General features: G+C 42.0%; 1 protein-coding gene and 1 long non-coding RNA gene across 2 annotated transcripts; one reads left to right on the top strand and one right to left on the bottom strand.

Annotated features, from left to right (window-relative positions):
• Positions 1-37,474: 37,474 nt before the first annotated feature.
• Positions 37,475-131,411, top strand: LOC135973660 (uncharacterized). Its single transcript, XR_010590602.1, has 4 exons — positions 37,475-38,248; positions 98,389-98,519; positions 99,530-99,580; positions 130,907-131,411. It is a non-coding gene; the product is annotated as an uncharacterized LOC135973660 (long non-coding RNA).
• On the bottom strand, positions 75,426-77,407 carry LOC135973659 (uncharacterized). The gene is made up of 2 exons (XM_065557871.1): positions 76,940-77,407; positions 75,426-75,942 (listed from the first exon to the last, which is right to left on the bottom strand). The coding sequence occupies exons 1-2, from the start codon at positions 77,340-77,342 to the stop codon at positions 75,467-75,469; spliced, it is 879 nt and encodes a 292-aa protein (XP_065413943.1). The 5' UTR covers positions 77,343-77,407; the 3' UTR covers positions 75,426-75,466.
• Positions 131,412-144,179: the final 12,768 nt, after the last annotated feature.

Below are 144,179 nucleotides of genomic sequence, written 5' to 3'. Positions count from 1 at the left end.
TGCAATTACTAGTAGTTATTAGGTAGCTGGTAGGAGTCATTTTTTTAAACTTGAAGTCAGAATAGTTCAGACCAGAATTCTAGCATTACCATCACTTCTTAATCCCAAGCTTCTAGATGATAGTTTTATTGTCATTTTGTTAAAGGTCTATATTCTACTCTCCTCCATTCTCAGGGGCTAACTGCATTCATAATATATACTTAGACCGAACTGTAGGGGGCTGAGGTGGTTTTTTTCCCTCTACCAAATGGATCACACAGTAATTTTGTTTTTACTATCAAATATCTAAAATTTGTGATACTACTCACTTGTAAGCTTTTGTTCATGTTTAACTGTTAATTCCCAAATGACTTAGGGAAAGAGTGAGTTTGGGAGGGGGGGGGGGTATTTAGTTAGGAGATGACATCATTAAACTGCTTCCCAAACCACTTCACGTTGAGACAGTTCCAAAGCCTATGAAATATTGTCTCTCATTCATCTGGGCACACATTACACAGCCAGCATAAGATAGTGTACTCACCACCTGTAGTGCCCCCATGATAGGTTACAATGCTGCAAGGGGTCTTAGTCTCCGGCATCTCGTGCAGGCCATCTGCCACTCATGGGTTCTTCCATGGCTCAGCCCTCTCACCATGTCACACAAATTTCAATCCCCTTTTGGGGTAACAAAAAGAGCCTTCAGCTCTGCCCCACCCGCCACCCACACTTTGACCCAAAGGACGGACTGAGAAATGGCCAGTCTTTAGCCCCACCCCAGGCTCAATATTCCTTCTGTTGGGGTTGCAAACCCCTGGCTCAGGGGCTGGTAGGGGAACCCAGGCTTACCCTCCTCTCTGAGTTCCGGGCCAGGGATCCTGTATTAAATAGCCAGGTCTGTTTCTTCAGGCATGCTGCTGTTTTCCAGACCCACTTCCTACGTTTTAGCCCCCTTGTGCTGCTTCTTCACAACCTGTGCTAAACACAGCTCCCTCCCTTTTGGTTCTCGGGTCTTTGGCTTTTCCCCAGGTTTTGCCATCTTCTTCTTTCTCTTCTACACTAACCACTCTTCCTCCCCTCTCAGGCTCCACTGAAGTGCTTTTACCAGCCCCGACCATAGGGCCTCCTCACAGGAGCCTAATCTCTTTCCTGTGGATCCTCCTAATGGCCTTCTTTCCTGTTCAAGTCCTGCCTCAGGGCTTTCCCCTCTCCTAGGAGCTTGACCAGCTCTCTGGGTTTCTCTCCACAGGAGAATCCTATCTGCCCCTTCTGAGTTCCCACAGTTTCCCTATAAATGCCAGATGCCTAGTGATCCTTACCTATCTCCGGGCCGCCTCTGGCCAGGAGACAATCCATCAATCACAAGTAAATGTATTGGTTCTTAGTCCCATCACCTGTTAGATATCGGGTTAAGTCCCATCACAATCATGTTTTGATGGCTTCACTCATGTTGAATAGCATCTTACTCCACTAGTACTCCCACAGGCTTCAGTGGGTCTCTCTGTGGAGTGAACTTACGGCAACATGAATCAAGCTCTCTTCTCCCATAGAGAAGGTTGCTTTTTAATACAATAATTGTAAGATGAATGAACTTCTGGGTGATAAAGTACTGAGTCTGGTCCCAGTCTTGCAAACATGCGCTTCAGAAACTTTACTTGTGTCACTACATGTGCCTACGTGTTTGCATAATCAGGCCCAAACTAGATACTTGATTTTAGTAGCTGTAACAGACGTTTTGGTATGATCCTGAGAATCTTCCATACACCATACTGCCACTGATTTAAAGGAAAGTTCCACATGAAGAGACCTTGCAGGATCCGACCATTAATTTGCGTTGCAGTGCATTTTAAAGCCTGGAAATAAACTGAGCCAGATTCAGTTCTATGTGTTTCTCCATTTGTAAAAATGTTAATGATAAGAAATGCTTTTGTGACATTGTTTCCTTTGTCCCTTTCTTGACTAGTTTTCAATAACTTGTTACCTTACAATATTGTTATGGAGAAAATCAACTGCTTTTTGCTTCCTATAAAGGAACTTTAAACAATAGGGAAAGCGAAATGGTAACAAACAAGGTGGAAAGCAGCAATAAGCTTACACAAGCTGCCTCAATACTACAAAACTGGGACTTAAGCTATAAAACAGCTGATGTGGCAAAATGGATAGTTTGAGAAAGGCATGTTTACTTTCAAAAATGTTTTAGCGGTTATAAGTCTCTAGACAATAATATTTCACAATGCATCATAAAGGCCAAAAAACGCCTACAATGACCGCTTTGTTATTTTTAAAGTTTTATGTAAAGATCCTTCACTTTAAACTCAACAAAATAAAAAAGATTAGAATCTATGAGCGATGTTCATGCACAAATGAGGAAGTAAATAAAGCAGAACTATCTATTAGCTTAGTATATATTGAGAGGCAAATTCTTCCTCTTCCCTCCCTCCCCCCCCCCCCCCCAGTCAAGCACACTGTGGGGTTACCTAGGTGTGATGGAACTAAACCAGTTCTGCTGCACTGGGGGGGGGAGGGGGAAGGGGGGAGACTGGATTCTGGAAGGCTCAGGAAAAGATCCATCCTCTTGTGTGCCAGGGAGCACAGTCGTGTTTCAATATTTGGGTGCAGAGGGGGGAGCAGAGACATGCTGGTGCATCCACCACTATGCAAATCTATCTGCCGCCACTAAGGAATTAAATGGATCTAGAGCACAGAAATTGTGGAAACATTTCAGCCAAGATCCTCAAAGGTTTTGAGGCACAGAACTCCCATAGATTTCAATGGGAGTTAGGTGTCTAAATACATTAAATGATTTGGGCTGAAAGGGGCTGTCTACACCACTCAGACAACACCCCTTCCCCCTCCCCCGCTGCCACCACCACCACCAGTGCCCAGAATAGGCAGCGTTGTCTGCGTGCTGAGTTCTAGGATTTGCCTAGTGCTAGTCAACATTTTTCAAATTAAAAAAAGGTTATTTTTAATTGGAAAAAAATATTTTTTGTGAAACATCATCCACATTTGTTATAAATTCTGTGCTTTTTTCAATAGTCCCTCCCATTTTTACTGAAAGTCAGCAGAATTCTTCATTAATCAATAACCTAGTTTTTGTTTAAGAAAAATGGTAACACTTGAACAATGTTTTTGATTTCATTTTCAGTAAACATTTTGAAAATATTAAATCATGAACAGTTCTTTAAAAAGATGAGTTCATTCCAAATACTTTGAAATAAAAACAACTTTTAAATATTTTTTTATGGAAACAGGTTTTTTTTGTTTTTGTTTTTTTTTCACCCCGGGCCGAATACATCAGCTCTTACCACTAGGAGTCAAACAATACTATATTAACTGTCTCTATTTTTAATTTTATTCATGATTTGTATAGATCACATTCCAGGGAAGAAACTTGAGATCACTGATTCCTAAAACCAAAATGTCCACTGTTGCCATAAGAGTTTCAAATTATAGTTAGGACAAAAGCATGATGCTTTTATTTGTGCTAAATAATTACTTACCAGTGCTTTTATTTGTGCTAAATTCAAATCCTATTGAGAGAGCTCTCTATTTGATATGATGCTTGATTTTCACTTAGTCTTATAAAATGCTTAAATTAAAGGTTTTACATAAAGTTGCATATTGGAGTCTGAGAAGTATTAGTTCTATGTAAGTGGTAGCTGCTTTAGAAGTGTCTGCTCAATATACAAGTAAATTGAATTAGATTTTTCTTATAAATATCAGTAATTCCTGTGGAATTAAATGGTGTGGTTTATTACTGCATGTTTTATTGTGCACAGAAAATCAGTAAGAACCAAGTGCAAGCATAATCAAGTCATAAATCCCATTTATGAGGAAGTACATGGTTTATTCAAGTACAATTCAGCATGAAATACTGACATATTCAAAACCAAGCCAAGATTAGCTCAGAAGGTATAGAAGTTGCCTGTCACTGCAGAGCCAAGTATTCACTATCTATCTATCTATCTATGTATCTATCTATCTATCTATCTATCTATCTATCTATCTATCTATCTATCTATCTATAACCAAACAAAATACACTGAGATTACATATCAAATCAAATTGTAGTTTCAATGAAAATGATACTCGTTCATCAGCTCAAAATTATGGCTTTTAGCTGAGTGATATCATAAATCCATGCCTTCTTCAGTTGCTGGAGTTCTGCCTGAGAAAGGAGTTCAAATTTAGACCTACAGCATGCACAGGAAATGTGACTACTTGGGTTTAACACACAATCCAAAAGGAAAAGTGTTCAAAATCTGGGACTGAGGGCTAGTGTACACTAACACTGTAAGTTGGTGTAAGTTACTGGTTCAGTTACGTAACTGAAGTCAACATAATTTAGGGAGATTTATAGCGGTATCTACACCGTGCTATGTCGACGGGAGACACTCTCCTGTCAACATAGCTTCCACCACTTGAGGAGGTGGAGTACATACATCGACAGGAGAGCGCTCTGCCATCGACATAGTATGTCTTCACTAGATCCGCTAAATCGATACCGCTGCATCAAATGCAGAAGTGCTTATTTAGCCAGTAGTGTAGACATGGCCTTTGTTTTGAATGGAAGACAGGTGTCTGAATACCCTAGATGGCTTGAAAATCTCAGCGTGTGCATACAGACAAAGCTCATTTACATCTAGCTACTGTGAAAAGTTGATGGCAGATTTATTTTGCTTCACAATGAAACCACCATATGACTCAGACTCTCTCAACAAATGAGAAAGTTACTGACCAACCCCTCTTCTCTTCTCAACTGCTATTCCAGAAAGCCTTCCATTAGAGAAATACATTTAGAATGGAATAAAGCATATATTGTGAAATGGCACTAAGAAAACATATGTTCTAAGTGGTCAATAGTTATGGTGATATCCTGGTGAATTTCAGTGGGTCGAAGCTAATTTGGTTCACTGATTCATATCACAAATTTGTTGCACCTCCATAATTAGTAGTTATTGACTAGTCAGCAGTGTATAGTTTTCTAGTCATGTCATTATAAAATATGTAAGAGAACCTATCAATAAATCTAGGTAAGCGATGATAAAATATAGGCCAGTCTTTTATTGCCAGTTTCTCCCAAGTTTTATGTGTTGAGTAATTTGTATTTTTTAAATCCTTTCATTGCAAAGAGTCCCTTATTGGTTAATTAACTACGTTCTTTAAAAAAAAAATAGCAAAAATGTACTTTAATAACTTGGTATAAAAAACAGGCTGTGTCAAGAGTATATTAGAGACATTTCCTGAAATGTAGCATGATATTGAGCTTTGTTTCAAACTGCAATCAGGAGAAAAAATAGCCTAAGTAAAAACCAAACCTGGACTATTGTGGGATGTTGGGGTTGTTGTTTTTTTAGTTGTTTTTAGCTAAGTTTTCAAAAGCAGACTCCCCATTTACCCACCTTCTTACAAACTTATTTTTCAGTCTCTACAGTTATGCAGTGCAAAAGTTGAATGGGGGCAGGCAACCTGTCTTTGCAGGGAATAATTAGGCCGTCCATTGGGAGTCGAGTCTTTCCAGTGACTGGTGGAGCAGCTCCTTAATTTACAATATTACTTGAATGAAACACTCTGAATATTTGTGTATCAAAATTTAGGCACCCCAAAATGCAGATAAATATAGGGGAGCAATGTGCAGGGTTAGTTGAGATTTCTGAAAAGCTGTTTGGAAGCTTAATTCCACATAGCCACACAGTAGCCTGCTTTTTACTAAAACAGGTCCAGAACTGCAAGCCACTTAATTAAAGAAGAGCCCAAAGGAGTAACTTGTTAGACATAATAAAAAGTAAAACTCTAGTCCATAAAATATGCTTGCAGGCTCACAGTTTACTGTCTCATGAAACAAAATTCAAGGCCAAGTTTAATTCTAGGTGTCCTAGTAACTTCACAAAAACAATAGTCATGTTAATCTAAACTCAAGGATATCAATTAAGGAAACAGATTTACATTGGCTCTTGAAGTTCCATGAAATACTTGCTGAGCTAGGATTGTTTTGAACAGCAAGTAATGTGAACATATGAGCAGGGGGTTGCATTATAGTATTTTATCGCCTGTGAGACTGAAATAATTAAGTAATGAAAATTTATAATTCAAGGGTACATAAGAAATAGTTAGCTGCTAGCTGAGGATACAAATGAAAAAGAAAATAAGGGAGAAAGTAATTGTGATACAGTGATAGTCTGAATAGCTTCAGACCTCAGAAGACATGAAATATAGTTAGGAATCTTTTCTATTGAGTTGACCTTTTATAGTGCAGGATCTGCATGAACAGCAAGCAGTAAAAAAAGAGATAATTTAGCAGAACTTTTGATCTCCTGCCTGCAGAAATACTTTTAATTTAATTTTAATGAAACATTAAATAAGAGAATGGTATCCAGATCAATGGAGAATACCTTAGGCAGCTTAGGTGTTGAGATGATATTGTTATCCTTGCAGAAATGCCTCAAAATCTTGAAACCAAGTTCAGAGAACTGGGCCTAAAGAATAAAGATGACGTGGGATGAATATGCAGCAGACTAAAACATGTTTAACTCAAACATAGAAGAAGAAAGATGACTGTTTAAGTCAGTGGTTCTCAACCAAGGGTCTGGGGGCTCCTGGGAGCTGCGAGCAGGTTTCTGGGGGTCCTCTAAGCAGGGCCAGTGTTAGACTCGCTGGGGCTCAGGGCAGAAAGCTAAAGCCCCGCCGCATGAGGTCTGGCACCTGGGGCTGAAGCCAAAGCCTGAGAAACTTAGCTTTGCAGGGGCCTTGTGGCATGGGGCCCCAGGCAATTGCCCTGCTTGCTACCCCCTAATGCTGGCCCTGGCTTGTATATGCAGAAAACCAGTTGTTGTGGCACAGGTGGGCTGTGGAGTTTTTATATCTGGGGGGGCTCAGAAAGAAAAAGGTTGAGAATCCCTGGTTTAAGCAAACAATTTAGGCTCTGCTATACCCCAGTTTGGCAGACTGATGCATGCTATTATAGGTCTGGGAAAGGTTTGAAGGAAAGATTTAACGTCTGATTAAAAATCCTTCGAGGTCTGAAGATTATCCTAAAGAACAAACTTCTTAAGATAATTTAAATGGAAAGAAGGCACAATCCTGTCCTCTTTATTCTGTCAACATTGCCAGTAAAGCCAATTGACTGAGTAAGACACACAAGACACAATTTTCTTTGGTGAAGGACCGCATGATTTGGCTGCTTGTGATGTTCATATAGGACCAGGAGAATTCTAAAGTGTGTATTCTGATTCCTTCTTCTCTCCCCCGCCTCCATCAATAGTGATTTGTGATTGATCAACATAGAGTCACATAATAAATGAATCTCACACCCACCACTGAAATATAGTAGGCTCAGGATGGAATGTGGAAACATTGCACAGCGAAATTACACGAAGTAGGACTGGAATTGAGCAATACCTTTTGATTCAACTGAAACTACAGGGGAAAATATTCTAGACAGGGGGAATATAATTTCTCAAAATATATCCTGGCCATTTCATAGGCGTTAACTTTCCTCAGGAAAAGTCCCATAATAATATCCATTTGGTAGGATCTCTGTGTCACATATGTTTCATTGGAGATCATAGATATAAAGCAAAAAGGGACCATATTATGATAATCTCTGAATATGTCTCCAACAGCAAAGTGGCCAAAGCACCATGCTCATTTTCTCTCAAAGCAATCTTGTATCCAAATGAAAATCCTCCCAATTTCACAAGTTTAAATTGTTGAACCTTTTGCACATTAACCCTAGGGTTAACTGTGGTCAAGAAACATGTTTTTAAATACAACTGTCCTTATCCATATTTAGGACAAAATGATATTTAAAATCCCATTAGTTAATTGTGTGGGTTAACTTGTTTTCTAACATGATGCATTTTTCCAGTGTAGACAAAGGCCTTATAGGTTCTTTTGTCTTGAAGCATAACTTTTTATCTCCCTTTACACACACGTTTCATTTCTTGTGCCTCTGTACATCCCATGCAGACATAGGCACACAAGTAGCAAACTAAATACCTTAAAGAGCACAAAAATTCTAAAGTGCTACTGGAATGTCCATATCACAAGGAGATGGAATATGGATTATATATTTGACAACAGAACCTATGGTCAAAATTTTCAAACTTGGGAATTTTAAGCACCCAAATCCAATGTGCAAGCATCTAGAAAGGGTCTGATTTCCAGAGACGCTGAGCAATTGCAACTCTACACTGACTTCAATAGGTGTTGAAGACATTTAGCACTTCTAAAAGTCAAGCCAAAGGGGTGTCAAGTTTGGCACATACCCTAGAAATGAGGCACCTACACCTGTGGCCACTTTTGAAACCATCATCCTTTGGTCTGAATGAATTTGTTTGTTATTCCGGGTTAGAATGGCTCTTGTGAGCATTTGACAGCTTAAGAATTTCTCAAGAACTATGTAACTGTGGCTATTTATTTGCATTTGTGTAATTCACACTGCATAATTGGTCACTTAAATCATGAGATCTGTTCCTGCTTCCCTCCTGCATGACTCTCAAACCCCAAAAGAGCTTTCAAGGTAGCTATATGAATTCTCAGTGAAAATTTGAAAAAGTAGTCATGATACTTTTCCTTTCCTATGAACATTTTTGTGAACAAAACTTTTTTTCTTGAACATATGTTCATTAAACGCAAATAAAGGGGGGTACTGCCTAAGTGAATTTGCAGATTTGATAGAACAGATATTCACAAACAAAATATTGTGCAGTTTTTGCCTAGTGCTGGGTGCACAGGAAGTAAGAGGAGAGGCATAGTAGAGAAGAGATGCTTGCATTTTATGTGGTGTGGAAGAGAAACCAATGTAGAGAAGGTTGAAGACACTGTCAAAGCAGCACATAAGCAAAATAGTCTTTGCTGCTGCTGCATTTGGATGGACTAGAGAGATGGGAGCTAGGGAGCCTCACACACAAAGGCAATTGCAGTAAAGGCTGGAAATTAGCACAGCATGGACATTCTTAGCAATAAGGATTGGGAGGAAAAGATTTTTTTTTAGAGATGTTAGAAAATAGGGGCAGGATTTATCTAAGGCCTGAATGTAAAAGGAGAAGGAAGTAGAGTCATAAATGATTACAAGGTGCCAAGTTTGGGTCACTAGGAGGACAGTAGGTGTTGCCTGACAAAGCGAATGGGATGAGAGAAGAAAGGATAGGGGGAATACAGAAAGAAAGCCAGGGATATAGGGCTGAAATAACGGTTATATTTGAGAGTGATTATCTTACAAATGAAAGCTGAACCCATGGGAAAGGATAATTTGAGCAAGAAAGTAGAAAGGGAGAGGAGATCTCTCAAGTCTGGAGCCTTTGGGGATTCTTGGCAGAAGGAGGGTGGCTGAATTGAGAGCAGTCACAGAAAGCCAGGCAGGGAAAAGGGGTGGGGGCTGAGGAGGAAGAGGGAGGGAATTGTCTGACAGTGTCCAAGGCAGCAGAGAGATCAAGAAGACTACTAAGACAGAAATACTTACAAATGGGATTTATTAGTTAAATTTCATGGGGTAAAGTATTTTCAGTTTTGTTCTATAGGTCTTTTCAGTCCCCAAATTTACTTTCCCCGAAAGCTTCACAAAATAGTTATTTCTACTTTAAAATATGAAAAATGGGAAGTGCTGCTCATTTCAATGCAAAATTTGATCTTCATTTTAAAAGTGTACGGTTTTGACTTGCATTACATTTTTTAGTCTCATTTTTGATCAAACAGTGCATAACTATGCTTGTTTTTCTTGGAACTGAAACACTTTCATGAATTAACAGACAGTGAAATTGTGGCATTAAGAGGGTTTCAAATATTTTGCACAACTTTTATTTAATTCTTAATTCCTTTTTAAAAGAAAAATAAAGGTGCCTAGCCTGTCATAGAAGAGAAGCTTACAGTTTTTTCTATTTATTTAACAAAACATGAAGCCATTGTTAAGCTAAAATACCACTAAAAGCATACCCAACTGATGAATTTAGAATAGATTTTACTTCCAGAACCTGATCCTGCGAACATGCAAACTAGTACTAGCATGCGTAAAGTTACTAATGTGGCGAGGTGTTTGCACGATCTGCACTCTAGAAACTAAAAGTAACACAGTTTGTTTTTTAGGCCCAATTCTGCAACTGAATCCATCTGGGCATAGCCTTCACTGACTTGATTCCCCATACCAGCACACAGGGATCCACCTAGGTGGATCTGACTGTGAGTTGGGGACAGAAGGACCTGCAAACATTGGCTCATGTTCCATTGTAATAGTAGGACTACTCAAGTGAGTAAAGTTACTCTCATGTAAGGGCCCAATAACGCTGCAGAGACTTATGCCCATGCTTGACTTGGAAGAATTTTGAACATTTAAGTCAATGGAATGACCCAGTGTGTATGGAGAAGCATGTGTATAAATCTTTGCAGGATCAGGGTCTAAGCAGTTGCAGGAAGGGGCCTTCAGGAATTCAAGTACAATGGTGGCTGGCAACAGCAGCAGACTCTAAATTAGATAAAGATGGGGGAGGGGCAGAATTACCCCAGATGTTTTAATGCTCAGCTGCTCCTAGAATACAAATATTTGTGACCCTGTTTAGTTTATAACAATTCTCAGGGAAATACTTTGGTAGGACTGGTCTAAAGCCAGAAAGATTTTCAAGAAGCAAAGCAGATTAATTAAAGGAACATAGGGAGAGAACAATGCAACTGGAGCAGATACTATTGTTTCGGTTCCACTTTGCAAACTGAGAAGTGAGTACCAGTCTCAGTATGAAATGCACTCTCTCTTCCCCACCCCATCCCCCTTTTGGACCAACCCAAATGTTTGCATCTGCCCCTGAATTCCATGAAATTTAAACAAGCTCTGACTAGAGTGGGATAAATACTGCAATAGTGTATTTGTGAGCATTCATTTGAATAAAAGCCATTGATACACATCACCTTCACTCAACAATTTTTATTTATCTTCTGTGAGCATTAATACAAGCCTTGCAAATATTCAGGCAAATGTGCTCATTCTGCATGGCCATCTTGAAAGCTCTTTGAATTATTCTCCATCTGTTAAGAGTTTTCCGTCTTGTCTTCACAGGGAAATTGACTGTCAGAACATTAGCGGTGTAGTTATGTCACTATAGCTATACCAGCCCTGGGTGGGCATTCTATTCCAGAATCAAAGCAACTTTATTCTAATGTCATTTCTCCACTTTAATTACTCATCCCCCTGCCTCCCCCCACAAAGTTCTCTCTGTCACCCACAGAAGTTGGTCCAATGAAAGATATTACCTCACCCACCTTGTTACCTACCAGAATAAAAAAGAGCAATTTTACTGAAATAAAATCACTTTTATTCTGGGACAGAGTACCTGCACAGTATAGCTACTATACTAAGCACTGATGGTCAGTTTTCCCATCTCAACAAGTCCTTCATCTGCCCCATCTGGGTACAGAAACAATGCCATTTGATTGGGACAGCCAATTACTTGCCACAAAAGAATCGTGAATAGTCAGAAATGGAAGCAATTTGTTGGTAAACAACTCACAGGTTGATAAAACACTCAAAAATGTCAAATAATGAATAAAGTCATTTTAAAAAGGTCTGTTTGTGGTTAGTCTATAAACACACAAAAAAGACTAAATTATAGTAACTAATTAGGTTGTATACTACAACGAAGTCACAAAGCTTTAGATTTGACTACAATCCCAGTGCCGAGGACTCTGACTCAGGCCTTGGCCACACTGGCGCTGTACAACACTGCAACTTTCTGCGGTCAGGGGTGTGAAAACGCCCTGCCTCCGAGTGCAGCGAGTACAGCACTGTAAAGCGTCAGTGTAATCAGAGCCTGCAGCGCTGCAAGCTATTCCCCTTGGAGAGGTGGAGTACATACAGCGCTGCGAGAGAGCTCTCGCAGTGCTGGCGGCACGACTACACTCGCGCTTCACAGCGCTGCCGCGCGAGTGTAGCCAAGGCCCAAGATAATGAGTTTTTACTTCTTACCCAGGCAGTAAGGAGTTTAGAGGATCAAGCCTCAAATCACTGTTCCTACACTTAGGAAACATTGGAGCATATCTGACAGTGGAGACATCCAGACCTATTTATAATATATAGGTAGGTTGAATTCTGTTCTCAAACACTAAAAAGTGACACCAAAGAATGCCCTGTAAACACCACCACATTAAAGTTAGTTAAGCTACAAAGAAAAGGTTGGAAGGAAAATATGAGCTGCAAAGTGGTTTCAATTGTGAATGGAACCACTCATCCGTTTTTTTTACAAAAAACACATTTTGTTACCTCTCTGTTAAGCGTGTGCATCATGAGGCAACGGATCAGAATGCAAGACATGATTTTATTTTTAATTTCATGAAGGTTTGGACACAAATCACAGCCTGGTTGAATTGTTTTTTCTCTCTTTTCTATTGCTTAACATATTGAGGGATTGAAAAGGAGCATATGTGAGGACAAGACTCTGATCATAAAGGCAGAAACTTGGCAAGTTTACAGATTTTGCTAGTTAAGCAACACTATGAGCTTCCTTAGCAGTCAACTCTATTTATCAACCAGTGCCTATGGCCTTTTGGAACGTTAATTGTGATTAACTGAACACAGATTCTGTAGATTGACCCATGGCCCCTGTAAACTGGAACTAGCTAATTTTATTTTGATACAGCCAAATCGTAACTGTTGGATCTCCGAGGACCACTAAAACATTGACTTGTAAGTAGAAAAACCCCCTCCAAAATAAATCCTGCCATCCATTTTTTAAATTTATAAATGTTATCAAATTATATAAATTCCATTAATAATACCTGCAGTACCGGAATGGTAATGTTGCACATTGAAGCATTCAAAAGTCAGGAAATGTCAAAGTTGAAGTAATCTGTGCAATCTTTAAAAGAAGGGATAGGTAAATGGATTCTATCACCTATGTCTGAAATTGAAATCCTTAGTGCCTCTCCCCTCAAAATAAAAAGACACCTGGGAAAAACAAATACATATTTTGCAAAGACAATCTGTATCTCAGCTTATTAAGAAGAGTATGAGCAATCTGTAGGCTGTAATTGCTCTTCTTGAAGTTGTGAATTCCATTTGGTAATGGTCACGTCTCCTCACACTTTTCTCCCTTTGATTACCAAAGGAACGTCCCTGTGTAATTTAATTTACTGCTAGTTTAACCTGATAAAGGCAAAACAAATTTTCAGGAGCCATGGATCAGTGCCTTGACATCTCCCTTTGATCTCCAGCTTCCTCAATCCACTGCCTACTGTGCTACTTCACAGTTCGTTTTCAATAATTAATGTGTTTGGACATCATTAGAAGTACTATGACTAGAGGGCATCATAATTACCTGCACTGTTAATTCAAGTGAATTCTTCATGATGAGAGGTTTGAAAACAAAACATTGACTGGCCTACACTTTGATCGATCTTGCCACAAAGAAGCATAACGGAAATCCATTCACCTAGCACTGTTTTTCTTAGCATTGCAGACGACATGGAGCCCCATGATGGGATATCTGTAGGATCCCTGCTGAGTCAGCTACAGAGCATTGTAATTGTAAATTGTTTGCCAATGCCATTTAACAGCTGGTGGGATGGTCCTCTTGAGGTGTAGCCTCCAGTTAAAAATGTTTATTGGCACGTACTTTTCTATATATAATAATAATAATGTAACGAGTTCCCCTTCCCTACTAGCTGTGTTGGAGGTGAGTGTGGTTTGAGACACAGAGAGGCATGGGGAATAGGAATTGAAACAATGTGCTCTTTTGAGGGAGGTGTCATGTGTTGCCAGTTCTAGGGCGGACAGGCACTGCTGTGCGAGGGTTGAGACTGCCTTAAAGTTGTGTTGGACATTTTTAGACCATGTGGTCTTGCCTCATTCCTTTGGACATCCCTGGTGTTACAATATTTTTAAAATTGAAAGTGTAGATGTATTATGTAAAGTTTATACTTGACTTCATCCTCCTTGCCTTCTTCATGTGTCACTTGTCTTCTCTGGCCTTGATCCTGCAAGAACTTACATGGGTACTTAACTTTATGCAGTGAATACTCTCTTTGAACTCAACTCATTGGGACTACTCACCTGCATGAAGCTATGTGTGTAACTCTTTGCAATATCAGAGATAAGCCCTGATCCTAAAAACACTTATGCATGAAGTTAATGGAGCTAGTCTTGGTAGTAAAGATGAGCATGTGCATAAGTGTTTGCAGATTCAGGGCCTTAAATGGCAAATTATTTGGGGGCAAGGATGATACCTTAGTTTTGTATAGTGTTTGGCCACTTCTAGAAGATAAATACTTAATGTGAATTGACGCTTCCAGCAATAGTAATGTGGCCCTATTCTCCTCATCTTTACATTGGAACCATTTATTTGATGGAAGTTATTCCTGGTTTACAAGTGGGTAACAGAGGAGAATCAGGCCAATATGTTTCAGAAGCAGCAGATTTACAATGACTGTATTTTCAGTGTTTATAACTTACTTTAATGCCATTATTAAAGAAAAAAAACATTTTTAATGGCTGTATTTGTGGTAATTGCCCAACACATTAGAGAGTCTTATTTTGCTCAGCACAAAGCATACTTGTTTGCTTCCAGCTCAAATTTCTGTAAATGCTGTTAGCAATCTAATGACCTATCTAATGTGCCTCATGAAAAAATCTCCAGTAATTTTAATTTATCCCAGATGAATTGTATATTTTTATTAAAAAGCATCCTCCCACTCAAAGGAAACTTCTAGTACTAAGTTAAAATTTTTACTAAGAAACAACTTTTTAAAAATGTAGTGTTTGTAGCTGGTTTGGTCCCAGGAAATTAGAGAGAGAAGTTGGATGAGGTAACATCTTTTACTGGGCCAACTTCTGCTGGTGAGAGAGAGAGAAGCTTTTGAGCTACACAGAGCTCTTCCTCCGTGTAGATCTGTGCCTTGTCTTTCTCACCAACAGAAGTTGGTCCAATAAAACATTACTTCATCCACCTTGTCTGTCTAACATGGGCGGCAGGCATAATAGGCAAGGGGACACTAAGCCTCCCATAACCAAGCCCATGGCCCCGCCCACGCTTTGCCCCGAGGCCCTGCCCTCGCTTCAGTACCAGATATACCATGGTGCTGGGCCCACAGTCCAAAGGGGCCTGGCCCGGCCTGCTTTTCTCTGCCCCTCCCCCCCCACTCTCTCCTGTGGGGGCAGAAACTTGATGCTGCCGGCTCCTGGGGCTCCTGCTGCAGCAGGGCAGGCTCTGCCGACAGCCAAGCTCCTCCCCTGCCTCTTCCCCCAGCGTGCTATGTTCCCTCCCTCTGTCCCTGCCACCGATCAGCTGTTTACCTGCAGGAGGGAGGGGGAAGGGGAAGGGGAAGAGGTGGGGGTGGGGCCTGGGGAAGGGGCTGGAATCGGGGCATACCTCCTCCAGGCCCCTGCCCACCCTGACCCCTGCATCCACCTCACACACACCCAGCCCTCTGTCCTGACTCCTGCACAGCCCCCTGCCCTGACTCCTGCACCCCCTCCACATACCCAGCTCCCCCACACTCCATGGCCTGACTCCTGAACCCCCCCATACCACCATCCTGAGCAAGAAACAGGAGCTCCTGCATCCCCCCTTCCCATTACCACCTGCACCTCTCACACCAAACAGAAGCTGCCCCAGGTAAACGCTCCACACCCCAACCTCCTGCCCCAACCCATAGCCCCCTCCCTCACCCTAGCTCCTGGCCAGACCCCACACCCCAACATTTTTTTACAATATTTGGAAAGATCATTAAGTGGTCCATTGAGACCCTCCGCGATTTTCAACTGGTCTGTGGAAAAATAAGTTAGACTACAAGAACAATCAAGGTACCTCACTTTATTTTCATTTACTTGCTATTACTTATAGGAGGAGGATGAAGAAAAAAAGAATGAAAAACAGGGGTGGGGGGAGATAAGAGAGTGTGGTTTTTTTTTTGGCTGGGTCCCAAGGAGGGGCCCCAAAAATGAAGCTGAGCACACGGTCGGGGGGGGGCCCCCACTAACTCTAAATCCACCACTGGCTGTCACGTCACCTGCGCTGGGGATACTGTGTCAGCTGATCCCTAGTCTCCAACCTACCTGGGCAGTACAGTAGACATGGCCCTGCCCACTAACACCTCTCCACTCCCTAGCCCACCCACCACTTGCTTCCCCGCGCTTAAGGCTTAGCCCGCTCACTTTTAAAAATGATTGCTTATTTACCCCTCCCCACAGGCTTTTCTGGCAGCCCTGTTGCCAGGTATCCAGTTTTAGACTGGAAACTCCAGTAGAAAATGGGACCTGAGTGTCTGGTTAGCAGTGCTGACTGGAAACTAAAAGTCTGGGTTATAGGAGTAACCACATTAGCCTCCGCTCCTCCCACTCCCAACACCCACCCCAGAGGGCTGGAAGAGAACCTGTCCTGCTGCTGCGGGAGGAGGGGCAGCTCAGTGCAGAGAGAGATGAAGAGAATGGGCTAGAAACAGGTAGGTACTCGCTCTATGTGGGCAGGGGTGGGTTTACCCCCTCCCCAGCCCTGCTGCGCTTGCAGTTTACCCCTGGCTCCGCCCTTGCTCCAGGGACCAACCCTAGCTCCCGCCCCGCTGTGCTTTTGTCCCCAGCCCCTTTTACAATCATTCCCCGGGGGGGCCCACAAATATGTTTAGCGCCAGGCCCACAAAAAGTTAATCCAGCCCTGCCTCACTCCCTCTCTCCCCCGAAGCTGGCAGGGGCTCAGCTTGGTGCTTGAGCTGGCCAGTGGCCTGGGGATTGGGGATGGCTGGTGCGGCTAGGGCGGGCTGGCTGGCGACCTGGGACAGCTAGAGAAGACGGGCTGGTGCTTGGGGTGGTTCGGCCTGGACTCCTCCAGCCACGATGTGGAGAGGGGAACTCGGGGCTCTGGCGGGAAAGTGGGGTGGAAGGGGTGGGGTAGGGGTGGGGCCTCTGGCAGAAGGGGCAGGGCCAGGGGGCTAGCCTCCCCCAAAGGGAAGGTTCACGTGCCACCCATGATCTGCAACGTAGCTATTTCGCTGAAATGGATGAGAAGGAAATTGAAATCCAGTAGGTGGTTGCCACTGTTATGAGAGTATCTTTTCTCTGAAATGACTTGATTCACAAGTCCATTGTCTCTTCTTATCTTGTTGTATTCCCAGGAAACATTGGTAGGGTGAGTACTAGTGTCCTATTTTGTATTGTTGTCTGTTTGAACAAGAACATCACAAGTCTTCCTACAAAGCACTTCTTTTTCTTGGTCTTCTATGTAGTGTCTCAGCTTACCTATCACTAAAGATATTGTGTGACAATGCCTGCCGTGATTTATGGATGTACTTCTAATCAGTACTAGTGCAAATAAGGAGAAATGGAAAGAGACCTATATATTATAGACAGGGTCTCGTATTCCATAGCCACAGACTGCTGCACAACCCATCTCTTGCTGCAGAACTGAGCTCCAGAATCTGTTGTTTAAGTCTCTCAAGTCTGTTAAATTAACCTTGAAAACACGAACTGAGTGTTTTCCTCCTCAGTCTGCAGACAACCCAAAACAATAACCTTGAAAGACCTGGCCTGCACCAATTAATCTCAAGTGGTATTAACCAACAGACGACAATTTCAATGCCACATTAGCAATTTCATCTGCAGATCAGCTAAACATAAATGTCTAGCTAACATCCACATTCCACAACCACAAACTGCCTCCCATTCCTCTCGAAGTGCTAAAAGCACCAAATGTCCCCACTCCAGCTCTTAAGCCCTCTCCATCTTGCCATGGAGATTTTCTACAGTGCATCTGGGGATTGTCAATACAAAAACCTGTAGCACATTTGAAACTGAAATTGTGGGGGCAGCATAAAGAACATCAAATTTTAATGTACAACAAGTAAGTAACACGAGCTACTGTACTGATTGGATTATTCATGTTCATATTTATTTAAAATCTCCATTTCAGTAATTTAAATGAAGGCACTAAAGAATCCAGTCTGCCACAGTAGAGTGATGTAGCTATTATTTACTATTTCTATTGCAGCTGTATTGGTGAACCCTAATCAGGGCCCCATTGTATAAGGCACTGTGCAAACACATAGCATGAAGCCCTTCCCTACCCACTGATCGCTCACAATCTAAGAATTAAGGGACCTTGCCACAGAATTTAGGTCCAGTTTGCCATGGGGTACGTAGGCCTTGATTGTAGGACAAAGGAAATGATCCAGGGACTAAAAACTCAGGTTCTTTCTACATCATATCCCAGGACATGTGATGTTGAATAGCTCTCTTTAGCGGTGAGGAGTTTCCTAACCTCATTCTTTCATCCCAGCCAGAGAGCTGTGAGAGGAGAGGTTTACAAAGCTGTTACTTCTCTCACATGTTGGTCAGCTAGGATAGGACAGGATCATATGTTTTCTGCCAGTCAAACAAGATATCCGAGTATTCCCAAGGTAAACTGCATTAAGAGATTTTTAGTTATATAAATAAAAAGAGAATAATGATGGATGAGGTTAGGCTGCTATATACTGTGGGTGGGGAGGAGATTAATTATCTAGGTATCACAGATCCACAGGATTGGTGTTATGGCCCCATCTTTGGAACAGTCTCTAGGAGGAACCCTTTCAATGTGCCAGACGCACCCTTCTGCCCCCCGGGGAAGTGGGTGTCTCACTCTTTCTCCAGGATAAGCCCTGCAGCTTCACAACCTTCTTAGACTGGACATCTGAGCCTTCAGCACTCCTGCTTCACACTGTGAACTCCATTCAGCGAGTCCATCTGAAGTAGGCTCCTGAAGGAGACTTGTACTTGTAGGAACGCGCCAATGAAATTTGGTGATGATTCAAGGTTGGGAGACATTATCAATACAGAGGAGGATCAGAATATTATACAGGAAGAACTGGATGAACTTGAAGACTGCAGCAACAAAAATAGGATGAAATTTAATAGTACAGTTAGGGTCTAATTATAAAATTTCTGTCACAAGCTAGGGACTTGGAAGTGACAAAGGAGGAAAAAGACCTGGGAGTGTTGGGCAATCACAAATGACTATGAGCCACTAATGCAATGTTGCTGCAAAAAAGCAAACATGATCCTAAGATCCATCAGGTGAGGCATTTCCAGTATAGCTACAGAAGTATTAATGCTATTATACAAAGCACTGGTTTGGAATACTGTGTACAGTTCTGGGCACCAGAATTCAAACTGGAACAGGTACAGAGAAGAGCTGCTACAATGATCAGGGAAATAGAGGGGCTTATTTACAAAAGGACAGTAAAATAACTTGGCTTGTTTAGCCTGGTAAAACAAAGACTGAGTGGGAATATGATTGCTCTCTGTAAGTACATCAGGGGAGGAGTGTGTGGTAAATACTGGGGAGGGCGAAGAGCTATTTAAGCTAATGGACAATGTTGGCATACAAATAAATGGGTATAAACTGGCCATGAACAAATTCAGGTTGGAAATCAGAAGGAGGTTTCTAACCATTGGAATAATGAGGTTCTGGCATAACCTTCTAATAGCACTTGTGCGGTAAACAACTAAATTAGTTTTAAGAGAGAGATGGTCCAATTTATGAGTGTGAATGTATACCAGTATAGCTATAGTGTTTTAATACCATGTATCTTCGGTCCAATTAAAATCAAATACAGTTAACATTTTCCATAATGAAAACTTGCAACAAACCACCTGGGAACAAACTTGATATTAAATATTATTTGCAGAAATAACTGTGAAATAACTTAATTTGAGAAAAACAATAAACTCCTCGCGCTTTCTTCATGAATAGAAATCAAGGTTCAATTCACTCAATAAACTTGCTATGAATTATTTGCTCACCTTTACATGGCAATCTGCCTAAAGGTCCTCATGCTGCTATCAGCATTTTGGAACAGTGGCTAATCACTAGCAATTAACACTGTATTGTATGTGCTTTGTATGCTTTTTCACTGTTTCAATAGTCCTACAAAAAGAAGTGGAAAATTAACATTGTGAGACTCAGCACTGTATGTACCTGCTAATAGCTCTTAGAGTTATTCCTGTACTGTCACTATGCAGAGCCCTGACTTGCTGTATTCTTCTCCTTCAATTTGCTCAGATTGAAAGCCAATGGTTTTGTTGTAATGCAAAAATACACAACAAAGGACTTGCTAGGGTGGCTAACGCTGGAAAACGCATATTTATGAGATATGTTTTACAATGCGTTACTTCTTACTTTTAATGCGTTTCATTTTGTTTAAAGTGCATCTAACTAAAGCCATGGGCACAGGAGCAAAAATATCATTAAAAATACATGCAATATACAAATTGGACCAATGTCCAGAACTAAAATCACACTCAACCCTGACCGCAAATGACTCCTTCCACACACTGCAATCCACTCAACCCTTCTTCCACAGTGTAAGAACAGACAAGCTTTTTTAGTGAGACCAGGTGCTTGAGGTAATATCTTGAAAATGAGGAGACCTGACAAAGAGCTTTGTGTAGGTTGAAAGCTTGTCTCTTTCGCCAACAGAAGTTGGTCCAATAGAAGGTATTACCTTGCCAACTTTGTCTCTCTAATAGCCTGGGACCAATATAGCTACATTAACACTGCGAACAAAATTTTTAGCATGCCTTGAACAAAAGCAATCCCAGCTCTCGTGATCCATCTTGGAAAGGCCCCCATGGATTCTGTAACTCCATGAAGTTCCTCTTGTGGCTCCCCCAAGGGGCAGGGTTGGGGATTCATGCAAATGGGCACAGCTGGGAAGCTGAGCTCCATATATTTAGATCTTGGGGAAGTCATGTGGAGCTCAAACCTTTGTGCGGTGTGCCATTAACCCCCTATCACAGACTGTGTGCCTGTACACCTCTCTTCTGTGGCCCTCTTTACCCCACCTCCCACTCAGGGAAGACTGGGCAATGCAAAGGAGAGTTAATGCACAGATATAAGCTCAGTAAATCACCATTACGTAAAAAGTACATGCTGCAAGATTGTCTGATTCCAGATCTTATTCCACAGCCTGCCATTACCCTTCCAAACACACGCGTCTGAATGTGTGTTTGTGGTGCACGATGAGGCAGAGCCTTCTGTGGGTTCCCTGGAAGGGTGGGAGAGTGCTGTGTATCTGCTCTCCCTTCACCTGAAAATACTCCAGCCTTTCTGCCCTCCTTCTTCTCCTTTCTTTATTAATGCAATCAAAGTTGGAATGGTTTGAGCAGTTATTAGTTGTATTTCTGGGCAGAAGATAGTATGCTGAGGTAGGTCAGTGGACTGGGAGTTGAGACATGGTTCAGCTCATGGATCAGCCCCGTCTCTCTCTCTCTCCCCCTCCCCTTCCCGCCCCCGACTGCCTGTGTGTCTTTGGATAAGTTGCTTGATGTGCCCTACTACACCTCAGTTCCCCAACTGAAAATGGGAACAATTCATTCCTGCTTCATAAGAGTGTAGTGAGAATACAAGACACTCACAGCTGTGCTCAAATACTATCATAATAAGAGCCATATACATACTTAAGTAGGGATTCCTGCTCCTCCAAAAAAATCTGCCAGAACAGCTTACTAGATCTCAATGTTATCACATAGAACGGCTCTTCTGTGTATCTCCAACTGGGAATCCTGGCTTCACCTGAATTTGGATTCATTTCTGCTGCCCATTTCTTATTTAAAATATCACATTTTGTTCTGTTTATATTTAATGTGTGGTTTTTACAAATACGAACGAACAATTACCAGCCCCCCCCCCGTCTATTTTTTCCAGTTGGATTCTAATGTTTATGAAAATTAAGCCCTGCTACTGCACATAGTTTTCATAAAATATTAATGGCTACATCGTTTCTGTGCTGTGTGTAGAACATATAAGGTATGCAGATATGCATTTGAAGAAGGGGCTTTTGTGAATCCCACCTCTTTTTTTGGAGTATGTAGCCTAGGAACCATTGCAGACTACACAGCAGAGTTTAATATAGAAATTATTGCAAATATTGGAAAGTAAATACTTTATTTTCCTGAATAGGACTCAGTGGCCTTGATCCTTGACTGCAGCTGAGGAGTGCATAGCTCAACTTGGGAGAAGAGGGTGTATGTCGCCTGTAAGCCATGTTCTCTGCTCCCCTAATACACTGGCCGACTGACTCAGTGAGTTAAAGCAACCTTCTGATTGCTCTACCATCAAGCCAAAAAGCAGTCAGCGCTAGAATGGTGTAGATGGTGTTGCACTCTTCTTCCCAGCCATCCCCCCTGTGCCAAAAGGAAAGAGCAGGAACCACTACACTAGCTCTGTGAAAGAACTTCCTAAAAGAGGATGATCTTCCTGGCTTTAGGGCCACTTAGCACCAATGCTATGGGGGGCAAAGTGGCTGCTGCATGGCCCAGGATGGGGTCATGTTTTTAGTCAGTGTTTTTCAATTTGCTGATGGCAGTTAATGTTTAAAGAGAAGTCTTAATATGCAGAATAATTTAAAATGTTGTTAATTCTGTGTGAACCCCAGCAGCCACAGAGTTGACTTTGGCTGGCCCCACACCGGTATACTAGGCAAGCAGAAAAGGTGAAGGAGCCTTTTTCCACCCTACAACTCACACGTAAGGTGCAGCCAGAATTTGTCTGCAAGGCCTTTTCTGGGCATGTTGGGGATGAGCTAGTGCTGCCAGGATTCTCCCAGACATGTCCCCTCATGGCTAATGGTAGACTATGGACTCTCCCAAGTCCTCCTGGCAGAGAAGCACTTGGCGAAGGCTAGCTACACTTTCTCAAATATGTAGCTAGAATCAATTCCTAGATGAGTCCTCGTGGCATCAGTGGAGTCTGTATATTTTTCAAAGGCATAATGAATCCAGGCAACACTGCTTGAATGATGCATGTCTTTCCTAGTGTACTGTCACCTTGTAGTAGGCAAAATTTGGCCCCGATTGTACAAACTATTGTGACAGATTTATGTTACCAATCTGCCCGGGCTGTCAGGTGATCAGACTGAGGCTGCAGGATCTTTAGGGGAGGAGATGGAGGAGCACACCAAGTGACTACATTTTAAAGCTTTATAAATAAAACAATAAAATAACAGCGGAGAGTGCTGGGGGTTCCCCATGTCAGTCAGAGGAAGGAAGAAAGCATTAGTGCCCCAAGCCCTAACCCACTTTCATACTCACACCCGCACTACCCGAAGCTGGCCAAGAAGAACGTAAGAAGAAGAGGGGGAAGGGTGGACGGGAGTTCTTGTCCCATGCATGGGTCGTCCAGGGTCCGCTGTTGATCTCCGACGTGCTTTGGCTCTCAGGAGGGTTTTAAGCTCTGGGTTCTTCTGGGGGCGTTTCATCCAGGGACCTCTGTCCCTCGTGCTCTTTGTACCAGTCCATACTGGCTTTCTGTGGCTTCCTCAGCTTTCCCAAAACACACCGGCTTCAGGGATGCGAAAACGGTTGTTTTCCCCCACACTGGCCTTCACTGTCCTGCTTGTTTTTTGCAATCTCTACAGTCCTGCTCAATTTAGTTCTCCTTTTCTCATGTCTGGCTGGGGTTGGCTAAGATAGGAACACAGCTGCAGACTGCTTGTTGAGCGCCGTGACCTTGGACTGGGGCCAGCATCTTATCTTCGGACTGGGCTAGCTGAAGTGTTGAGTTAACCCGTTCTCTGCTCTCTTTGGCCTCTCGCAACCTGCAAAGGAATCTTCCATTCCACACTCAGACCTTTAATCCTTCCCAAAATGCCTTGCAATACTTGCAACAGCGTTAGTAACATGCAATGCTGACCTGCCTGCCCAGGGGACTCCCTGAGGGAGGGGGCCACTGGGTTGTGACACTATTCCTCTTTTCACGTTTCTGAGCCTCCCTGTTTGGACAATGAATCTATTTGATTGCTTGACTCTGTATATCTTTCTCCCGGTGTCTAAGAAGTTGGGGTGATGATCTCTACATATAAATGCACTGGGCCAAATCTCATGTTCTCCTTTGCAGCCCTATGAACGTCAATGGGGTTACAATGGTGGAAACAAGATGAGAACTTGGCCCACATGTTGAATTACACAAGAATGCAACGTGAATGGGTTTAAACGGGATGCAGCGATCCCCATTTTAATGCTGCGGTTTGCATTTAATCTAAGCAAAGTAGGTTTCACTGAAACATGTTCTGTCTTTATGCTTTTAAGCAGAGAATGTTCAAAGCTATTTTTTGAGGGAGGATATCATATAAGCACACTTACATCTACCAATGTGATATATGCCATCATGTGCCAGCAATGCCCCTCTGCCATGTAAATTGACCAAACCGGACAGTCTCTACACAAAAGAATAAATGGACACAAATCAGATGTCAGGGGGGAGGGATAGCTCAGTGGTTTGAGCATTGGCCTGCTAAACCCAGGGTTGTGAGTTCAATCCTTTAGGGGACCACTTTGGGATCTGGGGCAAAAATCAGTACTTGGTCCTGCTAGTGAAGGCAGGGGGCTGGAATCGATGACCGTTCAGGGTCCCTTCCAGTTCTATGAAATAGGTATATCTCCATATATTAAACATTTAAAAACCAGTCAAAGAACACTTTAACCTCCCTGGTCTCTCAATTACAGACCTAAAAGTTGCAATTCTCCAACAAAAAAAACTTCAAAAACAGACTTCAGAATTGGAATTAATTTGCAAACTGGACACCATTAAATTAGGCTTGAATGAAGACTGGGAGTGGATGGGTCATTACACAAAGAAAAAAAGTATTTGTCCATGCTAATTTTTTCCCCTACTGTTACTCACATCTTCTTGTCAACTGTTTGAAATGGGCCATCCTGATTATCACTACAAAAGTTTTTTTTCTCCTGCTGATAATATCCCACCTTAATTGATTAGTCTTGTTAGAGTTGGTATGGCAACACCCATTTTTTCATGTTCTCTGTGTGTGTATATATATATATATCTTCCTACTGTATTTTCCACTGCATGCATCCGATGAAGTGGGTTTTAGCCCACAAAAGCTTATGCCCAAATACATTTGTTAGTCTCTAAGGTGCCACAAGTACTCCTCGTTCTTTTTGCTGATACAGACTAACACGGCTACCACTCTGAAACCACTCTGTTACATATCCTGTTCTTCACTGTCAGTTACTTTTAGGTAATTACAAAGAGACAATAATTATTTTTAAGGTTCTATATAGAACGCAGAGAAATACCAAGTGAAAGGACTCAGTCGGGTTAAACTCATGAGCCAAATCTTCATGTAAATCAAAGTCAATGAACCTATGTATTTACACCACCTCTGGATCTCAATCTGCCTCAATCTCCCACCCCAGTGGAAACTTTTCTCCCTTTGTTTCACAGATATTATGGAGCAGGCAGCAATAACAATGGGGATATTGCTTTCACTGAGGCCTAACCTAATAAGGAAACAGTGACAGTGACCTTTTAAACATCCGAAGGCACATTCCATCATCATTCTGCACTTGCTCAGCCTATGGTTGAACTGGTCCTTACTGCTGTTCAGGCTGCCTGTGTACGGGTTCATGAGCCATGGGAGCAAGGGGCAGGCTGGGTCTCCCACGATCACGACTGGCATTTCAACATCCCCAACAGTTATTTTGCAGTCTGGAAAGAAAGTCCCTGCTTACAGCTTTCTGAACAGACCGGAGTTCCTAAAGAGGCACGCATCATGCACCTTTACTGACCATCCCACGTTGATGTTGGTGAAATGGCCCCTGTGATCCACCAGCGCATGCAACACCATTGAGAAGAACTCCTTTCGGTTTACATACTCTTTGGCAAGGTGGTCTGGTGCCAAGATAGGGATATGTATTCCGTCTATCGCCTCACAGCAGTTAGGGAACCCCATCGCGGTAAAACCATCCACTATGTCCTGCACGTTGCTCCACTGACCGGTAGCAGTCTGGCGTTGTAAGCTTCCACAGAGTTATCGCCACTCGCTTCTCCACTGTCAGAGCAGCTGTCATTTTAGTATTGCTGTGCTTCAGGGCTGGAGAAAGTTCTTCACACAGTTCCTGGAAAATGGCCTTATGCATTCGAAAGTTTTGCAGCCACTGCTCATCATCCCATAGCTGCATAACAATGCAGTCCCACCAGTCAGTGCTTGTTTACCAGGCCTAGAAACGGTGCTCAGCTGTGTCAAGGTGAGGTGGCACTGTCACCAACAACTGCAAAGTGCTCTGCTCTGTCTTCCAGCAGGGCAGCTTGGGGGCCTCTCACTGTTCCATGCAGTGGCTCCTGTATCAGCTGTATAAATATCACAGGATAAGGCGTGAGGTGTTTGTAATGCTCACAGCAATAGTGTACAGCTGAGCAGGTCCATGCAGGTAACCCAGGCTTACAAAAAAAGAAGTGAAAAAGGCTTGGTTTATTTGCCATTGATTTCAGGGAGGGAGGGAGGTAAGTGCATCATGGGAGTCTAATGCCATGTTCCCATAACCACCCGCACCAATGTTTTGGTCCTATAAGGTACTGCAAGCCCAACCCAAAATTCCACTCTCCTACGTGCACTGTGGAATAGCTACCCATAGTGCAGTGCTCCGTGCGTCAATGCAAGCCCTGCTAGTGACACATCGACTTGCTTAAATTAGCGGCTCAATGTTGATTTACATGAAGTCAACTTATCTTTCTAGTGTAGACAGGGCTTAAGTGAGATTTAAGTGGGACATAGGTCTTGTGCTGATCTCAGCACCGAGGTGAATTTTGACCATAACATCTTATATTATTAAAACTGAAAGGATATTAGATATCAGAGCTGGTTGAATTATATGCAATTAGCAATTTATTCTTGAAATATCCTTGACTGTGACTTCAACAAATCTGTGAGCAACTGTTCAACTAACACTTTATGCATGCACATTTCAGTTTATGGACTGCTCCTAAATTGTTCATTTCAAGAATCTTTTTGCTATTCATTGTTTGAGCCGTGTGAATGGTTCGTACTGTTTCTGCCACCTGAGTTGAGAACCATAACTTCTATAGGTTCTGTTACAAACGTGTGCTCTGGTATGAATGCACACAGTTGTCTGCAGATGTGAGCCTGCTATGATCATTTGCGTGAACACAATCTTACCCATTGGGATGTCTGCTAATCAGGGCCGGCTCTGGCTTTTTTGCCGCCCCAAGCAAAAAAAAAAAAAAATCAGGGTGGCTGGAGCCAGGGTACAGGGGGGAGGGGAAGGGAGCGGGGGGGGGGAGAGAGAGAAGGGGGGCGACCAGGGCTTCAGCGGGGCGCTCGCCACACAGCCCGACCGCCGCACCGCCCCAGTCACTGGGGAGGGAAGGACGCAGGCTGCCCTGCCGGGCTTGCTACAGACCTGGCACCAGCTGGGGCAGACGGAGCGCGCAGCCCACTCCCAGCAGGGCGCTCCCCTCCTCCACGGCACCGCCCCCTACAGGGCGGCCAGATCGGCAAACAAAACAAAACAAAAAAGTGGCCATGCCGCCCTAGGATTGGACTGAATGCCACCCCATACAATCTGCCGCCCCAAGCACAAGCTTGCTCGGCTGGTGCCTGGAGCCCGCCCTGCTGCTAATCGGCAAACAAATGAGGATCTCAAATGTAAATGGCTAATATTGTTCATACAAAAGCTTACTCATACGCTTTGGTGGTACTTGTTAATCTTTAGGAAGAAGCTAGTTTGCTGTTCCCTATTTATGCTGTATACTTTTTGCATTTCCCTTCTATTGGACAATAAAAAAAGAAAAATGGAAGAAAAAAAAAAGGGAAAACATAGTTTCATTTGTTTTGAGTCTTGTCTGTCTTACTTTTAGTTCCCATGCACTAGCACAATGATGCCATGTTTGTGCGGCAAATGCTGCACAACACTATTCAAACCTAAACAAAAATCTTTTAAAAAAAATAATGAAAACAATACTATTAATATAAAGATTTAGAAAAATTATTTTAGTTAACAAAAACCTTATTTTTTGGTCTAGACTACTTGACAGTGTTCCCTATCTCTATTCCTGTGTACCAATTACTAATGTTCCTCCAGGTGAAAAGTGCATGATCCTCCTTAATACAAAGCACTTAAGCACATTCTTAAGTCTCTATGAGTTCAATGAAACTTAAGCATGTGCTTAAGTGCTTTGTTGAATCCCGGCCTGTAAACAACGTTCTATCAAATAAACTTTGTAAAACAAATAAATTCCCACAAAACTTTTCCTAATAAAATTCATACGTATTTTGAACCAAATTATAATTGGCACACACAGGTGCTGGAACTAGGGGTTCTGGGGGTGCTACCGCACCCCCTGGCTTGAAGTGGTGTAGATCATGTACAGGGTTTACAGTTTGGTTCAATGGCTCTCAGCACCCTCCCTGGACAAATTGTTCCAGCGCCCCTGTCGGCACAGATTCTAGACTGCATAGCATAGAACTGATTCTGTGCCTTATTAATGCAAGATTAAAATCTGGATATTTTTCACATGATGGCTTTAATCACAGATTAAATACAGTGGAGCTTTTGTGGCAACAAGTATCCTTTGTATGCTTGATAATGATCTAATCAAATAGAACAGTGAAGAAGAGAGAGAAAAAACTTTAAGATGCATATCTGCATTCCTGAGTGGAGGAATAAAAGAGGGGTGGAGGGAAGTTTGGCCTTTGCCCATCTAATGGATGTCATAAATCGCTGTCAGGTGATGTGCTTTCCCCCTTCATCTCCTAGAGCAGGACCAATATACCAATAGCCCTGTCATAATATGCAAACCTGGAGTTTGCAACTCTGAGTAGGAAGCAAGTTTATTTGAAAGAAGTTAGAATCCAGCTGAGAAATAACTGGTGCTAGTTCTGACAAATGTAGTGACTCACTTAAACAAGTCAAGGCTTCGTAGGGCAAAAAACGTGTAAGTCTTTATCCTATATATTTAATATTCATGAATGCTGATCTGTTCAAGAGCTGTTTTAGGAGGGTTTTTAAATACTAATTAAATGAGAATAGGGATACTGTAACTGCTGTAGCTATTTTCTGACAGATTACATTGTAAAGAAGGTTCACGCAGAGCGAATGTCCAAACGCCTACTCAGCCTTAGAGTTACAGCAAGCTGCTTGCCAGAGATTCAAACTATGATGAACAAACACTAAGCTCACTTCTTTTCATCCATTTGACTCTCAATGTAGCAGGCCTCCAGTCTCTTCTCCAAGCAATACTTGTTTCTTTTCCTAGCTTCTGCATTTTTCCTGGTGTCACTAATATAGATCTCATTTTTTTACTTTTCTGATTGAACTAAAGTTTTAATGTGAGGGCTTCATTAGCAACAGGGTAGGGGGAGGGAATTAAAAAAACAGTTTGCTTTTTACAGACCTATTCAATGCCTGTCCTACCAAAACAGCAGAGTTACGCAGAGTAGAAAATGTTTATCTGTGAGATATCGAGAGCAGACAATTGCCTGTTTGCTTAAGGCTACAAAATCCCTAGAGTAGGCCCTGACCCTTCTCGATATGGACCAGCATTGGACACTCCTTGTCTAAACCATTTCCCCCAGGCTTTTATGGCACTAAGCACCCTTTCATCCCATTGACTTCAAAGTAGTTTGCAGCAACAGACTTCTTGCTAGAGCTTTAATTAACATGGATTTGCATTGAAAGAACCATAGAAGATTAGGGTTGGAAGAGTCCTCAGAAGGTCATCTAATCCAACACCTTGCTCAAAGCAGGAGCAACCCCAACTAAATCATCCCAACAAGGGCTTTGTTAAGCTGGGCCTTAAAAACCTCTAAGGATGGAGATTCCACCGCCTCCCTAGATAACTCATTCCAGTGCTTCACCACCCTCCTAGTGAAATAGTTTTTCCTAATATCCAACCTAGATCTCCCCCATTTCAACTTGAGACCATTGCTCCTTGTTCTGTCATCTGCCCCCACTGAGAACAGCCTAGCTCCATCCTCTTTGGAACCCCCTTTCAGGTAGTGGAAGGCTGCTATCAAATCCCCCATTACTCTTCTCTTCTGCAGACTAAATAAGCCCAGTTCCCTCAGCCTCTCCTCATAAGTCATATGCCCCAGCCCTCTAATAATTTCCGTTGCCCTCCGCTGGACTCTCTCCAATTTATCCACATCCTTTCTGTAGTGGGGGGCCCAAAACTGGATGCAATACTCCAGGTGTGGCCACATCCACCAGTGCTGAATAGAGGGGAATAATTACTTCCCTCGATCTGCTGGCAATGCTCCTACTAATGCAGCCCAATATGCGTTAGCCTTGTTGGCAACAGGGGCACACTGTTGACTCATATCCAGCTTCTCGTCCACTGTAACCCCCGGGTCCTTTCCTGCAGAACTGCCGCTTAGCCAGTCGGTCCCCAGTCTGTAGCAGTGCATGGGATTCTTCCCTCCTAAGTGCAGGACTCTGCACTTGTCCTTGTTGAACCTCATCAGATTTCTTTTGGCCCAATCCTCCAATTTGTCTAGGTCACTCTGGACCCTATCCCTACCCTCCAGCGTATCTACCTCTCCCCCCAGCTTAGTGCCCTCCACAAACTTGCTGAGGGTGCAATCCATCCCATTATCCGGATCAATAATGAAGATGTTGAACAAAACCATCCCCAGGACCGACCCCTGGAGTACTCTGCTTGATACCGGCTGCCAACTAGACATCGAGCCGTTGATCACTACCTGTTGAGCCCAACGATCTAGCCAGCTTTCTATCCACCGTATAGTCCATTCATCCAATCCATACTTTTTTAACTTGCTGGCAAGAATACTGTGGGAGGCCGTATCAAAAGCTTTGCTAAAGTCAAGATATATCACATCCACCGCTTTCCCCATATCCACAGAGCCATTTATCTCATCCTAGAAGGCAATCAGGTTGGTCAGGCATGACTTGCCCTTGGTGAATCCATGTTGACTGTTCCTGATCACCTTCTCTCCTCCAAGTGCTTCAAAATGGATTCCTTGAGGACCTGCTCCATGTTTTTTCCAGGGACTGAGGTGAGGCTGACCAGTCTATAGTTCCCCAGATTCTCCTTCTTCCCTTTTTTAAAGATGGGCACTATATTTGCCTTTTTCCAATCGTCTGGGACCTCCTCCGATTGCCACGAGTTTTCAAAGATAATGGCCAATGGCTCTGCAATCACATCAGCCAACTCCCTCAGCACCCTTGGATGCATTAGATCCAGCCTCATGGACTTGTGCATGTCCAGCTTTTCTAAATAGTCCTTAACCTATTCTTTCACAACTGAGGGCTGCTCACCTCCTCCCCATACTGTGCTGCCCAGTGCAGCAGTCTGGGAGCTGACCTTGTCTGTGAAGACCAAGGCAAAAAAAACATTGAGTACTTCAGCTTTTTCCACATCATCTGTCACTAGGTTGCCTCCCCCATTCAGTAAGGGTCCCACACTTTCCCTGACCTCCTTCTTGTTGCTAACATACCTGTAGAAACCCATCTTGTTACCTGTCATATCCCTTGCTAGCTTCAACTCCAATTGTGCTTTGGCCTTTCTGATTACACCCCTGCAGGCTCGAGCAATATTTTTATACTCCTCCCTAGTCATCTGTTCAAGTTTCCACTTATAAGCTTCCTTTTTGTGTTTAAGCTCACTGAAGATTTCTCTGTTAAGCCAAGATGGTCGCCTGCCATATTTGCTATTCTTTCTGCACATTGGGATGGTTTGTTCCTGCGCTGTAAATAAGGCTTCTTTAAAGTACAGCCAGATCTCCTGGACTCCTTTCCCCCACATATTAGCCTCCCAGGGGATCCTGCCCATCAGTTCCCCGACTGAGTCAAAGTCTGCTTTTCTGAAGTCCAGGGTCCATATTCTGCTGCTCTCCTTTCTTCCTTGTGTCAGGATCCTGAACTCTACCATCTCATGGTCACTGCCTCCCAGGTTCCCATCCACTTTTGCTTCCCCTACTAATTCTTCCCTGCTTGTGAGCAGCAGGTCAAGAGGATCACGGTCCCTAGTTGGTTCCTCCACCACTTGCACCAGGAAGTTGTCCCAAACTCTCTCCAAAAACGTCCTGGATTGTTTGTGCACTGCTGTATTGCCCTCCCAGCGGATGTCAGGATGATTGAGTTCCCCCATGAGAACCAGGGCCTGTAATCTGGAAACTTCTGTTAGTTGTCTGAAGAAATCCTCATTTACCTCATCCTCCTGGTCTGGTTGTCTATAGCAGATGCCCACCATGACAGTATCCTTGTTGCTCTTGCCTCTAAACTTAACCCAAAAACTCTCAACAGGCTTTTCTTGAGTTTCATACTGGAGCTCTGAACAATCATACTGCTCTCTTACATACAGTGCAACTTCTCCACCTTTTCTTCCTTGCCTGTCCTTCCTGAACAGTTTAAACCCATCCATGACAGTGCTCTAGTCATGTGAGTTACCCCACCAAATCGCTGTTGTTCCAATCACATCATAATTCCTTGATTGTGCCAGGACTTCCAATTCTTCCTGCTTGTTTCCCAGGCTTCTTGCATTCATGTACAGGCACCTAAGATAACTAGCCGATTGCCCTACTTTCTCAGTATGCATTAAGCGGCCTCCCCTGTTGCACCCTCCTCCTTGTGTTTCCTCCCGGTATCCCACTTCCCCACTTACCTCAGGGCTTAAGTCTCCATCCCCTGGTGAACCTAGTTTAAAGCCCTCTTCACTAGGTTAACAAGCCCGCCTGTGAAGATGCTCTTCCCTCTCTTTGTTAGGTGGATCCCATCTCTTCCTATTAATCCTTCTTCCTGGAACAACATCCCATGGTTGAAGAATCCAAAGCCCTCTCTCTGACACCACCTCCACAATTTGATGGTCCCTACCTTCCTTTTCCTTCAACAGGGAAGATGGAGGAGAACACGACTTGCGCCTCAAACTCCTTTATCCTTGATGCATGCCTGTGTGTATAATATTATGGCACTCTGACATGTTACTGTTATGAGGGGTAAAGGTCATGTGCATAAATTTAGAATTAGTTTTAGCAACATCTATACATTGGCATCCTTGTGGCATTAATTTTTATCTGTGCTTAAACATATCCAGAACTATTTTTAAACCATCCAAGTATTTCAGAGACTCACCAAATGGTCCAAAACACATGTCACATACAAAGTTGGCCTTAACATTTTTGACTGGGTCCACAAATTAATTTTTCATTCCATATCTCAGAAACTACTGAGAGACAAGGTAGGTAGGAAATATCTTTTATTGGACCGACTTCTGTTGGGGAAAGAGACAAGGTTGTCTCTTTCCCCAACAGAAGTTGGACCAGTAAAAGTTCTCTCTCACATCTTGTCTCTCTAATATCCTGGGAGCAACATGGCTACCACATGCTGCATAAGCAAAATACCTTGTTGTGATCACACCACTAAGTAAAGAGTTGATCTAAGGAATATGGAGAGGATTAGTGAGAGAGAGTGAATTTCATTTTGAGGTGTTCCCCAAAATTTGCGTGTGTGTGTGTGTGTGTGCACGCACGTACATACACACACACTAAGGCAGAAGGGAAATATTTGCTTCTCTCCTGCTGCAGGAGAAGTGGAGCCCATTTGTTTGTGCTGTCTTCTTGATCATCACACTGGGGAGTGAACCATGGATCTTCAGAGCTAAAAGTATTGAGCTGCTACAGCTTGAGCTACAAAGCTAATCTGTTCTAGTTAGGGCTGTAACAGATCGATATCTTCTGTAGATCAGTCTCAGAGGGGGACCTGTAGCACACCAGCAGGTGACACACATGATTGGCAACACAAAAAAACAGAGACTTTTCAAGAGGCAATTATCCAAATACCCCTGCATCTGAGATGTTACTGGAGGGAGTTTTATGTTTATCCTCGGTTTTAGAACTTGGCAAAAATTTAATAATTGCCTCATGCCCCTGTGATGTGTGAAGATCATCATCATCCCCATGTTAAAGAATGGAGTGGGGGTAAACAGTTTGAGGCTCAAATTTTCAAAAGTGGCCTTAATTTTGGCTTCTGAATTCTAGGTATATGAATCCTGATTATTTTTCAGAAGGGCTGAGCCCTTACAACTCCCGCATTGCCTGTCACAACTATGAATAAGTCTGGGTTCCTGCCACAGATAGAGGGACCTGTGGGCCCTATGGCCAGCTCTGGATAGCTTTGATGTATACAGAGAACGATGAATAATTTAGGAAAATCACAGTAACAGACTCTCAGTCTTAACCTTGACAAAGTAAATCAATTATTATTTCTGCAAGGAAATGACTGGAAATACAAGCTTCTTTTTCAGTGGGAGTTAGGTGCCTAGGCGCTTTTCAATACAGATGGGCACCTAGTGGGGTATCTTTAAGTGCCTAAATATTTTTTAAAATCTGGGTCTTCGATACAAACCCCTATATAGACAACCTGGTTTACACCTGGCATATTAATTTAGTTTTCAGTGACGGGTAAATGGCAGAACCTGTTGTCTAATTTGCATTTGGTTCTATACCCTAGTCAGGGCCAGCTCCAGGCACCAGCTTGTCAAGCAGGTGCTTGGGGCAGCCGCAATTTGGTGGCAATTGGTGGACAGTCCCTCACTCCGTCTGAGAGTGAAGGACCTCCCGCCGAATTGCCGCCGCAGATCATGATCACGGCTAATTTTTTTTTTTTTTTTTTTGGCTGCTTGGGGTGGCCAAAACCCTGGAGTCGGCCCTGACCCTAGTTATCAAAGACCAGTTGAAACAGGCTTACTCTTTTTCTTAATCATTTCTGGGAAAAGAGAATCTAGTTCTAGTGGCATTAAATATTTCTTACTTATCTGTTAGTCTGGTTCAGTGGTTCTCAACCTATTTACCATTGTGGGCAGCATATGGACACAATGTGTTATGTGGGCTGCATCCAATACTATCTGTATAACCCTGAGCATGTCATGTGGGCCACAGCTCTGTGCTGATTTAGCCACAGGTTGGATACCACTCAATTTCTCACTTTGACTGAATGTCTATCTTGTGATAGAACTGCGATAGGAGTCTGTCTGTCTGTTAAGAACTGATTTACTTGAGAATATTGGGGAAATGAGTTACATCAGACTCAATGAAGCACTTTGGGGTACCAAAAGGAATACAGAAGTGCTTTTTTTTTTTTTTTTTTTTGTGCTTTTAGTAAAAATAATTTAGGCTTTCCTCCTTTCTATTTGAACATTGGCATTTCAACTAGTGCAAGATAAATACTTGATATTTTTGGTTCAGTGGCTGAACCAAAAAATAAAATAAAAAAAACTGTTTGTTTTGAATCAAAACTGAAACATTTTGTTTTTTCTTGCCAAAATTAAAATGTTTGTTTCAGATTAAAAAAAAACAATTCGTTTTGGGCTCAACAAAATGTTTTTTTTGTCCTGAAAAAATTTTTTGGTTTTATTTTTGTTTTGTTATGTTTTTGGGCATTTGACCTGGAACAATTTTTTTGAAGTTTTTGCTTTGTTACATTTTTTCGCTGTTTTTCACCCTTTCAAACATTCTTTAAACGGATCTAGCTAAATTTTGAAATGAAAAGTCAAAACATTTTATTTTGAAAATGTCAAAATGAACTTTTTTTTACTTTTTTGATATTTTTCCCATTTTTTTTTATTTGACTGAAACCATTACCAAAATTGCAAATAGTTTGTTGCTCTGAAATGGCATTTTTTGACAAATTTACTATTTGACTGAAACATTCACCCAGCTCTAATTTCAAGTGGAAATCAGCAAATGTGTGATGCCTAATAAGGTAGATGCCAGTGTTAAAAAGGAGAAAAGAAAGGAAAGAGATGAAGCTGGAAGAAAAAGAATCCTTTCAGACTCCTTAAATTTGGTCACACCTCACCTATATCATTCTTTGCTTTCCCTTTTGCTTTCCTCTACTTTCTTACTATTTCTCTTGTCTCTCCTTCTTAACTTTAGAACTTTGTAACTCCAGTACAGCTAATTTACTTCCCCATCCCACACACTGTTCTATTGAATCAGTCAGCCCTTCCTGTCGGCGCTTGAAAGGACATGGCTCTTCTTCAGGTGACAGTTCAGCAGAGCAGACAACTAGGAAAATACTGGCAGCAGCATCAGCAACTGCAGAAAGAGAATTTGTAAAAGGGTGATTCATTGCCACTATTCTCAAAGAGAAGATGGAAAAACTTGGTCCAGTTAATAGTTTGAACACCACGCATGTGGTTAGCTTCATGTCACTTCAGTATGCACAGGGCCTGGAATGATAGCAGCCAAGCAAACTACTAAATACTAATGCATAATTCAAATTCTGCACAGAAATTATACATGATGGTGATGTTATTCTCCTAATAGGAATGGCAAGCTGCTTTCCATTGAAAGCAAATAGGTGCTTCTTAAATGATTTTCTTGTATCTTGTAGGGGCCTTAAGGTTCTGTGTAGCAATATGCAAAACTTTGTGTTGAATTTTTTTACCATAGATATTTTTTGTTTTGGAAGCTTTGCAAATCTCCACGTGACTGCTAGCACTGAAAAGAAAGTTCAAGCTGTTTTGTAGGAGGTGTTGCTAAGGTGATTTTTATAGAATGAAAATGCATTGGCAACTCATTGTTAACTTGTTTACAAAAGAATATGAATAAAATTTCACCTCCCAGAGCAAGACAAGCTTCTGTGCCTGATTAACTGTTTCAGAACTATTGGAGAGCAGAATAGTCAATGGTATATATGTAAACTCCCTTCTCCCCATCAACACACATCTTGAAATATGGTCTCGATCTTTGGGACAATGGTAGGGTGCATTGGTGACTAGTACAACTGGAGTGAAATATTTTTAATGAATAACCTTAGTCTAATTCTGCCTTCTTCTGTTTTTGAGCAGATCTCAAAACTTTCTAATTATTCCTCATTCACGAGTTTTTTCTGTATATGAATGGTTTGCAAACAATTCATTGAGACTATTCCATACTCAAACTCATTATTACAGGTGTCCAAATCTGGGAATGTTCTAGATAATTTGTCTAACTAAATGAATACCATACAAATTGCAAACCAAAATTTGCTTTCATGCGTTTTGAGCATTAAAGTTTCATTTTCACAAGAATTCACTGCAATAAAACCAGAGTGCTTAAATGTATAAACACAGACAATTCAAACTTTAAAGCTTATTAGCAGAATACCTTTTCCATTATTTCCCAGCAGCTGTTACTTGGTCTAAATCAGCGTATGGATTATATTTTAGGTCATGTTTACATTTTTCCACTTTATCTTTAGCTTGAAATTTATAATTGATGAGCCATGTTTATCCTTGTCCAACTTCCGTGAGTTGCACTACAGATGAATTTTGTCCAATAACTCTAAAGATCATTAAAAACTGAATGAACCATATGTAGGCAAGGGAGATAAAGGGGATTGGGAAGGAATTTCCACTGTGCAGGGGAGTGGATGGTGTTATTCAAATCAAGTGAAAATAGTGCTTATGTGGCGCATAGGCCCTGTGCTGGCTTTCTGCACAGGGGAGAGGTTTTATGCTCTAATTTGCCACCTTTGTCTGATAGTATTGTTTCTGCTCCCTGATTGGCTGATTTCCAAAACAGTTGCATAAGCATTTGGGCAGCATCCTATTTGCATGAATATTTGTATGTGAATGCATGGTGTATGTGATGGGGCTCCCACCCTAAACAAGGCCTGAAGAATTAAAATAGACCAATTAACCATACAGGCTGCACCTGGAGGAGAGCCAGAGCTAAGAAGAACTTATGGCTGATCAAGCCCAGCTGGGGCAGCTGCTGGGTTAGGCTTATAAGGACAAGAAGTTGGTAGAAAGAAGGTTGCAAGAAGGAGCTCTGTAGTCACTCCCTAGAGAGGGTAGAAGATACCTTTTGAGGAGCAGTAGGTGGTGTTGGGGGTTCTCTGTTCAGCATTCCCTTCCAGTTCCCTGATTTCCACCCCCTGCTTTGATCTTCAATCCTGTCCCAGTTTTTTCATTTACTGTCCCCAGTATTTACATGTGTGCTTTGTTCATTGGCTATTCCCCCTCAGTTATGCTATCTCCCAACAACCACAATAGGTAGAGAGGAGGGGAGTCAGCTAGGTACTAGGAGGAGAGTAAGTCCTGGACTCCTGGCTTGGACTACAGACCCTGACAAGAACCTGAGAAGGTGTGAAGTAGCCACAGAAGCACAGTGATAGCCCATCGGAGGGGGTCACAAGACAGGAGAAAAAGATATCAAATAATCCAGAGAAACAGCAACAGGATTGGACCTTGAGCACACCATGGTTGCTTGGCATGCAGTCCCTGGGTTGCAACCTAGAGTAGTGGATGGACCCAGTGGCTGCTGGGGGGACCTGGGAAAGAGGCACAGACTTGGCAGTGGATCAGAAGACTGCCTGAGACAGTATATCGAAAGTATATCGGATGTGGTTTCCCCAGAAGGGGAGGACTATTGTGAGCTGGCCAGAGATGAGTCGTGAAGAGGGAGCACCCTGAGTCCAGCAAGGGACCGTGGGTGAGCAATCAATGAGGAGACACCAGGCCAGGTGCAAGGTGATCCTCAGATGCAAGGAGGTGCCCCAGTGGTGAGTACAGTGTGTATGAGCCTGTATCTTTTTCCCTATTTGCAAATGTTCTTATGAACAAAACTTTGCTTGCACTAATGTTCACAAAAAGTAAATAAAAGGGATCTCTAATACCATCCAAGTGAACATACATTTTTATTTGAATTTTCAGCATTTACCGGGATCTAGTAAGGGCTGGGTTTTACATGCTATTGGAAGAAGGCACCTCCTGCGGCCTATGCCCCCTAACATGGTTGGGCGTTAGTTTTGCATATCTCTTAGTTCATCAAAACTTTGGGACTCATGCAGTAAAAATAATTGACACGTTTGCTAACACACCCAGAGTTCTCTTTAAAAACTATGTTTTCAATATCAGCACCAGAAAGATTTGGGTGGGATATTTTCCCTCCAAAAAATTAAACTGTACTTTTTTTGGGGGGGGGGAGGAGGGACCACACCGTACCTTCCCTTGTGATACCTAGATTTTACCTCAATCCTTCATTTCCTTCTTTAAAACTGTCAGAGTGACACCAGTTGATTACAGTCTGATTCCCCACTTTATCATTCTGTCAGAGCAGGAGGCCAAAGTGGATTACCTGTGTAGTATAGTGTATATCAGGAAATCACTACTTGCCAAGTAGATTGTGGCACTTCACTGCATGGGTTTTTCTACTTCATATTTGACATTTTTAATCTTATCTCCAAATATGAAAATGGATATTAAAAGAGCTTAGCATCACAAAGAGTGGGCCTGATCCATAACCCATTGAAGTTAATGTCAGGCTCTCCATTGACTTTGGCCTTTGAATCAGTCTCATTATGGCTGGCTCTGTCTAGATGGGCTGTGGAGGAGAAAGCAGAGGTATCCTTTTCCTTTTCTCCAGTGCGCTATCACAACCATTATGATTCTAGAAAGTAAGCAGCCAAATTACAGCTGCCTCCTGCATAGGGATATGGGAAAAGGCTCCCTGGTTTACTGAGCTAGTGGCCTGATTGCAAACGAACTGAAGTCAATGAGAGTATGTCTGTTGACTTCATTATACTCTTGATCAGGCCCTACGTGAATATTGCTTACTTCAGAATTTCACTCAACTTTCTTGTAAGGCAGTGTTGATTCTCGCCCCCCACCCCCACCCCCAGCCCCAAACTAAGTAACCATATTCAAAGTAAACAACATAAAATATTCAATACCTGCTTCAGCAGGAAAACTAACTGCACTGGCTGAAATGCAGTCAAAATGCATAGAAAAAGAGACTGTCTGAATTTTTTATATTCCGAGTCTACTCTCTATTAATTGTCAACTTTTTCCCCAGTACAATCTGTCATTAAAACGCATTCAAATATCTTGTGGGCTTTTTATTCACATCCTCTTGGTTTTTATTTCTGTATTTCCCTAATTTGCTTTAGGACTGTGTAGTCTCTGAAGGGCAGAGTTGCATTCTCAAGTGCTAAGATCTGACTGCTCAGACATCTGATTTTTTCCCCATGTTGCGTAGAATAAATATGGATATTTGGAGAAAATCTATACTTGCCTCACTTTTTAAAAAAAATCTAGCACTTTTCCAATTGTGAATAAAAAATTCTGTCACACTCCAAATGTAGGTACATTTCACAATTAGTCATTGCTATTGTATAATAAATGCCCAAGAGAAAGCATGTGGCAGTCTATTTACCTTGTAATACTTTGCACGTGTAAGTCACTGTCAAAATAGTCTGCAAAGGGGCAATATAGGATATTATTACCTAACCTGTTTCTTTATGATATAGAGAGGGACTGTTAGGTTTTTTCGTTTTCCCAAAGAAGAAAGGATAAGTCTAGGAACTCCAGCATGGGTAGACAGATATGCACTAGCTCTGCTCAGGCTAGCATGCTAAAAATAGCAGTCAGGGGTAGCATGGGCAGCGGCTTGGGCTAGCTGCCTGAGTACATACCTAGGGGATCTGGGTGCATTTATACTCAGGTGGCGAGCCCCAGCTATACTGCTATTTTTAGCATGCTAGTTTGAGCAGAGCTAGCGTGTCTGTCTACTTGCCCTGGGGAACACCCTCCTAGCTGCAGTGTAGATGACATATGCAAAGAAGGGGAGCTATTTTGCTTTTAGAAAGATCAGAAAAATCAAGTTTTATATTCTCTGAATCTGCTTTAGTTCTCCTTGGAAGAGGCAGAGATGTGGAGTGGGACACTCGTGAGGCCGAATTAAAGTGGCAGGAGTACAAGGTTATTTTAAAAGGGTGAAATCCTGGCTCCATTGAAATCAATGACAAAACTTAGTGACTTCAATAGAACACAATTTCACCCAAGAGCTTTACTTGGAAATATTAAGCATTTGAGTTACATAAAATATAGAGGGCCAGAATCTGCTATCCTTACCTATGCAGAATGGAACTTGAGTGGCGCATAGAGCTTGTGTTGACCCTCGGCATGGAGGGCTAACACAATTTCAACCTGAAGACATCTTGGCTTCTGTGTTTCCTTCAGTAACTCAGGGAAGTCAAGTAACTTGGTCAGTTTTCACCGAAAGAGGTAAGGGGAACAGAATTTCAAATCTCTCACATAGGAGTGAGAGAAAAGGGAATTTTTTTTCAATATCTCCAGCTGATTCCACAGACGGATGAAATCCTGACCCCACTGAATTCAATGGGAGTTTTGTCATTAGTTTCAATGGTGTCAGCATTTCACCCATTGTTTTCCAGGTGGTGTCTGCCATTTTCTGGCACTACTGCCCAATGTGAATTACAAAGGAGCAGCACAAGACTCATGGAGGGAAAGCAAGAGCATTCACGAACATCCTTATCAGCTGGCTGGGTGTGTTTGTTTTTACCAGAAATTTGCAATCTGGGCCTGAGTTGGTGTTCCTTTCTTAGGCAAAACTTCCATTATTTTTTAATGAGTGTTTTGATTCAGTGAAGAAATAGGAGGACTGGGCCTGTGTTTGAGGAGGCTTTTCCTCTAAAGACTAAAGCATACACTTTACAAATGTGCTAAGAGCTGGGTTTTCATTGTTGCCTTTAGGATTATGACCTTGCTGTTTTCTGAGATAATAAGACAGCAGAGATGTAAGTGTGGGAGATGCTTCACTCTCTAAGTATATCTTCTGAAAGGATTAGTATTTGTAATCCTGTAGTGCCTAAGATCCTTAGCCGTGGACCAGGACTGCATTGTGCTATAACGATGGCACAGGGAGAACACCGTGTTCTGCCCAAGGTTTTGAAAGATCAGAATAATAAATAAAGCAGCCCCTGGCCTTTGCCGCATTCTGTAATTTGAAAGGTTTTGTGTAATTTTTTATTATTGTTGAGGAAGATTTCAAAGAAATCAGGTTTGGAGCTGGTAGTAACCATGTTGCTTTTCTTCAGGAAATGCTCCATTACCATAAGCGAGTACGTGTTTTTTCCGGAATGAACAAAACATGTTGCTATCAGTATAACTGCATACTTTGCAGCCCATCTATATCATAAGAATGACAATACTGGGTCAGACCAATGGTCCATCTAGCCCAGTATCCTGTCTTCTGACAGCAGTCACTGCCAGGTGCTTCAGAGTGAATGAATAGAATAGGGCAATTACTGAGTGATCCATCCCCTGTCCTCCCGCTCCCAGCTTCTGGCAGTCAGAGGCTAGGGACTTGGGGTTGCATGCCTGGCCATCTTAATATCAGCAATGTTATTTATTTATATACCATTGTTGGAGATGTGCGCAGCACTTAATAGTAAAAATACATACTCAGAAAAAGTCCTGCGTGGCCCCATTTATAATCTAAGGGCACAAAGAGGCTCAGGACAATTTAAAACAACTGTCACAGTGGAGCCATTGATGGCTGTTTTGGAATGGTTTCCTATGAAGGATACATGCAGGATGGAGGTTGCTTTGTTTTTGTTTGTGTCTAATATACTTCTACGGTCAAAGGGTAACCACCAAGTTAATAAGGTGATATTCTAATGCTTTCAATTCCATTCACGTTTTTGTTTAAGTAAAATGTAAAATAAAATAACCTTTTGTATGCATATTAGAATTTCAGACAGTTGGATGTTTCCATGGATACATTCAAGCAACCAAAGATTTTGTATCTGTGCAGAGCACTCATTTCCCCCTCTAATAGGGGAAGGTTTTAGTCTGATAAGAAACTAGTGCTGCCAATCACTTTTTACACTATGGAAGTAATATAAATCTTGAATGTTGTGTTGTATGTAATGAGACAATTATAGCCACATGTGTCTTTATATCTTCTGTCTTAAGATAACTTTTTCATATGGTTGTGACAGCTAAAATAAACACCATTTCCATGGTGTGATGTGACTAGAGCTCCAGCAGTGTTGCAAATTCCAATGGCGGGACAAGTCAGATCTTTTTAAGTAGCCAATGTTGCTGAATTTTCCTGACCTTCCATCACAGGGCACCAGATGTGCATGCTGGGGCAATTTTATAGGCAACAGTTCCTTTTCTGTACAACAGAAGGTGCCCTGACGGTACATCAGGCACAGGTATGAATCTGAGGAAGTGTAGAAATCTTGCAGAGGTCATAAATAATTGGTTTTGTGGAAGACCTGTTGTGGCGAAGTGAGTGGCCAAGAGGGGTGTGACTTTGGAGGTGCAGTTGCCCACATTGGCCGGGGTGCAGAGAGACAGCTAATTGACACTCCCCCTCCCCCGGAAGGGGGCGAGGATGGACCAAGGGCACTGCTGGAGGGCAGTAGCTCAAAAAGGACGCCACAAGCTGGTGAGCGACGCGGGCTCAGATGCCACAACTGAGGAGCAGAGGACGGACGGGACATCACAAGCAGAGGGCACTTCCCATGGACTGAGCTAATTCCCAGAACAACCAGTGGGAGGTGCCACGGTGGTGAGTCCCAACCTTGTCACATGTGGTGGAGAATGTGGGCACTAGTGGCCCGCCCCTGATACAAGGGGCAGGGCAAGGACTGTGGGACAGTTGCCCAGAACAGAGAAAGAACAGTGATAGACAGAATGGTGGAGAATGGAGACTTGTACTGGAGGGCCTGGGTGGCTCGGCTCGCCAAGCAGCAGAGGGAGTTGCTCTGGCTGCTGCGGGGGGGTGGGCACCCAGACCAAACAGGAGATCTGGCCCCAAGGGCGAGAGGCCGGGGCTGAGATCTCAGAACTGCTTTGCCTGTAGGCAAAAGGGTCACTACAGAAAGGAGTGTCCCTTCTGGGAGGAAGCAAGGAGGCCCTACCCAGACAGGGCACCCCCTGTGAGAGTAACATTGTGTCCCCAGCTTGTTGGGCTTGTGGGGAGCAGGGACACCTAAAGAGAGAGTGCCCCTACAGGGCTCACAAGGCCCGGGCCAGCCCAGAGGGAAGGGCTAGGGCCCAAACAGACTGGTGATAGGGCCATGGCAAGGGGAAGGCGCCGAGGGTGCTTCCACTGCCACAAGGAGGGCCACATAAAGAGGCATTGGTCCTGAGGCAGAGAAGGGGAGTGTCAGAAGCCAAGGCTCAGTCTGGAACTAGCCGCCAGGAAGGGGTAGTGCAGGCTGAGGCCCCCAGAGAGAAGGGGGCTGGGGCAGAGAGGCCCCACCTTAACCGGGGAACCCACACAAGGGCCGGGAGGGCTGATGTGGGAACCCAAACGGGGGAAGTGGGAACCCACGTAGGACCAGGGATGTCTACGGTAGGGACCCAGACAATAGAAGAGGGAAGCAGATGGTTCCAGTTGGTGGAGGGCCTGTGCTTTGAAAGAGATTCCCCGAGGGCCCAGCTGCGAGGAGTACCGGGGTGATGGGGAAATTCACCCCCGCCCCCTCAGTAGCATTCTTAAGGGGGAAGGTGTGTGGTGAGGCAAGTGTCCCACCCCCATGTGAGAGGGGGCTAGAGTAGGCCAGAGAGGCTGCGCAGGCCAGCAGCCAATCAAGAAAGGGCTTACTGAGGCCAATCAGGGCCGAGATTGGAGACAGCCAATCAGAGCTCAGCTTGGCCCTATATAAAGGCTGCCCAGAAGAGCAGCAGGCAGTCTGTCCCAGGCCTTTGACAGGGGAAGATCTGTCTCCAGAGGTGGGAGACTAGCACCTGGGACAGTGCAGTGCTGGGCAGGCCTGGGGGAGCAGAAAGGAACTCCAGCTAGGTGTCTGCCAGGCTGCAGGCCCTGAGGGGAAGGGCCTAGCTGGTGCGAGGGGCCGAAGGAGAAACAGGGGACGTGGACAGACGGAGGGAGAGAAGGAGGACAGGATGTCTGCACTAGAGGGTCCCTGGGCTGGGACCCAGAGTAGTGGGCAGGCCTGGGTCCCCCCCTTCCCCCTTGCCTTACACCCGGCCGACGGGAGTGGCCGTCTTGGGCTGCACCAACCCCCTGCCAAGAGGGGTGTGACTTTGGAGGTGCAGTTGCCCACATTGGCCGGGGTGCAGAGAGACAGCTGATTGACCCCTCCCCCCCGGAAGGGGGTGAGGATGGACTAAGGGCACTGCCGGAGGGCAGTGGCTCGAAAAAGACGCTGCGAGCTGGTGAGAGCGACGCGGGCTCAGACGCCACAACTGAGGAGCAGAGGACTGACGAGACACCACCAGCAGAGGGTGCTCCCCATGGACTGAGCTAATTCCTGGAACAACCAGTAGGAGGCGCCACAGTGGTGAGTCCCAACCTTGTCACACCTGTGTTTGAGGAGGAGTGGTCATTTGGCAACACAGACTGTTCAAAGCATAAGGAACCACATTGTGGAAGGAGATGTGAAGATGAAAAGGATTCAAAGTGGGCTCTTAGGTCTTGGTCATGTCATGCTCTTACCATCTCATTTCTTGATGCTCACCTTGCTCCCATGTAATCTGTGGGCATCTGGTTCTTCCTGCCCTAAATGTAGATCACAGGTCTGAGTGAAGCACATCTCTTTTCCACTCTTTTGACCAATAAGACAAACTCTTGGTTTGGTTATGCCCTTACACTAATTCCTTTTGTAGAATAAGTTGTGTGCCATTGCACTTTCATTTAATTGTAGAAGATCTGTGGAGAACCAATTGCCTGTGGTCTCCTATCAATAGAGACAAGCATTGTATCAGGGCACATATGAGTTTCTGGATTACCATCATCCCCTTACATGTCAGCAAAGGGTATCCAAAAAGAGACCACAGCTGACTAGCAACACATAGTCATAAGAATCTGACCTGCATTGCTGGGAAAGCAAAGTTCTTGACCAACACTGTGGAAACCATGTTTTTGGAAGCATGATGGCTGCTGATGACACCATTGTATATAAAGTTTTCTTGAGGAAATTCAAAGTTAATTTGAATAGGAAATGCTGAAACACACTCTAATGACCAGAACATTTAGGGCCTGAACTTGCCTTGCAGAATTCAAAGGAAGGATTCCATTGATTTCAGTGGGAGCAGGATCAGGCCCTTAATTTTCATGAATAGATGCACTGGCCCCATTCTGTTGTCAGTGTATAGGAAAACCACAATGAGACTGTTTTTAAATTTGTAACATTTACCCTTCTCTATCCAGGCATGCCAGGCAGTTTGGAACTCCTTCGAGTTTTTTGGAAGCCAAAAAAATTGGATTTCCCCCCTGCATTTAAGAGTAACTGAATGTGAGCCCTGTAAATGAAAGGGAAAGCTTGCCTTTGGAAGCTTTTAAAAAAAAAAAAGGGGGGGGGGGGTTGGACAAACTAATGCTCAGGATTCTGTGATTCAAGCTTGGAGGGTTAGTCAGGCTGCAGTGTGATTGTGCAGTTGCTACGTTAGTCAGTGAGAATAATGGCTCTTCAATAATGTGCACTGTTGTATAGTAGTGAGGATTGTATTAGCTTTGAATTATGTCTTTATGTTACAAATTTGTGAACAGTGTAGACTCAGCTGCCTGCACAAAGCTGCTTTGCATACAGTTCTGTACAACATAACCATTTGTTTTAGGGACAGAATGCCAAATTCTGCTGCTAATAATGTACTAGCAATGCCTATCTGTGAGCTCTTGAGGGTAACTGGTCTAGTATTCACTATCAATCCTCAGAAATACTATGCCACCTGATGGTTTAGATAATGGAAAGGGCAAAAAAAGATGGGACTCATGAAAACCTAGCCACTTATATACAGCCCCTCTGAGGAACTAGTAACAGAACTTAAGTCAAGCAGACTATAAAAAGATTAAGGGGTTACACGTGATTTTGCTTTTCAGTAAAGATCATTAGTTTAAATAATCAGAAGATTAATGACTGAATTTCTTATGACCTCTTTAGTGTTCTTTTAATATATACTTTTACAAAGTATATTAACTGCATTGCATTTACACTAAATATTTTCAGATATGTAGTGAGCTTTCTAGTTAGCTTAAATTCATAGTAATTACATTCCAAAGGAATAAGTGTAGTTGTACTGTAATTACTGAATAGAACAATGCAAGTTCAATGTGATGGTATCCTTGAATGGCCAAGGACTTACTGCAGAACCCTTTATGGTATTATAGCTACCAAACTGCAGCTTGATTCAACCATGGCAGTTTGTTTCTGAACAATAAAATCTTATTTGTAGTACAAGGAGTGCCTTCAGAATTACTTATTACATGGCATATCCAATTTATATGAGCATTTGAGTTTAAAACAGGTTTCTCAGGTTGGATTTAAATGTTCAGTGCACTGGTATACTGATTTTTCAAGTTTTGTTTCACTTGCCAATAAATGGTAGGGTACTGTATATTTTGTATGAACTGAAAGACTGCATGTACCTCACTACACACCTTCTTTTAATAGGAACTCCTGTTGTCCTCTTCCACCATTTCTGACAGGTAGTGACCTTGAGATCTGCCTTGTCTTGAGGTTGACAACTTCTAACCGGAGGAGGAAGTCCATGAAAAACTGTACTCGGAGAGCAGTTATCAATGGTTTACAATTTAGCTGAAAGGGCAAATGAACTGGGGTGCCTCGGGGTCTGTCCTGGGTCCAGTTCTATTCAATAGGTTCATAAATAACTTTGATAATGATGTAGAGAGTACACTTAAAGTTTACGGACAATACCAAGCTGGGAGAGGTTGCAAACACTTAAAATGCAAAATGATCTTGACCAACTGGAGTAATGATCTGAATTAAATAGGATGAATTTCAGTAAGGACAAATGCAAAGTACTATGCTTGGGAAGGAAGAGTCAATGGCAAAATGGGAAATGACTGCCTAGGAAAGAGTACTGCAGAAAAGGATCTGGGAGTTGTAATGGATCACAAATGAAATATGGGTCAACAATGTGATACTGTTGCCAAAATAGGGAACCTCATTCTGGGATGTCTTAGCAGGAGTGTTGTAAGCAAGACGAGAAGTAATTCTTCTACTCTATTCAGCATTGACAAGGCCTCAGCTGAAGTTTGTGTCCAGTTCTGGGCATCACACTCCAGGAAAGATGTGGACGAACTGGAGAAAGTCCAGAGGAAAGCAGCAAAAATTATTAAAGATCTAGAAAACAACCTATCAGGAGAGTGGAAAAAAAATGGATTTATGTAGTCTGGAGAAGAGAAGACTGATGGGGGAACATAAGTCTTCAAGTACATAAAGGGTTGTTATAAAGAGGAGGGTGATAAATTTGTTCTTCTCAACCACTGAGGACAGGACAAGAAGTAACGTGAGCTCTAGGTTAGACATTAAGGAAAAACTTCCTAACTGTCAGGGTAGTTAAGCACTGGAACAAATTACTTAGGGAGGTAGTGGAATCTCCATCACTGGAGGTTTTTAAGAACAGGTTAGACAAATACCTGTCAGGGATGGTCTAGAGATGATAATTAGCCTTGCCTCAGAGCAGGGGACTGGACTAGATGACCTTTGAGGTCCCTTCTAATTACCCACTTCTGATTTTATGAATTTATCATTATGACCCAAGACCAGCCATGGATTACAGTGCAGTGCCCCCCCTACAGCCATTGCTAGTCCCGTGCGATGTGAGTAGGATTTCCAAAATACTGAATGCATCATGGTTGGCTTGTGTTTTTTGTGGTAGTATAGCTTCATTCTCATTTGAGTCAACATAAAAGAATGTGAGAGCAATAAGACCACAGTGATGCCTCTATTTCCTGTGTAGAGGGATCAAGGGGACATCATGAAGCATGTGGTGGTAGTGGTTTTTTTGTTTTGTTTTGTTTTTTGTTTGGGTTTTTTTTTTGAAAAGGTGGTGAAGAATTTATGGAAGTCACAGTGCAGGAATACATGAGTTAAAAGTCTACATCAATGGAAAAATACTCTCCTGCAAAACTGTCTCATTTTAGCTGTTAAAATTAGACTTAAAATAAAATAAAACTAGAATCCCACAATGTTTTAAAATTCTTATAGTAACTTTAATGAAGAATCAAGAATCTACATTAAAAGACTGTATTTTGTTCCTAGGTACTGTGACAGACCCAGACCAGTGGGGTACAGGAGTCTGGTAGAGGGCAAATATACTGGTCACTGGATGAGTAGTTTTCTGTTCCCTGAGTGACCAGAGCAGGGGCTGCACTAGAGTAATCAGGAACCTGCTAGAACCAGTTAAGGCAGGCAGGCTAATTAGGACACCTGGAGCCAATTAAGAAGAAGCTGCTAGAATCAATTAAGGCAGGCTAATCAGGGCACCTGGGTTTTAAAAAGGAGCTCACTTCAGTTTGTGGTGCAAGTGTGAGGAGCTGGGAGCAAGAGGTGCAAGGAGCTGAGAGTGAGAGGGTGTGCTGCTGGAGGACTGAGGAGCACAAGTGTTATCAGACACCAGGAGGAAGGTCCTGTGGTGAGAATAAGGAAGGTGTTTGGAGGAGGCCATGGAGAAGTAGCCCAGGGAGTTGTAGCTGTCATGCAGCTGTTACAGGAGGTACTATAGACAGCTGCAGTCCACAGGGCCCTGGGCTGGAACCCGGAGTAGAGGGCGGGCCCAGATTCCCCCCAAAGCTCCCAATTGACCTGGACTGTGGGTTCTTCCAGAGGGGAAGGTCTCTGGGCTGTTCCCCAACCGACATGGTGAATCTCTGAGGCAAGAAAATCTGCAAATAAGCGCAGGACCCACCAAGATAGAGGAGGAACTTTGTCACAGTACATATAAACACTTAAGTTTGCCTTGTAACTTTAGATCGGAGTTCTCGAACTGGGGGTTGGGACCCCTCAGGGGGTCACAAGGTTATTACATGGGGGGGGCGCAAGCTGTCAGCCTAAACCCCAAACCCCATTTTGCATCCAGCATTTATAATGGAGTTAAATATATAAAAAAGTATTTTTAATTTATATGGGGGTTCGCACTCAGAGGCTAGCTATGTGAAAGGGGTCACCAGTACAAAAGTTTGAGAACCACTGCTTTAGATCAATAAATGAAAGTAGGAGGAATAAAGCATACTTTGAAAGAATACAGCATTCCCAGAAGTGGTCTCTTAGGAAAGTAAACCCAGCCGTAAATAAAGCATGGTTGTTAGTTTTCTGATTTAGCCCATCACTTTGCATTTTTGTAGCCTCCGTGTCATGGTAATGAATGAGTCATCTCTGTCTCATTCTCTATCCAACCACTTTGCAGTACTAGGAAGTTTCAGAACAAAGACTTTCCCTGTTCAAGCATATTTAAGCTTTCATAAAAGAAAGCTTTGAACACTATCACTTCATACTAATGTTTCTGAAACCTGAATCAGAGAGTGCCTTCTAGATAACACCTACACAAGATGACATTTCCTGCAATTCTGTATGATTGGTGGGTACTAACCCATAGTGATGGTCCCAGAATAATAAGATCCATCTTGTGTCTCTGGATGTATTACAGCAACTCACCTCTGATTTGGAAGTGTTTGTTCTCAATCATTTCATACTCCCAAGATGGTGTAGATATGATCACTGTATGTCTTATTCAGTGTTTTTGTAGCAGTGTTGGTCCCAGGATACACTGCTCTACAGCCAAAATGCTTCTGAAATAAATGTAGTCAAACTTTACTAATTCTGGGTCACTGAGAACAAAAATGATGCTTAAAATTGTTGATTGGCTCTCGTTTTCAAGATATGTTATTGGGTCAGTATATATGACCCTTGACTTGGGAATGGCGGAGGATAAGTGAGTTATAAAGGGAAGGGATCTCAATTTAAACCAGAAATGACTAAAATACATCTTTGACTGCATCTATGAATAAATCTATGACTGGGTTTGGACAGTACTTGCTTTTTAGGCAAAACAGTGAATGATGCAATCTGAAGCTGGTATTGCATCATACATGATATGAATTGCATCATGTTATTCCTAGAAGTCATGGATGATGCAATCATAACGAAGCTTACATCACACTGCTGAACAAATAGCCCTATATCAGCTCTAGAAATCATACAGTGTTGCGCTCTTATTTGTCAGTGTTTGATTTTTGCAAAGGGACACATTTCTGTTTAGCCAAAGTGAGCAGAGATGCCTCGTACTTGTGTGAACAGTGCAGATAACTTCTGCTATATTTGTGGTGAAGTGACTTTTGCGTCACAAGCGCAGTATAACCACTATGGTTAAGAGAGCCTATCACCTTTATTTTGGCTGCAAAATTGGAGATCAGGACAAGAGGTGGGCCCCACACATATGCTGCAACACTTGTGCAACAAATCTTCGCCAGTGGTTGAACAGGAAAAGGAAATCTATGCCTTTTGCAGTGCCAATGATTTGGAGAGAGCCAACAGATCATACCAGCAATTGTTACTTCTGCATGGTGCCTCCAGTTGGGAAAGGTGTGTCAAAGAAGAAAAGGTGGGCTGTGCATTATCCAAACATTCTATCAGCTATACGCCCAGTACCCCACGGAGAAGGACTGCCGGTTCCTGATGCACCAGAATCATTCTCACTTGAGTCAGACGAGGAAGAAGAAGAGGATGAAACTTCTGGTCCTGAACCATCAATGTCACAGGACCCACATTTTCTCCCATCCTCCTCCTCTGAACCACACCTCATAACACAAGGTGAACTGAATGACCTTGTCAGGGATTTGGAACTACCCAAGAGTAAGGCAGAGCTGTTGGGCTCCAGACTACAGCAGTGGAATCTCCTGGCAGGTGATGTTAGGGTTTCCATGTTCCATGACCGTCAAAAGGATCTTGTCCCATTCTTCTTCATGGAAGGTGATCTTGTAGCCTGCAACAACATCAATGGTGTGATGGCAGCCCTCAACATCGTTCACGATCCAGATGAGTGGAGACTGTTCATTGATTCATCGAAGACGAGTCTTAAAGCTGTTTTACTGCATAATGGCAGTCAATTCCAGTTGGTCATGCAGTCCAAATGAAGGAAACCTATGACAACATGAAACAACTTTTGAGGTGCATAAACTATGACCAACATCAGTGGCAGCTTTGTGGCGATTTGAAGGTTGTTGCTCTCTTGCTTGGTCTGCAGACTGGATACACAAAGTACTGCTGTTTTTTTCTGCGAATGGGATAGTCGTGCAAGAGATTCCCACTACATCAAGAAAGATTGGCCACTCCGACAGTCATTGGAGCCTGGGAGGAAAAGTGTTCAGCATCCACCACTTGTTGAATCAAGGAAGATTTTGTTACCACCCTTACACATCAAGCTGGGTCTGATGAAGAACTTTGTCAAGGCCATTGACAAAACACAAGCAGCTTTCAAGTACCTCCATGGAAAATTTCCAAGGTTAAGTGAAGCTAAGATAAAGGAAGGTGTCTTGGTTGGTCCTCAGATTCATGAACTTCTTCGAGATGATGCATTTGACCATGCACTGCGTGGCAAGGAAAAGACAGTATGGAAATCCTTCCAGTTAGTGGCAATAAAGTTTCTTGGAAACAACAAGGCAGACAACTACAGGTTGTTGGTGGAAAACCTCCTCAAGGCATACAAAAGCCTTGGTTGCCACATGTCACTAAAGATACATTTTTTTGCACTCTCATCTAGATTTTTTTTTTCCACTGAACTGCGGAGCAGTGAGCGACGAGCACGGCAAGCGATTTCACCAGGACATTGCAACAATGGAGAAACGCTATCAGGGCAAATGGAGCCCATCAATGCTTGCAGACTATTGCTGGACAGTGACAAGAGATGCTCCATTTAATGAATACAAGCGACAAGCCAAGAAGCGCCGAGTAGACACTGCATAGGACTAAACTATGTACATAATAGTTTTTTGCCTTTTGTTTCATAATAAATTTTATTTATATAACCCTTTTGCTGATTTTTAAAGTGTTACATAAACAGGACAAGTGAAATATTATCATGTAAAGCAGCCATAAACACACAAATTGTAAACCTAGGTCTTTTCATGATTAAAACTCTATCTACACAATATACATAGACATAAAATGTAAAAACTTAAATATCTTAGAAACAGTAGCCAATCAGTTGTTTTAATTGTCATATTTGAATTCAGCACATCAAAATACATAATAAATAGCACATTTTATCTCTGAAGCAGACGACTTCTCAAAAATTGTAGACCAGTGATATCACAGAGACAAGGTGAGTGAGGTAACATTTTATTGAAGCAACTTCTGCTGGTGAGAGAGACAAGCTTTCGAGCTACACAGAGCTCTGCTTCAGGTCAGGTCTAAGAATGTCACAGCTAAATACAAGATTGAACAGGCAGAATATGTGCTAACTAGTTAGACTAAACTAAGTAGTTAGCACATATTCTGTCCGATCTTGTATTTAGCTGTGACACGGAGTACCTTTCCCAGACCTGAAGCAGTGCTCTGTGTAGCTTGAAAGCTTATCTCTCACCCACAGAAGTTGGTTCAGTAAAAGATATTCTCACCCAGTGTGTGTGTGTGTGGGGTTCGGTGTGTTTTTTTTTTTTTTTTTTTTTTTTTTGAGTTGATCAGTTGCCCTCTATGGGAGTACATTTCTTAATTGATATTGGATTATCCAAGGTTAATCAAATATGCTTCCACACAGTTGATAAAGATTGGTTTAAAAAGTAGGAGCCAGACAGCCAATATCTCTTCTGACCTTACGGCTGTTATCATAATAACCACCTGTCAAAATTCAAATAAATCTATGATTTTAAGGTTTAGCACAGCAAGTATTTTTTCATTTGACTGGCACTGAACTGACAACTGCAAATAAAAACTTCAGTAAAACAGCCTGGCAGATTCAGTATTGCTGTTCTACATGGAAATACTCCTATTCAACCTAATGGAAGGATGGCTATTTTGATACGTAGACATTTATATGCATGCCTGCCTGGGTGCCACATAGGACCTTTTTGCTCCAAAGCAAAACCAGGCCAAACACCATGATAGCAGGTTTCAGATGGTCGCCGTGTTAGTCTATATCAGCAAAAACAATGAGGAGTCCTTGTGGCACCTTAGACTAACAAATTTATTTGGGCATAAGCTTTCGTGGGCTATAACCCACTTCATCAGATGCATGGAGTGAAAAATATAGTAGGCAGGTATAAATATACAGCACATGAAAAGATAGGCATTGCTTTACCAAGTGAGGGGTCAGTGCTAATGAGGCCAATTCAATCAGGATGGATGTGGCCCATTCCCAACAGTTGACAAGAAGGGATGAATATCAATAGAGGGAAAACTAGTTTTTGTAGTGACCCACCACTCCCAGTCTTTATTCAGGCCTAATTTGATGGTGTCAAGTTTGCAAATTACTTCCAGTTCTGCTGTTTCTCGTTGAAGTCTGTTTTTGAAGGGGTTTTTTTTGAGGAAGAATGGCCACCTTTAAGTCTGTTATTGAGTGTCCAGGGAGATTGAAGTGCTCTCCTACTGGTTTTTCAATGTTTCAATTCTTGATGTCTGATTTGTGTCCATTTAATCTTTTGCCTAGAGACTGTCCGGTTTGGCCAATGTACATGGCAGAGGGGCATTGCTGGCACATGATGGTATATATCACATTGGCAGATGTGCAGGTGAACGAGACCCTGATGGTGTGGCTGATGTGGCTAGGTCCTATGCTGGTGTCCCTTGAATAGATATGCGGACAGAGTTGGCAATGGGGTTTGTTGCATGGATTGGTTCCTGGGTTAGTGTTTCTGTTGTGTGGTGTGTAGTTGCTGATGAGTATTTGTTTCAGGTTGGGGGGCTATCTGTGAGCAAGGACTGGCCTGTCTCCCAAGGTTTGTGAGAGTGAGGGATCGTCCTCCAGGATAGGTTGGAGATCCTTGATAATGCGCTAGAGAAGTTTTAGTTGGGGGCTGAAGGTGATGGCTGGTGGCGTTCTGTTACTTTTTTTTGTTGGTCCTGTCCAGTAGCATAGGCGTGTGCGCGGGGTGTGGTGGGTATACCCAGGCACACCCTAATGTCTGTGGGCTGGATCCAGCCCTCAGGGCTTTGGATCCGGCCTGTGGGATTTGCCCCCCATAGTGCCACAGGCCCCGCGCCGCTCTCAGAAACAGCCAGCACGGCACCACGTCCCTGGGCCCCAGGGTGGGGGGCAGAGGGCTCCGTGCGTTACTCCAGGCACCGCCCCCCGCAGCTCCCATTGGCCGGGAATGGGGAACCATGGCCAATGGGAGTTTCAGGGGAGGTATCTGGAGATGTTGCAAGGGCAGCTCGCGGAGCCCTGTGGCCTCCACCCCAGGGGCTGTGCAGGGACGTGGTGAACGGTGTGGCGAGGGGCCAGGGCAGGCAGGGAGCGCGCTGCTGCAGGTAGGCGGTGCCGGGCCGGAGCTCGAACCCCTCCTGCACCCCGCCTCCCTTCCCCAAGCCCCCTGCCGCACCCCTCCTGCACCCCAACCCCCTCCCTGAGCCCCCTGCCTGCACTCCACGCCCCCTAAGCCTCTCCCCCAAGCGCCCTGCACTCCACGCCCCCTAAGCCCCTCCCCCAAGCGCCCTGCCACACCCCGCCCCCCAACTCCCTACCCTGAGTGTCCTGCCACACCCCGCACCCCAACCCCCACCCCCAACCCCCTGCCACACCCTGCACCCCAACCCTCACCCCCCTGCCTGCACTCCACACCTCTCCTGCACCCCAACCCCCTGCCCTGAGCACCCTGCACCCCCATGGCACCAATTTAACTAGACCCATTGAGTGTCTCTGGAAGGGTAGTACTTTTGCGAGAGAGATTGCTGCCCAAGAAATGCTGACTTGGTGTTGAAGTGGGTGTTTCCATGAGGAACCACTCTTGAAAAAAGCATGATGACTGGGAAAAATGAAGCAGTATAGTGAGTAAGTGATTTCTGCTAATGCCTGTAGCTGCTGGGTATTTCAGTAACTGTATTGTGCAGTTATGAAAGCTTTTAAGACCACTTTGTTGAAAGGACACTTTGAACACTCCCCTCTAATTGGCTTTTCCAATCAATATAAATGTTAATTACAGTATTAAATATACATTCAGAATAAATGTTGCACAGTAACCTAATAGGAAAGAAATACAAGTTGACCATTGTTTTCTTACTAAAATGTGAGTGTCTGAGTCTATGCATTTGTTACTTGGTTTCTTCATTACACAGAGCAGTGAACCAGCAGTTCACAGATATGCTTAGATAGACAGCTAAAGCTGAGATTTTGTTGTCTTTATTTTTTAAAAATGGATTTGGTGTTTGGGACAAATGGCAGTTTAGCTACAGTAGAGACTGAACCAAGGCAGTGGCAGTATGAGATTATTCACTCTGTCCTACTAAAGAGCCTCATCTGATCTGGAAAGACAACATTTAGGAGTTAGAGAGTAGTTCAGACTGTCAATCTTTTGGCTCTTGTGAGCATAGGAATGACCATACAGGAGAATCCCAGTGATCCATTTAGTCCAATATTCTGTAACTGACCATACTCAAATGTTGAAGAGAAGTGCAGTACTGTATATAATTGTGGAATAACTGCCCATAGAAGAAACATCTTCTAAGCTTCCATTAGTTAGTGATTGCTCAGCTAATGCCCTGAAGCCTGAGGGTTATATCCCTTCTTAAAAATAAATCTTATCTCATGAAACTGTGGATGGTTTTACTAGACATATAAATGTCCAATCCTCCTTGAACTCCTACTAAGCTTCTGGCCTGAGTGATAACGTGTGCAACTCACTGCCACTAGATAATTGTGTTAAAGTATTTCCTTTTATTAGTTCATGTTGCCCTTGTCAAGATTGTCAGGTTCCTAGTGGAATGTACCTACTGCACAGAACTTGTTATATTTTTTTTTGACAATGTGATCAAATGAGAAGTGTACCATCCCAGCAGGATCAAGAGCAAGATTTTCAATGGTTCTGTACTTGCTCTAGAATCCTGGCTCCCAGAAAGTATGAGAAACTAATTCAATCTACTTTAGTGTCTCATCTTCAGTTGAAAAACACAGTTAATAATAAGGGTGAGTTCCGCTTTCAGAAGAGGGAAAATATAAAGTATGCAAGATTGATGTCTGTCTAAATCTCCAATCAAAACTTGACACTTTTTCTGAAGCGCCCTCCAAATATGCATGCCTATTGGAGTGCACCTAAATTATAGCCCAAAGTTTTTGCATGTGCAAAATGAGAAATATGGATGCACAAACTAGTTGGATAGGCTTGTACAAACATTTTGAAGTACTTAGGTTTTTGGAAGTGTGAAATGGCTGATGCAGATGTGCAAACAGTAACCAAAAAATAAACACTAGAGACCAGATTTTCAAAGGTGTTTGGTTCCTAAAGATGCAAATAAGTACCTACTTGAATTTTCAGAAGGGCCTAAGCTGGTTGCCTAACTCCTGTTGAATTCAGGCTTTGCTGCCTATCTGCATCTTTAGGGGCCTAAATACCTTTAAAAAGTTGCCCCCCATACTTAAGCATGCCATTTCGAGCACATGTATTTGGTGATTGGGTTGGGACCCCGTTGAAAAATTTGCTCACATACTCCATAAGCACTGTCCTACACCTTGTGACACAATATGGAGCTTCTCTTTTACCAAGCATGTGAGAGAAGCTGTGCTAAGCATCTCTCATTTGGGAGTTGTTCTTAAATATCTTATAGCTAGATTTAGCAAAATAACCGCACACATTTTATAACGTATTCTTCTCAGGATGTCTTTCAATCATAAAAAAAAATCTTCTCAATGACTGGATACAGGAAGAAGAGGTAACTGTTTCATCGCATCTGTTTATCATGTAGGCTTAGAGAACTGCATGTGTGACTGAGACCACAGATGACTTTTTACCCCCTCTACACTGCAGATAAATGAATAACAGCACAGATTGTCTCTATTAAGCATTAGATTAATTCCTTGGCCGGCTGACAATTGGAGAGGAATATTTTATTATTTGTGCTGCTGTTCCTGTAGCTGTGCCTGTTTCTAAATCACATCTGAACTATTTAGCCAGGATAAGCAGTTGAAATCAAAATATCTTCATTCCAAGGGCATCTGGGCAAAAAAGATGCATCCATCAAAACAACTCTGTTGTCTTGAACCATCTTATTTATCTGAACTCTTTCCCTAAACTCCTGATGGGTCTTTGCAATATATTCTCCCTCTCTTTCTTTCTATGGGTGTGTCTCATATCATTGTTATGCTGGGAATAGAATATTTGTTAGTGTGTAGTAGAGTCATACCAATTCTAGCTAATGCTCTCATCCTGGAATACAGCGAGCGCACTCTTTAAATGTTAAACTGACACTAAAAAATAGATGGAAGCTTTAATTTTTATATATATATATATATATATATATATATATAATTAGTGAATTTGTGACTAACGCTGTACCACGACCTTTGCTCCTGTGCAGACCCTATTAATTTGAGCGGAGCTGTGTAGGTGCCAGTGCCTGCCCATATGGTTCTCAGTGCAAAACTGGAACCTTAGTGCTGGCAGGACTGACCCCTCTACACCCTGATTTTTTTCTCCTCTATCCATCACAGTGCAAACTTCCCAAAATACCAACCCATTAAGATGTCTCAACATGATGCAGAAAGTTAGTAGTAGGTAGTTCAGTCTTCATACACATCCAGTCCTTGGCTTGCCACTGAAATTCTAAGGAAGGTGCCAGTTCTGTGTGGTGGTGGTTTCCTGTTATAAGCTTGTCCTTTAGGAACTGGACAAGTATCCAATGGGGTTCTGTCTGTCTGTGTGCCTCATTATTCACTTCCACAGTTCTTGCTTGAGCAGCACAAAACAACAACCCTCAGCAAACACCTCATGATAAAATCAGAAATTCTGAGCCATTAAAACTTAAACCAAATCCGTAGGTACTGGAGCTGGGGGTACTGCTTGCACCCTCTGGCTTGATGTGGTTTCCATCCTATACAGGGTTTACAATTTGGTTCAAGGGCTCTCAGCACCCTCACTATGTGGTTTCCATCCTATACAGGGTTTACAATTTGGTTCAAGGGCTCTCAGCACCCTCACTATACAGATTGTTCCAGCACTCCTGACCAAATCATTGTTAAGGTTCCAAAAATTGTTTGACTTTGTCTTTGCTCCTGTTCTTTCTTTAAATTCCACCAGCCCTCGAGGCGTTCTCTCTCCTAGCAGCCACTACACATCAAGATAGAGCTGTTCTTTGTTACTACTGCCAGACAAGGCAGAGAGAGAGCAAGAGTTTCCTAACTGACAGTGAAGGGAGTAAGGAGGGCCTCCCCCTGTAAATATATGTTAATATTATAACATCTTTTTTTTTAATCTATACTAGAAAAAATACAGGATGTGGAATATAGCTAAATTAGCAATGCCGCTGAAACCTCAGCTTCTCCATTTCCTGGCTTATAAAAATGTTAACATTGTAACCTTAACATCAGTAAAGGGAGCAGAATCTGTTCCAGTATGAGTAAGGGAGGCAGAATCAGGCCCTAAACTCTTGGCATGAAGTAGTTCCTGTTCAAGGAAGTTTAGAAGTTTTACTGCTAAGAGACTTCCAAGGTTGGCAGGTATTGCCTTGTACGATTTACAGACAATCCCTTACAAGGGCTATCATCCTAACTCTGTCACCTCCATGCTTACTGCTGGGTAACGTCTTAGAAAAATCACTGGCTGTGCGCAGCCTTGTTTCTGGGCTCATCCTGCGTGGGATGTGTAATGAAGGACGCGCTAGTGCGCTGTGCGTTAAGGACCCATCCTTTTAAATAGGGATTGTTCTTTAGAACCACAATCTAAATACATGCCAGTAAAGTTGGGAATAGGGATTGCATAGTACTAGTTCTCTGACTGTTCTTTCACACTAGTTAGGCATTTACAAGATGTTTCCTGGATCATATGGAATAGTGTCTGTGCACTGTACGTTTTATTAGTATTCATACATTGTATTGTCTATCCACATTAAGCTTTGACAATAATAGATGAAATGATTGTTTTATACAACTGTGGGTTTCCATCTTTTTTCCCCCACCTCCAAAGTGGGGTGCCTTACCATGTGAATGTCACCATGCCTCGGGAAGGCTATTTATGGCCCAGAGAGGGGTTGATGTAGTACAAAGGTTATAACAGGTCTCCAGTGTCTAATTAGAGGAAAAGTTGAGGGAATTTGTGTCCCATATATTTTGGGGATGGAGAGAAAATATATTTCAAGGTGATCTAACACATTTTTAGAACTATGGTAAGGGTCAAACTTTATAGAAGTACCTCTTTCATATTGGTATGCGCTAAAAATTAGGGAGCTGAGGTAGAATTATTGCACACAAAGGGTGATAAAAACATAGAACAAGTTATAAGAAATCCAATTTAAAGAGACATTGTATGTGTTTGACATATCTGGATTCCTTTCTGGATAATGAAGAGAAGAGTAATAGTTATGGAAGGAAAGCAAGAATGGAGGGGGCAGCTAGCCAGTTTTTTCTTGCCCCGGAAATGTCATGTAAGACCACAGCACAATGGATAATAAAGTATTTGCATCATGTATAGGCTCAGAGGACACAACTTAATTACCCTATTCCGTTTCATGTAGCTTAGCAAGTAGTCATGCATCTCAGAGGGCAAAAGAGATGTAAGGCGGTAGCAAATTCTGAGATTTGACCAATCACCATCCAAAGATTTAGGAAGTGTCTTGATCTGATTTGAAATCTCTATTGTAACAGGCTACTGAAGAATTGCAAAGGCCAGGACTAAACCCCAGATAGATTAGACTGAACTGTATGCCTCTCAGATGAGAGATATTAATGTTAACTGCAAATCCAATTAGTGTGTATGCTGAAGCAGGAAAGGTAATTGATTTTTTTTAAATTGTTTTTTGTTCTGCTGGTGGTGGTTTTATTCCATGTTTATCACTCTAGTATCTGAGCATCTTCCAGTAATGCATTAAATATCATATAGTGTTTGCTCTCTCATCTTCTCCCCCACGTGGAGAAGTGAGTGCTGTGGAGTGTTTTGGAAGGTAAAAAACATCGAAATGCCTATATTACACATTGCTATGTACTTGTTAGAGAATGCAAGGTCAAAGAAATGCTCCTTATACTTAGAACGGAAGATGGTAGTAATTTGTGACCATTCTTTAGTTCCTGTAGAAATTCGTTAGTCTTGGACCAGCCTCCAAGAAAGCTCTGTCTCCCACACAGATAAACCTTACCCTTGTGGTAGAGAGTTGTATTGTGCCTGATAAGTGGAGTTGCTAACCATGGTATTCACTGTGAAGCTTTAGATCTTTTGGGTGTGCTGGACTGAGGTCACTGAATTCCTTGAAGATAAGGATCAAGACCTTGAATTTGAATTGATATTCTATGGGAAGCCAGTATAGGGAGCGGAGGACATTTAATTTTGTTTGTGGTAGCCATTGTTGCTGAAGAGATGCACTATAGTGTTCTGTAGTAGTTGGAGTTTCCCAAGGGCTGAAGGCTTCATGCTGATGTTATCTAGTTTATAGGTGACAAAAATGGGTATGACTGAGCCCAGATAATCATTCGCCAGGATGGGATAAAGTCTACTAGCCAACCAGAGATAATAAAAAGCATTACTCATGGATGCTGCTATGAGAGACCTTGGCATCAGGGAGAAATCTAAGAGCACTCCTAAGATATAGACCAATTGCAGGTGTACACCCTCAACCAAAAGAGACAGCAGCATGGCTGCAAACTCCTCAAAGTGCTTCCCTGTCTCCACCAGCATCATTTCTGTCTTTCTTGGGTTGATTTCATCCAGCTGTTCATCCAGGAGCAGACTTTATCCAAACAATGGGCCTTCTTGATAGCGGTGCAGTCATTTGTCATGGAGGACAAGTAGAACTGTGTGTCACTGCATATTGTTGGCACTTAAATCCATGTTGTTTGATCAGTTCACCTACTGGCTGCATGTAAATGTTGAAAAGGACCAGAGAGAATTTATCCTTGTGGAACTCCACAAGGGAGGGATCTACTAGTGGAGGTGCAGTTTCCTATCATTACTCATTTGGTTGCTTCCCTCCAGGAAGGACTCTCACCATTTTAGCATGTTATCTTGGATCCCTGCCAGTATCTTATGGTCACCAGCATCAGATGCTTCAGAGAAGTCCAGGAGGATCAGATAGGATGTCAGCCCTCTATCTATTGACAGTAGAAGATCATCCATCAGTGCCACTAAAGTGGCTTCAGGTACTGGCCTGAATCCAGCTTGTGCTAGGTCTGTGATATTTGCTTCTATTAGATGAGCTTGTAGTTGAGCTTTGGCTAGCTTTTGTGTGATCTTGCTTTGTAACAGGAGATTTGATGTGGGCGGTAGTTGGCTAGCACCAAATTTCATTCAGGGAATGCCACTTCTAATGGCACTGTACCTCCATAACATTACAGTGCAGCATCACCATTGTGTCTGAGCCCAAACCCTGATCTGCGATTTCATCCATAAATTTGAAGCTCACTAGTGAGAATGCAACCATCTGATGTGTAGTGACATTCTTTCAGTAGCTGTGTAATGAACTGCACCAACAGCAAGCCTGAGTTTCTCATTAAACATAGTTGATTATTTGTCCTGTGATCTTGTCTAACCTCTCAACCCAGCAGGTTTTAATTCATGCTCCATTTTAGGATGGAGGCTTTTCTTGTCCTCAAAGAAAATCTTTGGATGCTGCCAGAATTGGTGTTTATAATTCAGTGTATATGATACACTTCACTGTGAGTCAGCACTAAATCAATGCCCCAGCATGGTGTTACATGACCACTGGTAGATGCTGACTCTCAGTTGATATGTTCAGACCTCTTTCTCTCCCCCCCCATTCCCATGAACATCAGACAGCAAAGTTTTTCCCAATTAACTGATGTTAAAGATCCAAAGGCACTTTGCACATGAGTAGTTAGTTGTTCTGATGTCCAAGCCAAATTTAAAATCTGGTATTAGCTTGTTTACCAAAATTCACCCTGGAAGTTTCAGCTGAATACAATCTTCTTGCCTTAAATTTGTGTAGTTCTACAGTGTGCGACTAAATAGCTACTGGGTTCCATTCTAGAGGTGATTATATTTCAATGGCAGGTGAAATTATTTGTGCATGTTTGAATAGACCTTGCTTGCATGTCATATTTTTTTAACGTTGTGAAGTATTTTGGGATGAGAGGCACTATTTGAATGTAAGACATTATTGATGCTGCTATTTAGAGTTCTGAATAACTGGAAAAGATTTAAAACATTTTTCCACTGCTTTTACATTTTCAATGGGTACCATTGTTGGTATAGGCAAAGGAAAACTTTTTTCTTTCTTTTTTTTTAAAGAAAGACTGAATATAAAATCAAGCCTGTCAGCTTTATTTTTTTTTTCTGAAAACAGGACTACCTTTATTTCCGAGAAAATTAATAACCTTTTTGCTGACCTTTATTTTATTTTATGAAAGCCAATGAATTGCATTTTTATTGGAGTCTTATTTTCTGACTTTATATAAAAAATACCCTTGTTCTTCTTTTATCCTCTGTCATAGGGAAGGCTAATTTTAAAGGTTCAATGCATAAATGTTTGTGTGATAACTCAAATGCAAACGTTTATATAGTTAAACGTTCCATCTTAAACACAGAATTGAGGTCATTTTTTTTAAAAGGCGAAGGATCTGAAGATGCATCCTCAAATTACATTAATCTTTAAAACTCAGTACGTCAAATACTATCCTATAGTTTTTTGGGGGATATTTGCTAGCTCAAGGAAAGCAGAATTTTCTCAGTTTCCTGGCCTCTATGGTGATAGATCTAATTGTGAGTAGGCTTTTATTCAGAACAAATATACTGTGTGTTTGTATGTCTTTGTCAAACTTTCACTTAAATTCAAATTCTTTCTTTCCTTTCTATGATATACCTGTGCCTCCTAGGGCTTTAGGCAACTCTCAGATTCCAGCTGGCACTGGATTCCTGTGGATTCAAGATGTCCTTTTGTCTTGTTTTTGGTTGAAGCTCTGTGAACCTCCTCAAGATTGATATGAAAAGATGAAGTTCACTTGGACCTCTTCCTCTCAGACTCCCACCCTCTAAAAAAGCATCAGCCTCTACTAACTAGCTTTTCAGGCCAGAAAGGGTCTTCAGTGGAATTAGCTTGCCTGTTTGCTTTCCCTGCTATCACTAAGTCAGCAGTGAAAGAGTTAGAAAACATTTTGCTGGTCTTGTTACTGTCTGTGCATGTGGTCTTGAATGTTCCAGGCTGCACCCACCATACTCTGCCACCAGCTATCAAGGAAGCTGCAAAAGTAGAGAGGTAGGGGAAGTTTAGCCAGATCTAGTGGGGACTAGACCTTGAGTCCTCCCCAAAGTTCTCTTAACCTCTGACTTAAGTTTGCATACTTCAGCCCCAAATTTTCACACTGCGGTAGCCAGTAGATACTTATTCACCTAGAATATTCATTTTAAGTGCTTTGAGCTGCATTATCTAAGAATCAGGAGCTCATAACAGCTAATCCTGAATGTAATATAACTCAGTCAGTGATAAGTATCTCCTAATATATTCATGATAATTTAAAAATCCATAATGAGACACAATGAAGAAAATCTGCCCCGGAATGTTTACAGAGAGGATGGTCTAGATCTAGATCTCTGTGGCGCTCCTTCAGTTTTGGTTTGCAAAAGTCCTGGATTTCCATTCTCACAAGCTGAATCTTCTCAGGAAATTCAATTTTGCAGGTGTTTGACCCTCTTCTTACTCTTTTTTTGGTTTAGGAACTAAAAATTCAACACAAAACTCAAAAATAACAGATGCATTTAATTAGAGCCATCATAAAATTGTTTCAAGATATGACCACAGGTCACTTTCTTAATTCTGTATTGAAATCCTAGTGATAAAACTTGTTGATTTTTTGGGTGACCATGTCACTGAATCTCTCACTTTACTGGCTGGAGCCCAAACTGAGACCAAGTTTATCTAGTTTTGGCTTTCATTATGTAAGCATTACATAATTGTTTCTTTTTCTCCCCCCAAGTAGAGTCTGGAAGTATTGTAGAGCATCTTTGCAAAATGCTGGACATTAGTAGAGACCAGGAAGAATAAACATGTTAGAAATGAATAAATTTAGAAAATGGATGAGACTGTTTGTGCTCTAATCTGAAAGAACACCTTCAGGGAACTGGCAATAAAATATGTTCTACTAGGCATGTTTCATATTTAATTTTCTATATTTCTGGAGATTAAAAACAGTTCATTCTACCATATATAATTTTCATTTTTGCAGAAGCACAATGAAAGAATAGTTATTTGAATAATATGAATAAATGAATATATTCACTGTCTGCTGCTGCCAATGGCTATGTAAATGTTACCTTCAGAGATACCTTTAAAGATATGCTGGTACATTTGTTACTCCTGTCTGGATCATTTATCCCCCTTACTCTGTGATTTCATATGTAAATATAACCTTTGCACTTCCTTCCATTTAATTAAGCTGTATTATATTTGGTTCTCTTCTCTAATGTTACCTCTATATATGAAGTCCTTTGTTTGCATGATGATTTTTTAGTTTCCTACCTTGCCTTGAAAACTTCTTATTGAAAAAATGAACATATTCAATTAAATATGGTGCAGCTCTATTGTAATTTATCCCTATTTAAGTTGAGTATGTGGCTTCTTAAACAGCATACTAGAAGGCTTTCATATCCACCTTGAATAGAACTACTTCCTATTATATTGACTTGTTCACCTTGCTCATTATTAACCTACCCAAAGGGAATTCATGAAGAAGAAACACAGGGTCCTATGTCTCTAGCATTAGTGCCGCCCACTCCCGTTTTTAGTTGTTTTGAGTCAGAACACATTGGAGAGACATTTAAGAAATCCCCGAATCTATGGCTCTGACTGCACCAGGGCCACCCAGAGGATTCAGGGGGCCTGGGGCAAAGCAATTTCTGGGGCCCCTTCCATAAAAAAAAAAGTTGCAATACTATATTTTTTACACTTCCAAATACATGATACTAACCAGTGAAATACATTCAAAAATTAATTTTTAATAATTTGAAAATATACAAAATACATTATTTAAAAACATTAAATGCTTTAATGGTATGTATACATTTGCAGTTACATAATGCGCTGTCGCTGGGTGATGGTTGGTGCCAATGGACTGTCGCTGCCTGGGGGTGACACTGTTGTTGCCCAGGGCTGGGTGGGGAGCTGGGCTCTGGGTCGGGGGGTGCTCGGTTCACAGGGGGTGGGCTCAGAGCTGGGGGTCAGGGCTGTGGGGGGGGTCAGGGGGTGCCCGGTTCAGAGAGGCTGGGCTCGGAGCAGGGGGTCAGGGGGGTGTCCAGCTCAGAGGGGCTGGGCTTGGAGTGGGGGGTCAGGGCTGTGGGGGGAGGTCAGGGGGTGTCCGGCTCAGAGGGGCTGGGCACAGAGTGGGGGGTCAGGGCTGTGGGGGGGAGGGGGGTGCCTGGCTCAGAGGGGCTGGGCTCGGAGTGGGGGGTCAGGGCTGGGGGGGGTCCAGCTCAGAGGGGCTGGGTTCGGAGTGGGGAGTCAGGGAAATGTCCGGCTCAGAGGGGCTTACCATGCTGCTTCCTCCCCCCTCTCCCGGAGCCTAAGTGCGCCGCGTCCAGAAGCGGCCCTGGACAGAGCTAAAGCAGCGTGGCTCCACAGGACTTGAGCTCCTGCCACTCGGCCGCAGCTCGCAGCCCCACCCCCTTACCATGCTGCTCTGAGCGGGAGCGGCTCAGGCCCCACCGCCTCACCATGTGGCTCCGAGTGGGAGGAGCTCAGGCCCCAGCGGAGCCATGCCACTTTAGCTCTGTCCTGGGCCGCTCCTGGAGGCGGCGCACTGAGGCGCTGGGGTATGTGGGAATGTGGAGGTGGGGGGGAGCCTCTGACATTCTCGTGAGGGCCCCTGTGGGGCCCAGAGCCTGAGGCAAATTGCCCCACTTGCCCCCCTCTTCCCCCTCTCCCCCCCCCCCCCCGGGGCAGCCCTGGACTGCACACAAGTTGAAATTGTATTAGCAGCAACAATGGTTTTGGCATGCTTTTCCTAATCAGTGTGAGAACTCTAAGTACTGTGCAGGTCAAACTGTAAATGGCTCATAGAGGTGGTCTATAGAACAGTTAATGCAGTTCTTAAGATAAAAAGCCCTCTTTATACTGATTAGGAAAACACATTGCCAACAGTTCTAAATGTAGAGTGACAAGGACTACCATATATGCTTTAACGTATGAACCTCCTCCCCTATTTATTATCTATATCTTCCTTTAAAAAATGATCCAGGTGGTTCAGCAAGCGCCTACCTGATACAGAAGTGCTAATGAGAACATAATGATATGGCAGTTCCTAAAGAGCCACTGTCGGGTCTGAAGACCTGCAGGAACAAGACCTGCCTGTGATCTTTCAACCTCACAAGAGTAAAGAGGACCAGCTGGTTAGCGGTACCATCTAGCACGCAGCACTTATATACTATGCATGCTTCTTGGGCCCAGTGACTCTGTCAAACTCTGCAGAGATAAGGGGAGAATTGCCAGACCCAGGGATTGTGCTCATATATGCTCGCTGAGGATCTAACCCATTTTTATTTAATGCAAATCTGCCTGTGGATTTTTCTGTTCTTACGATCTACTCAACATTTTAGATGAGCAGTTTAGTTAAAAACTATTATGAAATATTATTTCCTTCCGTCTAACTACCTGTGATACTTGAGTAAGAAATCAAACTATGCTGCAGACTCTTTTTTTCTGCTTCTTTGATATTTTCATTGTTAAAATGGTCAGTGCTTAAACTCAGTAAATCTTCTTCCCAAATCCTTATATATATATATAATTAGAAATAAGCTTGTACAGTAAATGGGTCTCTGGCTTCAATGGGACCAGGATTTCACTCCATTGGCGTTTTGCCATTGACTTTAATAGGGCTAAGATTTCACTTTCTCCTTTTAGTAGTAGACTGGAGACCGTACTCACATAGGCATGTTTGTGTCTCTTTGGATCTGGGGCAGCCTCGTTTCTGATGCTATCGAGTCAGTTATGTTTTGGCGAGTTATTTTGAAGGATGAGGATCAGTACTTTCTGCCACTCAGTGTTCCATTGTTCTGTAACTGGGTACAAGGTTTAGGTTCAGCAAGCAGAATAATTTGATGCAAGAATCACAGGCCCAATAATACTCCACACTCCTAGTACTCTTCATCTATAGATTTCGAAGTGCTTCACGAAGGTAGTAAAATAATTCTCCCTATTTGTATGGGGGAAAGTAGGCATCGAGAGATCAAATGTATCACCTAAGCTTACATAAGTGAGTCAATAGCAATGTTGCAAATTAAATATAGGTTTCAGAGTAGCAGCCGTGTTAGTCTGTATCCACAAAAAGAACAGGAGTACTTGTGGCACCTTAGAGACTAACAAATTTATTAGAGCATAAGCTTTCGTGGACTACAGCCCACTTCATCAGATCCATAGAATGGAACATATAGTAAGAAGAAATATATACATACAGAGAACATGAAAAGATGGAAGTTGCCATACCAACTGTAAGAGGCTAATTAAGATGAGCTATTATCAGAAGGAGAAAAAAACTTTTGTAGCGATAATCAAGATGGCCCATTTTAGACAGTTGACAAAAAGGTGTGAGAATACTTAACATGGGGAAATAGATTAAATATGTGTAATGAACCAGCCACTCCCAGTCTCTATTCAAATCCAAGTTAATGATATCTAGTTTGCATATTAATTCAAGCTCAGCAGTTTCTCATTGGAGTCTGTTTTTGAAGCTTTTCTGTTGCAAAATTGCCACCTTTAAATCTGTTACTGAGTGACCAGAGAGGTTGAAGTGTTCTCCTACTGGTTTTTCAATTTTATGATTCCCGATGTCAGAATTGTGTCCATTTATTCTTTTGCGTAGAGACTGTCCAGGACATAGGATCAATATGCCAAACCTTCCTCTGAATGCTTGGGGACAAGCCTTACCTCCTTATTCTGAATATACAGGTCTTGTCCCATGTAACCAGAAGCGTCTCTGCTTTAGGAGCTTAGATTTCAAGGGCCCTCCTCCAAAGAATCTAACACAAAATAGTTGAGGAATCCTGCCTATGTTTTACCTACAGATTCACAAGCTGCCCTTGGCATGAGTACTTCAGAATTACCCCATTTTAAAACAAATATTTTATTCACTGAATGGGACCTTGCCCCATCATCGCATGTATCTTAAAGATATGTAATTACTCTCTTAAACTTGAACAGCATGAAAGTAACTCAAGAAGTTCCAGTCTTTGCCTGTTTGGAATCCTGCCCACAGATCACTACTAATGGGCACGTCAGTCAGAGAGTAGTGTGCACAAAATTAAATTTACTGGCAGTGACTTGTATCACCTGCTCCAATCTTACTGGCTCCTATTATACACAATTGAAGTATTAAGGCTGCTTAGTGTACACCCTGGCAATCCACAACTCACCCACTGGCCTTCAGGAGTCTTCAGTGACCTTTAATACATTCTGTAAATTGTGTCCAATATGCTAAAAAGCTGCTAAAAAAGTTTGGGTTTTCTCATGAATTAAATCATCCTATTTCTTTTAAAACAGAAAGATAAAAAGGGAGGCTTAGTGATTGTGTGGGGAAGGTGGGAACATAAAATATTGAATTTCATGCTTTTTTCTCCCTTGCAGTATATCAAATTGTCTGTCTATTTTTCTAAGTTGACCAGACCCACATGGGCAGCAGGTGGGGGAGAACACAGTATATAATTAAGACATTAATTGGATGCCACAAAATCAGCAGCAGAAGAAGCTAGGAACAATGTGGGATTAGTTTTAACATTTTATCTTAAGTACGAGGTTCAGCTTCATTATTGCATTAACACTTTTTACAAATAGTGAGTGTGCATGGAGGTAAAGATAAAAAGAGGGAAGCGGGATGTCTAACAATACGTGGCATTTGTATGGTGCTTTACAGTTCCTGGCTTTCAAATCAAGCCTTCATTTTGAGCACAAATTTGTTTTCTGTGAATTGTACCTTAAACCCCACTCCCCTTCCAAATGGACTTCTGGTTTGAAAGCCTTCCAAACTCCATTGAGTTATTGATCTCAACATCTGTGAAGTAGATAAGTGATGGTATTCCTAGGGGATAGAAACAGTGTTCAAATGCTCAAGTGACCACACTGTGTCAGAGTTGGAACCAGGATTGGAATTCAGAAGTTCTTGGCTCCCACAGCCACATGCATTCTACTAGAGCAATGATTCTCAGCCTTTTTTAACCCAGGTTCCAACTCAACCTGTGGTTTTCTTGCTGGAACCCACAAATTGTGATAATGATGTTCATGCATCTGAAAAAAAAGGTCACATCCCTCTAGTTTAACACACTTAATAGCTGGGGGCAGAGGGAGTGCTGTTGGCTAATCTTGCTAGCTAGATAAGTAGGAACACTTAAGGATCCAGGATGATTCCTCAGGTTCCAAACATGAGTAACGCATGGTGGCATGTCCCCTTATTCATGAGCAGGTGTATAATATGGCCCATTTCTTCTAGCTGTGTCCCTCAACCCATGAGTTCTACCCCATCTGTCTAAGCAGAGTCAAAGCTAGTTAACTTTCCTCCAAGTGACTAAGAGTACATCTACATTTAAAATGCTATAGCAGTGCAGCTGTAGTGCCTCAGTGTAGGCCCTACTTATGCCCATGAGAGGGGTTCTCCTGTCAGCCTATGTAATTCACTTCCCCGAGAGGTAGTAGCTAGGTCAATAGAAGAACTCTTCCACTGACCTAGCATTGTCTACAGCTGGGCTTAGATCAGCATAGATACATTTCTCAGGCTGTGGATTTGTCCCACCCCGAGAGAGATAGATATATCAATGTAATTTCCCAGTGTAGACCAGTCCTGAGTAAAAGACTTAGCTGGGCTGCCTGGCCCTGATGAAATGGAGATATAGAGCTCAGTATCATTTAAGACATGCAGTTCTTCTATCTTTTTCAACATGGCATCTCGAACTCTAGAAAACTAACTTGCATTTGAAGAGGGAAGATATTTTGTGATTGCCGTAGCGGGGTGTTTATAAAAACCATTGGCAGTAGGGTGCTTGTCTGGCCTTTCTGAGGGGAAGCCCATTTGATCTTCTGTAGATATGTCCCTCAGTGTTGGTTACTCTAGTTCATGTAATCACATGCTACAGTTGCTCTTACTTTGCATTTGCCTATTTCTTAGAAAGGAGAAGCTGGTGTTTCTCAGCCCCGTGTTTCTGATTTATTTTCCTTCCAAGAGTGCAAGGCTGATATGAATGCATGAAGGGGCATATCCTGCCTCTGTGGTTGCAGAAAGTCCCCTGGCACCAGAACCAGTATGGTTCTTCTGGCTCAGTGGAGATGTGTAAGAAAACAAAATCCCAGGGGACCTTTGTGCAGCATGGAATTTAGCCCTGTGAGAGCAACTTACAGAAGCCCCTGTACAAAGCTATGCAGATCCTCCTCCTCCTCCGTTTCCAGCTGAGGTCACTGGAGCAACTTTGCTGCCTGGAGGGAAAGGATTCCAACCTCCAACAGGTCTCTACTTGGACTCAGAGCTGCTATCCAGGGTTTGTCTAAATGCACAAACTATTTTTTGTTCTCTTTTTTTTTATAGCTTGGTGGAAAGGATGTTAAAATAATTATTTAGTTGTTGTTTTTTAATTAGGCTATAGCTAGTCATTGGCGATTCCACCAATTCCCTACTTTACTGATGTGACACGGTCACAATCCACCTCAGTATATAGGGTTGTAACTCAAACCTCAAAGGCTGTTGCTTTATATAGAACTTTTGACAGCCAAATGAAAAGTTAGACATCACACCAGTTCGTACAGCTAATTTTGTGGTGTATAAATTACCCAAAGATATATAAAAGCCACTGAGGCTTTCTGCAGTGTTGTTCGAGTGCTGTGAACTTTAAGCTAGAAATATTCATTTCTTGACCAGTTTTGTGTTCACCATTAAAATGTCTCTCTGGAAATCTTGCCTTAACTGTGCTTGGAAAAAATCTGTCTCTGGGGCTCTGCTCTGGAAGGAATGTTGGGAGTTGTGGTGGGGGACAGTTGTGCTCAGAGATGATAAACCTGTCACTTAGTACATACATGCTGAGTCTGACAAGTTTTCAGAATGATATCAGTGATTCAGCAAGAATGACTTTTTTTTTTTTTAAACCACAAATTCAGTCATGAGATATTAAGCCTGTGGACAGTGTATGTGCATTTCCTTTTGAGAATAATCAAGGGCTTATATTCTGCAGCTGGTTCCAAAATGAACTGAGGACCGACTCAAACCCAAAGAGCAGCATGAGTGATAAATTTTATAGGTTTGTTTCTTGGCTTCAAATCAAATATAGCATGAACTTTTAATCTAAAAACATATGACCTTAAAAGTTTCAGTCTTATGAAGACAGAAGGTGGCTGTAATATAAAAGTGGCTGTTACTGATATCTTAAATTCAAAGGGACATTTGCATAGAAAGTATGGTGGCTTCGCATAACTTTTAATTGCTATATACATGCATATTGTATAACAACAATTTAACCCTGGGATACTCAGTTTTGAATGTACACTTTTCTGAAACACTTATGGGCTATATTTTCAGCTGTTGCTTTACATGAAATGAGGAACTGGTGCAAGAAATTTTGACAGTCATGTGTAATCTACATTATTTAGCTCATGTAAAATATTTACAGACCACCCAGCATTCCTCCTATACGATCATTTGCTAATGTAATTTTTTTCCTATAGGTATATGAAGCTTACTGCACATGTGAGTTCATATTTACCACATTATTAGGAATTTGAGACCTAAGTTATATATCGGAATAAAAATTCATTTCTGGCATCCAGTTACTCTGCCTCTACCCACATTCAAATCAGGATACAGATGCCAGGAAAGTCCCTTTCTGTTAAAAGAAAATGTCAGAACAATGTACATAGTAAAGCACAAATCTAGTTCAACATTATCTGACAGAAATGTGGGTTAGTTTCACTACCTCTAATGCTGGTGGATGATCACTTCAGATATTTGACAGAAATACATAAATGCTGAATTGGAGAATATGGGGAATATCTCTTTCTGCAAATGGAGAAATAACAGTGCAATCTAGAGATAAGGAGGCAATAAAAATTCCATTGGCAGAAAGAACATTCATAATTTATAGACAGTTCATAAATTGGGTAAATTTTACAGTTCTATAAATCACATGATTTATCTGAATGTTAAGATTATTAGAGACATTTGAAAGGAATGACTTCATCTTCATATGTGCCAATGGATTATAGATTTTTCTGCATGCAAGTCTTTATGGATATGTATAGACCTTTTAAGGCAAGTTCAAATCTCATTGCACATCAATCATTTTAAAACAAGAATTCAGACTTCCCATTTAAGGATGCCATTCAAAGTGCATTGAAGTAAATGGAGACTCCCATTGAAGTCAATGGGCTCTGGATGAGACTCTAAAAGCCTTGAAATAGATTTCAGACTACTAGTGGATAAAGCATTAGAGAGAGTTTCATAGTTCTGTAATATTTTCATATTGTTGTAATGAGTGGAGACTTTGGGTATAGTCACCAATGTGGGTAAAATTTTTTGCTTTTATGTCCATAACAAAGTATTAAGGTCCCAATTCTGCATTCATTAGGACTATCAGCCTGTGTAAAGGTTTCAGAGTAGCAGCTGTGTTAGTCTGTATCCGCAAAAAGAACAGGAGAACAGCGGGCTGTAGTCCACGAAAGCTTATGCTCTAATAAATTTGTTAGTCTCTAAGGCCTTGTCTACACTACGAGAGTAGTTCGATTTTACTTAAATCGAATTCTTGGAATCGATATTGCAAAGTCGAACGTGTGTGTCCACACTAAGGACAGTAATTCGACTTTGTGAGTCCACACTAACGGGGAAAGCGTCGACATTGGAAGCGGTGCACTGTGGGCAGCTATCCCACAGTTCCCGCAGTCCCCGCTGCCCATTGGAATTCTGGGTGGAGCCGCCAATGCCTTCTGGGTAAAAAAAATGTGTCGAGGGTGCTTTTGGGTAACTGTCGTCATCCATCCATCACTCCCGCCCTCCCTCCCTGAAAGCGCCGGCGGGAAATCAGTTCGCGCACTTTTCTAGTCAGTGACAGCGCGGACGCCACTGTACTCCGAGCATGGAGCCCGCTGCGACCATCGCTGCAGTTGTGGCCGTTCTCAACGCCTCGCAGCTTATCATCCACCTTTCCCTGAGGCAGATGCAGATAAGTCAGGCGAGGAGGCTACGGCACCGTGGTAAGGGCCTGAAGTCTGAGAGTAGCACAGACCTCTCAGAAAGCACGGGACCCAGCGCCGAGGACATCACAGTGGCAATGGGTCATGTTGATGCCGTGGAACGGCGATTCTGGGCCCGGGAAACAAGCACTGAGTGGTGGGACCGCATAGTGCTGCAGGTCTGGGATGAATCCCAGTGGCTGTGAAACTTTCGCATGCGGAAGGGAACTTTCCTTGAACTTTGTGAGTTGCTGTCCCCTGCCCTGAAGCGCAATGACACCCGGATGCGAGCAGCCCTGACTGTCCAGAAGCGAGTGGCCATAGCCCTCTGGAAGCTTGCAACGCCAGACAGCTACCGGTCAGTCGCGAACCACTTTGGCGTGGGCAAATCTACCGTGGGGGTTGTTGTGATGCAAGTAGCCAAGGCAATTGTTGATGTACTGCTGTCAAAGGTAGTGACCCTGGGAAACGTGGAGGCGATCATAGATGGCTTCGCAGCGATGGGATTCCCAAACTGCGGTGGGGCCATAGATGGAACTCACATCCCTATCCTGGCACCGGACCACCAGGCCAGCCAGTACATTAACAGAAAGGGCTACTTTTCCATGGTGCAGCAAGCACTGGTGGACCACAGGGGACGTTTTACGAACATCTACGTCGGATGGCCGGGCAAGGTTCATGACGCTCGTGTTTTCAGGAACTCTGGTCTGTTTAGACGGCTGCAGCAAGGTATTTACTTCCCGGACCACAAAATAACTGTTGGGGATGTGGAGATGCCTATAGTCATCCTCGGGGACCCAGCCTACCCGCTAATGCCCTGGCTCATGAAGCCCTATACTGGCGCCCTGGACAGTGAAAAAGAACTCTTCAACTACCGGCTGAGCAAGTGCAGAATGGTGGTGGAGTGTGCTTTTGGCCGTCTCAAGGGGTGATGGAGAAGCTTACTGACTCGCTGTGATCTCAGCGAAACCAATATCCCCATTGTTATAGCAGCTTGCTGTGTGCTCCACAATCTCTGTGAGAGCAAGGGGGAGACCTTTATGGCGGGGTGGGAGGTTGAGGCAAATAGCCTGGCTTCTGATTACGCCCAGCCAGACAGCCGAGCGATTAGAAGAGACCAGCGGGACGCGCTGTGCATCCGGGAGGCTTTGAAAGCTAGGTTCCTGACTGAGCAGGGTAACCTGTGACTTTTAAGTTAGTGTACAGAGAAGCTGAACCTGCCCCCGTTTCTTTACCCAGTTAATGTTGACTATCCTCTCCAGTTACATACCCCCTTCACCCCCTTCCAACACACGTTTAGAAATAAAATCACTTCTACTTTGTTAATGAACACCGTTTTCTTTATTACTGTTTTCGCGGGAATGTTTTAAACCTGGGACGCAGACTGTGGTGGGGAGCGGGTGTAGTGTAGTGACGCAAATGACGCTTCTAAACTCCAGGATTGACAGGCTCCGCTGTGGTGGACTGGTTGTTTCAACGGAGCCTGTCACCCCTCCTGATCGGGACTGTGTGTATGGGGGGGCTATGTGACTTTGTGGCAGGGGGAGGACGGTTACAGATCCCCTGCTGCGTGGCTCTGTGATCCAGGATAAGGACCGTCGCATAAGATCTGTAACTGCCCTCCCCCGCCACAAAGTCACAGAGCAACCCACCCCCCACCACAGAACATGAAAACCACCTCCCAGACTGACCAGGGTAACTAGTGACTGCACTGTGTATGTGCCCTGCTGCTGGACCTGCCCCCGCCTATGTACCCTGCCAAAGGTGACTGTCCTGTCCAATTACCAACCCCCTTCCCCCCCTCCACCAAAAGAACATGATGGAAACAGTAATTAACAGAAACGTATTTTTTATTAGCAACTACACATGGAACTGGGAGGTGAAACTTGGACGGGGGCTTGTGTGAGGTGGGAAGAAAAGAACTTGTCAAATTTTGGGGAATGAGAGCCTTCTACTACTAGAGCTGTCTGCAGGGGTGGAGTGAGAGTTTGCACGGACTCTGCCGCCCCTCCTTCTTTGCACTTTGGGTGAGGGGGGTATGGGACTTGGTGGCGGGGGAGGGCGGTTACAGATAGACTGCAGCGGGGCTCTGTCCTCCTGCCTCCATTCCTGCAGAACATCCACAAGGCGCCGGAGCGTGTCCGTTTGCTCCCTCATTAGTCCAAGCAGCGTTTGAGTCGCCTGCTGGTCTTCCTGCCACCACCTCTCCTCCCGTTCCATGTGTGCTTGGTGGATTTGGGACAAGTTCTCCCGCCACTGGGTCTGCTGTGCTGCCTGGGCTCGGGAGCAGCCCATAAGCTCCGAGAACATGTCCTCCCGTGTCCTCTTCTTCCTACGCCTAATCTGCGCTAGCCTCTGGGAGTGTGATGCCAGGCTAGGTTGTGAGACAGTCGCAGATGTGGCTGTGGGAATGGGAAAAAGGGAGTGAATTCCTCAGAAAGATAAATGTAGTTGTGAACAAAGAACATAGTCTTTCTCTGTGAACAAGACCATGCACAGCACCTATCACATGCGCACTCAGGACAAGGTCGAATTCTCGGCCTTCGCATTCAGTGCCTGGGGTCTTGCACAGCAGATCTGAGAAGCGGGGCAGGACACTGGAATTTGTGTAGCAGGCAGACATGGTAAGCCGTAGACTTGTGGCAGCTTAAAACTTTAATATTAGCACTGGCCTCCTTTCACATTGAAAGCAATGTCAGTCCCTGCTGCCAGCAATCCGGCAAGCAGGAACTCTGCCCCTGTCCCACCCCCTCGCGGCTGTCCCCAGGAACGATCCCTGTATGCTGCCCCTCTCCCGCCTCCACCGCGTGGCTGCAAACCAGCGGTTACAGTTCTGTAAAGGAACGGGCAAGCAGTCCCAACACTAACATTCCCCTACCTAATTCAAAGCAGGTCACCATGAGCGACATCACCCTGATGAGGATCTCAGACAGCGATAAAGAAAGAATGCTTCGTGAAAGCCTCCAAAGACCAGGGCCGTATGCCGCCCTGCTGTGCAGGGCAATGATCCCTGAGTACTTGATTGTCTCGTGGCGCGGAAACGTGTCATACTACGGAGGACCCAATAAGGCCGCTCTCCCCAGGAACCTGATGCAACGGCTTTCCAATTACCTCCAGGAGAGCTTCCTCGAGATGTCCCAGGAGGATTTCTGCTCTATCCCCGGACATATAGACCGCATTTTACTGTAGCTGCACTGGCAGGGACTAAACAGTAGAGCGGCTTGGGCAGAACAATCATGCTAAACCGGACATTGTTAGATTTTTTTTTTTCAATAGTTGCACTGCCCAGGACTGAAACGTTAAGCGCCTAGGGCAAACTAATCATGAGAAACCCATTGTTGTTGTTCTTAATATTCCTGTTCTGTTAAAAATAAATGTTTAGATGTTTAAAACACTTACTGGCTGATCCTTCCCCAGATTCTGTGTCCGGGTTAACGGCTGGGGACGGTTGGTAGGGGATCTCTGTAAGGGTGATGAAGAGATCCTGGCTGTCGGGGAAATCAGCGTTGTAAGCGCTGTCGACTGCCTCGTCCTCCTCATCTCCTTCCTCATCTTCCCTGTCCGCTAACATGTCCGAGGAACCGGCCGTGGACAATATCCCATCCTCAGAGTCCACGGTCAGTGGTGGGGTAGTGGTGGCGGCCGCACCTAGGATGGAATGCAGTGCCTCGTAGAAACGGGATGTCTGGGGATGGGATCCGGAGCGTCCGTTTGCCTCTTTGGTCTTCTGATAGCCTTGTCTCAGCTCCTTGATTTTCACGCGGCACTGCGTTGCATCCTGGCTGTATCCTCTCTCTGACATGTCTTTAGAGATCTTCTCGTAGATCTTTGCAGTCCGTTTCTTGGAGCGCAGCTCGGAAAGCACGGACTCATCGCCCCACACAGCGATCAGATCCAAGACTTCCCGATCAGTCCATGCTGGGGCCCTCTTTCGATTCTGAGATTGCACGGCCATCACTGCTGGAGAGCTCTGCATCGTTGCCAGTGTTGCTGAGCACGCCACGATGTCCAGACAGGAAATGAGATTCAAACTGCCCAGACAGGAAAAGGAATTCAAATTTTCCCGGGGCTTTTCCTGTGTGGTTGGTCAGAGCATCCGAGCTCGGACTGCTGTCCAGAGCGTCAACAGAGTGGTGCACTCTGGGATAGCTCCCGGAGCTATTAGCGTCGATTTCCATCCACACCTAGCCTAATTCAACATGGCCATGTCGAATTTAGTGCTACTCCCCTCGTCGGGGAGGAGTACAGAAGTCGAATTTAAGAGACCTCTATGTCGAACTAAATAGCTTCGCGGTGTGGACGGGTGCAGGGTTAATTCGATGTAACGGCGCTAACTTCGACATAAACGCCTAGTGTAGACCAGGCCTAAGGTGCCACAAGTACTCCTGTTCTTTTAGCCTGTGTAAAGTGCAGGCTTAAGTCTTTAAAGTATCAGGGTACAAGTACCTTTTTCTTTAATAATAATTAATAATAAAAAATCTGAGCATACTTTTACTTTTTTAATAGGAGGCTATTTCAGCACTTGATATCTTCCCCTGATTTAGAAGGGGCTTATTTGCAGTGTTCCGGAACATGCTGTAACCTTCTAATAGAAACACTTTACCTTTAGTGTTTTTTAGTTTGGTCCTGCAGGGATCACTTCTGGGCTCTGTGCTGCTTAACATTTTATCTATGACTTGGAAGAAAACTTAAAATCATCTTTGATAAAGTTTGCAGATGACCCAGAAACTGAGGGGAGTTGTAAATAATGAACACAACAGATCAGTAGTGATACAGAACAATCTGGACTGCTTGGTAAGCTTGGATGTAATGTATACATCTAGGAACAAAGAATGTAAGCCATACTTGCAGGATGGGGGACTCTATTCTGGGAAGCAGTGACTCTGAAAGATTTGAGTGTTGTACTGGATAATCAGCTGAACATGAGCTCCCAGTGTGATGCTGTGGCCCAAAAGGCGATCTTTGGATGCATAAACTCTGAGCATGAATCTCAAGCAGGAGTAGAGAGATTATTTTATTGCTATTTGGCACTGGTGTGACTGCTGCTAGAATACTGTGTCCAGTGCAGCTAACAATTCAAGAAGGATGCTGATAAATTGGAGAGTGTTTAGAGAAGAGCCACAAGAATGAATGATTCAAAACACACCAACCCAGTCCAAATTTCAAATGCATACAACACTGATCAAATCTAGGAATAATTGTAATGTATGTCTTCAAGCAGATTAATATAACAACCCTGGTTTCAGTGGAAATCTATACTAATGGAATCTACACAGTAGCTCTGAAAATCACTTTGAAAAGAATCACAACAAAGATTTTGGTTCATGGATGACTTAATTACTGCTCTATAGCATGGCTACGGAATTTTTTTTCAGGATTTCCTGTATCTTGAGATTTTTTTCTTTTGGGTTCAGAAATAGACAAAGCAAAAATATGTACACAATAATACAAAAAATTACTTTAAAATAATTTAAACTGGATTTTAACGTTAAATCATGTATGTATCACTAGTGTGCCTAAAAGCTGACACATGCTATAAAACATTTCTACCTTTCTACCTCTCTAGCCTTCTCTACCATTGTCTTGTTTTTACAGAACATTTGATATTTCAATATATACACTAACTTGCTTCATTAGTACTGATCTCACTGTAACAGAGGGCTCAACTGAGGTTAATTTGCAGAAAGGACTTAAGCCTTCATGATTAATAATCTAGCTGCCATGATAATGCACTGTGGCTCTTGCACATTGTGCATGGTAACCAGGTGTACTCTTGCAGAAGTAATCAAAGTAGTGAAGTATCTATTAAAATATATGTGATTACTCAGCAGAAAAACCCTCCCTTTTCCTTTTCCTTTTAATCCTTCCAAACCCTCAGGTGCATAGGGCCAGTTTCCACCATTTATTTCAGTCTTGTGCTGGTCTGCTCAGACTTCCAGGTGATGGATTTGACTTCTTTCTATTCTATGTAATGTTTTTCTAGGCAGCACTCCCTTTTTTTCCCTTCTTCCAAGGTGGTGTCCATGTTATGACTCAACGTGGAAGTTATGCTTTAAGGATGCCACCAACACATCTTAAATATGTCCATTGTCTTGCAATATTTGATGCTTTAGGTTGGATTGTTCTGTGTAAGATTTCTGATGTTGCAAGAAACTCTTTCCAATGGACACCGAAGTGCCCGTGTGGATTTAAACAAGAAACCTAATGAATTTATTAATTTTGTACATTGGCTGTATAAAAGTACTGGTTGCCTTCCCATAACTGCTCTTGCATATAGGGTTATTTTGGGGATCCACCTGCCTCCCACAGGACTGATCATCTCCTTGTATAGCTGCCCCCGGGCTCAGGAGTGAAGATGCAATTTGCACCCTTCCAGGCATGTAGGAATGAATCCCACCCCACTTGTTTCATTTTGTTTAATGACGACATTTTTGTATTGCATATCTATTCTCTATTTCTATTGCAAATATCAATTCAAAACAATTTAGTATTTCTATATTTCGGATATTTTTCTAAAACCTACATGGGAGGTTTTGAGCTTAGTCCATTTTACGGATGGGTGGGGAAATTCATACTGTATAGTGAAATACCTACAGGTAAATGGGGGCAGGGGTGCCATTGATTTTAAAATTCTGTTTTGAGGTTGTTCCAAAAGCTATGTAAAAGTAAAAACCACCCTTCTAAAGAGATTAAGGCTTTGTCTACACTACAGACCTCACCGCAGCACAGCTATCCTACTGCAATGTCTCCCATGTAGCTGCTCTATGCATTGGTGTGGGTTACCTCCTTTGCCACTGGTGAACTAGCAGTGGGTGACTCACAACATATTTCAATAACAACCATATAGCAAAATCTCATAACTCCATACACATTAATGATATACATATTTTGACAGAACAATGAGTTTCAGCAGATCATGAGCTTTCATATGATACCTTGCAAGGCATGCCTTGTATGAAATATCACAACCATATACCAGTGATGAATATGGGGGTGTTGGGGCTAATTTGAGGTACAGTGTGTCACATACTAAATGCGTATTTTCTTTTATAATATTCCACTATAAGGCTGAGAGAAAAGCAAAATCATTGAAAAGACCGCTTATTTTTAGTAGCATATAAATCAACGTTCGGGGGAAATGTGGGAAATTTCCTTTATCAACATAGCAGTCTTGCAAAGGATTGAACATCCTGTAGAAACCAAAAGGAAATGCTTAAAAATGGGGCAGGGATGTTGGTAGATAGGTTGGTTGCAATTTGATCTGAACATATAGAAAGTTGTTAGACTACAGATTTTACAAGCATACCGGAAGACTTTTCTTATTTTAATTTTCAAGTGACAGTGGGAGTTGCACATGAAATGCTTGCTTTGCCTAGTATGAAACCAGTGTGGTGTACTGTACGTACACCAATGCAGCATCTGTAGAAAAAAATTAGCATTGTCATTTCTTTCATGTTAAGCAAACTTTCTTCCTCAGAAAGGTATTATGAAAACTTCTTTGATAAGGCCATTCAGAGTGGAACAAGTTGCCTAATGAGGTAATTACAGCATAGTCATTTAACAGTTTTAAGGTATGATTAGATCACTGCAGGATAGGGCCTTTCCTGCTTTTTATGGGTTTAATTGATCTAAGGTCTCTTCCCAAAAGGCCTGAGCCAGCCAATTTGGAAAGGATAAGAGCTCACCCTGAAATTCATCTGAAAACTTGAAACTAATTCTAACTGTATAATTATTTTAGTGTCACACTCACATATATACAGTTTTCACATGCCTCTATTTTGCTGTGGCATGAAGCAACATATTGAAATACTGAGTATTTTAGGTCCATCTGAAAGTAGGAAATATCAGAACATGTGATATGTTCTGATATTTAGGTTTCCAATCTTGTTTTACAGAGTCCAGGACCTTGTCTAAACTAGGAAATTGTTTCACTAACTTCCCAGCATGAATATCAGTTCAGCTCCACCTGTGGGGGTATCTAGCCCAGGATAAAAGGTGTATTTAAAAAAATGTATTAGCTAGAAATTTATAATATGCTTTAAAGCTCTGGTGTAGCCAGGGCAAGTTGTATTTTAATGTGTGTTAGCTGGTTGAGGTAACTCTAAGCTCCCCACTAGGGTTCGTCTCAACCAGCTAATGCTTCTTAAAAGACTGTTTGCCCTATCTCTACTGGGGCTCCATTTTTCAGAGGTACCCAAGGAAGTTAAACACCCACCCCCCACCTCCCCGCAACTGCCTGACTCTCTTAGGCTCATCTGAAAATCTCTGCTTAGAGTTTTAAAACAGGTTAGTTAAAGTTTTAGCAAACATATTTTAAAAGTACATCCTCTATCCTGGTATGGGCAAGCCCATGTGTTAGCAACATCAGGAGTCATAGGGTAGGGGGCCCATTGGCTGCCACCACTGTTTTAGGCACCATATTGATTATTAGATTTTTTTTAAAATGGGTAACTTAGTGCTTAACTCATTTTTCATTTCTACTTTGCAATTTATCTTTAGTGAGTAGCCTGATGAAAGATGCAGATTTTACAAGTTAAGAGATCAATCCTGCAAGGTGTTTGCTACATTGCTCTGACATTTAGGACATCTATTCCCTCCTCTTTACCCCAGAGAAGCACCCATATTTTCCCCTGTTACATCCCTCCAGGGCTGAGCTATCCATTTGTTTTACTCCCAGTTTTTGAGGTCCATTTACTTTACAACTATCTTTTGTACATTTATTAATGTGTTTTTAAACTTCTCTTCTTTAATAGATTAATCTATGCCTTATTTTACATTTTTACATTGATTATTTGTAGTACATTGAACTTTTATTCAAGTGAGATGCAGTGAGTTAGTGTAGTCCTGAACAAAAATCAGACTTAACACACCGATTTGGTTCACTCTAGTCCCTAAGGCGTATTTGTCCACTACGTGTTGCCGTGATTGACATACTTCTCAGACAATGCAAAACTTGGTTTTTACATAATACATTCTGTGTGTTTTCACTTTAAAGTAAAAAAATGCTCATGAAAAGTGTGAGAGTTGGGGATATGAAGTCCTTTATCCTCACAAGAGCTACTGAGTGTACAGTGTCCATGCAAATGTCCTCATGCCACCCATCCAAAGTGCTGCAATCTTAACTGGATGGAACCGGCTCCTGGAGGTGAGACTAAATAGTTCTATGTCTACATAAGGCTGTTCTTTCTATTCAGAATGTAACATTTTATAGATGGACTTCCAAGCAAAACTACACCCATCTTCTGTTTCCCCTGCACACAAGCTATATTTAATCTCTCTCCCTTCCCCTATAATCTATCAATTTTCTCCCCATATATGTTAGTGTTTGCTCTTTAAATCTGCAGCAGCCTTAGAGCATCTTAGTTCTCCTGGTGTTGTCTGCTCTTTCATTTGTGGCAGGTCTTCTTTCACCAGCCCTAGCCATAGTATGTCCTTAACATACAGGGTAGCCACCTGCAGAGGTTGGAAGTTACATCTGTATTTATGTGTGCACAATCCTAAAGCCAGGATGAAAAAAGATGCAAATGGCGTGTTTTTCAGTTAAACGAACGGGAATATGATCTCCCAGGATGAATAATTTACTGCAGTCTGTGTCCACTTTATCTCACATGCCAAGATGTAAGTGATTTTTTTTCACTTGACTTACAGTATGTACTTTTCTCTAACTGCGGCTTCATGTAGTAGATACAGCCTGCTAACACTGAGCTATAGGCCACATTCTCACAGAAACTAAATCATATACATAACGTGAACCTAAACTATGCCATCAATGGAAACAAATTGATAGAGATTGCTGTAGCAATTGTACTTTATTTTTATTCAATTCTGGAGTACAGTATATGATCACATAACATTTTCTGTATGCAATTTGTTGACTAGAAAGTTACGGTAGCTTCAGAACAGAATCAGATAAATACATCTTATTTGACTGCAGCAGATTTGTTGCCTTTAAATGTAGTAGAGACACATTTCCCTAACTAAATTGGTGGCATGTACTTTGAGATGTATGACTAACAAATCCAGTTATACACTTTGGAGGGAGGGGGGCAGAATGGGGAGTGAGAGAAAATGAAAAGTCAAAACACGGACTTTATTCAGAAAGATGCAGTGAGCCTGATTCTGATCTACTTTAGTGGAGTTACTTAAGATTTACAGTGGTTTAAGAAGATCCGAAACAGTGTCTTTCTGAATAAAGTGTAAAACTGGTGTAACATCAAAATTAGACTTTCTAGTTATCTTCTGAGTAACACATGGAGACACAAGTAAATGGCACATACACTACTTAATTAGACCATTATGAAGGCAAAACTAAACCATTATGAAGGAGGAACTGAAGGCACAATATAGGGAAAGCTATTATGAGAGAAATTTAGGTCTATAATTTCTTTAATGACTTTTGAAGTGTCCCAATAAACTCAGATGTGTGTGCTTTAGAGGTTTTTGGGGATGGATGGTTTTATCAGTAGAAAGTAATGATCCAAAGATTCTGATGGTTTTTTTGATAGCACAAGTTGTCAGAACACTACTAGGGTCTACATTAAGGAACCTAGTGGAAAGAATTTTAATTTACTTAGTGATATGTTCACATGAAATTTTTTGCAGTGCAAAGTCACCTTAAATCAGCCTTGATTTGTGCTGGTTCTATGAAATGATTCTCCTTTCTGTACAAGATTTTTTTTTTTCCAAATTTGCATCCAGATCCTGTTCTCATTCACTCTAATGGGAGTAGAATCTGGACTATTGTTTTAATATTGATAGGATCTGTTTGCCCTGGCTGGCCAAACCTTGTTTAAAATGAGTTAACCTCAAACAGTTCAAAATAGTGTTACAGTAAACTAGCTCAGCAAACATGGCTTGAGTCCCATAGCTTGTAAAGAGAAAGTCTTGATTGCTGAAATTATCCATCTTACTTTGCTAAGGAAGACTGCATTATGAATCAACCTTTTAGAACTTGGGGACAGATTTTTCAAGATAACTGATTTTTCTTTACTGGCCAGTCAGAAAAAATAGTCAAAATTTTTGGTGTTGGTCAATCTGAAACAATTTTTGGTTTACTGGAGGAAAAAAAAAAAGTTGCAGGGGGGAGACTTTGGGTTAAATAAAATGTTTTGACCAAAATGACATATTTAAATTTTGAGCTTTTAAAAACATTTTTTATTTTTAAATAAAATTGAGGTGTTTCAAACCAGTCCTTTTGAATTGAAAAATCAAAACGTTTTATTTCAAAAATGTCAAAATGAAATATTTTGATTTTTTTCAGAAACTTTTTAGAATTTTTTTTTTAACCACAGTACTTCAGCAAAATAAACACACTTCTTAAAATATTTTGGTCAACCTGAATCTGCTTTTCTTTTTTTTTTTGTCTGAAAAAAGTTTTAGATGAAAATTTTTACCCAGCTCTACTTACCCATAAGTGGGGCTAGATTTCAAAGTGCTCTGCTGCCATTGTGATCCTTATGGCCAGGTTTTTCAAAAGAATGCAGTTCCCAGTGTGCTGAACTCTCTCTGAAACGTGACTGCTTATTTTGGTGATAAAATGGGAATTGATCTCTTGAAAATGTGGATCTGATTGTGAGTTCTCTGCTGCCCTGAAAATGTGGCCTTTAATGATATTATCTTGTTGGAAACCAGCAGTCCTTCATTTTGTAGCATGTACTCGGGAAGATGGGTTTGATAGTGTAATTTAATTCTTTTCCTAATAGTCATTTGCTATTCCACAGTCACATGCCATCTACATACAATATTTGAATGCTACCCAACCAGAATATGCATCTAGATGATTCTAGTATGCAAACTATCATGGTAACAAAGTGCTTGTGTTTAGTGTGTTGAACTGTAGCTGCAGGTAACAGGGCTGTTTTCAGGATGAAATAAAAGCCGAGGTAAATGTTGGGGAACAGTGTGAGTGAATATTTTAAAAAAGCCTGGGGTTAAAGGCAGTTTAGGGCTTCAGTCAAGGAAGGATTGAGGGTAATGAAACCATGGTGAGGTTGCAACCTTTCAGGACGTTGGCAGAAATCCTGGTTGGGGGACTGGTCCAGATATATTGAACACAATGGGAGTCTTGCCTGTGACCTCAGGTAGTAAGTGTAGGGTGGGGCTGTACATATGGGGAAAAACAAATATATTTATATGTTAAATGTATCAAAATGGAAAGTGCTGTTGGACTTTCTAAACTGGAGTTTGTCCCTCTCCTTTTCACACCCTTTGTTCAATGCTTATATAGCCTTCATAAAATACAAATATGTTAAATAGTGGTTCCTATGCTGTGGTCTGCAGACCACTTGCTGGTAGTTTGTGGCTGGTCACCTGGTGGTGGTTTTCCTGCATGGAGAAAAGTGATACATTGGATACTTCCCTTGTATCACTTTTTTTTCCATGCAGGCAAATTGCTGTCCTTGCCAAGGAATGTTATAGGATTGCAAAAGGAGAGTGGTCTGAAAAAACATCAATGAGAGGAAGCGTGTCATAGGAGACAATATCGCTGTTAAGATGTGGGTCAGACTAAGCAAAGTTTGAGAACGTTTACTTTAGAACTTGTCTGTTCAATACAGTACAATCCGATAAATACCTGCTTATACAGGACTTTATTGCAGTGATGTAAACATATCTGTAACTGCTTAGTGTATCTGTTTATAACAGAGTGCTAATTAGTGATGGCTGGAAAAAATGTTTTTGCAAAAAATTGGAGGGTTTCAAACTAGGTTTTAGTCTACACTGGAATGAAATGGAAACCTTTAGATTTTTTTCACACACACAAAAAAAAAAGACACTCACACTGCAGAATAGCCAGCGCACTCACCTGGGATGTGGAAAACTCAGGTTCAAGTCCCTGCTCTGCCACATCCAATGTGAGTGCCCTCACTATCAGGCTATTGGCTCTTGATCAGAAACTCCATCCTGAACCAGAGAAATCTTCCTGACAAATTTTTGTTGTTGTTGAAACTGATATTTTTCTGCAAAAGGTTTTGGTTTTGACAAATCAGCATTTTCAGACAAAATGTTTTGTCAAAATTCCCAACCAGCTCTAGTGCTAATAGCAGATTGCAGGCCTTGAGACATGTAAAAGGCTGCAACTTAACCAAAAGAATGGAGTAATTCTTTACTGTGTGGCAGTGTCTTTAGTCATTCATTATTGCACATAAACACACACACAGTCTGTCCATGAGGCTAATCAAATTATAACAGATATTGTGGACAAGCTAATGGGATCATTATATTAAACCAGTTTTGGAGGGGGGATTGTTCGTTTTGGGATTGGTTTGGGTTTTTGCATGTCTCAGCTGAACTACTGGGAATATAGCCTCCAGGCAGCAGATGGTTAGTGGGCGAATCAAGATTCGGATGGTGATCCTTTACTTATTTCACTAATCCTAGGTTTAAATTGTAGTTTTGTTGAATGATTCTCAACCCTTTGGTCATAGGAGAGAGTATACAGTGCTTCCTGTAAATGGATCCTTTTTGATCTTTCAATGAAAATTATTTGAATGATATTCTGTTTGCTATCTGGGCCAAAACCAAATACATATTTTGCCTTTTTTGGAAGGTCACTATGTGTCTGAACTTGTAGCTATTTCAAAACTAGTGGAGAACATGTGCCCTCTTTTTGTCCTATGTTTTTTTTAATTTTTAGTGACATCTTAAAGAGTTGTTCAACTATGAAATTCTTTGTTATAGGAACAGATTAGCAGGGCTCACTTTGACCTTGACTATCACTGTTCAATAGACTGCTAGTATCTATACACCTCTGAGATTATTTTTTAGTGGGGGATTGCTGCTCTTTTGGGCCTCTGTTACAATATTATTTCTCACAGGTTGAGAATACTAAGGATCTGATTCTGATCTCACAGACTTTATCCTAGTTTAATTCCATTAATTTCAGTGGAGCTAGTCCTGATTTATGCTGGTGAAAGGAGGAGAATTCAGCCATAAGTCTTTGTACTAGATGAATGGCACATTGCTGCATTAAAAGACCTGAAAGAGCACAGCTGATTAGGGGATATGGAGGTTTGGAATCTTGAAAATAAAAGAGGAAGAGAGAGATGCGGGGGAGGAGGGGTGCCTACTTTCAATCAGAAACAAAGTACTCTCCACTCTGGTTGGTACTGAGCAGAGTTTTTGAGCTAAACAGTATCTATCTTGTTCATGAAATCCCCATTAGAGCTGGGCAAAATTTTAGACAAATAGTTTATTTGCTGAAAAATGCAGTTTGAGATCAACAAAAACTATTAATGAATTCAAAAGGCAAAATATTTCAATTTGGTATTTTCTACATGAAACATTTTGACACTTTATTTTGAAATGACATTTCTTTTTTGAAATTTAGCTAGATGTATTTTAAAAACAAGAGGGTGGGGGGGGGGAATATCCAGAAATAAACAAAACAAAACAAAAACCTGAAAACAGTCATTTTCTGTTGAATGAAACTTTACATTGAACCCGAAATCAGTCTTTTGGGTTTTCATTTTGGTGACAAAAAATGTTTGAGGTTGACTTTTAACACCCCTTTCCCCCAGATTTTAGGTTCAGCTCTAATAACTGTATTTAGGACACAGTGTTAAATGCTTTCCTCCCAGAGAGGAACCTGTGGGCACCAAGACTGCTTTAAAACCCTGTGTTAAAGGTTTTGTGGAAAATCTGATGGATTCTCAATGCTACTATTGGTTCCTGGTCTGCAAATGTGACTTATGGTCTCATTCTTGCAAGGTGAGGAGGTTCCATATTCAAATCAAGCAAAACCACAAATCTGACAATTTTTGATGCGTAAAATCATTCAAATTGACTCAAACCTGGTCCTAGCTCAAAAGGGTTATAAACCACAGAGGACTTTTTATGAAACTCTGTCCAATTTAGGCAAAATTCCCCCTGACTACTTGGACCCTAGTGCCTGCCCATCTCAAGATCTGGGTGTAACAAGTTTGTATTTTAAGATGCACACCAGTAAATAAGCAGTTACATCATACTAGTCAGGTTCTGCTACTTTTCCTTTATATGGTACCTTAATATCTCTGGATACACATCCAGGTCTACAGTGTAACTTCATTGAAATTCCAGTAGTATAGCACCCATCTAAACCTTTACATTGGTGACAGAATACTTTGAATTTTAACAGAGATTTTTCTAACAAAAACTAATTTGTCCCTCCATTATACACATCATAAATATTCAGTGAGAAGTCCTAGCAATTATTAAACTCTTGAAAATAATTTCCGAACTCTTAGATTAGTTCATTCTTCAAATCAAAGATGGTTTCAACTGCAATTCAAAATTTGTCACTCTCAATTAAAAAAGAGATGTTAAACTATTTTCTTTTGGTAATATTAATTATAGCAACACATATTCATTATTATTTTCTCTTGACCATTAATGAGATGACAAACAACTTATCAAGTCGTAATAAAAATATGAAAAATATTTAGACACTGTCAAAATAAATGTCACTTTAAAAAAAAAAATCCTTCCATGTGGTGCTAACTAGGGCTAGTAGTGCCACCTATAGTTAAGATTGCCAGATCTTTCCCATTATAAGGTGCTGTTTTCAGTTGCTTTCAACTTTGCCAACCTCTCAAAATTCTGGATGAAAATTTTCATGCTGGGTGCCTGCCTTGGGGGGGAGGGGGGGGTTTTTTAAGTTTCAGCTAAAATTGTTCAGTCATTTCTCTGAACAATGTTAAAAAAATGTTTGCTTATGACTGTTAAAAATATTACAACTGTTTCATTGAGAAGTTCTCAATACTTTGAAGCAGGGATTTAAACGTTGCAGGGGGTTTAACTGTGTCAGATATGCCTCCTGCCATTCATGTGAAAATGTGGCCAAATTTGACTAGGTTATGAGCCTCCGAGAAATCTGTTCATGCTCAGACTCATTAGCATTGGGCAGCTAACATCTCTGACAATTCCATCTGCACTGAGCATGCTCCATCACCTCACAGCTCCTATATATGACTGCATATATGCCAACATTGCAGAGCAACTGAGCATGCTGTGTCCTGGGGTTGAGAAGGACTTCTCTTGCAATTGCACATCCTGCTTCTAGGGGCCACTGTAGTGCCAGGCACCAGAACTGACAGTAGGGAGACTGTTCTGTGCTCTCAATGTTGACCTCGCTGGTGCCCAGCCAGTGAGGAGGAAGCAGTGGAAGCACCTGTTCCAAATACAGAGGGATAAAAATGTGGGTTTGCAGGACCCTGAGGGTGGGAAAGAGGAGCCATGGTATGTGGGAGGTGAATGGGAGCAGAGGAAAAGGGAGGGAGGAGTTGGACTGTGTGGGGGGAGGTGGGGATTGAATAGGAGCAGTAAGGGACAGAGATGGGCTAGGAGCCCAGGGGGATAATGCCTTATAACCACTAGAACACATTCCCCTCCAAAACATGGAATGGAACCCAAAAGTCTTGAGTCTCTACATCCCCTGCTGTCAGCAAATAGCTGTCAAACTCACTGCAAAATGTCTCATTCTCCACTGCAGGCTGGTCCACATAGAGGATGACAACCTACTATTGCTACCACTTACTCCATAAACTCAAGTGGCAGAGATATTTGTGTTTTGAATCGAAGTCTGAACCCTACCAATGATCGAAGCTGATGATCAGTATAGGATCACATGATAGAATTAGTTTGGTTTTCTTTTTCAAGGTTTTTTAATTAAGAAAGTATGTGGAAAAATGTGATCATGTAATTAAAAACTGTCTCAATGAATACACAAAAGGAGGCCAAATTAAGGCTTCATGGGACTCTTTAATTCTGGAATTTCTTATCTTTTCAGTGCTTGACTTTGCCACCTTTGCATTTATTTAATATTATTTTATGTAACTGACTATACATTAGGTTTAAATAACCTAAAGTTCTTAAAAAAAAAATCACCATTTTCAATAAGCTGGCCATTAATGTCTTGCACTTCATACTGCTAGAAAAACATCAACGTCTTTCTCTTTGTAATTATTTGAACTTCGTTGTTCCCATGTGGTGAGGTGTGGCCCCCCTCAGAGGCAGCTCTGCAAGCCGCCTGATGGGTGGAGCTGAGAGGGCCATGCCCCGCATGCTGGAAGCAGAGGGGCGGGACAGGAAGAGGAAATATAAAAGACTGGCCCAGCAGATCAATTAGAAGGGAGCTGCTGGAGGAGACAGATGCTTCTTCCCCACCGCTGGAGTGGAGCGCCAGGAAAAACCTCTGTTGCCCGGGAGAGACTGAGCTTCCAGGGAGCCCTGACATTCCTGATGTGGAGGAACTGCCAGTGTACCCAGGGGGAGACTGAGGCCAACCTCTGGATACAGGTACGCCTGAGGGGGAGAGAAGGAAGCAACCGAGGGGAACCAGGCAGTAGTCTGGTGGAGAGCGAGCTTGAAACCAGGTCAGCATGTTGCAGGCGGATCCCCGCTGACCTAGTGACAGACTGCTCTGCCACTGATAGGGCCCTGGGTTGGGATGCAGTGGAGTTGGGTGGGCCCATGTCCCCCCTGTCACCGCACCCCTGGGGTGGCGGTACTCCTCCCTCTATAGGCCAGAAGGCCTGTGCTCCTCAGCTCAACCCCTTGCCTGAGCCCCTACACTGAGCTGGTATGACATCTCTGCCTGATTGCAGGCCAGAGCCCTGGCTGCCCTGCCCTGCTTAAAGGCGGGGAAATAAACTACAGCAGCTCTGCCTGATTGCAGGCCAGAGCCTTAACTGGTAGCGGCCCTGCCCTGCTTAAGGGCTGGGTGAATAGACAGCTGCAGCCCACCCAGGTCACCAGCCAGAGCCCAGACTGGGTATGGCCCGCCCTGCTTGAGGGATGGACCCCCTTGTGAATCGCTAATTTCCCCGCTCTTGGTCTGCTTCGAGAAGGTTGGAGCAGACCCAAACTGCGAGGAGGCGTGGCCCCTCCTCCCCAGACGCAGACACAAAGGAACGGCCCCACTAGCTTACACCATGTATTAATCTGAGGTTACAAAGTTTGGGATCCATACAGTATGGGAGGAAAGATTATCCTTTTTAATAAGTTCATTTCTTACTGAAATCAAGTAAAAAAACACTGAAATTTTTCCATGATTTTATTTTGTTTTCAAATCCCAAATTTTGGACATATAATGAGCTCACAATGTCCATTTAATACAAATTTAAACTACATAATGTTGTACAATTAAACCATAATCTGCCTTTTTGTAGTGGCAGGGAACATTTTTACCCACAGAATTTGAGACTGCGGCCTTTTAGACTTGAGAACCTCAATGAAAAGCAATTTACAAAGTATTTCTAATATAACCATTATTTAAAGGTTCCACCCTACAATTAAATTTTGTTCTCCATTGTCAAGGCAACAAGCACTCTTCCTGGAAAAGCTCATCATATGGTTGGCAATATACCGAGAATAATTAGAGTGAACAATTTTGTAAATGCCACACACAAATTCTCCCTTAATTAAGCAGTATTTGCTACAAATCCTGTTATTGTTACACAGCATGTAGAAGTGTTGAATTATTAAACTACAGCCTGATCTTGCATTCCTATTTTATCCAAACTTCTGCTCTAGGGTTGCTACTGCGTACCTGTCCAAAAAGGATGAGAGAAATATAGTTACTTTCAGGCTTTCAGGTAGCATGGAGCGTGTACACAATGGTGTAAAAACTGCCGCCTCCTGTGAATGAATAACTTTGATTTGTCCCAACATTGGTTATAAAACTATCAGTTAAATCCTAGGAACAGGCTCCCTGCCCAGAAAATTATGATATCCAGTCAAATTTCATCCTATTTCTCCTAGCTTATTGTACTAAGCAATTTCTCTCCCTCCTAGAACTTCTCCAAGTCCTTGTTCTCAGTCAGGCTCAGTGAAGCAAACTCCCAAGCATGGTTTTCTTTAAGTGAGAGCCTCAGATTGTCTTCACTGAACAAACAGATGGCTTTATCTTGAGGTAAAATACAAACCACTTGTTTGTTGGGGGGAAGGGGGGAGACATAGCCTCAGTCTAGACAAGGCCAAAGAAGCCAAGTAGCCTTAGTGAAGACTCACCCCACCCCCACTTCAAGAGCAGCACTTGTGGCCTAGCAAGGAAAAGCTGAGGCAGAGTAGAGGAGGGATTTCAAAGAGATAGCAGATGGGGAATCATGACCTGGTAAAAAGGGAGAGGAGAGGGGGGCCTCTCCCTTGATGAGAGGGTATAAGAGGGAGCAGGAGGATCCTGGGATCCTGGGGAGTTCAAAGGAGAGCAGAGGGAGCCTGTGGCCTGGTAAGGAAGGATGGGCAGTCACTGGAGTCAATAAAGTCAGTGGGGCATCATATGAGCACCAGGTTGCCTGCGTCCATCCCTTTGCAGGGCCTCAGTTGATAAGCTTCATTGGTGTAGTCTTCTGCATGCAATCCTGCCTTTTTTCTTCTAATTTTAAAAAACACTAAATTGTCTGACTGCTGTGCCTAAGAAGACAGGAACAATTTATGATCACAGGAATAACACTTAGTAGCGCATGTGCCTTACCACAGTGCCTGACTCTCACATCTGAACATTGGGAACAGTCTGTGTTGACCTGTGTACCTGGCTGTATACTTGTAATATTTTGGGAGAACTGTTTTAATATATTTAAGAGAAAAATACCAGTCAATTGAGGAATTAAATTACCCTTATGCATGCTTTACTAATGCGGATTTTTTTTAAATGTTTTCCCATAAAAATATTCAGAAACACTTCACAAAAATTAGATGTTCCACAATTGTCATGTATTGTATTTGAGGGGGATCTGATGATTTTTTTTCTAGTACTTTGCTAGTTTCTCTCTCTGAAATAATCAGCTAATAGTATATTACAAACATACTTGTCTCAAAACACTATAGAAAATGCATGTCAAAGTGGTCATTTCAGAGTCTCCCCATATTTGAAACCCTTTCATGGTATTTGTATGTTGCCTAGTAAATGGAGAGAAATCAGATGTGTGGGAAGAGGACTGTTGTGTAGGAGATCTAATTTCATTTTTGTAACTGATGGTATGGCCTTGAGCCTTGGAGAGGTTTCCTTTATATAAACGTTATACTAAAGCAGTAGATTTGAAGCCGCATATTTATATGAAAACAAACTAAAACTGAATGTTTGTTTGTCTTTTTAAAACTGTTTTCAAAACCAAAAATAATTCAAGCCATTTATGTACAAATGCTACAGTTCTTCATGTGAAATACCAAATTGAAAAGAATATTCACCAAATTCCTTTTTAGATAAGAGACTGCATTTAAAACAGGACCTTTTTTGTTCTATGTGCAGAAATGCAACAGGAATGGACATGGATGAAATGAGATGTATTTACTAACCTGAACTTTGAGTAGCCTCAATAAGGGGACATTTCACCTGGGTAGTGCTGTGTTAAGAGTCTAACTCCTGTTTAACTAGATGAAATCATTCTAAAGTGTTAGACATGGAATAAACAAACCTCCATTCTGTCCGCTAGAACTTATTATACTCTTTGTACCTGTCAAAACCAAGGTATACAACACTGGCTGCTAGCTTATGTTCAAGGTAGACTCTGAAATGGGTCACAAAGTCCTTGATATCACTTGCTGGCCAGTATACTACCCCCCAAAGAATTGTGGAACCATCTCTGACTGTACACGTGACTTCTTGTAAAGTAGGTCTAGTTGACACATCTGTCTACTGCATCTTCTTTAGGTTAGGCTATGTCTACACTACCGCTTATGTTGGTATAACTATGTCTCTCAGGGGTGTGAATATTCCACCCCCGTGAGTGACATAAGTTACACCAACATAAGCATTTGTGTGCAAAGCGCTAACTTTGTAGATGTAGAGCTTCTCGTGACGATACAGCTAATGCTGCTTGCGAAGATGGGTTTTTTTAATGCTGACAAGAGAGTTCTCTCCTGTCAGCATAGAGTGTCTCCACCAAACATGCTGCAGCAGCACAGCTGTACTGGTCCAGCACGGTACATATAGACATGGCCAGTCAGCAAAAGCGCTGCAGCAGGTGACGCCTTTTTTTTTTATGCTCCCCCTGTTCCCTCCACCTGCCTATGCCACTGCCTTAGACTTAGCTTCAGCAATTCGTTTGTCACCAGAATCAGTGAACGTTGAGGTTGGTACAAGAGTTAACTCAAGTAACAAAATATTTTTGATGCCAACCTCTCATGAACTTTTTCATAGGCCTGTCACTCTTGAATAGATAAGGTTAGTATCAAATATCTTTGGACCAACTTGTGCGTGCTGTTCTGTCACTGCCATTGTCTCTGCTATCCTTGGTATTGTCATAGAACCTTTGGGGGAGGCTCTTTTCAAGGGGCGGCACCCTGTTTTTTTGTGTTGGGGTGGCAAAAAACCTGGAGCTGGCCCTGCCACATTCAAATTCTTGTATTTTGTGAATTCCAATTGTAAATGTGTCATCTACGTTGACTGATGATGGTGCCCTCTACCACTGACAATGTTTACTAATGCCCCTGGGTGCTTAGTGGGGTCTAAGGAATCGATGCACAACTCTAGCTTCTTACTAATGTCTTCTGTCTACTGCTTCTGCAGCATTCCATTACTTCATTTCTTCTTTGTGGATCCCTTGTATTTATGCCTCATTGGTGTCATTTTTGTTTGCAATGTCTTCCCCCAGCCAGCTACCTATGTGGAGGCTAAGTGTTGAGGCTAAATGAAAAGTAAAGTCCTACAAACTGCAGCTAGGCACTGATAGCTAGCATGGAAAATAAACAATGAGAAGCATAAAAGAAAACAAATAGTGAATGAGGAAAACACCTGACTGTCTTTTGGTTTATAATCTGTTATTTGTCTAACTGTCCAATATCACAGAATATCAGGGTTGGAAGAGACCTCAGAAGGTTATCTAGTCCAACCCCCTGCTCAAAACTAACATATGAAAAGTAATTCTCATGGGTGAATATGTAAGAACTTAAGTGAGCATGCTCTGAGAGTACAAGAAGAAAATGACTTGTGTCTTGGTTCAGGGGAATGAAGGGGGGCATACTAGCAAGATACACTGCTAATACAGACATCACATATGTACTTCCTAGCTAATGTTCCATTACCAAATATTAGTGTGAAGTTTTCATTAAAAATAACTGACATTCAGTGAAAGTGGTTTCCCTGTGAACTGGCTTATGAATTCGGGAAGGGGGTGATGGTAATGCTCATATTTCAAAATGCTCAACAGTGACAATGTGTCATCAGGCAGTTTCTTTGAAATTAGGGTCTTGATACTGCCCCTCTCCCCAAAAAACAAACAACAACAACAACAACAACAAAAACTTGACTACTGGACTACTTCTCTTGAGTATTACTACCTAAAAGGAATGGAGAGAGCAAAAGCAGAGATGTAACTCCCCCGCCCCCCCCCCCCCTCACACTGCACTGCAAGCATGTATGAAAGTGTATTGTCATCGACTCAGAGCTTAAGAGCAGATGGGATCGTTAGTCTATCTAGTCTGATCTCTTATCAATCACAGGACATTATACTTTATCCAGTTACCACTATATTGAGCCCAATAACTTGGGACCAACTGGAGCATATCTTGCAGAAAGGCATCCAGATCTGAAGACATAAAGTGATGAAGAATCCACCACTTTCCTTGGTAGTTTTTTCTTGTTAATCACCCTCACTGTCTTTAAAATTTCTAATTTAAGCTTGTCTGGCTTCAGCTTCCCATCATTGGTTCTTCTTATGCCTTTCTCTGCTAGATTAATACCTGGTATTTTCGCCTCATGACGGTACTTAGACACTATAATCAAGTCACTTCTGTCTGCTTGCTGATAAGCTAAACAGATGGAGCTCTTTAAGTCTCTTGCTGTAAGACATTTTCTCCAGCCCTCAAGTCATTTTTGTGGCTCTATTCTGCATTTTCCACAATCTTTTAACATCCTTTTTAAAATGTGGACACCAGCACTGTATACAGAGATAAAATCACTTCACTACTCCTGCTCCCCTGTTTACACATTCAAGGATTGCACTAGCCCTTTCTACCACAGCATCAGGCTGGGCATGTTTTCCACTATGACTCCTAAATCCTTTTCAGAATCGCTGCTTTCCAGGATAGGTGTGGCTTGCCTATCTAGGAACAAGGAATGTAACCTTGCATTTGGCTGCATTAAAAACAGAGTTTGGTCAATGGCTGCAGGTTGCCAAATGATCCAGAATGCTCTGACTGCCCCATCCTCATTTTTTACCACTCTGCCAATCTTTGTATCTTCCGCAAACTTTATCAGGAATGATTTTTATATCTACTTCCTGATCATTGATGGAAATGTTGAATAGCATCAGAGCTACTATTGATTTCTGCAGAACTCCACGAGAAATACCCACCACACTTGTTGACAATTCTGGCTGGACAACTACCTTTTGAGGTCTGTCAGTTCACCAGTTCTTTCTTCATTTAATGTGTGCTCTATTAACCTTGTATAGTACTAATTTTAATCGGAATGTTGTTCAGTACTAAGTCAAACACCTTACAAAAGTCTAAATATATTATCTGTAATTTCAAGAAATAATGAAATCAGGCTTGTTTGACAATACCTGTTTTCCATAAACCATGTTGACTGGAGTTAATTATATCCCTATCCTTTAATTCTTTATCAATTGAATCTCATATCAGCTTTTCCATTATTTTGCCTAGGACTGACATCAGCCAAAACAGTGTACACTTATCAAGTCATATCACTTGTTTTTTTTTTAATATTGGCACAACACTGGCACTCAGACTTCTGGAGTTTCTCCAGTTTTCCACGATTTATTAAAAATTAACCTCTTGAACCAGAGATTTAGTTAGCCAACCCTTTTAGGATTCTTGGGTACAAACTATCTTGGCCTGCTGATTTAAAAATGTCTATCCCTAGGAGATACCTCCTTGGTTACTAATAGACTGAAAAGTACTTCATCTTCATGTGGTATGAGTATGCTTCTGCCTCTTCCACATTAATAACAACTTTACCATATCCATCTAGTAATGGGCCTATACCATTGCGAGGATTATTTTTGTTCCTAATATACTTAAAACTGTTCCTTATTGTCTTTAGTGCTGCCAGCCATGGATTTTTCTCTGATGTCTTTAGTTTCTCTGATCAGTTTTCAGCACGGCAAACTTTACTTTGATTGTTCTCTCCCTCTTTTCAGATATATTAGGTTATTGCTTTATTTCTAATTGCTGCCTTCACTTCACCACTATCCAGGACAGGCTTTTAGCCAAAGTTGTCCTCTTTTTTGATGTGCAAACTTGGCTTTTTGGCTATCAATTTTCATTCACATTTTTCTTTATAAATGTGTCCTCCCAATAAAGAGCTATTGCTTAGCCCTGCCTTGAGTTCAGGGGACTAGACTAGATGACCTATTGGGGTCCCTTCCAGCCCTACACTTCTATGACTGTGCTCATAATGTTCTTCAGCTTTGGGGAAATTACCCTTTTGAAGCACCAAATATATGTTTGTTTCCCCATACTGAATGTGATCAGGCAAGAATTACTCATCTTTCAGTAACCAACAATATGCATCCCCATAAGGTTGGCATACACTCCTTGCATCCATGCAAAAAAAAAAGCCTCCTGGAGTTTCCACTGGGGAGCTGGAGCGCTGCACTGCCCCTGACATAGCCGGTGCCTAAATAGCACAATTGAGCACTAACAGGGCAGTGGAATTTATGTCACTTTGATAGCTTGTGGGATGGATGGCAGCCTAAATAGCATGTCAACACTGGAAAGCCAATGCCATGACTTTGACTTAAATGACATGTATTCTATGTGCCACAAAACGCTGTATTTTCCACTGCAATCCTTCCATTTGTTTATAGAATCAAAATTCCCAAAGATTCTCAGCAGTCTATGCAAAATATCCCTCAGTGTTAGAGTTTACATCTGGATCTCTGACTAAACGCAATGTGTAACATTCGTTGTAGCCTGTGAAAGGAGACCTCACCATTCTGTGTATTGCACGTCTAAAAGCGGAGGTGTCTCCTTACCTGCTGCAAAGGCAAATATCGGGCAGACGTGATTCTGAGTTGCTATTCAGATGCCCAGTAGTACAGAGGTAAGTCACTACTTTCATGGAGAATGAAGAGTAGTCTCATCATGCACTATGAGTATTTCCCATTAAAATTAAACATGTGCTTAAGAGTTTGCGGGGTTGGGCCCTTAAACTGCAAGATCTTCAGGACAGGGGGTGTCTTCCTGTCTATACATGGATATCATCTAGCACACGGATTGCTACCATAATACAAATAATAAAACAATTATTTTCTATAGAGGCTCAGAAGTTCAGGTTATTCCAGTTGAAGTTGGCATTAAACTCAAAATAGTCCCTCCAGATCAGTGTGTTTCAAACAATAGCATATAACATAACAAAGCTGATTATCAAGTTCACTTGGGGAAAAAATGTTCCAGTGAGAAACAAAGACAATACAATAAATTCCATTTTTTGACCATTTACATTAGCCACAATGAGTAATTATTGAGGCTTTATCTTTTTAAATTAGCCCTACATTTGGTCAAACAATTCTCTATCATTGGAGAGTAGGAAAACACACAGACCTGGAGATTCACTGTAATGAATCCCAAAGTGCAGAGATTGTCACTCGCGTTAAAATAAGAAGAAATAAAGCAAGATCTGGGGATCCCAGTGTGGATTTGATGGTAGAATTCCGGCTAATATTTTAGATTGCATATTAACACATACTTTAAATATTTGTGTTTGTATGATCCTGCTCCTGTTTGTCAGTGGAAGAATTCCCATTGGCTTGAATAGTGTAGGATCAAACACCAAAAGCCAGATCAGAAACCCATTGAAGTTAGGCTTTCCATTGGATTTTGGATTAGGTTCAAAGTGTTGTTTACTAGTGCAATGTTAAATAGTTTTTGTAGAAAGACAGTTCTGTGAGGAACAACAGTAGTGCTTAACTTATTACATTGCATTTTCTTAAATATATGTAAATTAATATTGGGGAATATTCCATTGGGGGAAACAATAGTTATCTGAAGGGTATATGTACCATAGAACTCCTAGTCTGGGAAAGCATTTGCTGACATTTTTTTTCTTTCTAGTAAACAGAGCAAAACGAAGAGTCACTTTGTTTTGTGAAGGCTGCTTTAAAGGTAAGGCCAAGTCTATTGATTTTTTTTTTCCCCCTGAAATGATTTTATACTGCTTTGTAATGTCTTTCTAAAGGAGTGTCTTTTATCTCTTGGTCGATACTGGTGTCCCAGAGTTTTTAATTTACAGATGTAATCAATCATTCATGACCAGAAGCATTTGAAATATCTAGAATTTCTAACATTAAACTTTTGAAGCAGAATTTGGCTGTGAAAATCATACTGAAGCCTGAAAGAGCAGCTACTTAAACAGAAATAGCTGGGTTTCCATAAATTCACTTTTAATGGGTAGCTGACTGATAGTTTAAATTAATTTAGCCCTGTTGTTACCAAAGCGACTTCAGAACAGCCATTTAAAAAAGTTCTGCTCATTCTCAACCTTACCTCCAGTGTACTGGCGCTATATATAAATCAAAAACTCAGATTTGAATATGAACTAGGGATAGATGAACTAGGTTCAACAAGGACAATTGCAGAGTCCTGCACTTAGGACGGAAGAATCCCATGCACTGCTACAGACTAGGGACCGAATGGCTAGGTAGCAGTTCTGCAGAAAAGGACCTAGGGGTCACAGTGGACAAGAAGTTGGATATGAGTCAACAGTGTGCTCTTGTTGCCAAGAAGGCTAACGGCATTTTGGGCTGTATAAGTAGGGGCATTGCCAGCAGATCGAGGAACGTGATCGTTCCCCTTTATTCGACATTGGTGAGGCCTCATCTGGAATACTGTGTCCAGTTTTGGGCCCCACACTACAAGAAGGATGTGGAAAAATTGGAAAGAGTCCAACGGAGGGCAACAAAAATGATTAGGGGTCTGGAGCACATGACTTATGAGGAGAGGCTGAGGGAACTGGGATTGTTTAGTCTCCAGAAGAGAAGAATGAGGGGGGATTTGATAGCAGCCTTCAACTACCTGAAGGGGGGTTCCAAAGAGGATGGAGCTCGGCTGTTCTCAGTGGTGGCAGATGACAGAACCAGGAGCAATGGTCTCAAGTTGCAGTGGGGGAGGTCCAGGTTGGATATTAGGAAAAACTATTTCACTAGGAGGGTGGTGAAACGCTGGAATGCGTTACCTAGGGAGGTGGTGGAGTCTCCTTCCTTGGAGGTTTTTAAGGCCCGGCTTGACAAAGCCCTGGCTGGGATGATTTAGTTGGGAATTGGTCCTGCTTTGAGCAGGGGGTTGAACTAGATGACCCTTCCAACCCTGATATTCTATGATTCTATGATAGGTGGATAAAGTAAAAACTGACTTTAGTCCAAAGTTGAAACTAAATGTAGCGTTGGCAACTAGCAGCATGATTTTATTGCAAGTTTTGTGTTATTTGGTGGCCTTTTTTTTTTTTTCTGTTTTTTTTTAAAGGTCAGTCTCCTGATGTCCTGTTAACATTTGAGAATCTTAGCTTTCAAATTTTTCAAATATTCATAGTTAAGGAGAAAAGCTTGAAAACATAACCACTAAATACTCCTCCCGAAAGCAAATAAAAATAACATGCTCATTTGTGTTTAAAAACAACAACAAAAAACCCCACAACACCTTTAAGCAAACCTTTTTTTTTTTTCTTTTGTGCTAGACTCATGACTTCTGAATGCTTTGGTTTGGTAATACTATAAACCTTAATTTCTGGAAAAGGACTGGCTACTGCTTGTAGGGGAGGGATGAGGTTTATTCCCTGTTCTCACATGACTCTGAACTTCCTAGTTTGGGCTGGGATCAGAGGAAGTGAAATGCCATCACAGGGGCGATTCTCTTGATATTTCACCTACTTACACCCAGAAAGAAGACATTTCACAAAATTCTGATCTCAAAGAACATTTTGCATTTCTGTACTACCTTTCATATTAGGGCAGTGGTTCTCAAACTTCTCTACTGCTGACCCCTTTCACATAGCAAGCCTATGAGTGCAACCCCCCCTTATAAATTAAAAACACTTAAAAAATATATTTAACACCATTATACATGCTGGAGACAAAGCGGGGTTTGGGGTGGAGGCTAACCACTCATGATCCCCCCATGTAATAACCTCGTGACCCCTGAGGGGTCCCGACCCACAGTTTGAGAATCTTATGTTAGGGTTTCCAAGTCTCTTTACATAGAGCTACATTGGGGCATTCAGCCAAATCTGGCATTTCGGCAGGCCTGAGCTGCACCTCCCTACAGGGAAACATCTGGAGACGTTTTGTCTTAGGGAGGCACAGCACCTCCTAGAGCAGCCTGTTTATTCTGATATAATAAGTTCTAGCGGACAGAATGGAGGTTTGTTTATTCCATTAAAGGTTGATGACGTACTCCTTCCCTTCACCATCCAACTCCACTAGTGGTGCATGGAAAGGTGAAGGACAGAGCTATGTCTCAGCCTGTTCTCCCCATTTCCTGCCCTGCTGGAGCAACATGGTAGCAGTCCCAATGTGCTCATTCTAAAGACAAGCTGTTCTCTGATTGGTTAAAGCACTAGGCCGCTTCCTTAAGAAAAAACAGAATGTAGAAGTTCAATAATGGAACAGACAGTAACTTTCACTCTACTGCAGTCACATCCACCAACTATATGTAAATTATATAAATACGGCTAGTGGATTGCAATTCAGCCTCTTGCACAGAATGCAACACTTGTTTTATTATATATATATTTATTAGTGAACGTTATTTGTATTAACAATGGCATGTGGCATGTATGTCAAACTTCTTTTTTAGTTATCTTCTAAAATGAAGACAAAGTTTATAATTGTATCTTTCAGACTTTCATAGAATATGATGCTTAGTTTTGATTTAAAAGGCAGCTATAACCACACAGAATAGTTCCTTAAGCTTAACATCGGTGCTAATGTTCTTCTATTACTTCTCCGAGCTTTTGTTTGCCAACTATTTGAGGGTGGGCTTTTCTCTGATGTTTTATTGTCTTTACCTTCACCATCAGCAATTTTTAGAGGGTAGGGAGCAGGATAGGGACTCTGGTATAAAAGGGATGTAGTAATTATGAATGTATTTAGTTGGATAATAAAGTCTCTGAGCTCATTAAAAATGAGAAACCATGGCAACCTCAACAACACATCCCACACATTATACCTAACTATGTGCAAAGTACATTTATGAAAGAGAAATTAAACAAAAAGAAAGGGGTGGGGGAGCCCTTGCATTGCATTTTTATATTGCTATTTTTAATGCCAGAGTCCTGAACAATGACATACTTATTACTGCTTATGTAAGAAAATAGCTTATACTGGCAGTAATTCTAATTATCTTTAGTTAAAAAAATAGTTACTATCAGGCTTCTATATAAGCCCCTACCTCTCAGTCTTAGTTCTCAGCATCACTCTTTACTCTCCTGGGATTTTGTATCTTTAGTATAGGTCAGAACTCTTCCTCCTGCTTTGAAGCCCAGGGCAGGGTGGTGGAGGAGAGAGGAAACTTTGCAGAGTTTTCCTGGAGCTGCCTTCTCTTGAGAGAAAGGATTGTGGATTTAGGGGGACAGGCGAGGCCTCAATTCTTTGGATCCTAAGGATGTATGTGCTAAGGCAGCCCATACTGCCAGGATGGCTGCTGCTTCACTGGCTTCTAGCCCATGGACCTGGAAGCACAATTTCACCAGGAACTATGTGCATGGTGGGTCCCCTTGCACTGTAAGAGGCATGGAAAGGAACGAGAGGGAGATGAGAGCTCAGATTCGTGTTACCTCCCACCAGATTGCAGGGAATGGTGTTGTGAAAGATGGCACTTTCACTGGTAAAGCTCTTCTTGCCCCTCTTCCCCTCCCTTCAACTCTGGGAGGGTCCAGCAGATGGGCTTTCACATAGGGCAAAAAGAAACCATGGAGGGAGTGCGCTCCCTTCCATGTGTACAGAAAGCCTAGGGCATGAGCCAGACCACAGAGGGCAAACAGAAAAACAGCATTGCCTCCTAGAGGTGAAATTCTGGCTCCATTGAAGTCAATGGGAGTTTTGCCACTGACTTCAGAGGAGCCAGGATTTCATTCTTGGCTTTGTATTCTGTGCTTACCCAAAACTGACAAATAACTCAAATGCTACATCTTGCATCCGAAGAAGTGAGGTTCTTACCCACGAAAGCTTATGCTCCCAATACTTCTATTAGTCTTAAAGGTGCCACAGGACCCTCTGTTGCTTTTTACAGATTCAGACTAACACGGCTACCCCTCTGATACTCAAATGCTACAGTTTGTCGTGTGGCATATATCCCCTTATTTAACACACTGCGTACTTGCTTGCTTACTTACACACTCTCTCTCTCTCTCTCTCTCCGTACAGAATATTGCTGTAGCTTAATTAAAATTGCTATACCAGAAAATAAGCATCAGGAGGTTGTAGGCTGGAAGATTGATAGCTTTCTCCTAAAATACCCTTGCTATCGTAGGGATTAATGATGCAGATTCAGTATGAGGCTGTGCGTAGTAAGAACTAAAATCAGTTCTAGAGGCAGCAACAGTGATTGCTCGAGCAAAAGCGTTTTCATTCTCATTCCTTTTAAGGCAACTTTCTAGATGTTTCACCTTTTTGAGCTGAAATCCTCTGGGTCTGGCCTCTTCCCAAAGACCAGAACTTGTTCCAAAAATCTGAGCAAAAACATTTCAGTTACAAGGAGAAGGAAACAGAGGACCAAATTCTCATTGATTTCAATTATGCTGATTTACATAAGATGAAAATCTGGCCCTAAATATACCTTTTCCCCCCCCCCCCATGATAAAATAGTCCTGCAACATTTTTTGAACAGCTCTCGCACTAAAAGCACTCTGGGTAGAAAGCTGAAGTATGACTTGGGAATATCCATAACGAGAGCATGTGCTTGCATAGACTAATAGTGGGAATAATTTGGATGAGTTAAATGCTGTTTTAAATTAAATAAGTAAATATTTAAATATCAGCAGTGTCCCTCAGGCCCTAAGCCTACCCTGTTTGTTCTGCTCTGTATTCTGCACATCAGCTGTTCATATGCTGCAGGTGCAATGTGGCACAAATTCTACTCTTAGTATTTGCTGCCACTCTTGAGCAAGGAGGGGAGGAATTAGGACCCAGTGCAGTGGAAGGCAATACCTCTGCTATGAGCTTGAGAAGCTGGGAAGGTGAAGGTAATGGAAGCTGGAACTTAGAAAGAAAGCGGAAGGGAATTTCCTATTGCTTCTGGAGAGCCTATATTTTATTAAATCGGGGTGAAATTCTTGCCCCATTTACATCAATAGCAAAACTTCCACTGATTTCAGTGGACCAAGTATTTCACTCCTGAACTCTAACTGAAAAGCATTATTCTTGTATTCTTTGCATTTTGCAATCCTGGAAAAGGCTGGTACCTTAAGAGCAATGTCCTATCCGCTGTTGTTTCTTACATAACCCAAAGATAATGTCCCAAATTTGTTTCTTCCATAATAAAGTGGTGTCTACATGCCAGGGACTTTTTCCTGGTGACCATTGTATTATGCTGCCTCCAGATTATGTTTCTTTTCTGTGACATTTTTGTGTACACCAATCTGCTATCTTGTTGCCTACCAATGTGCCATTGATTTCTGTAGGGCATAAAATGCACATCTTTAAAAAAAAAATGCCAAAAAAACCCAAACAAACCCTTGCGTACAACTCCTTACCACCACAGTTTGGAAAATAAATGCATACATGCATGCTAATGATATCAATTGCTCAATTTATCACGATTTATGTCCTGTGAGACGTTGTCCTAAATGATAACTTATTGATGGATAGTTAAACCTAATACTTGTTAACACTAAATATCTGTATTTCCTTTTCATTGTGTACAATTTTTGTAATAGAATGAAATATTTGCCACTTGTGAGACAGAAGTGACAAAGGAGAAAAGAAAGGGCACAACACTCCAGCCAACAACTAAGTCTCCTCCAAGACTATACCTGTCACTTCTGTGGGAAAATCTGCAGGGCACGAATTGGGCTCCTCAGCCACCTAAAAACCCACCAATGACCCCCCTTGGCAGACATCCTCCTCACATTGAGGGCTAGCCAACGTAGTAGTATTCCAGTGACCTGATGAACTAGTTTAGTTAGTGGTATAAAGTGTAGCTTGTAGATCCACTACTGACAATCATATTGGGATTGGGAGAAATATGGTCATAATGCTTTTATATACCTAGTGATGTTTTGGGAAATTAAAAAGAAAAATGTAATCTATAACTAATGGCTTTTGTAAAGAATGTTGTAAAGTTCAAAGCAGAAAACCAACTAGGCAAATGTATTGTTTGTTAATAAGCATTTCTGTAATAAAACAGTTCATTGCTGTAATATTTTAGCCTCTCTCCTGCTATAGTGGTTTAAGTTATAGATGTATCCTAAGTTACTTACCCAAGGTCATATGTTCTGCATGCAGAATTTGTTTTCTTTATGAAAGAAATTGCATGCCGAGATCGTATGTGATCGAGACCAACAGTAGAGGATTGGAGTTGTCCATCCATTTTTTCCATCCAGTTGGACATGAACATGGTCACCAGGTCTGAATGATGTCTGATTTAAAAGTGTTCTTAAGCTCTTTTAACCCTTTTAGCTGATTTGGCTACTCCCTCCATGTAGGGCTACTTTGGAAATAGATTCTTTTCCAAAGTTGGAACACTAGTTCTGAATTGTTTTCCAATCAGTTGTGCTGGACTATATACAGTAGCCACTATTGGTGCTGATCTGTAAGTCAGAAGAGCAAGAAATAGACCTTCCTGCTGTAGGGTTTTCTTGGCTGTTTGTATAGGTCTCTCTGCTACTCCATTTGCTTGTGGGTAGTGTGGACTGCTAGTAATATGATCAAAATCCTATTTTGTTCAGAAGATCTTAAATTTTGCTGCAGTGAATTGTGATCCATTGTCCACTACTAGCTGTACTGAAATACTGAAGTAAGCAAAAGTGCACTTCAGTTTCTTGATAATGCTGCAACATGTTATGTCTTTCCAGTACAATATTTCTATATAACTGGAAAAACAGTCCACAATGACGAGTTAATGGTGTCTTCAGAATTTGCATAAATCTGCAGCTAGTCTCTTCCAAGGTCTGTCTGAGAGGTGGTGGTGATACTAAAGGTTCTTCGTGTTGTGTTGGTATGTGAAATCTGCAATGTTCACATACAGATACGTTGTCCTTGCTAATGCCCAGCCACCACAGGGACTGGTTGGCCCATTCATAGCATTTAGTTAATCCTTGATGTCCTTCATGGATGAGGTTTAGGATTTCTCCTCTTATTTCATTTGGAATTACAATAAAATTGCCTCTAATCATGAGTCCCTTTGAGTCACTTAACTTTGCGGTGTGTAGACAATTATCTCTTGTCGTTTTAGTGTCCTTTAGATACTTGAGCCAGCTGTTCCCTAATGTTAATTAGAATTTCCTGAAGTTGTGTGTCTGAGATTGTTTTTGTAGCTGGAGTCATCTTTTCTGACATTGATCTGTATGTGTCCAAAGCATCCATCGTCTTTGAGATCACATGGTCTCCATGACAGTGTGTGCGTTACTACCAGATTTTCTCCTGGAAAATATTTAGCAATTGGGTTAAATTGCATTACCTTATAATCTACCTTAGCAATAGATGTTAGCATTTCAGTGCTGCATGATTTAGGTCTTGTCTATTGATGAGGGTTGCCAGGGGGTTATGGTTTGTTTCAGATCTCTGTGTGGACTGAATTTGTTACACAGATAAAAGTACTCACATGGCCATAAGCTTGCCAGGCATTCCACTTCAATCTGTGCTTATTGTCTTTCTGCTTTTTGTGAATGTGCGAGAACAAAATGCAACTGGCTTCCACTCAGACACATTTTGTTGCAGCAATATACCACCTAGGCCATAGCAGCTTGCATCTGCACTGACCATTGTGGGTTTATTGACATCATAGAACTTGAGAACTGGAGCTGTTGAGATTAGGGTTGCCAGACGTCCAGTTTTCGACCGGAACACCTGGTCGAAAAGGGACCCTGGTGGCTCTGGTCAGCACAGCTGACCGGGCCACTAAAGGTCCATTTGGCTGCAGTGGCTGGCTCAGCACAGCTCCTGGAAGTGGCCAGCATATCCCTCTGGCTCCTAGGCTCAAGGGCAGCCAGGGGGGCTCTGAGCGCTGCCCCTGCCCGTCGCACAGGTGATGACACCGCAGCTCACAATGGCCAGGATCCGCAGCCAGTGAGAGCTGTGCGGGTGGCACCTGCAGACAGGGGCAGTGCACAGAGCCCCTGGCTGCCCCTGCACATAGGAACCAGAGGGACATGCCAGCTGCTTCCGGGAGCTGCCCGAGGTAAACTCCACCCAGAGCCTGCACCCCAGCCCCTGCCCCAGCCCTGAGCCCACTCTCACACTATGAACCCCTCAGCTCCACCCCCACCCTAGAGCCCCCTCCTGCACCCCAAGCCCCTCATTCCTGGCCCCACCCCAGAGCCCACACGCCCAGGCAGAGCCCTCACCTCCTTCTGCACTCCAACCCCCTTACCCCAGCCCTGTGAAAATGAGCAAGTGAGCAAGGTGGGGGGAGAGCGAGCGATGGAGGGAGGGGGATAGAGTGAGTGAGGCAGGGCCTCAGAAGTGGCAGGGGTGGGGTCTTGGGGAAGGAGCAGTGTAGGGGGCGGGGCAAGGATATTCAGTTTTCTGCAATCAGAAAGTTGACAATCCTAGTTGCGATCATTTCTCTTACCTTTTTGAAGGCAATTTCTTGATTTTTGCCCACATTGCCAAGATGTGTTGGACTTACTGTTCATTCAGTGGTTTTGTCACTGTAGAAAGGTCTTGTAGGTATTGACCAAGGTAACTTACCATCCCCAATATATGTATCAGTTCTGGTAAATGAGTTGGTGCATTCAATTGTCTAATTCTCTTTACTGTCTCGGACTAGGACTGATTCCATTTTTTCCCTCTGTCCCAAAAACTCGATTTGGAGTAGGTGGTATATGACATAACTGGAATATGTCTTATGCTAGATATGCCATGTAACATATCTCTGCAAACATTTTTCCTTGTTTACCTTCAGTCCAGACTGGTTGATTAGGCTTAGGACTTCATTGACAATCTTGTCGTGTTCCTCCATTGAAGATCCATATACTAGAATATTGTCCGTGAAAACTACAACTGTGTTCATTAACAGTTCTGCCTTCTTTCAGCTCTAGGAAAGGTTTGTGGTGATTGTCAGTCATCTCAGAAGCAACTTACATCAGCTCCTGAGTCAATTTAAAAATCAATAGTCTTGCTATGAATATTCATTTTCACTCTCCAGGCAGACTCTGTCATCACAAGTGATAGATCCCAGAATCAATGGCTCTTGATTGTCCATAATATGAATCATCTCCCTGACTGCTTTGGTGCAGCAAACATATGCAACATGTCCATATTTCATGCATTTATTACATCATGTGCCTCTAGCGGAACGTGCATATCTCTTGGGATATGACTTTCCACACCTTGTATACATAGGCTGGAATTTGTCCCTCTTAGCCTGGGATTTCACTCTTCTTGCCTTGGGTTTTATGATAATGACTTTTAACACTCAAGTGTCTGTTTAGTTTCTGAGCTAATTTCAGGTTTTTCAGGTTTGTCAAGTTTCTGTAGGTTTTGCTATCTCACCTGCTCAAAATGTTTTGTTTTCTGTATAGCTGTGGCTAGGGTTAAATCTCTCTCTAGTTGTAGCTCCTGTGAAATGTTTTAATCTGTTATCCCAATAACCAGCCTGTCGCTGATATTTTTGTGTTTTGTATTCCCAAAATTACAGTTTTCAGCCAATGTATGCAGTGTTCTTATAAAACATTCAACATTTTCCCCTGGTTCTTTAATTCTCTGGTGAAAACACATTCTTTCATATACCTCAGAGAAATGTGGTTTAAGGTATGCATCAAACATACCCAGTGTGATGTTGCACCCCATAATACTTTATAGAAATATGCTTATGAATGTAAATATGACATAACTGGAATATGTTTTATGCTAGATATGCCATGTAACATATCTCTGCAAAGGTTATGATTTACTGGATATATTCATCCCATTTGAATTTATGTATCATTTTTGTATTCAAAGTTATGAATATTGGTTATGTACTTGTTTAATTTTAAGTAGCCTCAGTGAAGCAGTTGGTCAGCTTCCTGAGAAAAGACTATTCTCAGTAAGTGCCCAATCAAGAAACACTTAAGCTAACCATGAACTTGGAGATGTTAATCTACATCTGAGCTTTCCTGGGAATGTGGCCTGGCTGGTAAGGAAGTGAGTCATGCATGGACATGTGACTTGCCCATGTGACTCCAAAACTCCACCTTGGAGCTGGATTCTGCATAGGAGAGAGGAGGAGGTCTCCACCTACAAGAGAGAGTCTATTTAAGCCCCTGGGAGGCCCCTTCATTTTGTCTTCAGCTGGCTTAAGAAAGAGCCTCTCCACCCACAAAGGATACCTGAAAGAAACTGGAACAAAGGACAGTAACCACAGGGGTGTGATTGATTGCTGGACCCAGATTAGAAGGAGGCTAGTCTGTAAAATAAACTTATTGGAACATCTCTGAGGGTGAGATTTCATCTGTAATCACTTTCTTACTGTATTAGGTTTAGACTTGCGTGTTTTAGTTTGTTAATTTACTTTCTGTCTGTTATTACTTGGAACCACTTAAATCGTACTTTTTGTATTTATTAAAATCACTTTTTACTTATTAATTAACCCAGAGTATGTACTAATACCTGGGGTGGGGGAGGGAACAGCTGTGCATATCTCTCTATCAGTGTTATAGAGGGCGAACAATTTATTAGTTTACCCCATATAAGCTTTATACAGGGTAAAATGGATTTATTTGGGGTTTGGACCCCATTGGGAGCTGGGTACCTGAGTGTTGGAGACAGGAGCACTTCCTAAGCTGTTTTCAGTTAAGTCTGCAGCTTTGGGGGATGTGGTTCAGACCTGGGTCTGTGTTTGTAGCAGGCTAGCCTGTCTGGCTCAAACAAGGCAAGGTTCTGAAGTCCCAAGCTGCCAGGGAAAACGGGTTCAGAGGTAGTCTCAGCACATCAGCTGTCAGTCCCAAAGGGGTTTCTGAGATATAACCCGTCACACCCAGAATCCTTTCATAGTCCTCTTTGTGACTGCCTTAAACATGCTCTGCTTGCTTCCTCATAGCATAAATTGAAAAATGAAAACCCTGTATATTATCAGTTCCTTGTGGAACTAGGTAGCAATGCAAAATCTTGTTTCCACTTTATCCATTCTGAAGGTTTGTCAAAGCTGAAATTCTCTGGGGCATTGAAGAATGTCATGTTGAGATCCTGCAACCTGTGTTGCTTTGTTCCTTTTGTCGGCAATCTTTGCTGTTTGTTGCTATTTTCCTTCTGTTTCTGATCTTAATTTACTTCTGACACCATGTCATGTTCCTGTACCGGATATGGATTGGCTACAGAGCCTGCTTAAACATGCCAGATGTGTTCATCCTAAGATTCTTTAATGCTCTGTCAGCTATAGCGGAGGTTGGTTTCAGTAAAGTATTTTATACACAATGCCACCTAGTGGCTGAACAGTATGATACCGTGTGGCATTCCATTGCAGTCAGAGCTGCTCTAATAGAGAATTCTCATCTAAAAATGCTGTTTAACACCTAGTCCTGACTCTTAGGTTTGATTTGTCCTTTGTGTTAGAGTCTGCTTGATTTAGTATTATCTTTCTAAAGACTAACTCACCCATGAATTTTCATAAAGGCTGTCCACTTCACATTTACTTTAGCTCCTTCACTCAGGGAAACCTGGAAATTGCCACTCCTCGAGCTGAAATGCTGGTTCCTATCCAGTTTTATTCCACTAATGCATCTATAAAACAGTAATAAGCAATTTCTCAGTCCTGATGAGTGTCTATAGTCCTGATTTATTTTCTTTGAATTGATGTTGATTTAAAGCCAACAACTTTTCAGAACACACAGGGGTTCTACACATTTTTTCCCCTCCCCTTCAAATATCATGAACTTGGAGTCCACCCACATTTCTTCTTTTAAGGATGCAGTGAATAAGACTAATTGAAGGAAATTTATTTTTCCATGCAAGTAATTTTTTTTATTTATGATTTTTGAGTTTGTACCATGCTTGGAGATGCTTCTTTCTGTGTTGAAATATTGCTGCTACAAACATTATTGGAATTATTACATTAGTCTGTTTCTGCCAGGATGCCAGGTGAGAACTAACTTTGCCAGAGTATCCCAAGAAGAGCTAATAGAGCATGGCCACAGCAATTTTTTTTTATTAGAGAATATTGGCAGTTGAAGATGGAAATGTTGTCTTATTATCTCATTCCACTACTTGATGATACAAGAAGTTAAACTTCAGCGTTTTGCCCAATCTATTTTTAAATGACTCAGGTGGTGGGGCTTCCACCACTTCACTTTGGAGACTATTCCAAAGCTGAATGGGCCTTACTTTTGTCATTTCCCCAGGCTCTCAAACAGTCCACTCACTGATATTCAGCCTAAATTTTTCCCTTGCTTACTTCATCTACTTACCTCTAGTTTTGTCCTGTTGGACCATCCATCTTATGTGTGAATGAAAATGTTCTTTCATATATTATATATGCCTGTCTGGCCCAATGCAAAATGTCTGTCACTATCCTATCTCCGACCAACTCCAGCAGAAAACCCATGGAAGATCTGGCATTTATGAAACTTGTTGTTCCAGCCCCATTGCAAAAATTAAAAACCAGAAGTTTTTCTACGGTGCTTCTCTCATGCCTTTGCAGGTCCTACCTTCCTCCCAACTCCCTGGTATGGGGTGTGTGTGTGTGTGTGTGTGTGTGTGTGTGTTTGTTTGTTTTTCTTTTTTGAGGCTGTAGGAAACACTTGGATCTTGAGAAAACTAGTTAAGCTTCGTCCTAGACAAACCAATCTGAAAGAAACTGAGACTCCCATTAAACAACACAAGTGTTACAGGCTGGCAAGGTATCAAAGTAGGAATCAGAGAGTTTGAAAAGTAATAGCCTAGGAGATATAAGCCCCCGCCAAAATCCCTGAGAAGTAATTTTATCTTTGGATGTGGGCCTCCCGTTATGAAAAAAATCCTACAGAATTGAATAGAAAATTATGTCCCTGCTGAAGGAGGATTCAAAAGCTCCATTGAAAGAATATTATTCTCTATAAAAATCCTTACATATTTCTTTGAAACTACTTGGTTTCACTCCTAATAAATTCTATATGGCTTTTCCATTGGGATAATCTCTTTTTTCCTCTGGTAGGTAGAGGCAGTGGGAGGGGGTTCACAAGTGGAAAAGTCAAAAGACATTGGGTGAAATTCTGGCCTCAGTGAAGTCAATGGTAATTTGGCTTTGTCTTCAATGGGGCCAGGATTTCACCTGTTGCCCCTTTTGACCCAAGCAGCTAATCAAACTTTAGGACCCTGTGGGTGGTCCGGTCGGGAGTAAAAATTGCTGGTAGTCAAGTATTACTTTGATGCAGTTTTGTTTTACAAATAATGTACAAAGTCCTGCGACTCTGAACACCGAATGAAGCAAGTAGCAGGAAACGCATAAGAACAGCCATACTGGGGCAGATCAAAGGTCCATCTAGCTCCGTATCCTGTCTTCTGACAGTAGCCAATACCAGGTGCCTCAGAGAGAATGAACTGAACAGGTAATCATCAAGTGATCCATCACCTGTTGCCCATTCCCAGCTTCTGGCACAGAGGCTAGGGACACCATTGCTGCCCATCCTGGCTAATAGCCATTGATGGACCTATTCTCCATGAATTTATCTAGTTCTTTTTTGAACCCTGTTATAGTCTTGGCTTTCACAACATCTTCTGGCAAGGAGTTCCACAGGTTGACTATGCGTTGTGTGAAAAAATACTTCCTTTTGTTTTAAACCTGCTGCCTATTATTTTTATTTGGTGACCCTTAGTTCTTGTGTTATGAGAAGAAGTAAATAACGCTTCCTTATTTGCTTTCTCCACACCAGTCATGAAAAGTCATTCTTTTGCTCTAAGCACTGTTCCAAAAACCTCTCCCCAGTTTTCTTCCAGGGTCACTCACCCTGCCTTCAGCTACTCCTTTTAGGCGGTCTCTCTCTCCCAGTCTCTCTTGTCTGTACTCAGTTTCTTTGTGTTCTGCTTCCTTACCCCCACACAAAACCATACTCAGCAAAAACTCCTGGGTGGGTTCACACACTCCTTTTGTTTGAGGTGGGGTTCATGCTTACAGTGATACTAACTTGAAGGGTCAGTTCACACTATCGACCTTAATTCCATACCAAGGTTTCGCCTAGCTCATAATAACCTACATTTAGTGCTCAAGACCCTCTTGAGTTGTTCCACTTCATAACATAACGATGTTAGCAATATGTAGCAGAGTATTTTTATAGAGGGCAGCTGCCACATATTCCCTTGTATACCTCGACTTCTTAAATATTTTTCAACATACACACAAGGGTGTATGATGGGCTGATACATAAGTACTGACTGACTCCCATTGCAGTTGATAGAAATTACATTATTTTCTTCAATGGAGTAGGATCAGGCCCAATATGAGGAGGATTGTTATCCCAGATTCTGGAGTTTGTAGAGCAGGAGTGGACATGGTGTTCTGTTTCTACAGAATATCATTACAGCTAACCTCTAAGAAGCTATCACTATAGTCAGCCCATCTGTCTGAAGAGCTAGAAAATTGGAGATGATAATTTAACACTGTGAAGTGAAATAACACAATCCTTCCAGTCATGGACCTTTTACTGACCAACTAATGCTAATGAGAGCACTTGGAGTGAATGTTTACCAGTGACCTAGTACCACTGAGTGATGCAATACTAATTAGAGGATCCAGTGTGATTCTATACTAATGTAGCCCCAAGAGGGCAAGCAATTAATGGATTTTTCATTGCTGTTCAATGTAGTGGAAATAAATTGAGTAGATATACAGTAAGTGTAAAACATTATTTTGTGCTGAATTTACCATGAATGCATCCGCTTCAATGGCACTTTTATTCTGAAACATTTTTGACTGGCTGAAACACTTAAACCTACAGGCTGAGTCATACATCACTTTGTATAAAAATAATGGCAAAAAGGGCGACTGCAACAACTACAGGGGTATCTTGCTATAAGCGTAGCAAGAAAAGCTTTCGCAAAAGTCATCTTAGTGCGCCTACAATAGCTGGCGAATCGTGTCTACCCTGCATCACAGTGCGGATTCAGGGCTGGAAGATCAACTATAGACATATTTTCTCTGCGTCAACTCCAAAAAAAGTGCAGAGAGCAAAACCGACTATTGTACATCGCCTTTGTGGACCTAACCAAAGCATTCGACACAGTCAGCAGAGCAGGGCTATTTGCAATACTAGAAAAGATAGGATATCTACCAACCCTGTCAAGTCTTATACATTCATTCCACAACAACATGAGAGCAACTGTCCAGTTTGACGGGTCCACTTTGGATAGCTTTGAGATGAAAAGCAGAGTGATGCAAGGATGTGTTCTTGCCCCTACACTCTTTGGAATCTTCTTCCCAGTACTCTTGAACTGTGCGTTTAAGGACATGAAAGATGGAGTATCTTCACACAAGATCAGATGGGAAACTCTTCAGCCTGTCCTGACTTAAGTCAAAGACCAAATTAAAAAAAAAAGGTGCTAATCAGGGAACTTCTATTCACTGATGCTGCTGCCCTCGTAGCCCTCAATGAAGAACTATTAAAAGAACTCATGGACCGCCTTTCAAGTACCTGTCAGGAATTTGCTCTCTCCATCAGCATCAAGAAAACAGTTGTATTAGGACAGGGGGTTCCACAAGATCTTTCAATTATCTTAAATGCAAACCAGGTAGAAGTAGTCCAAAAGTTCAGCTATTTAGGTTCTACACTGACCACCAACCTCTCACTGGATGAAGAACTAAATGTTCGCATTGGAAAGGCTGCCACCACCTTTAGCAGACTAAGAGTGTGGAACAACTCAAAGCTCAAAATGCTAGTGTACCAAGCTTGTGTCCTCAGCACACTCATGTATGGTGGGGAAACATTGGCAACTTATGCTCATCAGGAGAAGAGGTTTCCACCTATGTTGTTTACACTGTATACTCAACAGCAAATGGCAAGATAAAGTCACCAATGCAGAGGTTGTTCTAAGGGCAAATTTACCAGCTGTGACAGCCCTGCTCAAGCAAAGATGACTGTACTTTCTGGGCCATCTGAGTAGGTTGGAAGACGGACGCATACCGAAGGACATGCTATATGGGGAGCTATCAGAAGGAATCCTATCTTATCTCCTAGAACTGGAAGGGACCTTGAAAGGTCATCGAGTCCAGCCCCCTGTTTTCACTAGCAGGACCAAGTACTGATTTTGCCCCAGATCCCTAAGTGGCCCCCTCAAGGATTGAGCTCACAACCCTGGGTTTAACAGGCCAATACTCAAACCACTGAGCTATGATGGTCCCGAGCTTTGCTATAAAGACACATGCAAGTGAGAGATGAAGGAATTTGGAATTGATCCTGACCAATGGGAAATCTTGGCAAGTGATCATAACAAGTCTCCCTTAGAGTATGACAGGGGTTGGCACCAATAGCTTGAGGAGAAAAGAGCCCATAGGAAGCAAGCAGCTCACAACCAAGATGCATGAACTTTGGCAGTTATTGCAAATGCATGCAAATCTTGGATTGGCCTATTCAGTCATGTGAGACATTGCAAACCATCTACATCATAGGCTGCAATTCCCACCGTCTCTCACAGATGAAAGGATGCCAACGGAATCATACAGATGGGAAACAGAAAAACAATCGGAGGCTTCCCCCTAAAAGATGGTCTCAAAGTATCCATACAAGTCAAGCACGCTGTCTTTACTGATTAGGAAACATTGAACAATTACATTGTGGCAAACCACTTCATAACAATAGCAACTATTTTAAATGTCTTTGAGCTAAACCTTCAGAATAAGCCACTTCTATTGGCAATTCATAGGACTGGCATTTTAAAAGGCAAACGTTCTTCTGCTTAAAGGTAAAAATACTTTTAAATTACAAAGAAGACAACTTCAAGACAGAAGGTGATAGGGTCTCCAGCCAAAGGACATTCCAGACCAATATTCAGGGCTTCCTGCTTATTAATAGGAAGGAAATAATGCAATAATAGGAAAGCCTGGAAACAGCAACCACAAGCTTATTGGATTTAGCATAGTGAGGAATATTTTAAAAGAATGTCGCTGTCAAGGTTATTATATTTTGGGAAAGTGAATTGTAGAGAATTAGGAAATCTAAGTCAATGGAAGGAAGCATTAAAATCCACCAGTATGAAAGAAGGCAAGGAAATTCTCTGTTGCCAACTTTTGCCATTTTTATTGTCTCTTTCTTAATATTTGTTGTATTTCTCAAAGCCCTTGCTTCTGGAGGCATGTGATTAGGTGACAATTTCAGCTTTAACTGAAAAGTTTTTGTTTGATTGTAGACAAAAGCTTGAAAATACAACCTGAGTGAAACCTAATGGCTCAAACAAGAAGGCAAGTAGAAATCATAAGATGCAACAGAGACTGTAGCTCCTGTGATAAGGAACAGGACAAGGAATAAAAGCAAAAGTGTGCCATGCTCTTATAGGGCCTGATTTAACAAGGTGCTTAAGTATGTGCCTGATTTTAAGAACAAGTCGTTCTTGGTCAATGGGACAGCTCAGATGCTTAAAAGTATTCATGCTAAATACCTTGCTGAATCAGGGCAATACAAAAATGTCTCCCTGCAAAGCTGATTCACACTCTGCTTTTTGTATTTTGGCATGAGGTTTGCATGGCTTCTAGTTGACTCCCTTCATTGTTCTATAGGTAGAATAATTATTTCAATGGGGAAAAGATGATATTAATATAGTTGGAATAACAAGTGAGCAGAGGAGACTTTGAAATTAAGTTACCTTATCTCTACACAGCAATGGCTTCAAAATTGAAACTAGGTTTGGTGTGGGTTTTATGCTTGCAAACCAGAAATATAAGTGAGGTTTTGTGAAAGAAAATTAAACCCATGCCAACATGTCCCATTTCTAATATAAACTAAAATTACTGGAAAGCAATTTAAAAAAAAAACTCCATTAAGTAGCCTTTTCTACTCAGTTGTAGGGGAAATAATATTGTCACAGCTTTTGTTAAAATGCAATTTGTATTATGCTGAAACAAGTTGCCAGACAAGAATACAACCCCTAGTGGGAAGAGCCTCACTGATCTCAGTGTTAACGTGAGGGACACCGTAGTTTAAAACAAAAGCTCTGAGGCAAGAACCTTGACAGCTAGAATGAAATGAATCAGGCTGACAGAAGGCCATTTTCTATGACAAGGAAGCTGGATTTCTCATGGAAATGTGTGTGAATGCACAGCTGGTATTTTGTGTGGCAGTGTTTATAAGGTAGTTTATGTTGCACATACATAAAGGGGAGAAGGATTAAGATTTATTGAATTGAAGAAACTGTAACACTGTGGCCAAGAAACAGTGGCAGATTTAGAGTTAGTGGGGCCCTGTGCTCAGCTTCATTTTTTGAGGTCCCCCATGGGACCCAGGCAAGAAAATTAACATTCTCTTATTTCCCCCACCTCCCGTTCTTCATTCTTTTTTTCTTCGATCTTCCTCCTATATTATAAGTAATACAAAGTAAATGAAAATAAAGGGAGGTACCTTGGTTGTTTTTGTAGTCTAACTTTTTTTTTCCACAGACCACTTGAAAAGTGCTGAGGGTCTCAGCGGACCACTTAATCTTTCCAAATATTATTTGTACTGTTAGCTAACTATTGTAAAGTGCTTTAGATAAGAGCACTTTATAAAAAAAAAAAATCATAACCTTTCCTCGGTCCACCTGAATGGAGTTCTCGGACCACAGTTTGAGAACTTCTGGTCTAGATGGAAGCTTGTATTTGCATTACACTATCATGAAAAATTTGTAAAAATAAAAAGTATAGATGATGAATTAATTGAAAAATAAACTCTACTTTCTTTGAAGAAACTTATTCAATTTGGGGAAAAAAAAATTCAGATAGATTTTTTTCCTAAACTTTTTCTTTACAAAATCATCAATTAAGTCATCATAAGTAATATTTTGTAAAGAGGCACTTTCAGTTGTCAATATTGCTGAACTTGTCAAATGTTCCTGTCTCCTCATATTTTGCAAATAATTTTTAACTCGTTTCAATACAGAAAAAGAACGTTCACCAGAAGCATTTGTCACAGGTATTGTTAAAAATATTTTCAGAATGGTTCCTACATTTGGAAAGGTTGCCTGATTTGTCTATACAAATCAACTGGTGATCTCGAAGCACAAACCTCATCATTTTCGTTAAAATGAATGAATGTTTCACTTAATCTTCAAAAAGATTTGTCTATGTCCTCTCGGTAGAATTCACTTAATTTCTTACTCCAGTGGCTTTTAGCATTTTCGTCCATACTTCTGTCAAAAAACACGCGAAATAAATCAACTGTTTTCTTTAGAGATTCACCTCTACTCTGCAATTGCACTATTGTGTCACAAATAACATTGACTGTCTCAATGATAATCTTTCCCTTTAAAACTGTATTCATTGTCTCTAGTTTCATCGAAAAATAACTTCCTGTTTTTTTATGCTTCTCATCAGATATATCAGAGGAACCTATATTTCCTGTTAATGTTAGTGCCTCTGCTTCTACCGAGCTATAGCCATTTCAAACTTCCATGACAACTTGTAACTGAGGCTAACAATTGTACAGCATTCAGTAAATTTGTATTAACCTTTTGCAGCAATTTGCTGACCGCTTTAATTCTTTGACGTAAACGGTTCCACAGAAGAGTAAAAACAGCAATATAGTACTTTTCTGCTAAGGATTTTGCTTCAGTTTTCGCATGTGGTTTTTCAGAATTTGATGTGGCTATGTCTAATAAGAAGCGACAAAGAGTCCTGTGGCACCTTCTACACTAACAGACGTATTGGCGCATATTCACCCACGAAAGCTTATGCTCCAATACGTCTGTTAGTGTAGAAGGTGCCACAGGACTCTTTGTCGCTTCTTATTAGACATAGCCACATCAAATTCTGAAAAACCACAAAGTGGATCTTCAGCCACAAAAGCTTATGCTCCAATACATCTGTTAGTCTAGAAGTTGCCTCAGGACTCTGTCGCTTTTTACAGATCCAGACTAACACGGCTACCCCTCTGATACATGTCTAATAAGGTTTTCTTTATAACATCATAGCTCATTTTCAAAGCCAAAACAGCATCTGCACAAGCAGACCACCTGGTGTCACAAATTCTTTTGACTATCACAAGTTTTCCATTTGCCTGCTCCAAGCGTGATTGTAATATACTCCACCGATGTGTGTTTTGAACGAAATCAAAAAAATGTTTAGCTCCCTCACAAGATTCGACTGCAGCATTGCAGATTAAATTTTAGGAATGGCTGAAATATGGTATGAATAAAGCAGAGGGATTTGCATGTTCAGTCTTGCCTGAAGACCTGAATATTTTCCTGCCATATTTGCGGCATTATTAAAGCTCTGCCCACGACAATTTTTGATGTCCAAACCTAAATTTGCAATGATTTTCAAAACACTTGTCTTTAGATATTCAGAAGTGTGGGATTTTAGCAGGACAAAACAAAGAAATCACTCCACAGCTTCACCATGGTCGGTCACATGTCTTAAAATGAATGTTAATTGGTCTACATGACTCACATCTGGTGTTGAATCGACTATTATGGACTAGTACTTGGCATCCTTTGCTTCATCAGTGAATTGGTTTCTGAGCTGCTCTGCCATTATAGTGATGAATTCATTGTAGGTTTGGTGCATTAAAAAGTTGGTCTTCCCTGAACCACAATACCGACGATTTTTCAAATGTTTATTGAGAAAATTGTCAAATGCACTAAGCTATTCAAGGCAGGTTTAAAAAATTGCCTTTTCGGTTTGACAATGACTCATCATGTCCTGTTAGAGCTAGTTCCAAAGAAGACAGCAGTTTGACCATGGCAACACGTGTCAGCACTTTCCTCCAATAAGAACACTCCTTTTCAAACTGAGCCGATAACACAGAATCAATTCTTCCAGATACTTTACACCTTTGAACGAACTTACACATAGCATTAATATGAGCTTTGGAAGTTTCACGATCAGCAATATGTCTTGCAATGTTTCTCCAATTACAGTGCCCGTCGACAAATGTTTGTTTTCTTTTACTATGGTCAGGGAATAATTTGCCGGGGGCGTGGGGCTGGCCTTGGTGGTTTCTGAAAAAATCAACCAATTTCTGATTTCTGTCATCCCATTTTTCTTCATCCTCAGAAAATGGGACTCATGAAGACCTCTAAATTGCTTTCATCCTCCAACCTCATACTCTTTTATAAATTTTTCCATATTACCTATGTTTTTCTGTTTTATTAAGAAAAATTCTATCATATCCAATAAAATAGATTTTGGCCATAATGCAATGTCTTCAGGGTAGGTTTCTTCCCTTACTTCAAAAAAATTACCAGTATTTTGTAATTCCATTGACACTTCAGAGTCCACTTGTTCAACTTTTGCAGTTGTTGTGGTATCCCCACAGCTCTGCAAGTGATCAGATAATTCAGATGTTTCCTCGCCCACACTGTTTGATGAATGTCCACTATTTAATACTTCAAGCTGTTTAAAATAAGATGACAAACTGTCTTTTTGCTTAGCTTCCTGTTCTTGCCTCGCCTTCATTTTTTTGTGTTTTTGACTGCCAGACTCATAGTGTCGCTTCATTATTGCTGAAAAACTGACCCTGATTTTACGCAGATTGAAAATGAAAGAGCAGGGCCGTAGCCATGGCTGGCCTGGGTGGGCCATGGACCACACAATTAGGTTTAATGCCAGTGGCACTGGAACGTTTTTAATAGTGGGGTGCTGAGAGTCAGCCCCTGTTCCTCCCAGGCGCTGGCCCACACCTGGGCGTGGGTCGCAGGGCGGGACCATAGGCACAGGAACTAGGGGTGCAGGGCAGGGCTGCTGACAGAATTACTAGGCCCCTAGGGGGTGCCTCTGTGCCCCCAGAAGGGGCGGGGCCTCAGGTGGAAGGTGCGGGGCTAAGGGGCCCAGCATGTGAGCAGAGCCGCCATGGAGCTGGAGAAGGAGATCAGAGAGGAGACACCAAGATCTCCATGGCCATGGAGGACAGCTTCAGGTGCCCCGGGGGCCCCACGCTGGCTGACCTGGAGAAGCGAGCAGAACACCCACCTGAAGGTGAGGGGGGAGCACGGTTCCATCGGCAGCCACCTGAGTGCCCTGCTGCCTCCGCGCGCTCATCTCTGCTTGCCTCCCCTTGCGGGCTCTGCGCCGGCTCCTTTGGCCAGCCCCATCCCCCATCTGCCACCCCCCTGAGCCGCCGCTCACCAGACAGTGGCAAGTGGTGCGAATGCGGGCAGGAGGAGCAGGGGGAAGCCATGCAGCCGGTGGCCAAAGAGAAGTGTCAGTTTCCCTTGCAAAGCGCCGCTTCTCTCCGGCTGGATGCGCGGCCGTCCTGTGCTGCTCCTGCATCCTCCAGCCTGTGTTCGTGGTGCTCACCACACCCGTACCTCCTGCCTGCTTCCCTGAGGCTGCAGGTGAGTCTCCCTCTCTGCTCTCCTGTTCTCCACAGCTTCTGCCCCAGCGGTCCCCCACTCCGTGGAGCAGGCTGCCTGACTGCCCGGCCCTGGGGGCCCCATGCCAGGGCATGGTATGTTTCATGGTAAATACGCCTCTACCAAGAAACGTATTTTAAGAATTATCTGAGGAAAATATACCATCTTGGAAGGAAGTTGAAAAATATCAAAGATGAGAAGTACAACATTTTCATTACAGAATCTGAAACCACATGAAATGCACATGGCTTTGAGTTTCAAAGCTTTGTTCAAGTTTGCTGAAAGATGTGGCGGTGAATTGAGTTACTCCTGGTTGCTGAAAATTTATACAAGTCACATGGATTTGACGTGAACCTAAGGGAAATCTGATTATTTTAAGAGAGGGTTTGGGTTCTCAAATTGGAGGGGAGGGTGAGTATATGCCACTCATCAGAAGAGAAGATCAATACAAAAACTGAGAATTCTGTAACAGAATTAATTTAAAATAATATATATAGGTTGTCATGTTTGAAGATGGGCCTGGATTGAATATTGTAGTTGAACTTTCATCTCCACATATTAACGTGTCTGAAATCTTAATATGTTTATAAAATCTAAGATGTGCATGGGATGGGGATAGACATTTACATTTTCATATGGATCTTGGCTAAGACTTTAACATTCGTGTTTTGTCTGCTCTACATGGGTACTAAGGAGATTGTGGTGGTACTTGCGAGATTTGGTGTTTATCCAGCATCCTTGTCTATGACTCTCTTTCCCCTAGTGTCATGATATGTACTGGGAGAAAGTCACCCTTTACACCAGAGATGACTGTGTATCTTCAGTGGGTTGTGTTGTGAAGTGCTAATAGATCCTTCAGGATTGAAAGAATTATGTAAATTGGAGGTAAAATGAGGAGACGACCAGGTTGTAATTGGGATGCAGATTAGATTTAAACTCTATTCTGGGATTTGGGTTGCCATAGTTTGGATTTCATGGCATCAAAGTTTCTTGAGATGTTTTGTGAGCTGTTATCTCCAAATGGGCATTATGCCATCTTTGACCAAAGTATCATTTGAATGGCAGCTTTCATGAGAGTTCAAACCCATCTGAATCAGGAATGAAACACCTCTCCCAATGTTGGATCCTAACATTCTAGTTCAGGGTTTCAAATACAAATGCTACCTTTTTCTTCCAAAACTCAAAGGGGTCTGGATTTGAGATTCCAGTGTTTGGTCTAGCTGTAATCTATTCTTATCATTATTGACTTTTTTATGTTAATGTGATTTTTTTTGGTCCTAATGCAATGTGTTGTTACATGCTTTAGTAATACACTAGTGCTGACTAGTAGCATCCTCATATAATAACTTTAGGCAACATCCAAACCTGTTTCTATCATTTTACCAAAAATCCCAGTTCTGATACCAGTAGAAGGAGAGAAAAGGAAACAGAATTAAAATGAAAGCACTGAGAAGTAACAAAAATTAAAGTAATGTCACTGTAAGCCTTATCTCTGGTGAAGTTCCTTTTTCAAAAGCACTGTGACTCAAGCAATTATTGTGTGGTGCTAATTTCATAATGTTCACCAAAGGTGCACAGATGCACACAAGCATGCATGTGTGCATACATGCAAAGGCATTTGACAGATACATGCATGGAAATAAGCAGCAGACTACAACTTTTATTAAACTTTAACACAAGGAAGGGGCACTACCCGCCCAGCACCAATACTCTCCTATACCAGACACTTAATTGGTTCCAGTGTGGAGTTTAAAGGCTCTTCACCATACGTCTGTCTAGCACTGAGTTAGCAGTGGTTGCCAAAGCAAGAAAAAACCAAACTTCACTAAAACTTTCTTCTTTCTTTAGCAACTAACCACACACAATGTGAGATGTATTGTTTTTCTGGGTGTTGCCCCAGTGACCCAGACATGGCAGTGATAGCAGCAGAGGTAGTCACAGCAACAGCTCTAGGAGCCAAAACATAACTCCCTCCAATGTCAGTTGTGACCAAATCTGCAGAGCCTGTTAATTAAATTATTGGAGATACCCTATCTCCTAGAGCTGGAAGGGACCTTGAAAGGTCATCGAGTCCAGCCCCCTGCCTTCGCTAGCAGGGCCAAGTACTGATTTTGCCCCAGATCCTTAAGTGGCCCCCTCAAGGATTGAACTCACAAGCCTGGGTTTAGCAGGCCAATGCTCAAACTACTGAGCTGTAGCCTTCAGCTTTGCATTGTGATTTTTATTTATGTATTTGTTTGTTTTCACTGTTTGACCCAGAAGTTTACTGTATTTTTTTCATTTGGCACTGAGGAAGTGAGATACACATGGGAATGTGTGTCTGATTGCAAAGACACAGCCTCACTGACAGCATCTGATGTGTGAGGGGGAAAAAATCCCTTGTTCAGACAATACAAGGATGCCACTGACAGGCACCCATGTTGGTTTTATTGAGGGCACAACAAGAAAAGCCCACCTTCTCCTCAAATGCTTTTGACAGAGGATACTGCAACAAGGGAAATGCCTTTAAAGGGTAGCCACCAACAAAAGCGACAGAAGCACTTTAAGTGTGAATAGTGGTGTATACTAAAATCCCATTTTGGCTTAATTATTTAATTGACTTTAATTTTAGACTGCATTTGTTGTCTAGAATGGCTGAGTCATGTTGTCATCTGGCAGAGGCTGAGTGCGCTGCTCCGACATTCCTGAGAGGCAGAATCCATCAGAGCAGCATCAGGGAATGGGCAGACACAGCCTGAAGGCTTGAGTCTGATCTCAAACTAATGTAACTTCAGAGTGACTCCTGATTTTTTTTTCCACAGGTGTGAGTGAGATTAGAATTGGACCTTCAGCCTCTGACTTTCAAGGGGGAGCCTTTCGACCTCTGCCTCCCTTTCTATGACTAACGCATGGGAAACAGCATCTGGTTGCCCAGAAATCCACTTGCGGGGAGGTGGATTCTTGAGCCAAGAGAGGGAGGTGTGTTGACACAGGCTGGCCCTGACTTTTATAAAAGCATCAGCAGGAGTCATTTATTCCCTGGCTCCTTTCCCATCTTCCTCTTGCTCTGCAGCAGCAGCATAGTTCTCTCCCCGGATGGCTCTGCATCATGCTTCCTCCCCCGTTCTACTCCCACTCCCTTTGAGACATTTGATTAGATCTGGTGACATCAGGAAATCCTTGAAAAATTACTCCTCCCCCCCACCACCACTTGAGTTGAGAAATAATGCACTTGTGAGGCAGGGAGATATAATATAATATAATATAATATAATATATTAATTTATATTTATTACTATATAATATATTTATTAATTTATAATATATATTACTTTATATATAATAAAAATAGCACATGCTGATTTTCCTCCTTCTGTGTATCTATAAATAAACGTGCCTACCACCCTTTCCAGCTGCATGTGCAATATAAAAACATACATGCAGTGTTTTCTAAGATTTTTTTAAGTCCCCCTTCCTCCCACCCCCCAAAGGAAAATGAAAACAATCCCACACTTATTTCAATCTCTTGGTGTGGTGTTAGAGATCTACCCAAAAAGAGTGGTCACTCTGTGTTGACAGTACAGATCTTCACAATATGATCCTCCCTCTCCTATCTTATGTGCTTTAAGTAGTTCAAAAGTTAACAGCATTATTGTGAACAGCGCTGGCATTTACACTACCATCACTGGCATCAAAGGGTATGTCTACACGAGTCGGCTAGCACGAGCCAGCCGTGGTTATCTAGTTGCTGGGTAGACATAGCCTGAGTTATCATTCCTTGGAATGAATGGGGCATTTCCCATCTCAAAACCACCGTTCTAGGCTTTCTGCAGACTCAAGCAGATGTCACTACATCAGTTATACTTGGGTCACATTTTGAAGGGTTTTTTCCTCAATCATAACAGCTTGAGAATTACTTAAAAAAAACAGAAGAAGAAAGCTGAGACTCTGGAGAATAACTGAGAGGCCTGGTCACAGATAGCTGGCTAGCCCTTTATGTGCGCCACCCTCCTCCTGCAGTCATGACCCACGTTTTGAGGAACATTGTATTAACGTACAGCCAAATGTCAATTACATTACCTTAATTTCTTCCCCATCTCAAATATCAGTACCCCCTAAACCATCCGCCCAGGGGAGGACTGAATAAATAGGCCTTGCAGAGTGTCCTGAATGTCAACAATCTCCCAAAGGAAAGATGGGTCTTTTTTCCAGTAACTTGCTCTAATTCAAAAGAATTCACATAGGAGGAATGGAAATCTTCTGCAGGACAGATGGGATTTTAAAGACCCAAGACACTATGGGTGTGTACGTGTGTGAACATGTACATCTCATCCATGCATATTATACCTATCAGAATAACTTGCATTTGAACTGGTAATGATGAGCTGGCTCTTGAGACTTAATAGCAAGAAAAAAGTTCCTAGAGAAATCTTTAACAGTGAGTGTATTAAATAGATATGTGCGTAGGTGTACTGAGCTTGTCAATGCTACAGTACATGCAGTACAATACAGAAAAAGTAAATTAATCGTGCCAGGTACTGTGTATTGGTATTGTTAGTTTCTATGTCCCCTTTGCATTAAGTACTAAAATAACCTTCTGCAACACAAGTGTCTTTTGCAGTGAGGAGGTATAAAAACCTCAGACAAAAGGGATATGAAAAATTTCTGCATAAATGCACTTAAATGAGACACGGAGCAAAGCTCTGAAAGCATGTAAAATGTGATTTTAGAGAGAATTTCTAGAAGTAAGCTGTACATAAAATGTTAAGAATTATAGAGCCTGATTTAATTAACTTGACTTAACAAACTGTACACATGCTGTGCTAAGGGTAACGTCTAATATAATCTGAAATCTGGGGGTCCTTTTAACAAGATGTTTAGATACAGGTAGCTAAGCATTAATGACCGTTTTATCCAATTCAGCCCTTTAACAGTACATGTGCTCTGAATGGCTTTGTAGTGTGTACAAAGTACAAAGAATATAGGGTTTTATAATGATTAGAAACTAAAGAGATTTTCTCTGCATGAATTCATAAAATGTGATGACTATGAATTTTTTAATGATTTCTTTTCAGCAAGAGTTGGAGTGTGTCTCTTTGTAGGGAAGGGAGGAATTTTGCCTGTTTTATTGCCAGCGGTTGATAGTTTCATATGAAATGACAAGGTCTCCATTTCTGCATGAATAACACAGTTCTTTAATTATAAGGGTGGGCAGTGACTACACAATGAATGAAGGGGACTGGATAGTTCAGAGGGTATTCAAGGGTACATGGGAATTGGTATACTACCTCAGATCTCTGGTCCATCTAGACCAGTATTCTGTCTGTGACAGTGGCCAGCACCAGATGCTTCAGAAGAAGGTGGGAGAAATGCCACTGTAGGCAGATGTGGAATCATCTACCCCTATGAAGGTCACATCCTGAACTCTAATAGTAGCCTTAAACCCTGAAGCATGATGTTTAATTTCCCATCCAAATTGCTTGTTAATATTAAGAGTTATAACTCTGGGTATTCTTGTTTATCCATTTAATTTGCTAAATTCTTGGCCTCTGTAACATCCGGTGGCAATAAATTCCACAGTCTAATTATGCATTTTATGAGGAAATATTTCCTTTTATCAGTTTTGAATTTGCAGCCTTTCAGTTTCATTGAATGCGCTCTTGTCCTTGTATTATGAGACAGGGGAACAGAAGCTCCCAATCTACCTTCTCTGGACCACTCATTATTTTATATACTTTGATCATGTCCCCTCTTATTCATCTCTTTTTCTAATGTAAACAAGCCCAGTCTTTTCCATCTTTTTCTGTGAGAGCTTTTCCATGTCCTTACTCCAAACTTGTATCCATCTCAGAGCCCCCTCTAACTCTTCAATATACCTATTTTAAGATGTCACCAGCACTTCACCACACTTCCAGAGAACTACTGATTTATACAATAGCATGAGAATATTTTCTGTATTACTCTCCATCCTGTTCCTTATAAATCTTAACATCTTGTTTACTTTTATGATTGCAGTTGCCCATTAAGCAGAGCTCTTTTCCACAGTAATGCAAAGTTCCCTTTCCAGAGTTGTTACAGTTAATTTAGAACCCTGAAAGGGTAAGGATGGTCTTGCTGTTAAATTGCAGGAACAAGAGTCACGCTACCCGGTAGTTCGGCAGCAAGCAAATCGAACTTCTTGGTTCGACTTATCACGTCTTGTCTGGACGAGATAAGTCGAACCCGGAAGTGCTCGCCGTCGACTGCGGTACTCCAGCTCGGCGAGAGGAGTACCGCGAAGTCGACGGGGGAGCCTGCCTGCCGCGTCTGGACCGAGATAAGTTCGAACTAAGGTACTTCGAACTTCAGCTACGTTATTCATGTAGCTGAAGTTGCGTACCTTAGTTCGAATTGGGGGGTTAGTGTAGACCAGTGTAGTGTTATTCTGTTTTGCCACTTTATGCATGGCCTTTGCAAGTCAATTAGTTGAAATGTGTATGTTTAAAGTTAGGCAACGAAATATATCTGTAGTTATCTAAGTTGCTACCTTGGCTGGATTCTGAGCTATGGATTTAGCTTCATGATCAGTCAGGTCAGCAAAACAGGGAAAGATTTATCCCAGGAGAGGATTTTCAGTCAGTGCAACCCCAGGGAACATAACCAACCTTTGGCTAAGTGGAGTTTGGTATATTAGGGATGCACTGTATCATGTGTGTATGTGTGTGAGTCAGTGCATATATATATTAATCTTTTGTTTTATTTCCCTGGACATCTGTAGTTTCACTTGCCTGTCTTCAGTGTGTGTCACTGAAAAAGCACAATAGGCATTTCCTTTACTTTATAGACTGTTTTAGACCGCTGCTGACTATTAGACCCCAAAAGCTAAGATTTGACACACAAACTAGCTGTCAGAACTGTACAAAGAAATGGGTATGGAGAGGGTGAGCAATGTATAATAGATTCCTTTTTAATAGACTTTTTCATTGATTATATATATATTCTGTGTGTGTATATCTGTATATGTAAATATAAAACCCCAAAAAGTAGCAAAATAGAATAATCCAAGTGTGTAAACCTGTTTAAGAGTGTCCACATAAGAGTTTATGCACTAGCTTAACTAAACAGATTTCAAAACTATTTTTTATAGATTTTTAAGGCCAGATGGACCATTATGATAACTCTATCTGACTTTCTGTATAAGCCAGTGAACATCACTCAGTAACTTGTGTTCACTCCTAGTTTAAACAGATCTTTTAGGAAGACCTCCAATTTGATTTTAAAACTTCAAGAGATGGCGAACCCACCACATCCTTGGTATGTGACTGTAATGGTTAATTAGCCGCACAGTTAAAAATTTCCATTTGAATTTGTCTAGATTCATCTTCCAGCTATTGGATGTTTGCATGCCTTATGCTAGATTAAATAGTCCTATACTATCAGAAATTTTGTCCCTGGACACATACCTAATCATCTCTTTGATAAACTAGATTGCTAAAGTGTTGGTTTGCTACAGATTCCCAACAAACCTAGTGGTGAATCACTTGCTATATTTTTATTAACCATTGAACAGAATATGGCCCAGACTAAGAGACATTTCCAAGATCACACAGCAAGTTGGAAGCAAAAACAGGAGTAGAACCCACCACCCAGTCCTTTGCTTAAACATCTATTTCAAACATTAAACATTTTAATAATATATAAAATTCATTATATGACTTGAAATTGTTGACCATTCAGTCTTTGTATAGTTGTTTTAACACAATAGGTCTGATTCTGATTTTACCCCTGTTTTACACCAGTCTAACTTCATTGGCTTCAAAGAAGTTACCCCGATTGACTCCTGTACATGAGATTTAGAACCAGTGCCAGACAGATGATGATATACAAAGGCAATTAAAATTAGTGATCTGATCTTAAATCTTTTCTATGATCCGGGTGACCACCTTTTGTGTACACAGGCCTATGCTGTGGTTTTTAAGCCATAGCCTTGATTTAGGGATAGGGCAAAGAAGGTACAATCTCTACGAGGTTGCCCCTTGAGCAATCCCAGTGTGCTACTCCACCTCTTTTTCTGCTTGTTGCCTAGAGAGCACAGAAGTCTCCATTATGATATGTCCATGTGCAATCTCACAAGATGATGGGGGATCTTGCACTCACTGCCATCCCTGCACAAAGATATCTCATGGCCTAGCCCCCGGTATCTACTTCCCAAAGCACATATTTCGGGGGAGGGAGGACGATGACTAAAAAGAAGAATGCCAGATAAATAGCAGTTTCCAAAAAAAAATATAGGATTTGGTTCTTTAGCATAAAGGATACTTTTGGTAACCTTGTGCTCATGATTTGGCCTTTCTGATGTTATAGTCCATGCAATGAAGTAGAACCTCGCTAATACACATTTCATTACTCCATATACCTTGTGCAAAAATATTGGCAGCCTTTCCCCACATTTGAATGAATATTTGATATCAAAAGCTATATGGATATCTTGTAGAAATAACCAAGTCTAAATAATACAAGGTAAACTGCAACACACTCGTTAGTATGTTATGAAGTGTTAGCATAATTAATTGAAACTCTACTGGGGTTGTCAAAATAAATGAACAAAATACATTTTAGGTGTGTTATCCTTGCCTTTTTAGATTTAGGTTTACTCACTAATTCACAAAATTCAGTTATGCATAATGGGTCTCCTGTATGTATAATACAGATTATTTTTTCCAATATGCATTACTTTGCACTTATCTACATTGAATTTCATCTGCCATTTTATTGACCATCACTCAGTTCTGAGAGGCCCCTTTGCAATTCTTCACAGTTTTGGATTTAAGTATCTTGAGCAATTTAGTATGGTGTGCGAATTTTGACATCTCACTGTTTACCCCTTTTTTCAGATCATTTCTGAATATGCTGAAGAACTCTGGCCTCTATTTGTCTTTTCATTGGCTTTTAATCTGAATCACCAATAATGCCAGGCGGGAAAAAACGCAGAGAGATGTGGAAGTCATTTTCCACACAATGTTAGTTTCATGTGTAAATGTACTAATAGCTACACTGAAAGCCTAGATTTCAATGTTTTATTATAAAGAAACTCAAATCTATATAAACAAAGATTCTTTTAAAGTTTCTAGTGCTGACACTTTTGATGGGATACTTGTGCTTTAAATCAGTAGTCTATGCAAATGAAGGCCAATTATTGTAAGATACACATATGTAATCATCTTTAAGTTGAAAATGGAATCCTTTTGAATTATTGCAAGATCAAATTTCTGGTTATTTCAATTGACAAAAATTTGTTTTGAATGAATCTCATTGGGGTGTTCTAATCAAGCACAGGTAAACTTTGTAAATAAGTAATTGAGAAGTATGTATTTTTCCATAAATAAAATAAAAATTGGACTGCCCTCTATTAATTACCTCAATGCCTGTTTTTTATTGTCATAAAAGAAATTGTTTTTAACTGACCACATTTGTTGTATAAGTGAGATTTCAGTGTTGTCATGGATGATTCCAATGCATACAGGAAAAGTATCTGAGGGCTTGTCTACACTGGCACTTTACAGTGCTGCAACTTTCTCACTCAGAGGGGTGAAAAAACACACCCCTGAGCGCAGCAGGTTACAGGGCTGTAAAGCGCCAGTGTAGACAGTGCAGGGAGCTGTGCCCCAGCGCTCTGCCTTGACTACACAAGCCACGTTAAAGCGCTGTCGCAGCAGTACGGCCGCAGCAGCGCTTTAACGTTGCCAGTGTAGATTAGCCCTAATACATTGAGCATCATGTTTCATGAAAGTGGTACTTATACATGGTTCTTTCATTAGGAGAAGCAAATAGGGGCACTGCATTATGATTATTTGTAGAAAGTATATGAGGCATCATGCTAAACAAAAGGACAGCTTTATGGTGCATAAAAAACACATACATTTAATCATCATTTTGTTGGGAAAATGGCAAAAATAACATATTCCTAAAAAAGAAATACATATGGATTGAAAATCCAGGTACTCCAGACACTTTCTTGACAAGATCAAGACACGTGCTAGATATCATCATTTGCCCAAGCACTTGCTTTTGTTGCATGGAAAATGCTATCCCTTGTTTGTAAAATGTAGCTGGTGCCATATAGTTATGCCCCTTTGTATGCTGGCTATGGGTTGTGGCACTGCCTTCTGTGCATCCCCACTTAAGGCACTGACTACCCCCAGAGAGTAGGCATAGAGCACCTTTAACCCAGTATCTTGAATTCTGCCTGGCAAGGTTCCTCATGCCCCCATTTCCAAACTTCATACTAGTGTAAGAAACGGACAGAATCTAGCCCTTAGATTTTAAGCTCCTCAGAGCTGGGACCCTTATCTCCTTGTTTGCTTAAGGGACATTAGATAAATAATAGAAATAATCTTTCTTAAACACAAATTAGGTAGCTGGTGGGGTTCTATATTTCCTCTGTTTTGTCTAATTCCTGTTTGCCGCCTCTAACAAGATCTGCTCCCATTCAGGTTAGCTCCATACACTGAACTGCTTGCTGTTTTAGGTAGGGTTGCCAGGCATCCAGTTTTTGACTGGCATGCCCGGTTCAAAAGGGACCCTGGTGGCTCCGGTCAGCATTGCTGACCGAGTCTCAAAAAGTCAGGGTGGCAGCACAACGAGGCTAAGGCAGGTTTCCTGTGGCTCCCATAAGCGGCCGTCATATCTGGCCCTTAGGCACAAGGGCGGCCAGAGAGGCTGCATGTGCTGCCCCCATCCTGAGCACCAGCTCTGCAGCTCCCATTGGCCAGGAACCACGACCAGTGGGAGCTGTAGGGGTGGTGCCTGCAGCTGTGAGCAGAGCTGGACATGCTGGCCGCTTCCAGGAGCTGCCTGAGGTAAGTGCTGCCTGGAGTCCACACCCCGAACACGCTCCCACACTCCAACCCAGGTCAGAACCCCTTCCTGCACCCTCACTCCCTCCCAGAGCCACACCCTGAACCAGCTCCAGAACCCCTTCCCCAGTCATGAGCCCCCTCCCTGCACTCCTCCCGCACCCCAATCTCCTGCGACAGCCGTCCCTCCTGCATTCCAACCCCCTGCCCCAGCCCAGAGCCCCCCTCCTGCACCCCAAACCCAGTGTCCCCCCAGCTGGAGCCTGCACCCCCTCCTGCACCTGAGCCCCCCCCTGCAATGAAAAGCCTTCAGCCCTAGCCCAGAGTCCCCTCCTGCACCCCAAACCCCTCATCCCCAGCCCCCCACATCCCCAGCTGGAGCCCTCACCTCAATCCCCTGCCCCAGCCTGGTGAAAGTGAGTAAAAGTGGGAGAGAGTGAGACTGAGGGAGGGGAGATGGAGTGAGCAGGGGGCGAGGGGCCTCGGACAAGGGGGGAAGGGGTGGGGTGGGTAGGGCAGGGGTGTTTGGTTTTTGTGTGATTAGGAATCTGGCAAGCCTAGTTGTAGGAAAATAATTACACAGGAGCAGCAGATCCAGTCGTTCAATATGTGTTTCAGATAAGTCATTTGGTAACTATGATACAAAAATGATGTTTTTGGAGACTTAAACTAAATTGCAAACTTCAGGTAAAAAGACAGCTTCTATCATTTTTGAAAATTGTCCTGCCACTCTCTCACAGATTCAGCTTGGGTGTGTGTGACCTAAATCTTTGTGAGTAATTAGGGTAAAGAATTATCACTGAAGAGCATGTACTTTTCCACTACCTGCAACTAGAAGTGGGTAGCAGCCAATACAGATTGAGCACATCCCTAATTATAATTTCATGATCCTCCCACAATGCCACTTGAAGAGCTTCATTATATTTCATAGCCTGTTATGCTATGAGAGAACAGCTTTATAAATGCATATTTCAAATTATCCATATAGCTGAACCAGCTGATAAATATCTACATGAAACACCGATTTTTCTCATGGAGGCCTGGATATACATCTCTACCCCGATATAACGTGACCCAATATAACACGAATTCGGATATAATGCAGTAAAGCAGTGCTCCGGGGGGAGGAGGGGTAGGGCAGGGCTGCGCCCTCCGGTGGATCAAAGCAAGTTCAATATAATGTGGTTTCACCTATAACGCGGTAAGATTTTTTGACTCTCGAGGACAGCGTTATATCGGGATAGAGGTGTATCAAGATCAGCTGAATGCACTTGAAACCTTATTGTTTTGTAAATATTTACAATGTGGCTCATGGCCATTTGAGAATTCTTTATTTTCAGCAATACAAGGGAGGGAACACCCAAATTTGGGTAGAAGGTTAGTTAACGTTGGGACTAAAATGAGTGAAGTCCCTCAGGGAGGGATATTTGAGTGATGAATATGAAGCCCAGTCCTGCTCCCATTGAAGTATGTGGGCGTTTCACATCTGATCTCAGTGGAAGCAGGCTTGGGTCATTAAATTAATAGCAAAAAAGCACCTCTAACTCCAGCTGACCTCACTTACTAAAATTGGGCACAATGAGAATAATGAGTCTGTATTTTCATTTAATCAGAATTGGTTTCAATTTTAATTGACTCCTGTATTGAACCATTTTCCTCTTTTTCATTAATCTAAGGCTACATCTACACTACAGGGGGGAGTCGATTTAAGATACGCAAATTCAGCTACGTGAATAGCGTAGCTGAATTCGACGTATCGCAGCCGACTTACCCCGCTGTGAGGACGGCAGCAAAATCGACCTCTGCGGCTTCCTGTCGACGGCGCTTACTCCCACCTCCGCTGGTGGAGTAAGAGCGTCGATTCGGGGATCGATTGTCGCGTCCCAACGGGACGCGATAAATCGATCCCCGAGAGGTCGATTTCTACCCGCCAATTCAGGCGGGTAGTGTAGACCTAGCCCTAGATTTATTTGAATTTTTGTGTTTTAATACTGTCAGTGTATGATGTTTTTAAATAAAAATTTTAAACACCATAAACATGGCGCTGGAACAATTTTAATAGTGGGGGTGCTGAAGCCATGTATTTGGGTTGTTGTTACTTCATCTTTGGGTTGCGGCACCTACGATCACAAACTGACAATATATAGCTGTGCAGTTTCCCAATTGCTGCTGTGGCATGATTTTAAGTGGCTATTAACGTCAATATAATATTTTTACTTCATTTCAATAACATTTGTGTGAGCTAATTTTGGTACTAACTCTCATCAGTGTATTTTTTTTTAAGGACATAAATCATGTATGGTATACAAAGGCCACCAAATAAACCTGTGTAGTGAATTATCTTCCAACTTGATCCAGATTCAATCACATAATAAGTGTGAAGCATTGTGACCTTCCCCAGTATTAGTATCCTGACTCTATAGACTTTCTTGCATGAACAGGACTGAAAGATCCTACAGCAGTGATTTGAACTGTAGCTATGGCCTAACTGGAAGTTATTTCTAAAAACTATTTGCTTGTAGCCAAATTAAATTTAATTGGGATTAAATCAACAGGGTTCTATAGATATATAAATGGGTATTAACAAACTATTCTAAAAATGACACCGTTTAAAAATTTCTATTAATGCTAGCTTTTTTTTTAAAGCAGCCAATAAAATTCTATAGCAGGGATATAACTTTCTATCCAAAAAAGCAGATTACTAAGCAAATAAAACAAAATACTCAAACTAAGCTTGATTCACTAAAGAAATTGGCTACAAATAATAATTTCTCACCATAAATGTTCTTTCCGGCAGATTACAGAGTTTCTTGAAAGCTAGCTCCATTGGCCTGCAGCTTGAAACTTCAGGTATTATTACTCACAGGCTAGATAACCTTCCAGCCTGGGCTCAACTCTTCTCCCCTCAGTTCAGTTCTTCTTTTCAGGTGTTTCCCAGTGTGTCTTTGGGTGGGGAGGCAGAGGAGAACCATGATGATGTCACTCCCCTGCCTTATATAGCTTTTGTGTATGGCGGGGACCCTTTGTCTTCCAGTGGAAAAACACTGGCATTCCAAGGGGAGGGGGACCAGTACCAGGTGACTCAGACCCATGTCTCTGCAGGGTTGTAGCAGCCATTACTCACAGACTGTCAGGGAAGTCTAAGGAAGTCTAGGAAGACTAAGCTCTTTCACCGTCCATTGTCTTTGCTGATGGGCCATCAGCCCTGTCTGGCTTTTCATTGTTGTATCTGAAGGGCTAGTTGTGGGTGTCACCCAAAGTAGCACATTTGAAATACAGATCATCATCATGTTTACGCCTCTGGTGTGTAGGGCAGTGACGAAGCTCCTCAACTCATGTCTGTTTCTGGCAAATCTTTCAATGGTTCCCCAGTTGTGCCCCAGGTTTTTCAGCTCAGCTTCCACTGCTCTTTGCCATGTTGTTTTCCGGCGTCTTCGTTTTCATTTGCCTTGGGTGTCCATCTTATTGCTACTATGGTGATGGAATCAGTTTCCATCCGAAGCACATGGCCAATCCATCTCCAACGTGTCCTGGCAATGATGGTGCTCCTATCCTCTTGGCTGCACTGTGTCAATAGATCTCCATTTGAGATTGTTCTGGACCAAAAGACACAGAGGATTTTTCTGAGGCAGGTTGTATGGAATGAAGACAGTTTGGACATGTCATATTTTCTCATTCCTAAGCATTCTGCACTATAAAGTAATGTTGAAAGTACTCAGCACTGATAAATCTTGAGTTTGGTTTTGGTGTTGTATTTTGATGATTTCCAGACTGTATTTAAGCTCCTGAAGGTGTCCCTCTATTGGTTTTGTTCCGGATGTCCTGGCTTGTTCCACCATCCTGACTGATGCTGCTGCCCAAGTATGTGAATGTTTCTACATTGGTGAGAACATAATCCTCTATCCAACAGGTGATGGTGAGGCAATATTAAAGGTCATGATATCTGTCTTATTGTGGTTTATTTTCAGTCCAATTTGCTGGCTGAATACATTGAGTCGAGTTGTTGTTTTTTCTTGTATATGGTGTTGGGTATGGGATGGGAGAGTGAGATCATCTGCAAAGTCCAGGTCTTCAAGGGATGAGAAGGGTGCCCATTTAATGCCTCTTGGCATGTCTTCTGCTGTATGCTGCATTATCCAGGCAATCCCGAAGAGGACTGCAGACATGACACACTTCTGACATACTCCTGTTTTGACTTCAAAACTGAGCTCACTGTAATCAACACTGCATGTAAAGTTGAAATAAAAGCTCTTGATTATGTTGATTATACAGCGAGGGATTCCATATGCCCACAAAACGTGCCATAGGCTGGTCCTATGAATGCTATCAAAAGCCTTCTCAAAGTCTATGACGTTTATGTAGAGCTGCTGTTGCCATTTTAAGTATTGTTCTATTATGTTTCAGAGAGTGCATCTGAAGATTTTGTCTGTGTATCCACGCCCTTTCCAAAAACTGGCTTGCTCTTTTCTGAGAACGCTATCAACTGTCTCTGATATACACTGGACTATGATCTTATACAATACTTTGCTTGGCACACAGATAAGTGTGATACCACACCAGTTATTACACTCACTAAGAGTTCCTTTCTTTGGTATCTTCACTATAACCCCATTGGTCCACTCATCTGGCACTTTTCCCCTTTCTGAGACTGATGTAAATAGAGGGGCCAGGATAGATGCTGCTAACTCAGGATTTACCTTGAACTATTCTGCATTCAAGTTATCCTGACCAAGAGCTTTCCCATTTTTAAAGGATTTGATGGCTTGAATGATCTCTTCCTTAGTTGGGGTGTCTGTGTTGATATCAATATCATCTTCTGCCTCCTGGATGTTTGCTTCCTCTTTAGATGGCTCCCTGTTCAGCAAGTCTTTGAAATGCTCTGTCCTGTGCATTTCTTGTTCTTTTTCTGTTGTTAGTAGCTGGCCTTGTTTGTCCCTGATGAAAGTGTTTGTTGGTGTCTGCCGTTTACCATTGATAAACTGAGTCATTTTGTAGATGGTTCCTTGTTCACCACAAGCAGCTGCATCTTTTGCTTGTGTTGCCTGATTATCACTATAATGTCATTTTCCCCCCTCACAAGGTGTTTGACCTCCCGATGTGCCTTGCTATTCTGCTCGTGGTATTTGTACATTAGCTTCTGGGATTTTGTGTCTAAAACTTTTTTCTTCAGGGCTCGTCTTTGTTTCTATGGCGTTCAATATGTTGGGTGTAATCCACTCCTTCCTTCGCTTCTGCCTGTAGCCTAGACAGGCTTCACTGCTCTGTTTATAAATTGCTGTTACTTTGTCCCATTTCTTGTTGATCTCCTCATCTGCATTCCCCGCCTCTTCATCAAGGTCTGCAAGTGCCTGAAACCTGTTCTTTAACTGCAGAACGAAGGCTTTCTGTATTTCAGGGGACTTTAGCTTGTCAACATCATAACGTCTATGTCCCTTGTTTGGTGGACCCACACCTCTCAGTTTTAGCTTGATGGAAGGTGGTGTCAAAAGGTGATGGTCACTGCCAATATCTGCACCTCTTCTCGCTTTCACATCTGTCAGTGAGCGTCGCCATTTGCCATCATATGGTCAATCTGGTTCTTATCTCTGCCATTTGGAGAACACCATGTCAGCTTGTGGATTTCACGATATTGAAATATGGTTTTGCCAATGACTAGGACATTTATATTACAGAAATCAACAAGCCTCTCTCCATTTTCATTCATGGCGCCACACTCGTGTCTTCCCATTGCTCTGTCATTGTTTGTTTTGTCCTTATCAACCTCGGCATTCAGGTTTCCCATGACGATAGTTAGATCGTGGCATGGTACTCTCTCTAACTCCGCCTGTAGTGAAAGGTAGAATTTGTCCTTTACTACTTCATCACTGTCATTTGTCAGAGCATAGCACTGAATCAGGGGGATATTATTTTATTTCCCTTTGTCTGACTCTCATAAGTCTGCTGCTTATGGACTTCCATTCAAGCAGGGAATGCTCCACTCCCTTCTTCAAAAGGATGGCAACACCCTCATGGTGTTATCCATCATCCCGTCCAGAATACAGTAGAGTTTCTCCTGAGGCTGCTGTTAATCTTCCTGATCCTGTCCATCTGCTGTTGTGGACACCCAGGATGTGTAAGCTGTAGCATCTCATCTCTGCTGTGACCTGAGCTAGCTTCCCTGTTTCGTACATTGTCCGTACCTTGCAAAAACCAAGTTTGTTTTTTGTCTAGGTATTGAGCACTTCAGTATTCATGCAAGTGGCTTCCTTTCGGCTTTCGCCACTGGCAGTCACACGGGTCATTGACTTCTGAAGGCCGTCACATACAGTAATGGCCAATTTCTCTATCGCCGTTTCTGTAACATATTTTGTTTTTTATGGGACAGGGTTGCTGTGCCTAACCCCCAACCTAGAGGACCAGGGTGTCTGGTCTGCGGGGGAGGTGCCAGACAAAAACAATCTGGCATGGTTGAACCTGCTAGGAGCAAAAAGCTCCCGCTGACACAGACTCTGGGGATTGCTAGAGCACGCAAGCTGTCCCGCCATGACAAGGCACGGACACCAGAGGACAGATGCATGCTCAATATTCCTGACTTTAGATACACGAATGATACATGCATACAAATTGGATAATCACATTCAGTAAATCATAACCTTTCCAATGATATCTCACATGAACCATCTTGCATAAAGTATATCTCAGTTATGGCATATCCATATCATAAGCATATTTCCATAAAGAATATGGAGTGTAACGTCACAGGGGGATTCTAGGATTCAGGAATTTGGGACTCCTGATAGGCTGGCTGCACTGTTGCTTCAAGGAGGACTAATTAACCAGCAGAAATCACCATCAAAATATTTGAATCATATTTGAATCATAGAATATCAGGGTTGGAAGGGACCTCAGGAGATCATCTAGTCCAACACCCTGCTCAAAGCAGGACTAATCCCCAACTAGATTTCTGCCTCATATCCCTAAATGGCCCCCTCAAGGATTGAACTCACAACCCTGGGTTTAGCAGGCCAATGCTCAAACCACTGAGCTATCCCTCCCCCCAATTATATTAACAATAGAGGTTAACATGGAAAAGATGGCTGGCTACCAAGTTCAAGTAACACTTCTCTCATGTTTGAGGACAAATGGAAGAGAAAATAAACACAAAAGACAAGCACAAACAGGATTTGCACTATACCTTAAGAAGCAGGAGATGCTGCTTTCAAGGTATGGGTAGATCATCTTCAAGAAACATTCCAAGCCACTAGTGTGTAATGAACCCAATGCAGTCACCATAAAGTGAAGAGCTGATCAGAGAGGGCAGTGCAATGAGCCCTGTCATACAATTGACAGCATTTCCTGGCACTCACGTCTCATTTGGTAAGTATATTTACAAAGTAGCCATAAAAGTTTATGTGCAATGTAGTATTCAATGGTCACAGGTATCAGCTGCTGAAATATTATTTCTCATTAAAACTCTTATTGTTACTTAAGTTGCAAATATACAAAAATCCTGTGTGCCAGAAGTGCATTTGATTACTAAGCAGAGTCTGCACTTTCCCCTAATTCTCTCTTCACCAGCTGAATGGTGGGATGTCTCCCTGATGTTCTGTGGCAGCCACTCAAATATGCCTATGAAAGAATTATCTTGCCTTTAGTTGTGTAATGCTCCACTTATGCCATACTCCAACTCTGAATATGTACTTCAATACTGGTCACCTTTTTGGACTGAAATAAAATTAGTGTGTTCCTACTGAGAAGTATACTGAATTTTCATTAGCTGAGTGCAGAAATATGCTCCCTTTATACAGAGCACTAATGAGGGGACAGTATTTAAAACTAAACAACTTTACAGAATGTGTGTAAATGTATCTTTTTGTATGTTTTGTTACACACAATAAAAATTAGATGATCCACAATAGGAGACAAAAATAGGCTTTGCCATTTTCTGCACGTTTCTGATGTATAAAAATCTATAAAGCTTTTGTGCACCCCAGCTCCACTTTTTCTGCTTGTTTTTTACAGTAGAAATTCTTCAACTCTTCTCAACATTGAAAAAATATATGATGCCTGGAGAACTAGTGAAATTATGCCCTCACAAGACTCAGAGACCAAAAGCCGAGAAATTGAGAGGAAAAAGTAGAACTGCTCAAAATATGGAATTTCCGTTCCATGGAAAATTGTGAGATTTTTAAAATTTGGATTTGACCTAAATCAAGATAAAATGTCAATCTCAGAATTTTTCACAAGATTAAATATTACCTTTTTTCACCTCATTGAAACATTTTGATAGTCAAAATATTTTGTTGTGACTTTGACATTATTGAAATGAAACATTCAGTAACACAAATTTCCCATCAAATATTTCAACAAAATCAATACATTCTGCAGAAAGTTCCAATTTAATCAAATCAGCATTTTCCAACCGAAAACTGTTGTATCAGAATTTTTTTGACCAGCTGTAAGAAAAAAGTTTTTGTCTTTAAAACTCTAACATAAGAGGAACCCAAAGGGATAAGGACAATACTGGGCCTAGGTATCTCTGCCCCTCCAGACCTGCAGAGCATGCTCCAACAGGAGAAAGGTTTGAAAAGGGAGTAACTGAGCTCAGAAGAGGGAAGGCTCGGGAGGGAGGACATACATACCCTGAAGGTTCCTGACAAGGACATCAGAGAAGCCTCCTTGAGGTAATAAGACTATGCTGGGCCCAGTTGGGGCTGGTGGGTTGGTTTCCTTTTCTTTTTCTTTTTTACTTATAATGGAGTGAAGTCTGGTGGAGAAAAGCAGGCTGTAGGAAGTGACCCGGGGAGGGTACCTTCTGGGGGCCAGAAACTGTTGACCCTCCTAGGATCCTGGGTTGGAGACCAGTGGAGGGGGCAGGCCCTGGTTCCCATACAAACTGCACCTACTCATCTCACTGCACCTCTGATTAAAAGAGGGACTGGACTGCAAGACCTACCCACGGAGGTGGCACTCAGGACGCTAACCACTAGGCCATGTGATCCAGTGAGGACTCTGTTACAAGGGGCCTTCAGTGGAGGACTTTCCAGGAGCCAAGTTCCTCTCTGAGGCAGCTAGAAGGACCTGTGAATACATTGTGTAGGCTTCTCTACAGGCAAATCAGCATCAAACGGTGGAGATGATGTAATGGAACTGTTGAGGTTAGTGCTACAGCAACATTCAGGATAGGGTGGTGGGGAAACATTGACTGTTGAGGAGTGACTATTTTATGCTTTGCACCATGCAGGAGTGAGGCATAAGCCCCTGTTTAAACAGATTACATAGATGTAGGTATCTGCTTGTGCATTATATTGGTGCTGAATTAGGTTTTGGGTGGCCATTTCTGTGGTGCTTGGTTCCCCAGTTGTCCTACAATTGCCCTGTAGCATTGTCCTATCAGGTCTGATACCTGCAGTTCCCCCTGGGGCTGCCATACATTTTGTCATCTCCTTTTTGGTTCGGCTGTGTAGTTCTCTCAATTTTTCTTTGTCCTCTGGCTTCCTGCCACTGACTGGGCCCTGACTGCATTGACTTTATTTATTATCTAGCTCCACAGCTGCTATTTTTGTGCTGCAGGTGCATTGCAGGACTGTGGATGCAGCCGAAAGTCATAATGGGCATCTACCTCCAGGAATGGGTGCAACTATCCCACCCATCTCCTGTGAAACTGGGTTTTCACAATGTGCCTTTTTGCTATTAATCTCACTGTACACGCTGACACCTGCTCCACACCCTGGCCATGTCTAGGTCCCTGCTCCTCCTGTGGCAGTTTCAGCCCTGCCTTGCTCAGGATGTTCAGTTTGTCATTGAAAAAATCACTCCTATTCAGAGTACTGTTGCATATGCAGAGATCATTAGCATATGCAAATATGATGTTTACATATGCACAGGGGGGTGTTTGGGGGTAGGGAGCCCACGCTAGGCTACAGACAGGGATATTTTCATATCTGGGTTTGAAAACTTGGCACCATATGAGTGTTCCAACCCCCAGTAAAGCCCTGCCTGCTCTTGGTAACTATTAACAAATTTGCTTCATTCAGCGCAGTAAATGGAGCTGTTTTCTGCCAGTGGCAGCCAGGCATTAGGGAGTGTGCAAAAGAGCCACCAGTTAGTTTCTCAGAAAGTTATTTCTGTTCAGTTTGATCTTTCCACAGTCTTTGACTCTGAGATAGGCAGATTTCTGGAACATCCAGGTAGCCCAGACACGGTATGTTGGGTAAATTCCTCCTTTCCCTGCTCCTTTTGAAGTTGGCATTCAGCTAGAAATCTTCCATGAGGCACCAGGTTTTTGAACAATAGGAGAGCAAATATGGCTGGTAAGTTGTTGGACGTGGTACATGGTTGATTTTAGGTGGCCAGGATAGTTATTGTTTTGAGCACAGGTTATTGTTTTGAGTACCTGAAAAATTAGTTAAGTGTCCTCAGTTCTTGGCCAGTACACAACCAGCTCCCATCTTGTAGCCCATTAAGAGTTCAGAGTACAACCTAGTGTATTGTGGTGACTCAGCCCCTTGATCAGTGTGATGTTGTCTCCCAACGTGCTGCTGTCAGAAGATGTTTCCTGACATTGTCTTGCATTTCTACAAGAAACATGGATTTTGGGTGAAACTATGTTGCAGTAGCTCCTTATCTGGAGCATGTTCCTTCTCTGCACCATTTTGCCTGCAGTCAGCTTAGGCAAGTAAACTAAAATGAAGAAAGAGGTTGACCACATCCTCTAGGAGCACCTTGTGTGCTTCCTGGCTCTCTGTGGGTTCTTCCTATAACCTAGTGTGCACCCATAGGACCAAATATGGCTTCCTGCTTAGTGCCGGTGGTCCTGGGGAAGTTGAGGAAACCTGCCTTCTGTAAAACCTGATGACTGAGCACAGAGATGGAGCCAGAGCACCAAGACAGCCTAAAAGGGCAGAGAGGTAGCATAGTTTTTTTTTTTTTTTAATTGAAAAACTCCCACTATCAGTTTTGAAAATGCCTCCAATTTACAGAGTGGTCGTAAGAGAGGACATGACTTTCCTGCCGTCCATCCCAAATGGTCCCTTGAGTCCCCTGGTGCTTAACAAAATTCAGGTCGACAGTATTTCTATATATAAATGTAAAGCCAGACACGTAATTAGAAAACTTCATGTACCTTTAAAATCTTAACACGTCCATTACTAAACAAGGCCATCATTGCTCCACACATCATCCCATCACCTCTCCAAATAACATAGAGACAAAAGGTCTTGGACCTAGATGAAGATCTTCAGACTCTTTTCACATAGGCTATGGAATAACTGTTTGATGGTGATTATTTCTGGTCACAAAGCCTGGGCCAGATTTCAGCTGATCCTTAGGG

This window comes from Chrysemys picta, chromosome 9 (assembly GCF_011386835.1).
Source record: "Chrysemys picta bellii isolate R12L10 chromosome 9, ASM1138683v2, whole genome shotgun sequence".
Lineage (NCBI taxonomy): Eukaryota > Metazoa > Chordata > Testudines > Emydidae > Chrysemys > Chrysemys picta.
Note: the sequence above shows the minus strand (reverse complement) of the source record. Positions and strands in the feature narration are given on the sequence as shown.

Coding starts and splice junctions, on each gene's coding strand:
- LOC135973659 (XM_065557871.1), bottom strand. CDS start 77,342: ATGTCAGAGAGAGGATACAGCCAGGATGCAACGCAGTGCCGCGTGAAA. Junction 75,943..76,939: donor ATCTGGGGAAGGATCAGCCA/GTAAGTGTTTTA, acceptor CCATTCCCACAG/CCACATCTGCGACTGTCTCA.